General features: G+C 46.3%; 15 protein-coding genes, 1 non-coding gene and 1 pseudogene across 34 annotated transcripts in view; 9 read left to right on the top strand and 8 right to left on the bottom strand.

Moving 5' to 3' along the window:
* LOC112888836 overlaps positions 1-7,905 on the bottom strand; it is a 9,738-nt gene extending 1,833 nt beyond the window's left edge. For 4 of the 10 annotated variants that reach the window (XM_025955181.1, XM_025955182.1, XM_025955184.1 and 1 more), the window contains exons 1-10: positions 6,962-7,905; positions 4,741-5,229; positions 4,458-4,604; positions 2,415-4,373; positions 2,212-2,328; positions 1,856-2,038; positions 1,698-1,760; positions 1,521-1,592; positions 1,185-1,454; positions 221-340 (exon numbers count right to left, since the gene is read on the bottom strand). In XM_025955181.1, coding sequence (XP_025810966.1) covers positions 221-340; positions 1,185-1,454; positions 1,521-1,592; positions 1,698-1,760; positions 1,856-2,038; positions 2,212-2,328; positions 2,415-4,373; positions 4,458-4,604; positions 4,741-5,229; positions 6,962-7,822 — 4,281 coding nt within the window. In that variant the 5' untranslated portion in view covers positions 7,823-7,905. Of the gene's footprint in view, positions 1-220; positions 341-1,184; positions 1,455-1,520; positions 1,593-1,697; positions 1,761-1,855; positions 2,039-2,211; positions 2,329-2,414; positions 4,374-4,457; positions 4,605-4,740; positions 5,243-6,961 lie in introns of all 10 variants that reach the window. The other 6 variants (XM_025955183.1, XM_025955186.1, XM_025955187.1 and 3 more) reach the window with 6 other exon arrangements.
* Positions 7,906-8,628: 723 nt separating this feature from the next.
* Positions 8,629-13,072, bottom strand: LOC112888754 (ATP-dependent zinc metalloprotease FTSH 2, chloroplastic). Its single transcript, XM_025955077.1, has 5 exons — positions 12,809-13,072; positions 10,936-12,078; positions 10,086-10,399; positions 9,382-9,622; positions 8,629-9,145 (listed from the first exon to the last, which is right to left on the bottom strand). The coding sequence occupies exons 2-5, from the start codon at positions 12,067-12,069 to the stop codon at positions 8,801-8,803; spliced, it is 2,034 nt and encodes a 677-aa protein (XP_025810862.1). The 5' UTR covers positions 12,070-12,078; positions 12,809-13,072; the 3' UTR covers positions 8,629-8,800.
* Positions 13,073-13,405: 333 nt separating this feature from the next.
* Positions 13,406-16,636, bottom strand: LOC112889530 (probable CDP-diacylglycerol--inositol 3-phosphatidyltransferase 2). 2 transcript variants are annotated; one of them, XR_003228128.1, is made up of 11 exons: positions 16,480-16,636; positions 16,090-16,174; positions 15,945-15,994; positions 15,660-15,699; positions 15,537-15,581; positions 15,389-15,454; positions 15,033-15,147; positions 14,760-14,816; positions 14,573-14,671; positions 14,141-14,251; positions 13,406-13,624 (listed from the first exon to the last, which is right to left on the bottom strand). XR_003228128.1 is itself a non-coding variant. In XM_025956222.1 (10 exons), exons 1-10 carry the CDS (start codon positions 16,514-16,516, stop codon positions 14,198-14,200), a joined length of 648 nt encoding a protein of 215 aa, XP_025812007.1. In that variant the 5' UTR covers positions 16,517-16,636; the 3' UTR covers positions 13,742-14,197. The 2 variants fall into 2 exon arrangements, 1 of the variants encoding a protein (XP_025812007.1); XM_025956222.1 differs by lacking the exon at positions 13,406-13,624 and having other exon boundaries at positions 13,742-14,251.
* A 713-nt stretch (positions 16,637-17,349) lies between these two features.
* On the bottom strand, positions 17,350-25,028 carry LOC112890168 (conserved oligomeric Golgi complex subunit 7). The gene is made up of 10 exons (XM_025957045.1): positions 24,580-25,028; positions 23,713-23,802; positions 23,484-23,603; positions 23,305-23,406; positions 22,974-23,224; positions 22,662-22,807; positions 22,366-22,564; positions 21,561-22,215; positions 18,044-18,376; positions 17,350-17,809 (listed from the first exon to the last, which is right to left on the bottom strand). Exons 1-10 carry the CDS (start codon positions 24,865-24,867, stop codon positions 17,531-17,533), a joined length of 2,463 nt encoding a protein of 820 aa, XP_025812830.1. The 5' UTR covers positions 24,868-25,028; the 3' UTR covers positions 17,350-17,530.
* A 16,611-nt stretch (positions 25,029-41,639) lies between these two features.
* Positions 41,640-47,038, bottom strand: LOC112890244 (protein REVEILLE 6-like). The gene is made up of 9 exons (XM_025957146.1): positions 46,593-47,038; positions 45,377-45,434; positions 45,061-45,184; positions 44,817-44,975; positions 44,625-44,729; positions 43,680-43,789; positions 43,059-43,118; positions 42,158-42,258; positions 41,640-42,077 (listed from the first exon to the last, which is right to left on the bottom strand). Exons 1-9 carry the CDS (start codon positions 46,877-46,879, stop codon positions 42,062-42,064), a joined length of 1,020 nt encoding a protein of 339 aa, XP_025812931.1. The 5' UTR covers positions 46,880-47,038; the 3' UTR covers positions 41,640-42,061.
* Positions 47,039-49,506: 2,468 nt separating this feature from the next.
* LOC112888998 (OTU domain-containing protein DDB_G0284757-like) lies at positions 49,507-53,421 on the top strand. Of its 4 annotated transcripts, none has more exons than XM_025955448.1 (10): positions 49,507-49,658; positions 50,671-50,842; positions 51,268-51,341; positions 51,509-51,563; positions 51,810-51,884; positions 51,993-52,066; positions 52,169-52,217; positions 52,608-52,692; positions 52,904-52,960; positions 53,107-53,411. In XM_025955448.1, the coding sequence occupies exons 2-10, from the start codon at positions 50,672-50,674 to the stop codon at positions 53,148-53,150; spliced, it is 684 nt and encodes a 227-aa protein (XP_025811233.1). In that variant the 5' UTR covers positions 49,507-49,658; position 50,671; the 3' UTR covers positions 53,151-53,411. The 4 variants fall into 4 exon arrangements, with proteins under 4 accessions (XP_025811233.1, XP_025811238.1, XP_025811234.1 ...); XM_025955449.1 differs by having other exon boundaries at positions 49,508-49,658; positions 50,667-50,842; XM_025955452.1 differs by lacking the exon at positions 49,507-49,658 and adding an exon at positions 49,741-49,825.
* A 267-nt stretch (positions 53,422-53,688) lies between these two features.
* Positions 53,689-61,003, top strand: LOC112888995 (molybdenum cofactor sulfurase). Of its 3 annotated transcripts, XM_025955443.1 has the most exons (23): positions 53,691-53,954; positions 54,069-54,217; positions 54,468-54,566; positions 54,675-54,733; positions 55,133-55,293; positions 55,611-55,786; positions 55,903-56,023; positions 56,145-56,247; positions 56,328-56,373; positions 56,578-56,616; positions 56,703-56,859; positions 56,931-57,033; positions 57,201-57,317; positions 57,792-57,869; positions 57,964-58,065; positions 58,163-58,256; positions 58,360-58,470; positions 58,587-58,651; positions 59,070-59,218; positions 59,444-59,676; positions 59,925-60,055; positions 60,391-60,501; positions 60,575-61,003. In XM_025955443.1, the coding sequence occupies exons 2-23, from the start codon at positions 54,106-54,108 to the stop codon at positions 60,689-60,691; spliced, it is 2,484 nt and encodes an 827-aa protein (XP_025811228.1). In that variant the 5' UTR covers positions 53,691-53,954; positions 54,069-54,105; the 3' UTR covers positions 60,692-61,003. The 3 variants fall into 3 exon arrangements, with proteins under 3 accessions (XP_025811229.1, XP_025811228.1, XP_025811227.1); XM_025955444.1 differs by having other exon boundaries at positions 53,689-54,217; positions 59,925-60,041; positions 60,575-60,716; XM_025955442.1 differs by having other exon boundaries at positions 53,691-54,217.
* A 283-nt stretch (positions 61,004-61,286) lies between these two features.
* LOC112888996 (protein JASON-like) lies at positions 61,287-64,899 on the bottom strand. 3 transcript variants are annotated; one of them, XM_025955447.1, is made up of 10 exons: positions 64,662-64,899; positions 64,520-64,574; positions 64,317-64,396; positions 64,066-64,140; positions 62,796-62,855; positions 62,651-62,721; positions 62,133-62,554; positions 61,789-61,976; positions 61,633-61,715; positions 61,287-61,529 (listed from the first exon to the last, which is right to left on the bottom strand). In XM_025955447.1, the coding sequence occupies exons 1-10, from the start codon at positions 64,776-64,778 to the stop codon at positions 61,481-61,483; spliced, it is 1,200 nt and encodes a 399-aa protein (XP_025811232.1). In that variant the 5' UTR covers positions 64,779-64,899; the 3' UTR covers positions 61,287-61,480. The 3 variants fall into 3 exon arrangements, with proteins under 3 accessions (XP_025811232.1, XP_025811230.1, XP_025811231.1); XM_025955445.1 differs by having other exon boundaries at positions 61,789-62,554; XM_025955446.1 differs by having other exon boundaries at positions 61,789-62,554; positions 64,317-64,390.
* A 7,294-nt stretch (positions 64,900-72,193) lies between these two features.
* LOC112888431 (probable transcription factor KAN3) lies at positions 72,194-75,047 on the top strand. The gene is made up of 5 exons (XM_025954641.1): positions 72,194-72,586; positions 73,569-73,645; positions 73,762-73,967; positions 74,064-74,148; positions 74,421-75,047. The coding sequence occupies exons 1-5, from the start codon at positions 72,463-72,465 to the stop codon at positions 74,664-74,666; spliced, it is 738 nt and encodes a 245-aa protein (XP_025810426.1). The 5' UTR covers positions 72,194-72,462; the 3' UTR covers positions 74,667-75,047.
* Positions 75,048-75,715: 668 nt separating this feature from the next.
* Positions 75,716-81,341, top strand: LOC112889117 (annotated as a pseudogene).
* Positions 81,342-83,256: 1,915 nt separating this feature from the next.
* On the top strand, positions 83,257-83,375 carry LOC112891267. Its single transcript, XR_003228489.1, has one exon. It is a non-coding gene; the product is annotated as a U5 spliceosomal RNA (small nuclear RNA).
* A 6,425-nt stretch (positions 83,376-89,800) lies between these two features.
* LOC112889630 (probable potassium transporter 13) lies at positions 89,801-98,484 on the top strand. The gene is made up of 9 exons (XM_025956360.1): positions 89,801-90,116; positions 90,970-91,201; positions 91,651-91,893; positions 92,130-92,180; positions 92,324-92,584; positions 92,686-92,738; positions 92,864-92,978; positions 96,678-96,932; positions 97,089-98,484. Exons 1-9 carry the CDS (start codon positions 90,048-90,050, stop codon positions 98,132-98,134), a joined length of 2,325 nt encoding a protein of 774 aa, XP_025812145.1. The 5' UTR covers positions 89,801-90,047; the 3' UTR covers positions 98,135-98,484.
* Positions 98,485-101,190: 2,706 nt separating this feature from the next.
* LOC112889864 (auxin-responsive protein SAUR71-like) lies at positions 101,191-102,354 on the bottom strand. Its single transcript, XM_025956646.1, has one exon. It carries the CDS (start codon positions 102,109-102,111, stop codon positions 101,716-101,718), a length of 396 nt encoding a protein of 131 aa, XP_025812431.1. The 5' UTR covers positions 102,112-102,354; the 3' UTR covers positions 101,191-101,715.
* A 14,713-nt stretch (positions 102,355-117,067) lies between these two features.
* Positions 117,068-117,868, top strand: LOC112890269 (auxin-responsive protein SAUR71-like). Its single transcript, XM_025957172.1, has one exon. The coding sequence runs from the start codon at positions 117,212-117,214 to the stop codon at positions 117,509-117,511; it is 300 nt and encodes a 99-aa protein (XP_025812957.1). The 5' UTR covers positions 117,068-117,211; the 3' UTR covers positions 117,512-117,868.
* Positions 117,869-121,780: 3,912 nt separating this feature from the next.
* On the top strand, positions 121,781-127,848 carry LOC112890819 (twinkle homolog protein, chloroplastic/mitochondrial-like). Of its 2 annotated transcripts, none has more exons than XM_025957681.1 (21): positions 121,781-122,135; positions 122,664-122,794; positions 123,095-123,150; positions 123,260-123,317; positions 123,416-123,559; positions 123,715-123,798; positions 123,889-123,969; positions 124,047-124,112; positions 124,225-124,338; positions 124,470-124,517; positions 124,613-124,698; positions 124,800-124,860; positions 124,986-125,168; positions 125,566-125,697; positions 125,776-125,837; positions 125,980-126,036; positions 126,199-126,330; positions 126,503-126,599; positions 126,678-126,812; positions 126,923-126,990; positions 127,138-127,848. In XM_025957681.1, the coding sequence occupies exons 1-21, from the start codon at positions 121,880-121,882 to the stop codon at positions 127,304-127,306; spliced, it is 2,220 nt and encodes a 739-aa protein (XP_025813466.1). In that variant the 5' UTR covers positions 121,781-121,879; the 3' UTR covers positions 127,307-127,848. The 2 variants fall into 2 exon arrangements, with proteins under 2 accessions (XP_025813466.1, XP_025813465.1); XM_025957680.1 differs by having other exon boundaries at positions 125,980-126,063.
* Positions 127,849-128,783: 935 nt separating this feature from the next.
* Positions 128,784-131,002, top strand: LOC112889909 (patellin-4). The gene is made up of 4 exons (XM_025956705.1): positions 128,784-129,950; positions 130,040-130,164; positions 130,276-130,420; positions 130,515-131,002. Exons 1-4 carry the CDS (start codon positions 128,898-128,900, stop codon positions 130,776-130,778), a joined length of 1,587 nt encoding a protein of 528 aa, XP_025812490.1. The 5' UTR covers positions 128,784-128,897; the 3' UTR covers positions 130,779-131,002.
* Positions 131,003-131,400: 398 nt separating this feature from the next.
* LOC112889136 (tubulin beta-1 chain) lies at positions 131,401-133,928 on the bottom strand. The gene is made up of 3 exons (XM_025955626.1): positions 133,429-133,928; positions 132,874-133,143; positions 131,401-132,382 (listed from the first exon to the last, which is right to left on the bottom strand). Exons 1-3 carry the CDS (start codon positions 133,820-133,822, stop codon positions 131,703-131,705), a joined length of 1,344 nt encoding a protein of 447 aa, XP_025811411.1. The 5' UTR covers positions 133,823-133,928; the 3' UTR covers positions 131,401-131,702.
* Positions 133,929-136,982: the final 3,054 nt, after the last annotated feature.

Here is a 136,982-nt window from a genome sequence, read left to right as displayed (position 1 = left end):
TCTCTAGAAAAGGGTTAATCCAGAGTTTCAGACAGATTAACCCAACCATAGATAAACTCATGGTAAAAAATATAGAACCACGATTAATCTACTAAACATAAAGGTCTGCATAAGCATAAAGCATCATTCATGTATACGAAAGAAGCTGTCCAGCGCAATACTGTAATAGCCATAAATTTCCAATGAAGCAAATGCAGAGCTATTTGGAAAAGCTACATACCAAACAGTAAGAGCTTAGACCACCTGAATAGGGGTGGTCCAAACTCCGGTCAGCCAAAAACTTCTTGAGAATCAATGCAAGAGGTACAACTGCAGGAAATTGCTGTGTCAACTCACGTACCTGTAGAATAAATAAATAAATGAATAAGAAGGTGAGCAAATAGGCAGGGGAATCCTGCTTACTGCTTCGTAATTCCAACTTGCAAAATTCACGTACATGTTTTAATATATCATTAGCAACAATGTGTGTGGTGTGTGCTTTATCTAGTCAAAAGTTCCACAACTACTAAGCAGCTGGCTGGCTGCTCATTCATACAGCTAAAAACTTAAAACCTCAAACCTGAAAGTGTTATAAAGCAAATTTAACTCCAAAAGTATCATGATTCTTATAATGTTTCTTATCTCATCCTTATGATCTTTGGAGGCAACATGCATGTACGCATGTTGGCAACAACATGAAAACATTACTCCATTTGTGAGAACACATAGCAACTTTATGTATGATTCGCATGATGGCATTATGAATGAATTGCAAATAGAATTTGAATTATCATCATGTTTTAAGAAAAAATTACTAAACTAAAAGTTCAATATGGCATAGGAACTAAGGTAAAAGATAAAAGAACCATTTTGTTTAGAACACCAAAAATGGCAACATTGCATGTATATCACAATTCACACAGAATGTCAAAATAAGATGATACTTAGATATATCCAGCTGATGTTCCACGTTGTATTATGCATGTGCTTATGTTAGCTCATTCATGTAGTGTTTATTACTAATTGTCCAAAATATTCAAATGTTTGCTACAAGTTAAATTTCTATTAGAATACAAGACAGCTACCAGACTCTAATCAAACAGGTCCAAACAAAATATTTGAATGAAACTTAAACTTGGAACTAACAATAATAGAGAAGAACTCTTATTTTCTTTGAATATTCAGACAATAGAATTCTGATTTACCAACTCAGTAGTCTGCAGTCCTGTGTGGGATGGCGATTTGAAACTTATATCAAGACGAATTGACTGCACAATATCACAATCGTCCTTATTCAATTTTGAGGACACCAGCATGGCGCTGCCTTCTGAACTAGAGGTATCAGACTGAGGAGGACTCCCTTGTTCTCCAAGCACATTAACTGAATATTCTTGTGAGCTATCCAGTACTGAAGAATACTCGTTGAACGTATTTGTGTCACAAGGTACATCTGCTACAAGCATGATCACAGGTATCTGCAAATAATGTAAGCATGAGGAAAGTAAAGTAGATAATGAAACTAGCAAAAGAAAGCCACTTACAGCTGTGTTTTCGACTGTTTTAAGGGAATCACTCCTAACCCAGTCTTGGTTTGTAAGACACCTTGCTGCATGCTGAAAGGAAAAGGATGGTTCATGTGAAAAGAAAAGGAAATTTCTTTTTCCTCTTAGCATGCAAGCATGTCTGTTGTGTGTTCATATGTAAGCCAAATAAAGTACCTGTAGGCATGTTTCCTTGATGCCATTCCGGCCTTCCAAAATTCCAGCTTCTTTAATAGGTTCCTGAACGCAACAATAACTTTATTATCCACAATAATATGGAGAACAGATGCACTTGAACTAACTTGTTATACACTGTTAATAGTCATGCAACTCACCAGGTTTCGGACAGGGGGAAGAGAAACTACAAGATCAACGTCACTAGTTGGAAGAGCCAAACCAGTGGCATTTGAGCCAAATAGATTTGTACGGGAGCGAGGCCACAGAACCTGCAAGCACCGTGTGACTCTTTTGACAGCCCAGTTTATATAGGGCCTCCTCACCAGATTACCAGCAGCAACCTTGCAGGTTTTACAAATGGAATCAATACATGCTTAGAAAAGGGGAGATTTTACTGACACAAATATAGGCATGAGTCATGACATACAATTCATTAGGCGTCAGAGTAAGATAAAGATCCAATACCACACAAAGATGAATAGTGATGCCAGAGGCAGAAGAAAAAGGGATATACCTGCTTACAGAATTGATCTATTTCTTCATGTAGAGCATTGTGCATCAAAGAGAGGGATGCCTTGTGAGACGAGCCATTTAGCATATCTGGTGGCTGTACAGGTAATGCCGCATCTGGCTGCAAAAATTTATTTTAGAAATAAAGGAAAGACAAATAAATGATCATTCTCACTACTGACGGAAGATTGAAAATTACATCCTTACATGTTGATCACGAGATAGCTGTGAAATCTTAACAAGGTGGTCCTGCAGAACAGTATCCTCAATTGATTGCACCAATGTACCAGAAGAAGTTCCCTTGTTTCCCCATGAAGGCCATACAACTTCAGGACCATCCAAGCAAAACTGAGCTCTATGAAATATTTTGTCTTCAGAAAATAAACCTCTCATCCCCCAATGACGAGGACTTGAGCTGCCAGATCTAACAATCGGGAATCCTCTTTTTCTTGACTCTCCTGCAGGTGAAGGAGGTGGTGGCCGAGGCACGCGAGGAACACTAAGTACTACTGGTGATGGAGGTCTTCTTGGAAGAGGTATGTCCCTCCTTGTTGATGGTACACATGGGCTCCTGTGATCATGACCTGCCTTAATGTCAGATCTTGATGACCTTCGTGGTATAGGAACAACTATAGGCCGCAGCATAGAATATGGCAATGTATCTCCCTTAACTACTTCACTGCCACAAGACACACTCTTTGCAACTGAAGTTGATTTATCTTCAGGACTCTCTTGCGTAGAAGATGGAGAGGTCAGAGCTTCATTATTGATGCCATTCCCTGTTATTGAGTGAGCAGCAGGATCAAAAGATTCATTTTGAGAACAGGATGGAGTGGAGGGTGGTGATGATACACCATTTGCGTGTGTAGATGGAATCCCATTAGCTACATCATCAACGACTCGTATAACATCAGCCTCATGCCAAGCCCAGGCGCTATCATCTGAACTAAGAGATGGTGGCCTAGAAAAGCCAGTTCCTGCATGTTCTGCAGGACTCCAATACATCACACCTCCACCAAAGTATTGGTTAATATCTCTTCCAGAATGTGCACGGCTATCTGATTCTTCTTCAGAAAACCAGTAGCTTTCAGAATCATCCCCAATGTCACTGTCACTGCAAATACCCCCTCTTTGCATTAGTTGAGCAGGGAACCCTGACCAAGCAGAAGATTGCATCTGTGGGGTATACAATGGATCATAACTTACAGCCGCATTTTTACCATAACCTCTAAAAACAGGAGGCCAATCAAAACTTAGTGGCACCGCTAGAGAAGGTAACATTTGATTGCATCCAGCATCGATCGGCGGATTCCTCACCTGATGGTTAGCAGAAAGAAAGGGTTGGTTGAATTGAGTTGGCCATTTGTAACCATCAAGATGCAACCTGTCTGCTGCAGCTGGACGCTGTTGCATTTCAGGAGATACAAAATGAGATGGTGTTACACTGGGCCATTCATATGATGTTCCTCCCAGTAGGTTCCTGTTGTATACATAATATTCACCACCACTATTTTTCATTACTGCACCATTGTCACTTATAGCACTTTGAAGCATGTTGGCAGGAATAACAGAAGGTAAAAGTTTGTCCTTTGTTGCTAAAGATTTATGTTCCACATGTTTCTCATCACAGCCAGTTTTTTCCTGTGCAGATCTTACCAAGGAGCCAACAGAGCTTCCGTGCAGATTATTGGAAGAGAAGATGTTGATTCCTGAAGGTAAACATGACGATGTCCGAGCCATCGATTCACTTTGACTGATATACGATGAGGCCTGTTCATCCATATTGAAGGCATCATATTCATTGGCACTTTGAAAATGTTCTGTAGTAACTGATGAGCTAACTCTAGTAGGGTTTTCAAGTTTTGTGGCCTTTCTGCTGGCTATTATATTTGTTCCATTAGATAAAATGGAAGAGTCAGAACAGCTAACTGCTTCAGAGATCTCACTCTTGGAAGGATGGACATAAGATGGGTGATGAGGTGAGACATCGACTTCTTCAACAGGTTTATGTGCGGCATCTGTAGCAATATGGGGAACTCCTGTTTTCAATTTGGTAGATCTTGGGCTCTCAGGTCTCGTAAGATTTGATAGTTTTGTTTTCCCTTTACGCTTGTTCTTCTTTTTGTTACATTGATTCTTGCAGTCATCCAACCCAACAGTTTGCTCCTAAAATACAGAGGATGTCCCTCATAAGTCATGAATTAATGAACAACCAAACAAAAAAGATTGTGTGAAATAAATCTTACAAACCTTCATTGTGGGTATAATTTCCTTGCAAGGAGTTTCTTCAGATGGAGGTCCATCAGCAGTACCTCCAGCAGATGCATGGCACTGGCTGGGTAAAGGCCTACAATTGCGACTTTCTGAACTACTGCAGCCGTTATCCTGGAAAAAAGTCTTTAGGTTAACTAGTAACAACTTCATATACTCAGTGAAGCATATATCCTATGCCTATTGCAATAATATAGCAAGCAGATTCGGTCAAAAACATAACTATAGCAAGCAGACTAGCAGAGCATCAAAACAACAATACCTTGGATGGTTTAGCAGATGCAGTTAGCTTTTTCAAGGTGTTAGACTTCTTCTTTCCTTTCCGAGAACCACCACTGATCTTCTCAACATCTTTCTTTTTTGGATCTCCATCCCCAATAAGTTCAAGATTTATGCTTTCTGTTGACACCACCATAAGGAGCCCTCGTAATTTCATAAGTATATCATCAGCAGCAGTAGGAGCCAAAGATAATGAAGTGAAAAAGATTGCATCACCACCACAGCAAGTAATGTTGTTCTTCAAACACACTATCTCCTCAACTAGTTTCAGTCTTTTCAACTCTTTAGCAAATATAGGCTTCTTGCTACAAGACATAATGTTTGCAATGTCAATGGAACAAGCCCGATTCTTTCTGAAGAAAGACTGCCGTGTACATTCACAAGATTTATCTGCCACAAATGATCCTGATTCACCTAAGCAGAAGGAGAAATTATCCCAAGCAATATCTGATCCTCCAACCATCTCATTAGCCTGCAAACTTGAACTATTACCATATTAGATGTGCTTGAGGCATAGCAACATGCTCAGGACGATTGCACACCAAGTTTAGTGATTCTCCTCCCAATCACAGTATTAAAGCAACCCTGTATGGGGTGATAAAGAGTTGTCCTTTTGTTACTCCACGTCAACATGGTTGGGCTAACATAAAACACATCAAGATTCAACAAAGACATAACTTACTTCAAGAAAAATGAGGGCATTCACACTAAATTGAGGATACCACACAAAAAAATCATACTAGAATTGGACAACTTGTGCTAAACATGTTGCAGTGACTGTTACATAAAATGACTCCCAAAAATACTAGTGAAACATGCAGAGTGCCTCAAAATTGTATTTATTGAACAGTGCCTCAAAATTTTATTTATTGGACCACATGCCAGAGAGAAGAACACTTCACAATCTGATCTTCAGTTTTTTTAACTTCTTAGAAAGGGCATGATAGTGCTGGTTCCACTATATAACAGATGTCATGGATTCATTAATCGTTTAGGACTTTTTTCTCGAATACGCAGGAGAGCTGCGTATCATTGCATTAAGAAAGAAGTAGAATGGCTAAAAATAGCCATACAAACACACACGCACCCCCACACACACCCTGGGTTTAAAATACAAACGCGCCCGTATCAAACATGAGTCGACCACAACTACCACCACACACTGCTAACCACCAGGTCGAGCGCGACCAGACCAGACAATCCTTTGGCGCCTGCTAGCATCCAGAGATCGGCCTCGTTCTGTGCCAGGAGAAGGGCCTGATCAATCCTCGGCGAGGCGCCATTAAACACTATATCATTTCTCAACTTCCAAAGGACCCAATCATTTAGGACTGTGCTGAGACTTCAGTTAGATAAAGCATGCATATTTCGAAAGCAACATAACTTTGCCAAATAGATGGATCACGTTAGTATGGCTATTTCAGCAAAAGAGAGCTTTTTGCTCAGCACAAACATAACAGAATAACCAACTTCTGTCTGTAATTCCATAACAAGAGGAGAATTAATGTTTAATCCAATTACATGTATATATGTGAAATCTATCCATCATCATATTTATGAGCCAGGCACTGTCATACTATTCACATACTTTTTTACAGGACCTACTAAATTGCCTTGCTTGTTTTTTATTTAAAGGTGCACCTACACTTGCATAAGTTAACATCAATACAAGAAAAGGCAATTTTCTGCCACTTCCTTTCCAAGGACCCATTACATGGTTAAGCATGCTGGCTTGTTTTCTCTCAACTGATTTTAGGAAACAAGATGGTTAGAAATTAGTGTATGCCATGTTATTTCTGTCACCATTTCCATTCTTCCATCACCATCAACGGCCTTTCCACATTTTGTTTCTTACAATAACAAGTCAACAATAGATACCCAAAATGCATCAGTATGGAATCTACCACCCATAATAAACACAAATCACATTTATTTACCTCAAGCACATCATAACTAAATCACCTTTTATTAGACAACACAGTTTGACAATAGATTCATGTAATAACCAAGATATCTTATCCCAAACCATGATTTCACTTGAATTAAAATCATACCCAAAAAAATCTAAGGAAATTGCAGAAATGTTTATAAAATCTGGAGTTCACTAATGCAAACAAGGCATACAACTAAGAAATCCAACCCTATGGTATTTGAAATCCATGACGGTAAATTACTTCAAAAATGCAGAGTAGAAAGCACATTACCAGGGCCACTGCACCTTTTCCAAAGAATGCCCCCATGATCCTTGCTCTCATCCGAGGCTCCAGCCTCATCCACCAATCCACATATCCCTTCTCCCTCCAGAACGCGTTTGCAGCGAGCCCAGCCTTCTCCTTCACACCCTTCCCAACTCTCGCCGCCTTCCTGCCTCCAACTCCACCTCCCCCTGCCGCCGCCCAAGACATCCGCAGCGCGATCTCCAACCTGTTGGCCACAAACTCCTCGATCACGTAGTACCCCTTCGCATTCAGCCAGGGCAGCTCCGGGAAATCCTGGCATGCGAGCGCGTTCAGGTCCACCTCCCCTTCCCCGGAGCATAGGAACCTCCCGCCGGAGATCTCGTCCATGGCTGCGACAAAGCCATCGAGGTCGGCGAGGAATGCCTCGGCGACGGTGATCGCGTCGGGGCACCGCGAAGACGCGGAGGAGGAGGGGAAGAGCAGGAGGTTGGCGAAGAGGAGCGCGTGCGCCCGGGAGCCCGCCGCGGCGCGGGCGAGGAGGCCGCGCGAGAGCCGCGAGAGGACGGTGGGCTCCTCGGCCCCGCGCGCGGCGGAGGACGGGGACGAGGAGTGGAGGACAAAGAAGGAGGAGTGGCCCCGGAGGCGGAGGCGGCGGAGCATGGAGAGCAGCGCAGCGGCCGCGGCGGGGCTGAGGTGGGAGGTGGCGGCCGCGGCACGCGCGGCGGGGGAGAGGGAGGCGAGCCACCGGAGGATCGCGGCGCGCGGTGACGAGGAGGAGGAGGCGGGGGGCCTAGGGTTCGCGGCGGCGTGGTACAGGGAGAGGTGCGCGGTGAGGGCGTCCATGAGCTCCCGCATGGTGCGCGGCGAGGCGGAGGCGGACGCCATGGTGGAGCGGCCGCGTCGGTGGTTGGTCGGGAATGGGGAGGAGTGGCAGCTGTGGTGGGCCTGGAGCCTTGTTCCGGTCGGGTCCGGTCTTGGAACGCGGAGGAGGAATTTGTATAACTGAGTACGTGTATTTATTCATATTTACATATAGGTCCTTGTTTTTTTACTTTTGGGCCAGGCGCACCTGTGTTTTTTACATTTTTGTCCTAGTGACATTGACAGGTGTGGCTGGGCTGTCAATCTTTGTGAATTGTGATGCGTTGGTGACCGTTTTAGTTTTACTTGTGTGCTTTATTCCCTTTCTTGATCTAGAATGAGCTATTGGTGAGGTCAGTTTCATAATATGATCTAAGCATGTTGTTGGAAAGCATCATTCTATAGCAACTTGTGAAGAAAGCAGCCTCAATTTTGGGTAAGCCGATGAGGCTTTAGGAGTTAGGACGATCGAAACCAGATGCAAATTTTGCAATGCGATCATACCTAACAAAAGTGTAAGTGCAGCTGCAACTTTGCTAGGTAGAATTGTTGTTGAAAACGTGGCAATTTGCGGATCCAATGCTGAGTCTGTTTCATCAAGAAAATGAAGCTTCTCCCTCCGTTCCAAATTATAATTATTTTAGCGTTTTTATTATACATCTACATATATATTATACAGGTATATAGTAAAATCTATAAATCTAAAAAAGTTAAAACAACTAATAATTTAGAATAGAGGGAGTAGTTTTTAATTCAAGCATAGTTTTATCACAAGGAATTGTCTGTTCAACGAACAAGTCAGCAAGCGATCTCACTCGATCAGAAGCGAGAAATTTAAAATGTTGCCAGGAGCCTTTTAAGCTAATTACAGTTACTATAATTCACCAAGTAAGTTACATGTAGTGTACCAAAAATCCGGCTGGTGAAGTAGAGTTAGTGTACACCAAGAATCCAAAATATGAACATCTTACAACAACAAATTTCCCCTACAAAACTAAGAATTTAGGCAGGGAGAGCTGCGGCCGGTGTGGCTGGGGGAACCCGGTTCTCGACAGGGATCTCCACAAACTCAGAAAGAATTGCCCGGAATTCGTCTCCGTTCAATGTCTCCTTCTCAATGAGCACCTCAACAATCTTGTCAATTGCCTCCCTGTTGTTCCTAATGTGGCTCAAAGCGATCTCATAGGCCTCATCTGACAACCGCTTCACAGCCGAATCAATGTCCTCCGCGAGCTTCTCCGACATGGAGTTCCTTGCCATCATTCTCATTATGACATCTCCACTCTGTGCTCCGCCCTCCATCAGAGACCATGGACCAATCTCTGACATACCAAACGTTACGACCATCTGCATAAATATTATGATCTCAGTACAGTCAGCAACAAAGATTAAGTTAATAGTTGAGACAAGAGGTCTACAGATTTCCAACAATTTTAGCAGGCTCTAGCATGTTGCAGCATGGTTTTTTTAGAATTCATTTCGTAGATATCAGTCAGAAACCACAAATGGTTCAGAAGGAATTGCAAAGTTCTGGCTACTATTTCCAGTTCATATTGATAAAGCCGCATATAAAGGGAGCATACCTGCTTGGCTAAGCCGGTGATTTGCTGCAAGTCACCAGCAGCTCCCGTTGTCACCTCAGGCTCTCCAAATATGACCTCCTCAGCAGCTCTACCACCAAGACCACCAACAATTCTGGCAAAGAGTTGCTGCCTGGAGATCAGCGTTGGGTCATCCATTGGGATAAACCATGTAAGACCACGAGCTTGACCCCTTGGAACTAAGGTAACCTTTTGGACAGGATCATGGCCAGGTGTCAAAGTTCTGCAAAGAGATTTCCATAAATGAATGGGATTGCATAGAAGTTTGACATGGAATGTTTACCAGAAAAAGAACAGAAAAAAGGCACACAAATAACTCAAAACTGAAACCACAAAGATACCATGTGCTTCTCAGAGGACAAAAACAGAAATAGAAAAGGTGCCACTTAGTACATACACCACAGGAACGGGCCATTAGTTAAATAACAAGTAGAAGTTGTACTCTATTCCAACACCAAATAACTGCCCTGTCGTTCTTCTAATTACCAGACCATTTAAGACAAGAAAATTAGCTAGCCAGCTTTACAAACCACATTAACACAAGCACTACCTAGAGTAATTGAAATACTTCAAATGCACAACTAAGAAACCCACCAACCTAAAGTAACACAATTCCAATCCAATGCTTAAGATAAAGGAGAAAATATCTGCAAAGAGGAAGATTCAAAGAAAATGCCATCTCTTACCCGCAAATCGCATGCCCAACTTCATGGTAAGCAACAAGACTTTTGCTCTTCCCATCTGTCATCACAGTTCCTTCCATGCCAGCCACTATTCTGTCAATTGAATCATCAATCTCTTTTGAAGAAATTGCTGTCCTCCCACGTCGGCCTGCCAGTATGGCTGCTTCATTCAGAAGGTTTGCCAAGTCTGCTCCACTGAACCCAGGTGTTCTCATTGCTATGACATCAAGAGAAACATCAGGATCAAACTTCTTGTTGCCACCGTGCACTTTCAGAATCTCTGTCCTTCCACGTACATCAGGAACATCAACAGACACCTGGGAAACAAATTTCAAATTAAGATCTAGATAGCTTTCAGGTAGTGAATGAAAGATGACTCAAGCTCTGAACTAAATGGATCAGGCCATCAGCTTAGTATTAGGGGAAAAAAACTAGACAAACCTAAGAGGAACTAGGTGGAGGCAATCAGCTTAGTAATCTACTCCCTCCATTCCAAATTATAGGTCATTTTGGCTTTTCTAGATCATAGTTTTTGCTACGTATCTAGACTTAGCGTATATCTAGATGCATTAATAAAACTAAAAAGCCAAAACGACCTATAATTTGGAATGAAGAGAGGACAAAGGAAATAATATGGGTGTTGAACTTTCAGCTATAAAATGGCTGGACTTAATTTTTGCAAGCATGCAGTTGACAACTTCACTAAGACAGAAAAATAAATCATGATCAAACAGAATGACTTTAACTGGAACAAACACTCACTTAACTACTTAACTGTGTTAGGAATGGAATGCATTGACAGATAGAATCCATACAAATGTTAACATCCAAAATTCCAAATAAAAAAACTAACCTGTCTGTCAAAGCGTCCAGGCCTAAGTAAAGCGGAATCCAAGATGTCAGCTCGGTTAGTGGCAGCAATAACAATAATTCCAGTGTTTCCCTCAAAACCATCCATTTCAGTCAACAGTTGGTTGAGAGTCTGCTCCCTTTCATCATTTCCACCACCAATACCTGTACCTCTTTGCCTACCAACAGCATCAATTTCATCAACAAACACTATGCAAGGAGCATTCTCCTTGGCCTTCTTGAAAAGATCACGAACTCGGGAAGCACCAACACCAACAAACATCTCCACAAACTCAGAGCCCGAAATTGAGAAAAATGGCACACCAGCCTCTCCAGCAATTGCCTTGGCAAGCAATGTTTTACCAGTTCCAGGTGGACCAACAAGAAGAACACCTTTAGGAATGCGAGCACCAACAGCAGTGAATCTTTCAGGCTTCTTCAAGAACTCGACCACTTCCATGAAGTCTTGCTTTGCTTCATCAACGCCAGCAACATCATCAAATGTAACACCAGTGTTGGGTTCCATCTGAAACTTGGCCCTAGATTGACCAAAACCAAGGGGAAAGCCAGGACCATTGGGTCCACCAAGGCCACCTTGTGCCCTTCTTGACAGCAAAAATAGACCACCAATGAGGATAAGGGGGAATGCCAAATTTCCGATAAGGTTGAACAGAAGGGAACCAGAGTCCTCCTGGTTGCTGTGTGCGGCAAAATCAATGTTCTTTTCCCTCAACTTCTGAAGAAGCTCCTGGCTTAGACCTGGAAGCTGCACACGGACTCTCTGCACACGATTGCCAAGCTCAGGAGAGATGGCCTCCACGATAGCAATTGTCCCATTCTCAAACAAATCAACCTTCTTCACTCTGTCCTTGTCAAGGTACTCAAGGAACCTCGAGTAAGACATCCTTGAGGAAGAGACACCCTGCTCATCAGCGAGAGCTTTCTTAGCACCCAACAGGGTGGGCAGCCCAACTCCAAGGTTCCCAAGAGCAAGTTTAAGGAACTTCCTTCTGGCATCACTGGTCTTGTGCTCCAAGGAAGCAGTCACTGACACTGGCCTTTGTGTAACGCCGCTTGAAGTAAGTACTGAGAAGGGAAGCACCCCCTTTGCAGCAAGGCTCATAGATGGTGGCACCATCTTTGCTCACTGAAAAATGGACGGACACCATGTCAACAAGAGAAAATAACAGTTGCTGCAAAGTAAAACAAAAAAAGGGGGGGAATGGGTGTTCAGGAGCTTAATTTACTGTTCTATATCATTAGTTCCAATTTAATTTGACTGAAACAATCAATTTAATTTGACTGAAACAATCACGGGTACAATTTTTTAGTCCCAATGGAATTGCGAATGGGTATATGGAAGATCTCTGTGGAGAACCGAAGGACGTAGAATGCTTCGGAACAAGTAAACACAGAATATGATTCATAAGAAGATTTTCTATTCAAGAGCTACTAGTAATTACACTAACTACAAGCGACCAAACCATTCTGTCCCTTACTCAACTGCAAGTCTGCAAGCAGGTACAATCATCAGCCTTCTAAGGTATGATCATCCATATACAGTCACCCGTCAGGCCTTCTCCTTGAAAATCGACAAGCTAATTCAACAGAACAAGCTTTTAAAAAAATCGCTATCCTACTGGCGGATCCTAGTTTAGCACGACACACCGACACTCCTACTTCTCCCCTCTCTTCAAGCTAAACATCGAGCCACAAAGATGCTGCAAGGCCCGCTCCCAACCCAAAAATCAAGCAACGCAAAAGCAGCTTGAGAACCCCAATCCCTCACAACACCAGGCTCGATTCAACCAACCTGGTGCTAGAATCAATCACCAAAACGCACACGCGGAATCGCGGAATCGAAGACGCGCACGCACCTGTGTGTGTGGACCGGAGCCGGAGCCGGAGCCGGGAGGTGGGGGAGAGGGGAAGGAAGCAAGGCCGAGTAGCCAAGGGATGGAGGGAGCGAGCGAGCGGAGTGTATAAGTAGGCGAGCACACTGGCGAGGCGAGGCGAGGCGGACGAGCGCAGATTTTTCTCCCCCTCCGCTTGTTCCGGCTCCCGGTGCGCGGTTGCGTGGGGATTGTCTCGCCGAAGAAGAGAGGTCGGGGTGGGGTTGGGGCCTTGGGCGAGGGGCGACGTGGGCGGCTCGGCGGCCACAGCGTCGATAAGGAAGAGATGAGCCCACCTAGACGGAGTTGCAAGCAGACTTGCAGTAGCCAAGAAGCCCAGCCGCCCAGGTCCTGGCTCCTAGCTCCTGGAGGTGAGCGAAGAAATATCAGAAATTCTTCCTGGTCCAAGTGAAAAATCTCCGCTTTTTTGGGGCGTCATTTAGGTGTCGTGGCAGCTGAACTCAACTCACGTTCTCTTTCTATCTGATAAGAAAACTCTTAAGTTGGAAGTACTTGGACTGCTTGGTACCAGAAACGCCAATGGCTGCAAGTAGCATTAGCTGTTCGTAACCCAGCCGTCCATTTCTTCGTACGGTCGCCCAGGGGAATTCACGATTTCACATTGCAACCACCAGTGTTTCAGCACTGCCACCTCAATGTCTAGCACATGTCTATCAGTTGAAATGTTAAGCATCGGTGTAAAATTCTTCATGTCGGCCGCGAGCCGTTTTTACCGCCCACACAGTATGTGAATGTTTGCATGAGCCACGCAGTATCATCACCCTCAGCCTTTGGAATGAACTTAAGGAGATCACAAAAAATAAATTTATCAACAAAAATTGACGAAAGGATATTTGTAAGGAACACAAGGCAAGATAACAAAAAAAATCAGATAATTGTAAGGAACACAAGGTAAGATAACCAAAAAAATTAGATGCCTATTTGCACAGCAAACATGATAGTGCATGCTACAAGGCGAATATTTAACCCTCTGAGGGAAAAATAAGTTTTGCAATTCTAAAATTTCATATATTCCTGGACTCTGAAAAATGCAGCTTGTAAACATCGTTCAGATCAACTCAAAAGGCTACTCCAGCTAACAAAGGTCATGCTCTGCATCCAACTATAGTGAACAAACACTGACAAACAACTTAACAGCCTCTGCTTTCTCCGAAAAACGTTTATCTCCTCTGTTTTCTTTATGTTCTTCCCACAGCAAGTTGCCGTCTCATCCCAACAGATAAGCATAGTCAGAAAGATGTCAAGGCACACAAGAAGTAGCCACCGTATGTATGAATCATGGTGTACAAGACTCACGGGATTTTTCCTTGGATAATATCAATACAAACTGAACAAAACCGGTGCCTTCACGCTTTACTTGCTGCGCTTCAGATCATACACGACACATGCGTCTGCAGCAGTTTTCATCTGTACACAGGAAAATACATGGATGTCAGAATTTTGAGCTTCATATTGAATTTACTAACCAATCGCACTTTATAGCCAGGTAGAATATGCGACCGTTCTAGCACCATATAGACCTAAAATTCGGAATGATGACATGTGACAGTATGGCAAAGATTATCATGGAACACCTGACTACACCGTAGGTACAAATACTGCATCGTTAGTACCCCATTTTTTCACCTTTTATCTATCTACATCTCTTGTGATGCCACAGTTTTTCCAGCTAAATATATGCAAATGTGCAAATAGAAAGGGATCGCAGGAAAGTTCAAGTGTGAATACCTGAATGATATTGGTAACTTGTTTCACTGCCCAGCCAATTAGAGTGGAAACAAACACCAAGACAATGAGGGGGCTTTGATTCAGGATACCTCTGCATACCTGTTAAAATGTTGATACAGAAATGTCATATGCTATATGATTCAGATGTCAACTGGAAAGGGCAAATATGGAAATGATGCGATCTTACACCAAGCACGCTTGTCGACTTGTCATCAGCAAAGAGAAAGAGGATAATATATAAAACCTGTAAAATTAGGTAAAAGAAATAGGTTAGAGGGTGAAACATACTAAGATTATTTTCTTAGCTGAGTAAAAGCTTGATAGATGTGCTGACTGTAGAGATATTGCTCAGTCCACAACACAACATTCAACTGTCATGTTTTCAACATTTGCATGAATTGAAACTGCAGAGCACAATCATAGATTTTGCAGATAGTGCAATGTACGAACGATCACATACCTCACAAGAAACACAACAGAAGGCCATGAATGGCCTGTACCCGTAATATAATTTCAGAAGCCAATTGCCTGTGTGCTTTACATCCTTATGGCTAGTCTTACCTGACAAGAACGAACTAGTACAGAAAATATGTCATCACATAGTTAGCAACTAACAAAGTTGAATATAAGAAACTCTTGAACAAATGAGCAGCACATAACACATGCATCATAAAAGCATTAGACAATTATTGAAGATGCAATTGGTAGTCAAATTTATTATGTTCCCTCGATTAACTTGAGAACAGGTTTAGGTGCTGACTGGAAAGACAAACTGGGAACTTGCAAGAACTGAACAGAATGGTAGAGAAAACTGACCTATACATTTGAAACCAGTGGCTTGTAATATCCAACCCAAGCAGTATCAAGAAGACCAAGCCAGGCCTGTAAAAATATTAGCAATTAGAATCTTTAAGCGGCATTGATGTTCAAAACAAATCGATACAAGCAGTTCTGCTTTATGTACCTGTAAAATTGGGAGAGAAGGGCCAACAAGCAAGCAGTGCTAACCCTGAAGAAGAGCAATGTGAGCTGTGAAATTATTATTCACAATACATATCCAGAGTTCAAAGATTTATTCAAGGAGTACCTATCTGTAACCATGTCCAACACAGCTCCAAATATTGATGCTGATTCATACAATGAGATAATCTGATCAGATAATTTCATAACTTACCAGATAGCTTATACACTAGGAAAATAACAGGACTAAGGAGATTTTAGCTGAGACCACTGTTTCAGCATAATAACCATTTGAAAGTTCTTAAGCATACCGTGCAATGAGATTTCATCGTAGCAAAGAAGTCAGAAATTAACCTTCTTTACACATGGACAAGCTACATGATTTCAAAACAAGGAGAATTTGAACTGTTACCTTGATTAAACTTCCGTGCAAACCAGCCATCCACGCCATCAAGGACAAAACTGACATGTTTGCAAGGATGTCAGAACCATATACTTAAATCATTTGCATAGCATATTGAACACAAGTGGTCTGCAGATAAATCTAAGAGACTCACCTGATGAAGTAAAGGATAGCAAAGAGTGCCTTGTTGGAATAGCAAACAGCAAAAGCTATGAAATTTATGATGATCCTGAAATACCCTGCACAATGACAATTCCTGAATTTTAAGTCACATATGCCTTGTTGGTTGAAGAATATACGCTATTAAATTTCTGGTTTCTTTTGTGTTGCTATTCTAGGGCAACAAAGTGGAACAAGACTACGATACAGATGGTGCTTCTGATATAGATACTAGAACAAGAATGAAGTACGAAATCAATGACAGAAAATAGGCAATGTTTCCAGTTGCACAAGTCACTAATGGTATTATCCAGTTACTTTGGGATATAAAGAAGAGGAAAAGAATACAAATAATTGAAAGATGGGTTTGGGAACAGAAAGATACCAATAATATTAGGGATGTAAAGATAAACTGGTGGCATTTTCTCAGACGATACTTGTGCCACGGAAGATCAGGAGCAATTAAGTTCTCGGAGACATGCAGTTCCTCACTTGATGGAAGCAGTAAACTTATTGGGGTTCCTGTAAGATAAGTATATCATTACAGTATTACACATATTGATCCAAATAATATATATTTCTTACAAGCAATCGATAGTCCGGGGGGGGGGGGGGGGGGGTGTTGAGGAGATGAGGTTAAGCAGCTTTCCGACTCTAATTCATTTGCTCCATGCGAGCCTAGTTGAGAAGCTGCACGCAGATGCATGAAGGGATTCGTGGTGGTACCCTTAGATCTCGTTTATTTAAGCTTTTGGAAATTTTGGATTACTAGCTTTTGAGATGTACTTAAAAGCTAGAAACCGAAAAGCTTATGACATGGTGCTTCTACTAATTTTTGAGGCCATTTGATTTTTAAACGTCCTAAAGCTGATGGTTCAAAAATATTGAGAAGCTCAAACAAACATCACCTTAGAAGCGGCATTGCGACACCGGGGAAAGCTGCCACGCTGCAATGACGCCACACCTCTCAACTCCATACGCAGCGACGACACCCAGCGAAGACGCATGATAGTCGATACCCACCGAGAAGAGTTGTGGACGTGGCCCATCATGCACGCACCAACAACATTGGCAGCATCAAGCTCCATCGGCGACAAAGCCAGCTCCATAGCGAGCAGATAGTCTGTTAACATTGTATCCTGAGTTCCTGACCGTTCATTTCTTATGACAAGCATGCATCGTCTAATCTCATGAGATGTGCATTTGAGTGAAGTGTCCTCTTCCTACGTAAACGCAGCTCCTCTTTCTTTCTGTCTTTCTTTTTCAACTTTGCAATGAATTCTTCTATATATGATTATTTTCACTATATGCAAGCAGTACGGTTACAACGTATACAAGTCAAAACTCATTGTCACAACAAAAGGTCAAAAGCAAAAGGATAGAAGAAGTGAAATAAAACTTGCGGAATGGGGGGAGGCTACGACAATTTCGCTTCACTAATCTAGTGAGATCCGCCGGATCTTGCACACCAAATGGGCAGTAGGGAGGTCGAGCTGGCTTCCGCCCTCTGATTTGATCAGACCACGGACCTGGTCCCTCGGGGTCGAGACGCAGGCGTGGAAGGTGGACAGGAACGGAGGGATCGGCATCGAGAGTGCAGAGAGGACGTTGTTCAGGTACTCAATGTCCGCGGCGAGCTGCTGCGCGCCTCGGTCGGTGATGTAGTGGATTCCACGCAGCTGCTCCATGAACAAGGCAGTGGCACCCTCGGCGACCTGATACGTGGAAGCAGAGATGAGAATCAAAACTTGATCGTTCAAACATCAATAGTAGACTTGTGTTACGAGTTACGATAAAATGTGGGAACATTCAAAGTAAACTTCTATTCAATTGTGGTCAGCATATCAAAGATAATTCACTCTTCCTATATAGTGTCCAAATTAGCACTGAACGATAGTAGATTTTTGCGTTTCACAGGTACATAAGTAGAAAGATTTCCCATATATTACCTTAAAAATCCACTCAGTGGCAAAGAACTGGGCTTCGTCATTGCCAGCCTCGTTGCCTGAGATACCTTCTGCGAGTGGCTCCAACTGCTGTGGTAAAGTGAGGAGATACTCTCCAACACTGGTTACATAAGCTTGCGGGTAGGCGCTGAAGCTTGGAAGAGGAAGACCACCCTGTTCCTCCACCGATGACCAGATTGGGAGGCGAGCAACCTCACTGAGACGTTGCCGAACTTTAGATATGAGCACATCATAGACGAATTTATTTACTGTGTCTGAGAAGGTTGCAACTCTCTGTGATGTGAGAGGAAGAGCATGGAACCTTGGATCTTTTGACTGTAACAAAATAAATAAAACATTAGTCGGAGAACATCAGGGCAGATAAACCTGGGTGGGAAAATCTGCAGGGCATGAGTAGGTTCTAAGCAGAACCTAGTTTAAATAACTAGCAATACAGAGCAGAAAAGGCAAGTTAAAATGATTAGAACACAATTTCCTCCGAAAGCAGATATTCTAGATGAATCCTAGAATGTACTCCTTATGTTTCTACAGCGACTACTCAAACAAGTAAATATAGAAAAGCAACTGAATCTGTCATTTGTCTACAACAACAACAACAACAACAACTTAACCTTTTGTCCCAAGCAAGTTGGGGTAGGCTAGAGATGAAACCCACAGAAAACATGAATAAGAAACATAAAAAGGGCACAAGCCAAAGGAAGAGTTAGGGCTTAAACAAAAAGTAACAAAAGTCACGGTACAGGTACGTTAATTGCTAATCTCCAAGCGCTCCTATCCATAGCTAATTTCTTAGCGATATTCCACTCCTTAAGGTCTCTCTTAACCGTCTCGTCCCAAGTTAGTCTAGGTCTACCTCTACCTCTCCTTACATTATCTCCCCGCTTTAAAACTCCCCTACGCACCGGCGCCTCGGGAGGCCTCCGTTGTACATGTCCAAACCATCTCAACCGATGTTGAATCAACTTCTCCTCGATAGGTGCCACCCCGACCCTATCTCGAATCTCTTCGTTCCGAACTCTATCCCTTCTTTTATGCCCGCAGAACCAACGCAGCATACGCATCTCTGCTACACTCAGTTGCTGGACATGTCGCCTTTTTGTAGGCCAACATTCAGCACCGTATAGCATCGCCGGGCGGATCGCCGTCCTATAGAACTTACCTTTTAGCCTCTGTGGCACCTTCTTGTCACAAAGGACGCCAGAAGCCTGCCGCCACTTCAACCAACCGGCTGAAATTCTATGCCTAACATCTTCATCAATGTCTCCATCTTTCTGAAGCATTAATCTTAGATACCGAAAAGTATTCTTCTTGGCCACCACTTGATCTTCGAGGCTAACGTCCCCATCCTCATGCCTAGTCGGGCTAAAGTCGCACATCATATACTCAGTCTTGGTCCTACTCAGTCTGAACCCCCTCGACTCTAACGTGTGTCTCCACAGCTCCAACTTCATATTAACCCCTGCCCTACTCTCGTCAACTAGCACCACATCATCAGCAAAGAGCATACACCAAGCGATATCACCCTATATGTCCCTTGTGACCTCATCCATCACCAAAGCAAATAGATAAGAGCTCAATGCTGACCCCTGATGTAGTCCTATTTTAATTGGAAAGTCACTGGTATCGCCATCACATGTTCGAACACAAGTCATCGCATCCTTGTACATATCCTTGATGAGGGTAATATACTTAGTTGGGACTTTGTGTTTTTCCAAGGCCCACCACATGACGTCTCTCGGTACTTTGTCATACGCCTTCTCGGGTCAATAAAGACCATGTGTAAGTCCTTCTTCTCCTCTCTATATCTCCCCATCAACTGTCGTACTAAGAAAATCGCCTCCATAATCAACCTCCCAGGCATGAACCCAAAATGGTTTTGGGTCACCCTTGTCAATCTTCTTAGGCGATGCTCGATAACCCTCTCCCAAAGCTTCATCGTATGGCTCATCAGCTTAATCCCCCGGTAGTTAGTACAACTTTGAACATCTCCCTTGTTCTTGAAGATCGGTACTAATATACTTCTCCATTCCTCCGGCATCTTGTTTGCCCGGAAAATTAGGTTAAAAAGCTTAGTTAACCATACTACCGCCCTCTCGCCCAGGCATCTCCACACCTCAACGGGGATGCCATCAGGACCCATCGCTTTACCTCCCTTCATCCTCTTCAAAGCCTCCCTGATCTCTGCCTCCTGAATCCTCCTCACAAAGCGTCTGTTGGTATCATCAGATGAGTCGTCCAACTCGAAGGTAGGACCCTCATTTTCCCCATCAAACAACTTGTCGAAGTATTCTCACCATTTGTCCTTGATCTCCTCATCCTTCACCAGAAGTCGATCTGTCCCATCCTTGATGCATTTGATTTGGTTTATGTCCCTTGTCTTCCTCTCACGGGTCCTAGCGATCCTATAAATGTCCTTCTCTCCTTCCTTCGTAACCTAGCCGTTAATAGAGGTCATCAAAAGCCTGACCTTTCGCTACACTTGCAGCTCGCTTTGCAGACCTCTTCGCTAATCTATAACCCTCGATGTTGGTTGCGCTCTTGTCGAGGTGAAGGCGTTTGAAACACTCCTTCTTCTCCTTAATAGCCCTTTGTACCTCATCATTCCACCACCAAGTCTCTTTCACTTCCTGCTTGCCTCCCCTACTCACACTAAACACTTCTGAGGCCACCTTCCGAACACATGTCGCCATCTTTAGCCACATATCATCTACATCTGCTCCTTCTTCCCAAGGCCCCTCGCCTAGCATCCTCTCCTTAAACGTTTGTGCCTCTTCCCCTCTAAGCTTCCACCACTTCGTTCTCGCAATCTTGGCACGTTTGTCCCGGTGGGCACGTACATGAAAACGAAAATCCGCCACCACAAGCTTCTGTTGGGGGGCAACACACTCCCCAGATATCACCTTACAATCTAAGCATGCACGTCTATCCTCTCTCCTAGCAAGGATAAAGTCGATTTGGCTCGAGTATTGTCCACTATGGAAAGTCACTAGATGGGACTCCCTCTTTCTAAAGAGGGTATTCGCTAACAGCAGGTCGTAGGCCACCGCAAAATTCAAAACATCCTCCCCCCCCCCCCTCGTTCCTACTACCATACCCGAAACCCCCGTGTACTCGCTCATATCCTACATTAGTCGCTCCCACATGGCCATTGAGGTCTCCTCCTATGAAGAAAAGACATTTGTCTAGAATGCGAAATTTTCATCCAACACAACTAATCTGTCTTTTGCAAGAAAAGACACATGGTAACTCATGGAAATAAGAAATGATACAATCTGGACCATAGACGGTACACCAAAGATAAGATAGCTCAGGACTTGGTGCTATGGAAACATGAGTAATTAAAGATTCATCTATCAAGTTCAACCAGGTGATGATTGCAGATCATGCATCACTCTGCAAGTTCAATCAATATTCTGATGTACAGCTACAGTCAAGAGACACAAGTGATGACTCCTGTGTTGTAACAATAAATGCGGAAATTTAGAACAATAACACTTACCTGCTCTAGCACAGTTAAGAGCTTCTTAGACTTGTCTGGCAGATCACTTAGGCGAATAGCTGCAATATCAAGTGCAGCTCGCCCTCCAAGAGGCAAGTCTGCATTCTCATCAGCAATTGCTTCGGGTGATTTATCCAGGCTTGAACCAAAGCCAGAAAGAGAAAAGTTTGTTCCAATCCTGGCAAGCGTGGCTCTTAAAGAAGCTTCAAATACTGAGGTTCTGCTAGTCAGGCAATCAGCAACTGTAAGAATCTGCAAAGCACCTTGAACAATAGACCATTCTTCCTCTTCAGAAACATCTACCGATCGTTGTGCTTCCCTTTTCTCTAAACCTGAATCTTTCTTCAAGCCATCACTCTCCAGCCCACAGACTATCCTCAGGGATTTCAATGCTTCTTGTAGATTAGATATGTATTGAAGCATGATGTCATCAAGAGCAATTACCAGTTCATCTGCCTCTGTACCACCAGTAAGACCAATGCATCTCTCCACAGCTGCTTCAAGAAGCACTATCATTTGCGGGATGGATTCCTCCATTCTGCGGACAGTTTCGCTCAGCTCTATACCCTGTGCGCCAACACCACGAGGGACGGCCCCACGGATGTCAATACCTGCCATCTCAGCAGAAAGTATAGCACGCTCCATCTGCCCATACCTACATGACACCCAAAAAATAGCATGCAGCACTAAACGCTTAGTATTATAGCATCAGTTGTGTCAAAGAAATGTCATAAACGCAGCTGGTAACAAGATGCAACATGATGCTGTTGTTGTTTGCATTAGCCAAAACTGTTCAAGTGTTTACCTGGCTTTAAAGGTTTCATATGGGGAATAAATAGCTTTCAAAGTATTCAGCACAACTGCAAGATCTGATTCTGAAAATAAGTGTTGAATGTTCCTAGCAAAAGTGCCAGTCATATTGTGCAGTTCAATTAGTGCTTGCAGATGCTTATTCTGTAACTTGGTGCTTTTTGGTAAGTCGCCTGATAGAACGTCCAGTATACCTGGGTACAGAGAAGAAAATTGCAGTTCATTCTGAAGAAAAAAACAAGCATGATCATGGTTTATAACTATGAAATTAGTGAGCAGTTTACGAATTACCTTTGGAAACAGATCTGGTTTCAGGAACAACATCCCCAGTTGCTATGTTGACACGAGAAACAAAGCTTGAATTCAACTCACTCATGGTCTCCACAAGTACTTTTGGTACCAGTGATTTGTATTCTTCAGGGAAAGCAGTCAAGCACCTGTGAGCATTAGTGTAGCATCCACATGTTAATTTGCAGTTCTGATGGGGCTTATGCCAAATATATTACTTAAAGGCTGCTTCGAAAAACTGACTTCTGTTTAACCATTTTAGAACTAGAATATTTTAAGTTAGAGCAAAGGGGGAGAAGATCACAATAAGCATACCACTTCCATTCTTGTTCAAGGTAAAGCAGTGTCTCATCATAGAAATTAGGCAGCCAGCTTGAGAATGAGAGACCATTAATGCTATCACCACCAAGCTTCTCCATGTCTACTCTGCTGGCTCTTTGCTTTAGGTCAAAATCTTCCCAAAGTTTCTTTAGAGGTTTAACATGGATTTTAGTGTACTGCGCCTCCAGTGACTTGAACCTCTCGATACGTATCAGTATACCACGCAGATCTTGCACAGCATCAACCTTTCAAAAAAAAAGGTTTTGAGTAAAACAGAGATGCTTCATGTAACTAATACAAATTACTGTTTCGTGGCGGGAGATACCTTGCGATTAGAAAGTGCATCCACTAAACGAGGCTGCACCATTTCATCTAACCTTTCTTCCAATACTTCAAGCTGTTTTCTCACATTTGCAAACTCTGCAACCTGAAAGAAACTTTTTTATAAGCAAAAGGAACAGGTTTGTGTATGCAGTTTGTAATTTTTTACAGAGAGTAAAACACCTCTCCGACTGCTGACAAGCAATGTCTCATCGTTGCCAGGGTTTCTGCAGCCTTTGGAAGATTGCCACTAGAAAACACATCCTCAACACTCTGACTCAACTGAGCTAACCCAGCTGCATCCTGCCATTCCATCAAACAGACTGTTATAAATAATAAACAAGAATTGAACATGTTAGTAAAACAATACTCCAGTAAGGTGTCATGATCTATAACTATACATAGACATTACCTGCAATGTTGTATATGCTGCTTCCATGCGTTGTTTCACAGTATCAATTTGCGCTAGTGCAGCTATTGACTCAGCAGATGAGCCCTCCGCCTGGTTGGAAAAATAAACATGAATACTTCGTCAGCTGCCACCTTGGCAAAGTGTAGCTGGAACTGAATACAGTGCAACAAGATGGAGCGAGCTGAGGCAAAGGGAGAGGCTAGGACCGCCCGAGAGATTAGTTTAGTACTGTGCTTGCGCAACTGAAGGATGAGAGATATTTTTAGGATTTTGCGTCTCGTTCTACAGGACTTTATTATCTGAAGTATGTCACTATTACTGGAATTCCAGGGCTCGTCGTCTTCTTTTTTTAAAGAAAAATATGGAAAGTTTTATGGACATCAGTTCTAAATGTCTGAATTGATCTGAATGTTAACTTTTCCATAACCTTAATGTCACAAGTACATAAAATGGCCTACACCCCATACTAATCTTATCACACATATCTGCTAATGGAACTATGTCAGAATATAGCTTGGTTTCAAAAACCCTGGCACATTTTGAGACCAATTTTTAACTAGTAACAAAATGAGACAATAAACCCTGAAACCGGAATGATCAAACTAATGCCTCAGTTGTTAACTTGGCACTACTTGTACACTATAATTGTATGCAGGTCATATACGTGACATGACTAGATTAAAAAAAGTGACATGACTGGACAGGGAACGTGAGATCCAGATCCACTTTAACTATTGCAAAGCAACTAAGCGCGGTACTATTTCAAAGCTCCAGGTAATCCGTCTCCGTTTCGCGTAATACTCGCATGGGAATGCCCGTGAGATCCAAGTCCAATAAGGAGAGAGCCTGAGGGACGGAGGCGCGTACCAGGTTGAGGGATTGGAGTACGGAGGCGAGGTGCCCGCGCAGGGCGACGGCGTCGTCGCGGAGGCGGAGCGCGTCGCGGCACGCGAGCGGGACGCGGCGGAGGGCGTCGCCGCTGTCCCGCTCGAGCGCGGCCGCGGCGTCGTCGGCCGCGGCCCTCAGGCGCTCCTCGGCGTCGGCGAGGAAGCGGTCGAGCGGCTCCGACGGGTGCCGCGCGTCCAGCGCCGCGTTGATCCACTGCTTCGGGTCGAACCCCTCCGCCCCGAACTCCGACGCGTCCACCACCACCATTTCCTACGCACGCCTGGACCGCGCAGCCGTGGCGGACACAGCAGTAGGGCGACGCCCTACCTCCCCCCGGCAGCGAGGACCCCCACCTCACTCTTCGAGCTCAACAACTAGATCCAGCCACTGGCGTTCAGGACTCAGCAGGAGGATGAAGAAGCCAAGTCGGGAGAAGGAAGAAGAAGCAATGAAGGGGTATGGGCCAGCGAATGGGCCACTGAATGAAGGAGAGTCAACTTTTCGTGGGCTGAGAACTTGACTTAACTGCCTGAAAGGGCTGCTGAAGGAAGGCCCAGCAGTCCAACACAACTACAGAGGCCCCCGTTGAATTCAGCCCGTTCCACCAGATTCGCCGCGGCAAGGCAAGCATGGATTACAGGAGAACTCAGGACTTTTTTTAAAAAAGGGTTAAAAAGAAATTTAAATTCAAAAAAAGGGTGCCGGTTTGGGAAATTTTGAAAAATGGGTACCTCCCGCCCAATGAAAGAGCGGGATGACGCATCCCGCCCATCCAACGGGCGGGGGGTCGGCGGGGGGAGGAAAACCTCTTCGCAGGGGCCTCTTTGCGAAAAGTCAGGCGACATCCCGCCCTTCCAACGGGCGGGGTGTCCTCCGAGGGGCCTCCCGCCCGTTGGGAGGGCGGGACGTGGGCCTCCCGCCCGTTGGTTGGGCGGGACGTTCTGGTGAGGGGCATCCCGCCCCCCCAACGGGCGGGAGGCCCAACCCGCCCATCCAACGGGCGGGATGTCCCCCCCCCCACTATTTAAGCCCCCACCCACCCCCTAATTCTCATAAAATTCATCAAAAATCAGAAAAAAGAAAAGGAGGAGAGGAGAAGAGGAGAGGAAGCGGCGAAGCCCTGTCCACACGTCGGTTTGGAGGTATTATAATCGTATAATTATTAATTATTTTTACGAATATTTGTTAGGGTAGTTATACGTAGAATTCAGTATTTTGAATAGTTTTTAGAAATATTTGTTAGGATAGGTCTATTTTAAATAGTTTTGAATATTTTAACAGTTGGTAGATATATTTCTTAGTCTAGTTATATTTTAAATAGTTTTTATAATTGCAGTAGTTTTTAGATATATTTTTTAGGGTAGTTATATTTCGAATAGGTTTCGGTATTTTGAATAGCTTTTAGAAATATTTCTTAGGATAGTTATATTTTGAATAGTTTTTATAATTGCAATGGTTTTTAGATATATTTTTTAGGGTAGTTATATTTCGAATAGGTTTCGGTATTTTGAATAGCTTTTAGAAATATTTCTTAGGGTAGTTATATTTTGAATAGTTTTTATAATTGCAATAGTTTTTAGATATATTTCTTAGGGTAGTTATATTTTGAATAGTTTTTATAATTGCAGTAGTTTTTAGATATATTTTTTAGGGTAGTTATATTTCGAATAGGTTTCAGTATTTTGAATAGCTTTTACAAATATTTGTTAGTTTAGTTCTATTATAAATAGTTTATAGTATTTTCAATTGTTTGTAGGAATGTGTCTTACGGTACTTATATTTTTCATGGAGATATGGCGCAGACACCAGAGCTCCTTGACGCGCACATCGATGAACGGCACAGGTCGTACCTGGCTGCGGTGGAGGGGCAGGAGCTTCACGAGTTGCGCCCTCGTGTAGCAAAGGAGTTGTTGCACCTGGACGACCGCTGGCTTGACAGGTGATACTTTATATTTTTTTACGAAACTAATATATAGCGTGTAAGATAATTGTAACCACAATGCAAAATATACAGGTTACGTGAGGCTGGTTTGCTGCCACTCGCACGTATGCTTCAGGCCGGCGACGGCCAAGACGGTGGCGCGAAGAAGCGGATGCAGCTGGACCGCTCTCTACTTGCAGCGTTGGCGGACAGGTGGCGTCCGGAGACGCACACGTTCCACTTGCCGTGCGGGGAGATGGCCCCCACGTTGCAGGACGTGTCGTACCTGCTCGGGCTTCCCATTGCGGGTGAAGCTGTTGGCCCGGTTGCCGTGCCACCTTTCTGGAGGGTGGAGCTGCAGGAGCGGTTTGGTCCAGCGAACCCGCCACTTGTTGTGAACGTACCTGATTTGCCCGGCCCCGCCAAGAGTTGGGTAATACAATTTAGGGTAAGTCCAGTTATTTTTTATTTAATTTAATTGAATCATATGTGAGTACCTCTAACTTTTGAACAAATATATTACAGGCTCAGGATCTGCACCCTCTGGCTGGGCAGTACGAGGTGTCACGATACCTGGAGGCGTATCTGTTATGGTTGTTCGGCTGGACTCTTTTCTACAACTCTACCGGCAATTACGTGGACAAGGTGCTCATGCAATACGCGCGCGCGATTGCGGATGCAGAGCCGGGCCAGGTACCTGGGTGGAGCTGGGGATCGGCAGTGCTTGCTGCGACGTACCGAGGTCTTTGCCAGGCCTGTTTGAAGACGGAGAGGACTGCCGTCATCACAGGCTGCCCACTTCTGCTGCAGCTATGGTCGTACGAGCGATTCGCCATAGCACGTCCCCTAATCAGCGAAGAGCCTTATCCACCCGAGATGTACGGGATGTGGGACGAGGATAGCCCCACGATGGGTTCGCTTTGGACCGATCGACGGGTAAGTTCTTTTAAGCTATTTAATTTACTGTTGTACGTTTCTGTATACGAGGAGTACCGATGCAGTTGTGTAATTTTTTCAGATGAGCTGGGCACATCGGCAGGTCCGAAAAGCATACCCTCAGTTCGTGTCCGAATTTGATCGGATGCGGCCACAGGATGTCATCTGGACACCGTACACCGCTGCAGCTATCCAGACACGTGCGCCGCATGGGTTGTCTTCCCTCTGCACGCGTGACGAGGAGTACTGGCTGACAAAGGCGAACCTAGTGTTCGATATTCTCGTCGAGCCGTACTGCGTCGAGCGTGTGATGAGACAGTTCGGGCGACGACAGCAGTTTCCTCTCGTACCTCGAGCGTTCCAGGCCGTGCCGCGCAACGTACACGAGTAAGTTTGTGATAACACGTTTTGTATGACTTATATATTCGTTATCATAAAGCAATGTTGAATTTCAAATGTTCGCAACAGATATTCGCGCAGGGGATATCATGCCAACGAGGTGAACTGGGTCGTCAAGATGCAGGAGTACGTGCAAGGGTGGCTTCACGCACGTGACGATGTGTGGGACGAATGGCACCCACACACGGACGCGTCATACGACGCATACCTCCGCTGGTACCTCCTTCGCACGCGTCCGTACGTCACTCGTTCACGTATTCATGACGCGGAGGATCAGCACCAGCCGACCATTTCTGACACGTATCCCTCGTACCGTGATGAGGACCACCGTGGCGCGGTACGTGTTTCGTAACTTGAATTATTAAATCTTTTTTCTAAAAGATCGATACCAATAGTAATCTGCATCCCATTACGTATGCAGATCGATCTGATCAACTTCGCGGAGGTCGAAGCTACATCTCAGATCACGTTGATTGAACGTGGAGTGCGTGTACCGGAGGCACAGTACAAGGACAGCTTCCGTAAGATTCAAGACAGCTTGACGCGAGCGTTACGTGCACTGACGTGTCGCGGCAGAGACGACGTGGGGACCTCCAGTTCATCTCATGCGTCCGCCCACGTGTACACAGCTGGCCCGTCGACCTCTACAGCACCGCACGCAGCGTCCAGCGGTACTGCCGCTAGTTCAAGCTGTAAGTTCTTCATAATTGCCATTTCAATCACCTATGATTTACACGACTAACTTCATTTCTTTTTGTAGTCATGCACTCGACGGCAATGGGACCTCCTCCTGCAAGAATGGAGCCTCAGACGTTTGGCGCCTATGCTCCAGGAACGTCTCTCCCGTCAGGCTCGAGGCCAGCTGCACCGTACTCTTATGGCTATGCTCAGCATGCATGGTCGACGGGAGCTCCTGCATACGGTGGTCCATTCGGTGTGCCGGACTGGGACGACTGGGAGGGCGGCTCCGCCACTTGGTCAGAGCTGGTGGGCGGCGGCGCCGAGCCTGACATCATTGGTCCATCCCAGACATATGACGCTCCAGGTGCACAGTCCCAGGATGACCCCTTCACACCTGCACCTCCTCCGCCTCGTCCTCACCGTGCTCCAGATGCATTTACGTACTTGGAGGACCACATACGCCGACGGCCTAGGACTAGGGGCGGGAGGCCCAAGAGAGCGCGAGGTCCGGAACATGCGGAGTAGATTCTCCTGATTTGGTGAACTTTTTATATTTGAACTGTTTTTGTATGATACTATTTTCTTTTTAATCGGTTGATCTATCGTACTGTCGTCATATTCGGATTCTACGTTGCAAAACGTTATCGTTTAACCATCTTCATACGAATTTTAGATACAGCAATCTTCTTCGTAAAATTGAATTAAAATTTTATATGTACACAAAAGAATATGGCGAATCAATATTGCATTTGAAAACAGTCTGAATTTCAAATAGATTGTAAATCATAAATTCCAAAGGAAAATAACAAAAAAAAATGGCTCTAAACATCCCGCCCACTGACCGGGCGGGATGCCTCCCGCCCTCTGGCCGGGCGGGATGCTCCCTCAGGGACCCCTTCGCGAATAAGAAAAATTTTTTATTCGCGAAGGGGCCCTCGAGGGGCCTGGAAAAAGCTTTTTGAGCATCCCGCCCGCTGGTTGGGCGGGATGTCCCCGGCCCCACGCCTCCCGCCCGATGATCGGGCGGTGTCAGACCCGGGGCCACGGGGCTGTGTACATTAAGGAGTCCGTATTGGACTAGGGGATAGGACATGTCCTGTACCTCATTTATGTTGTATTCTACTCGCATGCGGAGTAGAACTAGTCGATACAGAAGGAAACTACTCGAGTTGTACTTGAGTACGACTCCTGAGCTAGTATCAGGCTAGGATTCATGTAACCCTGTCCCCCCGGATATATAAGGGCGGGCAGGGACCCCTCTCAAAACATAAGATCACCAGATCAACATCAAGGCAATACAAACCATCATACAGGACGTAGGGCATTACGCATATTGCGGCCCGAACCTGTCTAAATCTTGTGTTGTCTGCACCTTCGAGTTCCTGATCTCGGCGCATCCCAACCTAAAACCTACCACCTCGGGTATACCCCTTGGTGGGCAGCCGGATAAAACCCGACAGCTGGCGCGCCAGGTAGGGGTGCGCATCAGAGATCCGCTGGAGAACTCGATGGCGATTTTTAAGTTCCCCAGTCCTGTGTTCCTTGAGGGCACAACCTTCGTTTTTGGCTCGTGGGTCTGCGTCGCTAACGGCGCAGGCGGTTTCCGTCGGCACACCGTCGACGACACCTTCAAGCTAAAAACACTTGCCGCAAGGCTCGACGACTTTGTCGATAGTCTCGACGAGTTGCCGTTTTCTGACTCTGCCAGGGAAACCGAGGCAGCGTCTGTCTCTACTGTTCCTTTTTCCACGTTGGAAAAGGACTTGGACTCTTTGCTCCAGGCTGGAGGCTCCGAAGCCACCGCAAGTCGGGAGGCTGAGGATCACCTGGCCGCTTGCGGGCTGATGATCACCACCACCTCCGAAGGACGAATTGTTCATTGGAGGGGGATGAACTTGTCCGACCCACTCGGACATGAAGACCGATTGGTAGCCCATCTGGAGCCTTTGCCTTTTCAAGAGGGCAGGGCGTTGGCCGCCATATCCGAGGGCTCGACTGAGCTAGTCGAAGCCCCTTCCGAAGAACTCGCAACTCGTCAAGTCCTGATGGCTGAAGAAGGGGACGACGACGCCCTCATCCCCATTGGTGCACTTGACGGCATATCGGAAGATGAAGACACCGCAGAAGCCGAGAACGAGAACGACGCCGAGCGCGACGCGCGACGTGCAAGGAACAGAGCTCGTGCGGTTCGCAGAAGGCGCGCCAACGAGCGCATACGTTCTGCACAGCGCGAACTCGACGCCGAATTCGCCGCGGCAGATGAACGTGGTTTCAGGACTCCTGTGGCCAACATTGCTCGGGTAACAGCACTACTCGAGCGAAGCAACGATCCCAACGTCCGACAAGCACTCATCTACGCCCAACGGGCGTGGGTCCAATTGGACCAACAGGCTCCGGCATCGCTCGTCAGGGGCGAACACGTCGGAGACAGCCGAAGCCAGGCCCCAAGTCGAACAACGGGTCATCGCCCGCAACCCCAACGCAGCAACAACAATGATGGCGTGGGTGAAAGCCAGGTCACCGGTGGGAGGCGACTGCCACCTTCGGCAAACAACCCGAGGCAGCCCAATCCCCCACGTCACCAACCTGATCTTCGTCAGAAGATCAATGAGGGGCGCGATGCCCGATCAGTCCTCGATCAGTCCTGCGTTCACTGCGAGATTCAACAACTATAAGTACCCGGAGGGTTTCAAGCCAATTGGCATTACCAAGTATGACGGCAAGCAGGCCCCCCAGCAATGGCTCCGCTGTTATTCTATTGCCATTGAGGTGGCTGGCGGCTCCAACACTACCAAGGTCGTCTACTTTCCGATGGCTTTGGAACCTGCACCGTTGACTTGGCTGGAAAGTCTCCCCAGCGATTCCATCGACTCCTGGGAAGGTCTCAAGAAGGTCTTCATCGATAACTTCCAGGGGGCCATATCTCGAGCAGGAACACGGCATGACCTTGCTCAGTGCAAGCAGGAGCGTAATGAACTCCTCCGATCCTACACCCGCCGTTTCTTCGACGTGCGGGCTACCATCGCCAACATCTCAGAAGAGGACATCATCGACTGCTTCTACAACGGCCTCACTGACCCAGGTATATATCGTGACTTTGGGCGTAACAGGCCAAAGACAGTTGCAGGACTACGCGACATGATGCACGACTGGTCCGAACAAGAAGAAAAGATGCGCGAGAGGTTCCCAAGACGCACCGACCTCAACCAGAAGCGCAACAACGACAACCGGACTGACAAAGGCCGGCAGGACTTTTCGGGTCCGTCCCGTAAACGCAAGCCAGACGATCTCGTCGCGGCTGTGGAACGCCCTTCGCGTGGCAAGAAGTCGACCACGCAGGAGCAGTTTGAAAAGCTTCTGCAGAAGAAGTGCCCGTGGTGTGTCAACTCTAAACACGCAGCGATCGACTGCTTTCAGCTCAAGCGTACTTTCGGCTCTCCTGGAAACGGCAAGAAAAACAAGTCGACGGGCAAAGAGCCCGAAGACGAGGAACAGGAGGACAAATCTGAGACGCCTAAGTTCCAGGATGCCTCCAAGGCCGTCAATGTTATCTTTGGCGGTGACGAAGATTTTTGCTCCAAGCGGGAACAGAAGTTGCTGCTGCGTGAGATCCTGTCAGTTGAACCAGCGGTACCACGACCACTCCGATGGTCGGAGGTCCCCATATCATTTTCCCGTGACGATCAATGGACTAGCTTCTCCGAGCCTGGGAAGTTCCCACTGGTGCTGGATCCCGTGGTCGCAGAAGTCAAGCTTACTCGGGTTCTTATCGATGGTGGGAGTGGACTCAATCTTATCTTCGCTAGCACGCTGAAGAAGATGGGTCTGGACTTTACCAACAAGCTCACTCCGAGCAAAGCTCCTTTTTACGGTATTGTCCCCGGCAATGCCGCGCACCCGCTTGGAACAGTCGTTCTCCCAGTCACTTTTGGGACGAGGGAGAACTATCGTACCGAGTTCATCAAGTTCGAGGTGGCCAGCTTTGAATCTTCTTACCATGCTATACTGGGACGGCCGTCGCTCGCCAAATTCATGGCGGTGCCACATTATGTCTACTTACTTCTCAAGATGCCAGGACGCAGCGGCGTGCTCACGCTCCGGGGTGACTTGAAGAAGTCTTATGATTGCAACCAAGAAGCCATCCAGTTTGCATCGACTTCCCGCGTGCCAGATGCTTCCGACGAAGTACTCGCGGCCGCACAGCAACTTTCTCAAGCCGAGCTGGAAATTCCGACAAAGAAGGCGAGCCAATCGAGCGTCAAGTCGACAGGCGATGTGGCTCTCAAGACGATCCAGCTCCAGCAAGGGGACTCATCCAAGACAGCCATTATTGGCGCAGGCTTGGACGACAAATAGGAACTCGCGCTCATCAGTTTCCTGCGGGCCAACCGAGACATATTCGCATGGAAACCATCGGATATGCCAGGGGTGCCCAAGGAGCTGATCGAGCATAGTCTTAATGTATACCCACAGGCTGTACCAAAGAAGCAACGACTTCGTCGTTTTGCCCCCGATAAACGGGAGGCTATCAAACGGGAAATAGCTAAACTCCTCGCGGCTGGATTCATTAAAGAAGTAATCCACCCAGAGTGGGTAGCTAACCTCGTCCTTGTATTAAAAAAGAACAAAGAATGGAGAATGTGTGTCGACTATACCGATCTCAACAAGCATTGCCCAAAGGATCACTTTGGGCTCCCTCGCATCGATCAGGTAGTCGACTCAACCGCAGGTTGCGTATTGTTATGTTTCCTTGATTGTTACTCAGGTTACCACCAGATCGCTCTCAAGGAAGAAGACCAGATCAAGACCGCGTTCATCACCCCGTTTGGTACTTATGCCTACAAGACGATGTCTTTCGGGTTGAAGAACGCTGGCGCCACTTATCAGCGGGCAATTCAGATGTGCTTTGCCGATCAGCTACACCGGAACGTGGAGGCCTACGTGGACGACGTGGTTGTGAAAACTCGAAGCCCCGAGGGCCTCATTGCGGATCTGGAGGAAACTTTCACCAGCCTAAGGAAGTACCGATGGAAGCTTAATCCGACTAAATGTGTTTTTGGTGTTCCGTCAGGAAAACTGCTCGGGTTCATAGTTAGTAACCGGGGCATTGAGGCCAACCCTGAAAAGATTACCGCCATCACTGATATGGAGGCACCTGCCACAATCAAAGATGTACAGAAACTTACAGGGTGCATGGCAGCTCTCAACAGATTCATCTCCCGGCTCGGGGAGAGAGGATTACCTTTTTTCAAACTCTTAAAGCGTCAGGACAAGTTTCACTGGACAGAGGAAGCCGAGCAGGCTTTGCAGAATCTCAAGCAACACCTACAGTCACCCCCCATCCTCACGGCTCCACTACCGGGTGAGACCCTTTTACTCTACATTGCGGCAACTACCCATGTTATCAGTAGTGCCATTATTGTCGAACGTTCCGAGGAAGGCCATGCTTTTGGCGTGCAGAGGCCTGTGTACTTCGTCAGTGAGGTACTCTCGGAGTCTAAGGTGCGGTACCCGGCGGTCCAGAAGCTTCTCTATGGCATATTGATCACCTCAAGGAAATTACGTCACTACTTCGATGAGTACCAGATCACCGTTATCACGGACTACCCGCTGGCGGATATCCTACATAACCAGGACGCCACGGGGCGTATTTCAAAGTGGGCAGTAGAACTGGGGGCTTTGTCGATCGACTTCAAGCCACGCACTGCAATCAAGTCCCAAGCTCTAGTCGACTTCATGGCAGAGTGGAGGGAGAATCAAGTTCCAAGACCGGTCGACAAGACAGAACATTGGACCATGTATTTCGATGGTTCCCTCAGGCTCGATGGCGGCGGCGCCGGAGTCTTATTCATTTCTCCACGAGGCGAACAACTCAAGTACGTCCTCCAAATTCTCTGGGAGGTATCCAATAATGAAGCCGAGTATGAAGCCTTGCTTCACGGGCTTCGTTTGGCGATATCACTAGGGATCAAGCGGCTACTCGTATACGGCGATTCACTTTTGGTCGTTCAGCAAGTCAACAAAGAGTGGGACTGCAACAAGGAGACCATGGAAGCCTATGTACAAGAGGTCCGCAAGCTAGAAAACAAATTTTCTGGCATAGAGGTTCATCATGTGTTGCGGGAACACAATGTTGCTGCCGATGCCCTATCCAAGCTGGGATCAACCCGAGCTCAAGTCCCAGCAGGGGTATTCGTTCAGGAGTTGACGCATCCGTCCATCAGCCTTTCACCACCGGTTTCCACCACTGGCTCCGTACAACCAGCACGGGAGGTGCTGCTGGTTGGTGAGGACTGGAGAGGACCTTTCATCGACTTCATCCGAGATCTCGTCTTACCGACCGGGATGGACCCCAAAAGCGCTGCTGCCGCCCGCCTCACGCGACGGAGCAAGGGGTTTGTCCTAGTCGAGGACAAACTTTATCGGCGGGGCGCACGGTCCGGAGTGCTCATGAAATGCGTCACAACAGAAGATGGTCTGGATATATTGCGAGAAGTACACGAGGGCGTATGTGGTAACCATGCCGCCTCAAGGTCACTGGTTGGCAAAGCTTACAGAGCCGGTTTTTGGTGGCCTACCGCCGTGTCCGACGCCGAAGATCTGGTACGTCGATGTCAGAACTGCCAGTTCTTCGGTAAGCAAACTCATGTCCCGGCCCACACCCTCATCACCATACCACCTTCCTGGCCGTTCGCTTGCTGGAGCCTCGACATGATTGGGCCCTTCACTACGGCGCCAGGAGGTTTTACTCATGTTCTGGTGGCTATCGATAAGTTCACTAAGTGGATCGAGTTCAAGCCGATCGCCAAGCTTACTCCAGACAGGGTGGTCGACTTCATCTCCGACATCTTACATCGTTTCGGTTTCCCCAACACTATCATCACCGATTTGGGTTCAAACTTCACGGCCAGCCAGTTCTGGGAATTCTGTGAAAACTCGTCCATCGAGGTCAAGTACGTATCGGTGGCCCACCCAAGGGCAAACGGGCAAGTCGAGCGAGCAAATGGCTTGATCATTGATGGTCTCAAGAAGAGACTCTACGATGCCAACAGCAAGAAGGGCGGGAAGTGGATTCACGAGTTGCCACATGTCATCTGGGGGCTCAGGACTCAACCTTCCAAGGCCACAGGGCAGACCCCGTTCTTCCTTGTCTACGGCTCCGAGGCGATTCTTCCAGCAGATATCATGTGGAAATCCCCAAGGGTTGAGATGTATAACGAAGGCGAGGCGGACGAAGCACGACAGCTGGAGTTGGACTCTGTTGAAGAGGCTCGCTGCTCTGCTCTCGTTCAGTCAGCCCGTTACCTACAGGGAATCCGGCGATATCACGACCGCAACATTAAGGAAAGGTCATTTAGTATTGGCGACCTCGTCCTTCGTCGCGTTCAGGATGAATCGGGTTTGCACAAGCTTAACTCAAGATGGGAAGGACCGTTCATCGTCAAGAGGGTTACAAGACCAGGATCTTATCAACTCCGGCACCCCGATGGTCAGGATGTACCCAACTCGTGGAACATCCAGCACCTGCGACGGTTCTACCCCTAGGCAGACTCGTGTCCAATTTATGTATGCATTCATGTCAAGTTTTACTTTTCTGGGTCGATTCGGCGGCTTTGTGCCACACAACCCGAAATGTAAACTCTTGAATACAGCGATGGCGGCTGTTGGCCACGCTTCAATTTTATAAAAACGACTACTTGCCAGTGGCACATGGGTCGTCGCGATGCTAATCGTGTTTCTTTCAAACTGGTTAGGCCCGTCTGGTTCGGGTTCTATCTAACTCGTTTGGCTACTCCGCGGTGGTTACGCCTAAGGGTAGTTTTCGACTGTTTGCCATGAGCATCCTAGTCATCGCGCCATAGACTGCGCGTTCCGGGTCCGAGTGGATCCTTTTTTTTGGCAGGATCGCATCCAGCTAACCCGATGAGCTCTCGCGAAGGGCTACATCGACTACTCTCTGAGTCGCTGCACTCAGAGGTAGCACGCCTATGCTTCAAAGCAGATGGGGCTATCAGTCTGCACATAAGACTACCAAGGAACAAAAGAGGTTTCTTATATTACAAAAGTCTTAAATAATAACGGTTCAATCCTGGACCATGTTCCCTACAATTTTTTCAGCTACAGGCCGGACCTCTAGCAAATACTCGCGGAAGTTTTCATCAGAACAATCTGCAGCTGCTCCATCCGCGAGCACTTCTAGCCGAGCCTTTGGCCAGAAGGACTTTACAAGGCCTAGGGCATGGCCCACGTAAGATGTGGCAGCCTCGGTAACGAAATTAAGGATCTTTTGTGGTGCCCCACGAAGACGGTCAAGTAGTGGTTGCTCATCTTCCGCACCGTCTTCCTGGGGATCCACCATCTCTACGAGTTCTTGGGCGGCCACCTTCAAGTCATCAAGTTCCTTCTGGCGCTGCTCTTTTTCTTCGCCCATCGTCTTGATCTGCTGGAGGCAGTCGACTAGTTGCTTCTCCGTGTCGGCCATCACCTTTCGCAGACCTTCGACTTCATCTGCGCGGCGATATAGCATGTTCTTCAAATCAGTAAGCAATTCCTCCTTATAATTTAATAGCTGTTTAAGTTCTGCGATGATAAGCAGGTTTCAGATCATGAAGTTATCGACTACCGGTATGAATCCGAGAATTGAGCTCAACATACCTTGATGGGCTTTCCGCTGTTCCTTGAGTCGGCCCTGGAGCTCGATAATATTCTGCTCAAAGCCGGCTCGCTCCTGCAGCAGCTCATCGATCCGCCTGGTGGACTCTTCCAGCTTCGATGAAGTTTTCTGGTTCATGTCCTACATGTTTTTGGGCGTCAGCGAATATCGATTACAGCCACCAGTGGTCCAGTCATTACTCACCAGAGCAAATGAGTCGATCGCCTTGATCATTTGGCGTAGGCGGCTCAGATCATCCCCTGGGAGGTGCACCTCTGGGAGCATATTGGTGTTTTCTCCTACAGGGGTCCGCAACTCGGGTACCTCGCCAGAAGCACCCGCACCCTCCAAAGTTAACGGCTGCGAGGTCCCTGCAAAGGACAAGCGTTAAAGTAGCAGTGATTGTGGCACAAGGCAGTGGGATCATTTACCTGCATCGTCGGCGGGAATGGCAGTCGTAGCTTCGACTTGCTCATTGCCGGGGGCTTCGGCTTCTGTACGCTGGAGCTCGGGCAGTGGCGAATCAAGCATGATTATATCTGCCCCCCCTGCTAGCTCCCGTGCGTCGGGTCGCCCAGGTGATAGTTCGGGGACCGGTGGCGCCAACTCGAGTTCTGGCGTCACCGCAGCTGTTGATCTGCTTACGACAAAAGCACAACATTTTTACTGTGATCTTTACACATGACTAAGGGCAAGGTCCAGGCGTTACTTACATCTGGGATCGTGTCATTATCGGCTTCCTCCATACCAGCTTCAACGGCTTCCTTATCACGGTACTCGCGGCTGGAGGAGTCGGTGTACAGGATGAGGGGGCTGGCAGCTCGGACATGCCGATGTCTGTGACACGTATTGCCGGCGGCGGCGCTGCTTCGGTCGAGGGCGTGAGCCGCCCCGATATTGTGCCTGCCACGGCAATTGTCACATCGCCTGCGGCAGAAGGCGATGGATCGGTCCTCTCGCCCTCCATGGGCTCGGCTTCTGGTGCACCTTTGCTGCTGGGGGGCACTCCCGCTACCTTTTGGCGCTGGGAGTCAGGCAAAGAAGACGAGGGGCTGCAAGACAGGGTTGTCATCAGTATTCAGCAAAACAACTCGACAGTTTTCATGTTTCGACAAACACTTACCCGGTAAGGTCAGTGGCGCTCTTTGCGTTTCCTCATATCCCGACGTCGCCGGGGAATGAGAGGTGCGTCGTTCGACCAGTCCACGGATGATCCGGAGGAGTCGTCGGCATGCACCCTCTCCCCAGCTGCCCGGCTGCCCGTAGCTGATTCGCTGCCAACTTGTTCTTTCTGCGCTTTGGCGGCACTGGGGCAGAGTATGGTAAGGCCGGGGCAGATCGGGGTGTGGCGGGTAACTCCGATATAGTGCTGATGTTTCCTGTATTAAGACAAATCGACAATTAGTTAGTATCAACTCTCAGATCAAGGGAAGAAGTCGAGAAAGTCGATACTTACTGCTGGTGGTCGATTCTGGGCTGTGAACCCTGCTGGAACATACGGGACAGCATCCACATCCAGTAGAATTCGCTTGACGCGAACAAGCGCAGCATCATCTCCAAGCTCTTCTGCGCACATACGGGATGGGTCTTCAGTACCCATGTACTCGAACCCTAAGGTATGCGCTGTTGGATGGTTGAATCGACTTTAAAGAAGGATAGCATCACAGACGCCCCGGTTACCCCCATTTCTTTGTGAGCGGCAATCAACTCAAGCAGCTCTTTTACTTGGTCCATTTCGGCTTCACTGGGCTCCAATGTCCACTCGCTGCGTTGAACAGGAGGTCGGCCGGATCGCACAGGGAGTTGGGGGGCATGGTTCGTAATGTAGAACCAGTGATGTTTCCACCCAGGGATATTGGAAGGAAATTTGTAAGAATGTATTGTCACTAGCGTGTTGCCTAAGCTGGATCCCACACCCCCAATTGCAGACGGATTTTTTGAGGTGGGTTGGGCTTCATGCGGAAAAGATAGCGGAAAAGCGCCCAATGGGGCTCAATTCCGAGGAAGGCTCACAAAAGTGGATGAAGATGGAGATATGGCAGATCGAGTTGGGATTGAGGTGTTGCAGCTCAATCCCATAGAAGTAGAGAAGACCGCGGAAGAATGAGCAAGTGGGGAGGGCGAATCCCCGTTCAGAAAAAGAGCAAAAGGAAACAATCTCATCGACGTTTTCCATTGGGAAGGGATCACGAAGAGGAAAGGCGCCAATTAATGAGATCCCTCCTTGAAGCAGACCTCCCAGTACTAAACTCGCAAGATTTTGGCGAGAGCACTTACTAATTGACCATTCGCTGGTCGCCGCCTGCGCTTCCTTCAAGTCTTTCCTGGTTGATCTTTTCGGTGCCATTTTCACCCTTTTTTCGCCACGAGTTGTTCGAACAAGCTCGGGGCTACGGTGGTGGGCTCGAAAGTTTTTTCGACTACGTTGGGCGGCGGAAGGGCTCAGGCTCAGGCTCTAGGGTTTTGTTTTTTCTTTGCTGGCGGCGTCAGATCTGAAGGCACAAAAAAACCTAACTAACTGCGGGGTTAAATAACCAGCGTTCAGGCAGTGGTTTACTGTGTGAAAGATGAAGCGTCGCGCAATGGATTAATTGGATACAGGTTTTTAGCAGATTTTTGGGCCGTTACTCGATTTACCATTTTTTCTGGGTTAGTTTTCCCGAAAAAAGAGGTTTTTCGGGTTTCGAGTCTAATTTTTTGCTAAATTGCCTCTTCTTTTTAGACCTTATTTTTCAAAAGGAACTCTTTTTTGCCACGACCTTTGGGATCCTTTTTTCCAAAAAAAATTTTTTGGATTCAAGGCTCGGGGGCTGTGGGACACGTGGCGTCAACTACTTATTTTTCGAAAGTACTCGAAGGATAAAGAAGAGAAGAAGACTCAAGACTAATTTGACCCTCAGCTTGATTCTTTGATTCAACCTAAGGCTCGGGGGCTACTCCATATGGAGTGCGATTATTCATCGCACCCCAAGTAAAAGAAGGAATTCGGGGCATGAGCACCTCATAGCTTCGATGCAGCCAAAGGAGTACTCGAAGAAAGATATCAACACAGAGTTGCGAAAGAAGTCGAAGACTACTTCAGAAGTACTCGAAGAGCCTGCAGCACTCAGCTACGAAGAGCTCGGGGGCTTGTCAGACCCGGGGCCACGGGGCTGTGTACATTAAGGAGTCCGTATTGGACTAGGGGATAGGACATGTCCTGTACCTCATTTATGTTGTATTCTACTCGCATGCGGAGTAGAACTAGTCGATACAGAAGGAAACTACTCGAGTTGTACTTGAGTACGACTCCTGAGCTAGTATCAGGTTAGGATTCATGTAACTCTGTCCCCCCGGATATATAAGGGCGGGCAGGGACCCCTCTCAAAACATAAGATCACCAGATCAACATCAAGGCAATACAAACCATCATACAGGACGTAGGGCATTACGCATATTGCGGCCCGAACCTGTCTAAATCTTATGTTGTCTGCACCTTCGAGTTCCTGATCTCGGCGCATCCCAACCTAAAACCTACCACCTCGGGTATACCCCTTGGTGGGCAGCCGGATAAAACCCGACAGGCGGGAGGCACCTATTTTTCAATTTTTTCTCAACTGCCACCCCTTTTTCGAATTTTAATTTTTTTTAAACCCTTTTTTAAAAAAAATTCGGAGAACTCACCTCAACTGGGCGCCGGGTAAAACGCAGCTCCGCCCCCGGGGACCTGAATCCCGATCACAACTTCTTTGGAGGTCTGCTGCGTCCTTCCTCTGCCAAGAAGTAACACTAAAGTCTAGAGATGATTTTTGTCTCTACAAGACACGCAGAAAAATTCTGAACTTTTTATGATAAAGTAAGTTGAGTACGTGTCGACTTCTGTTGTTAACAACTTAACACCAAAGATGATTTTTCGGTGAAAATTGAGGCTTTCTGTGGGTGCTTTCTCCTCCATCTCCATGCAGGAGCCGCAATCCATGCTGTGTTCTTGCATATTTATGGCACCAAAGACTCTCAAGAAGCATGTCTCTCATCTGAATCCCTCGTTTGGAATTTAAGAGCTCGTATTTCGTCGCGTGCCCTTTCTCGTAGTATAGCCTAATTAATATCAGAAATCTGTATTCCTCTTTGATATTTGGCTCGAAGCGTAAGCCAAATGCGCGCAGACTCCCAGTCCGCCTCGAACTGTGAAAACTGAATGCCAGCAACAACGTGCGACTGTTTATATCTTCACAGCCAAGAAGCAAAACTTGCAAAGACGGCCAAGCATACGGAGTCAAACCAATTAGTACCATTCCTCAACAAATATAAAGATATCAATGCTGCATTGCACGCGCTTTCTCAAGACTTACGAGAGCAGTTTCTCAACAAATATAACGTAACCAAATAGTACCATTTCTCGACAAACATACAGATATCAATGTTGCAATTTATGCACTTTCTCAAGACTTAAAAGGGCAGTTTTACACAGGTCCACGATTGAAAAACTTTCATTATATAGTCGACGAGGGTGAACAGCGACCATGATTATTCGGTATATGTTATGTCTTGTCTTGATCAAAGACTCCCAGTACCTCAAACATTACATGATCAAACATATTTACATACACGCACACAGAGGTGTGTATAACAAAAAAACATATCGATCTAGCCCCCACCCAGGAAAAAAAAATTGCATGAGCACACAAAACTGGCTATCTACATGAACATGAAGAGCAAAACTAGCCTAGGGTTAGACCATATTATTGGAAGCTATACAGATGCCACTGCCATAATACATCTCTAGCATTCGTAAACTGCCAGACCAGCCGTCCACAACTCCAGCACAGAGAGCACACAAGAACGCTTCGTGGAAACAACTGATGCTTCGACCGCAATTGGGCAGTGTTCTCTCATTCACTTGTTACCCTGGCAATTGTAAATTGGCCTAGTCAAGATGGCAGTACATCAGGTATAACCACACATGAACAGGGAGAGTGACGGTTTACATGAATGGGAGATGGCAACTCTGAGGAGATCCAAGATTTTCCATGCCTTCAGATTTAATGTGGCCATCACTGCCATAACTATATGATGATAGCAACTTCCGCTGCAATAGGAGAGAGAATCAATCAAGATTTCAGAAAAGAGCAGGAGAACAAATTAAATACTAATGTAGAAAGTCATAAAACAGAGGGCATGCCCCTTATCCACATAGTCATGCATTCAAAGCTATAAACAGGAACCACAATAAAAATGTTTTGAATTTACTACAGAGAGAAAAAAAAGTTCCATAGATGGTAGTATGATCACAACCCCACCGAATGATGAACTCATCACTGGAAAGCTTTCAGCTCATCCCAGGTAAGAGATGATATTTTAAGCTGAAGCCTCACCTCAAGGAAATAAACTTTCAATTACAATTCATATCCCACTGATAGTAATGAAACTATCCAATAAAGTATTTGTACTTGAAAAAATGCAGGTTATCATATTTTGTTAAAAATATTGAAGTCTAGATACGCACTACCTGAAAAGCCCATGTAGTGTCAGATATAAATGTCATAAAGCGAATGCTGGAATTTCAAGGAGTTCCAGGGTATAATAGTGATAAAAATTACTGGAACACAGTTTATATTATCACCAGCAAAGTTTTAACAAGTCCTACACGCTGGGCAGACAGCATGATGGTGTATTCACTGTCAGGGCAGGCTATGAAACTGATTCTTGAAACACTGCATTCATCAGTGTATTTGACTATTTGTATTGGCAAAAAATTATGGTGAACCTAATACTATTAATAACACAAGATTGGGATGTGGTTCATAATATGCTTACATGACCAGAAGCTGCAAAAGTTTTGAAAGAAATGTGGGTGGATCAGAGGAAAGGACAAACAAAATAACTTACATGTTCTTCAAAGTCAGGACTAGTAAGGTTTGTTGATAGATTTCTCATAAGCAGCAGTACCTGCATGTATCAATTGAAAACCAAGACTTCATGAATTCTCAAATATGAATAGAAAGAAGAGTGCATGTAGAGCAATTCAAAATTAAAAAGCATATTCCCTCGAGTCACAATACTTCACGTTTTGGACAAGATATGGTCAAACTTTAGATTTTTTTTTTTACTATCAGTGACTTCTAAAATATCAAGTTTAAAAACATGAAACATCACATGTGTAGATTTGTCCTGAAAATACTTTCCTAATATCATACTTTATATTATAAATATATTCTAATACAAAAAATGTAGTCAAAGGTGCATATTGGAGACTGCACGTGTCCAAAATCCAAGTATATTTTACGAGAGGGGGTAATATCTGAATTTCTTGTAAAAACAATTGGAGATGAAAAATGTTTGCAACAAATGATGTTTCTAACCTCTGGAATTTAAATGGCTTGGAGTTTGTTATAGTTTTCAGGATAGCAAATCTGAACTGGAATTTCATTGAAACATAAAACTATGTGACGTTATTTCTGAGGGTAGTGAAGAAACGGAACCAGTAAGTAGAGTTTATAGAGGATGTACCGTTTCAACATCAATTGGATCCATCGCTTTTAACCTCTGCAAATGCCCACTGGTATCAGGATCAAAGATGCTTCCCAGGAAGCTGTATACTCGGGCAAAATCTGGCATGGCTGCATGTGTTACAAGGGAGAAGCATAAGTAAGGATATATTCGCAGTGAAAAAATATATTTCATTCACACTAACATTTCTACTTTAAAGACAAAATATATAATTAAGTCATAAGAAAATCAGATTTCATAGTACTGCTTGGAACCAAATACAGGTCCCTACTAGAAGATATCAAGAGATCAACGACCCTCCTGATTCAGAACATATGATATTTACGACATGTACATGGATATAAGGAGGCACTTTTTGACTAGCAATTTTAAAATATTACATTTTACATTTCAAATAAAGATACTTAAATATTACGTCATGATGAATCTAGCAACATCTATCTTGCATTCTTGCATAGTCAATCAACTTTTTTTTGCATACATTGATGGTCAAAAGCTAAAAAGGTTGAACCAGTAGAAATTCTAAAACAACAAATATTTTAGATCGGACGAAGTGATTTTTTATGTTTGGCATGTATGACAACCAAAAGGTCAAACTGCCTAGCCCTCTGAGAAGCATGAGGTTATTAGAGTGGAAATGTTTCTTGAGTTGCTCATGAGATGACACAAGACAACCATATGCTTGTGAGGGCTATGCTCTCAGCTGCTTTAGTATACATACAGACAATGGAAACTCAGAACCCCAGGAATTTATCCTTTAAAAAAACATGTTTTTTTCTTTAACATCATAGCCTCACCCAAAAGAATAAACTTGATGACATAAAAGGACCAGAATATAAACCCAAATGATCCAGCATGCTATCTAGCACGGCATGCACTACGTCATTAACAAAACCATAGCCAAGGTAGATTTGCAGAGTGTATACTGCAGAAGGGAGTGCTCACCACGGAGTGGTGGGACCACATTTTCTTGCTCAACTGCTTCAGAAGTTGGCCACGTTCCAGATGGGCTCTCTATGCTACTAGAGCAGTTATTTGTTGCAACGGCACCTGGACCACCAATATGTGAGAAGTTATAATTTGCTCCACAAGTTATTAATCTTTTCATGCTGCTTGCAACAATGATAAACAACTGACCATGCACATGACTTGCACTGAAAGGTTGAACAGGAGCATTGTCCCAGGAAGGCATTGCTGAATTTCCATTTGAATTTCTAACAGCAGTAGATGTATCCACAGACATGACTGAGCCTTGCTCCCTCTGAGGGAGTTGTTGAGACAAAACAGCTTGAGAAACTGCAGGAGATAAATAAATTATGCTCATCACTTCTCAACTAGAAAAAGATCATGCCAATGAGCTGGGTCCTTGAACACCACAAACCATTTTTAGATGCCTTCTGTGGATATGGATGAGCTGCCTTTCGTTTTGGCCGGGGTGGAGGCAGATGCTCGCCTGTACCATTCTTCTGAACCTTCAAGAAGTACTTCTGTGCATGGCTCCTAATCTGTGAAAAGAACATTTTTTTATGTAAAATGAGCACTTCCTTATCTGTGAAAAGAGCACTTTTTTTTTAATAGACTGAGCACATTATAATGCACACGTTGCTTACTAGCTAATTATTGAATGACTAAAGTAAACATGCATTGCTAGAACTCTGTAACTGTAAAGGACTTATTAAGGTGGATATGGACGGTACCTGTATAACAGTCTTTGAGCCAACATATGCTTCAATCTTTTTCCAATCACGATCGAAACTATATAGAAAAGAAAAGAACGAATTAGAATTAAATTTGATAAACGTAGGCCAGATCATCCTAGTTCTCACACAAAGCATTCCCAAACATTCTTAATTCAAGTAGCATTTCTTACAATCCACAAGTTATAAACAATCACAGGGAAAAGATATAGCATCCAAATAAATTCGTCGTGGTTGATTTCTTTGACTAATCTTGCCTGGCATTGCTAGAGGACAAAGAAAATGGAAACCTAACTCAAAATATTACAATCATGGAAATAAAAATGCACTCTCCCTCCTAACCTTGACTAAGGATCTAAAAATTCTCCCCCCTACCTTTTAGTTCAGCAGCAACATTACTTGAACTAAAAGGTCATAACATACTGAACATTCTCACAAATATAACTAGCAGAAACATTCGCCCAGGCATAAAATGTTCGTCTTTATTTACCACAAGATGACAACTAAGTATGACAGAAAAAAGTTTAAAAATTTCATACTAAGTACAGTGGTATTATCAGCAGCCTTATTAGATAGCTGTCAAACAAACCAACGAACTTTAACTCCAGTGCCACACAGATCAACAATAACAAGTAAACTTCTCACGATATTAGCTGACCAGACTAAACAACTATCCATGCTAAAGTCACAAATTCGCGATAAACAGGAATCAGACCACATCCCACCATCCCATTGTTATACCTGAACATAGTCTTGGAACAATGTCATCTCAATCAGTTTGAATCACGTTTAACCAACTAAACACAACACCACCACCACCCTTAAGAGAACCCCAAAAGGTACCCAAAAAATAGCATAACAAAAGCAGCCAAAACCCAAAGATTCAGACTTCAGAGAAATGGAAATGCAGGCTCAAATGTGCCCGGACCACAACGATATCCAATAGATTCAACGAAACCCTCGTCCTTGAATTCGAACCCACAGGCAAAACCTATGTGAAAAAATCAATCGCGTCTACTTAAAAACGCATACTAAACTACTCACAATTAACATTTCGCAGGACTCGCCGGACACGACGAATCCAAACACCACAACGGCCGCCACGCCGAGGTGGAGAAGGATAAGAAGCCAGGAATCGCTGCTAATCTATAGACCGGCACCAATTTGCCCCCCGACCACAGACACGGGACGGAAGAGGGCGGAATCGGGCACTCACAGCTGCAGGGCCTCGAGGAACTTGTCGTGCTCCGGCTCCGTCCAGCTCTCCCGCGACTTGGTGATGGTGTAGGGCTTCCTGACCTTCCGCACCTCCTCCCCCGCCGCGGGCGCCGGGGCCGGGGTCGGCACCGCCATCGGCGGCGGCGCCATCACCACCGCCCCCCGCATCCGCCGCTGCTGCTGCTTCCCGCCCCCACCCCCATCATCCCCGCCTCCGCCCGCGACGGCGGCGGCGGCGTTGGCGGCGGAGTCGAGCGGCTTCGGCGTCGTGCTCATCGAAACCATCAGCCGGCGGTGGCGCGTCGGGGAGCGGGCTAGGGTTTTGCTGCCTGGTCTCGTTTTTTTCCTCCTCTCTCTCTCTCTCTCTCTCTCTCTCTCTCTCTCCTCTCGGGTGCGAGTTGAGTTGGATGTGTGAGGCTCGCGAGTTGAGTTGGGAGACGAGGTGGGTGGGTGCCGGTGCGCCGGGGAGGAAATGGGCCGCGGCGCAGCCGGCCAGGCGCTTGCGTTGCGTGCGCGATGTGGATGTTTCGTCACGCTTCGGGGCGGTTCGCCGGCGCTCGCCGCTGGCCACAAGAGGGCCCTGACGCCGACGGGTGGGGCCCGCCAGGGGAGCGTCGGCTAGCGCCGGGTCGCTGCCGGGTGGGCCCGGTGGTCGGCGCCTCGGGAACGGGGGTGAGTCTCGTGCCAGCCAGATCGACGCCGCGACAGTGCCTCGCCGCACGCGGCACGCCCCGCGCCGGTGCGCCGGGCGCTGCCGTGGACGGACGGGGTCGCCGTGAGGGCGTGTGGCGCCGGTTGACCTATCTAGGTAGGCGGTCTTCCTCGAAGTAGCATGTGTCAGTATGTCACATTGCGAGTGGCCGGGCCACGGAGCTCAGGGCACACTGCTGCGGTATTCTTTAATTATAATACAACACAGATACTTACGAGGCACGCTCACCTTGTAAACACGCGTACGCAAACTGTACCGCTACGAGTATCTTTAAAAACTGAATCAGCGTATCCTTAAAATTGATGAAATCACCATATACGTCTCACTGCTGCAGTATTCTTGATGAGCTTTCAAATTTTTCTTCTCCAATTACACGGCACAGATCTTTTTTGGATTAAGGACAAATACGGGCTAAACCTGAGAGGACGAAAACTCATTGATCTCGTGGATCGGAAACTCATTAAAATGAACTAACCTGGGGGTTTCGAAATAGGACATACTTTGATCTAGTTGCGTCCATCCTTGGTTATTAACCTACCTGAGGCAACAAAAGAAGTATCATCTTTTGTGGCCCTGCAATTCTGCTCCATTTTAACCTGCTACGGCCTATTTACAGTAACACACGGCCATGCACGCTGCCACTATCCCACGAAGGCAGAGGCCTTCACCTGCCGGCTTAAAAGTCGCTTGCCTCCACCGCCTAGTTGGGCACCGGCTGTTACCATCAGAGACTCTGTTCTCTCCCACCCATCGATCTCGTTCGTTCTCACCAACACCTGCGCTGCAAAAATCACGAAACCTTTTCGGTCGGTGCCGGCTTTCCGGCGAGCAGAAAGGTTCGCATCTCATGCTCGCCGTTGCTGGAGTCTGGACAGGCCCAGAAGGTAGGGACAACACTCGGCCAATGAAGAGCCGATGAAGTTGATCGCTCCAGCCTTCAGGTCTGATGCTAAAGTTGCAGTTTTTTCTTTGACAAAAAAAAAAGTTACAGTTTTTTCCCCTTCAGGATCTGGAATCAGGCGCTGCAACTTCTTTTTTTTTTGAATAATTACTTCTTATTTTTTTGAAACTAAGGCGCTGCAACTTCCAAAAGAGGAAACAGGCGACCATTCCGCTCGAATCCTGAGCCCAAAGGATAAACTAACGGCGTGCTGCTGCTGAGCAGTGAGCAGGACAAAAGCTTTCCACGCAGGCTGCAGGCAGGTGAGATGGTCCATCGCGCGGTGAAATCCGGGGGGATAAGCACCGGTAAAATGCAGATGCTTCGAGTGTTTTTTGCATGCCCCGTGCTGGTTCCCGGAAGCAGGCACGGAGGCTCACCGGCCGGTCATTTCGGCCACTGTCTTATTGCTGCCCTGGTTTGGTGGTCGACCCGCAGGAAAATCGGATTGGGCCGCGCAAAAGCTTCTTTTTCGGCTGTTGCCCACTCTGCTCTAGCCCTCGACAATGTTTGCCTTTGCAGATCGGTCCACTATCCATACCAGCAAGGCAGCAAACTTGAGACATGTTTGGAAGCTAGGAAACATAGACTAGTACGGATTTTATCTCACACCAGGAAATGAATTGACGTATTATATATAGAAAAAGAGGAAAGAAACATCCAGATCAAAAACATAATTGTAGTCAATGTTGTTGTCCCATGATACATCATTATCGAATATCTTGAACATAAAACAATTTCATTAGTCATATCTCTTGCTTTTCCATCCAAAGAAGGTCAATATCTAGTTTTTATTTTAGGTTAGCCTGGTAGGGAAAGTCAATATAATTATCTTGGTAGGCTAGCTAAGTGGGAAGAGGGGAACAATGACAGCTTTTATTTCTGTTTGATTTCTACAAAACTCAATATATACTTCGCAATATCAAAGAAACTACAAAAATCACTAATCAAGACATACTTCTTTTGGATCTAAAATTAACTGCACTTGGTGAACTTGTGAATGCCAAATGGGTTGAAGCGAATTACCTATTGTGACGAAACAATCAATTTTCATGACGAAAAGATTTGCATAATTTCTCTAGTAAATCGAGAACAGGGCAAACATACACTAAATACTACTAAATCATTTCTTTCCAATTTTTGTTTTTTGCGTAAATTACGGGCAAGTTTGGAATTATACTGGACTGGTATATCGAAATTGTCATGGGTGTTTCTGAAAAGTGGCTGACTTATGGGTGTGCTTTACCATTCTCGCAGAATTGCGAGACCCGACAGCAAAAGGAAAGAGAAAGGCGACGTTCCTTTCTCCTCGTTCCGGCGCCCTACCAGTACCGGGAGAGTGAGCTGCTGCCTGCTCTGCTCAACTCGAGCGCCGCTTGTCGCGCGCACCGCGGCCTCGATCCGACGAGCTAGTAAGCTCCCCTCCTCAGTTCCATAAGTTCATCGGATTTGAAAGCTGGTTTTCTCCTGATCGCGATTCGGCTCCATGAGTAGCGTGGCTCCGGCTAGTGAAGTCTTGCCGCTTCCCTGTTTCTTGGATAACTTCTTCACTTGATTACTGTTCGTGGTAGATTTCTTGGTAATTAATAGCTCCTCTAATTTGATTTCCTTTCGCCGGATTTCTATACTGAAGAGTTAAGATCGCCTGGTAGAGCGATGGTTCTGAGCTCTAACTGATATCTAGATAGAGGGAAAACACTTGTGGATCGATTAATCCAAGATCTGATTAGTTAACTGGTTAATCAAATTGGTTTAATTCCTATACTAGCTATTGAAACGAGTGAGGTTGTTGGGTAAAATAGGTGGCCTCTTGGATACTGGATTGCTGGGACGTGAAATATACGGTAGCTTCTTTGTAGCTATCCCCATTTTGTTTCTTGTTTGTTTATTGGTTGCTTTGTAGGTCAGCTCGATTACCGTGATCGACATCCATCGAATGTTTCTTTGATCCTGTAAAAGAAAAGTTTTTCTTGGATCTTGTGTAAAAAGAGGCATCGGGAAGACGGGAACTGAGAAGTGTCTGAAACTATCTATCCGACCCAGAAGTTACGGTTAAAAGACACGCTAACGAATGTTTTTTCCTGGGGTGGGGGTGGGGGCCTATTTTGCTATACTGCTCTATTGTTTGCTTCTTGTTGGAATGGGAACAAAATCTCCGGAGAAATCCCATCAGAACAGTAAGGTCTCATGAAGTACTATAATAAGTAGGAATGCCATCAGGCATTATACTTCCTAGTTCCAATCAGGCAAACAGTGAAATGTTACTGCGTGTAATGCTGGGAAAAGGGCTTTTCTTTTAGCTGTTTTGAGCCTTTTTTCCAGCATTTCTTGCCATCTTTTGGATGCTTGTTGCTTGAGGTACAGCAATGTACCACTACTTGTTTTCTCTGAAGCTTAACACTGTCGGTGTTCATTGGGAGGTAGCATGTCTGGGGAGCAGGATCATGTTAGTAAAAGCTCTAGCTCAAGCATCAGCACCAGTACTCAGGAGAGCGAGGAGGAAGTAAGTGTAACCATTGGTAGCCTCCTTGCCCAAGCAAAGAGCAGCAGTGGACATAGTCTTGGGAAGCGCCTATCCCATTTGGGGTCAATACCGGTAATCCAGAGCCAATCATTGTTTGTTTCTTTATGCAGTTTTACTCTTATTTGCATTATTGAACTTTACATAACTTCATCAGTATAGTACTCAGTACTCCCTCCATCGTTTTGCTAAGGTGCCTGATCAAACTAGTGGCCTGCAATTTGTCAAACAATATACAGGTTTCTGTGATACAAAAGTGATAGTGTTAAATTTATAGTTGAAAGTGTTTTACTGTTAGTGATTTTTTTTTTTGAAAGAAGGCAACAACGGTCTCTTTTACCAATTGTGCTAAATCAAAACAACTATTCTAATGTTATATTATGCATCTTTTACATCAATAATCCTGTAAGTCTGTAATGTCCTTTGCTTTGCACTAGCAGGTTTTCTGCTATTTCTGCTAAGTTTTATGATCAAGTTTGTGACTCTCTCCTTTATTACAGTACACTCCCCGAGTTAATGGGAAAATCCCCAATTTTGATAATGCAACACTGGATCACGAAAGATTGCTGGAAAGGTAAAACATCATCTGTCAGTCTCACTCCATAAGTACACCACAAGAAGCTACACTGTTGGAATTAGTCTTGTGGAATTATACATGTTTTTTCTTAAAAAGAGTTATAAGTGCTGGTGTGCTTTCTTTTATAGTTTTATGTTCATTCACAATTACGGTTCTTTTGACAGGTTGGGCACTTACGGTTTGGCTGAATTTCAAATAGAGGGGGATGGAAACTGTCAGGTTTATTTTTCAAGCACTAGTGTACATTTCATTATCCCATATATTAAATATATTATGCTGCACCATCAGCATGGGAGTCTGCTAGCTGCTTGTAATTTAGCGCTCTCATAGAGTGCTGCTGTTACCTCATTCTGAAAAATTAATCAGTCTCTCCTACAAGAAAATTTAATTGGTCTGTGCTGTTTGAGCTCAAAATATTAAGCCATCCAACAACACTTCTCTTTCCTAAATGATGTACTGTTTCAGTTCCGAGCATTGGCAGACCAGATATTTCGTAATCCTGACTATCACAAACATGTGAGGAAGGCTGTCATGAAACAGGTTTGATTTCCTTTTGGCCTTCACTTCCAGGCTTCCTTTGACCAATAGATACATTACCACACTACAATTTAATCATATGGAATTGTGCTGGAACACCCTTTATTTCAGCTAAAGGAATTCAGAAAACAGTATGAAAGCTATGTACCAATGGAATATAAGGTGTATCTGAAGAGAATGAAAAGGTTCCTACTGAGCACTGATTTGAGTTGCTCATCAATTCACTATCCAGGGAGATACTCCTTTTGCAGTTACTTATTCGTCTATTCATATGCGTTTTTCTGCAGATCTGGGGAATGGGGAGATCACCTGACTTTACAAGCGGCCGCAGATCGGGTAATATAGCACTTAAGAGTTTGAAGCTAGTTGATTTGTTTCTAAATAGAACTTTTAACTGCATGTTTTTCCACATAATTTTTCTTATGTATGTAGTTCGATGATCCTTTTTCCTATGAGCCCAAGGGCAAGTTGTGAAACTAATAAAAGTGGTCGATACTATTGGCTCACTTTTGATGTGAATTTATTTGGTAATCCTTGTCAAAGATGCCTCAAATTCCTTTTTTTAATCATTTTTTAAATTATACAATTTAAATTTTAACATCACCCATTATGTCCCCCTTCGGAAATATCTTGTTTTTAGTATTATGCATTGTTACAGCATCAGTGTGTCTAATGTCTGTAGACTGTAAATTCTCTAACCCCACTTGTTTTTATAATTGCTTGCAGTTTGGTGCCAAAATTTGTTTGCTGACGTCATTTAGAGACACTTGCTTGATTGAAATAGCCCCCAGGGATCTGACTCCCACGAAAGGTTAGAGCTTTGATTAATCTGGTGCTCCAGTTCTCAGATATTTGGTTCCAAGTCAAATTCTATGTCGTCAGAATCTATTCTGCTCTTGAGATACTTGAATTGTATTTTTGCAAGTCCAACAGTATGGTTCCTTTTGAAGCAATAGTATGTTTAGGTTTGAGGTTCCGCAGGAAATTTGACATCTACCCCTTTGTTGGCACATATTTTGCAGTGCTTTGGCTAAGCTTCTGGTGTGAAGTCCACTATAATTCCTTATATGGAATTGACGGTGTGTGTTTTTCTTAGATGTGGTGCACTACCAATTTGCATTTTAGAAATTTGCATCATCGAATTTCAACGGAACCTACTTTGATGTCTCTGTATTTTCCCGGTTGCTGGTTAGTTATAAATGAGTTCCTTTTCTGCACTCTGCAGATCTCCTGACTCGCAAGACCAAGAAGAAGCACTGGCTGTTCTAGGCTGATTCTGAAGCTTCCTTGAGTAGCCATGTTCTTTCCAGCCAGTAGACTCTTTTGTAGTTAGTAGTTTGCCAATATTGTAGCATATCCTGAGCCTACGTAGGCTTTGCCTCATATGTACAGTTAACCTAAAATCTTGTAAACTTTCCTCAAGGAACAAACCTGGAACTGCACAACGTTCAGATCCATGAGTCTCATGTTCCTGATTGTGCTTAATTATTAAGACTCTGATTGTGCTTGCATGAGCTAAGCAGCTGACATGTAAAACGTACTACCATTGGAATTTTGATATAGCAGTTTGGGTTGCGTTCTCTTTGATTTTGATTCGAATTTAAATAAAAAACCAGAAAGTGTATAGGGTAATTAGAACTTTGGAGGCCAGCACGTCAAATATTTCATCATGCCTACTTTGCCATGGCCCATCTGCCGAAACACGGCCATTCCATGGATGGGCCGGGCCTAAATGGCCCCTTGCCACGAGTTCAGCCCAGCTCATCCTGAACGGGCCTAAATGGCCCCTTGCCACGAGTTCAGCCCAGCCCGGCCTGTGCAGAGGAGAGGAGCGTGCGACGGGGCAGCACCGCAGCAGTGAGCCGGTCTCCGACGCCATTGCTGACGCTTGCCGAAGCTCCCCGTGGAACGAGAAATTTCCCTGCGTCAAATTTCCCCGGACCGTGGAGGTGTTGAATCGTGCGTGAGCCATTACGTAGCGTCGACAACCCGCTCGGCTGCCCGCTGCCGCATCCCCGTCGAAGAGATCCCCGCCTCTGACTTTCTTGTCCCACTCCGCATCGTCCCGCACCGGTGGAGAAACTGAAACACGATCCCAATTTCACCAGTACCTAATCCCAGGGGCAATAAGAATCGCTCCTTTTAAATTCTCTCCGAGCTTAATCTGATCGTGTTGGTCGGGCTCAGAACTTGAGATTGCGATTTGAGGAGTTGCGGGAGAGAGATGGCGCAGAGCAAGGAGGAGTTCTTGGAGCAGTTCGGCGGGGACTACGGCTACCCGGACGCTCCCAGGGGCATCGACGAGCTGCGCGCCGCCGATTTCAAGCGGCTGGAAGGTGTGAATTCGCGACCTTCCCAATTCATATGCGAAAACTTTAAACTGAACTTGTTTGTTTCTTGTAAAAAAAGGAGAGATCAAAGCTTTCTGATGTTTGTTGCCGTGCTCATGCAATTTTTTATTGGGAAAGTTGAGCTTTGTTGTTGTGACTAAGGGAAGAAGTGATGCCAATTTTGCATGTTAAACTTAACATATATGGAAGTTTGCAGCTTGCTAGTTTTTAATGATGTGCTGGTTTTGATGAGCAGGGATGGTTTTCCTGGACCATGCTGGTGCGACACTCTACTCAGAGGCACAGATGGCGGATGTTGCCAAAGACCTTATGTCGAATGTCTACGGAAATCCTCGTATCTTTAAATTTGGAACTTGTGTTCACAAGAGACATTGCTATTTTTTCCTTAATAGCTATTTAATTTGAAAGTTATTGTAGCTGTGTTCCTTGACATGCTTTTTAGATAGCCAGAGCGATTCAAGCATGGCTACAAGCGACCTTATTACTTCTATGCGACATCAGGTACTGCATATTATAAAAATTCAGACTTGTCAGTTCTTGTATTTGTATTTTCAATTATCTATCGAGTTATTTACATTCTATGCAAAGAACCCATTTTAAAAATCAACCGGTGCTGCAACAGTTTTCTGGGCAAAAGAAAGCCAGTGCTGGTGATTGGCATCCATTATTCATATTATGCTCAAAATCTAACTATGTTCATGTCTATTTCAGCCTATGGTCTAAAGTAGAAATACTCTATTACATGTAATTAAAGTTAGAGAGGAGTATGGGTATAGTTTGCATGCTTCATTCTGATCTGAGGAAATGCAAATTGATGCTAACATCTTACGCCGTTGTATGCACTTGAGAGAAGTCGCAACCAGCTCTTTCTTGCTTTTGATACAAACTTTATCCTCACAGGTCCTAAAATTCTTCAACGCATCTCCAAGGGACTATAAATGTATATTCACCTCCGGGGCAACAGCAGCTCTGAAACTTGTCGGTGAATGCTTTCCATGGAGTAGAGATAGCTGCTACATGTACACAATGGAAAACCATAATAGTGTGCTTGGGATAAGAGAGTATCCTACCATGATTTTAACTCCACTTACTGACTAGCTAAAGCACTTTGCAAGTACATGCTCTAATGGAACAATGTGACATAGCTTGATACTCTGATTAGTCTGATGCCCTTGAATATATGACAGAACAGTTGCTTTCCTTTTCTGTTCCCTTTATCAGTAGGTTCTGTAAAGTTCTCAAATTGAAATTTGTGGAAATGAGTTCCTTCTTGGTAGCCTGTATTAATGGTTGAGAAACTCAAATTGACACACTGTGTTAAAATGCACATTGGTTCAGGGCGTATTTTAGATTTTGTGTGTCCTTAATATATTCATAGGTATGCTCTGAGCAAAGGAGCTACTGTATCGGCAGTCGATGTTGAAGAGGTTGTTGATCCATCAAAGAACCATGGAAGTGATAGTTTGTTTAAGATTTCAAAACACTCAACCCAAAGAAGAGGTGATGATGTGCTTTTGCATAATTACCAGAATGGAAGCCTGACAGCTATTTCAGGTAAGCACCTTATAGGTATAAATGTGTTTCTTCAGCTGTGACGGTCTGTTCTCCGATCTGACTGAATCTATGCCATGCTGGTGTCATTCTTATCTCTCTCTTTCTCTATGATTCAGGAAACAATGTAAATCTATTTGCATTCCCTTCAGAGTGCAATTTCTCAGGACACAAGTTCAATCTCAGCTTGGTCAAGCTCATCAAGGAAGGAAAAATTATTAGTACTACATCACAGCAACAGTAAGATATTCAATGAATATAAGGCCGTACTGAACTAGACAAGTAACCGAATCTCTCTAGCAGCACTCCCATTTTCCTTGGACTCTGGGTATCCTTGACATGCTTAGTACTTGAATTTCAGGGGCAGCTGGATGGTTTTGATAGATGCTGCAAAAGGATGTACAACTGAACCACTAAACTTAACCGTGTATTCTGCTGATTTTGTTGTCTGTTCATTCTACAAGGTAATCTCGGTGCAGCTATTTTGTTTGGAAGGCCTTGTTTAAAAGATGTAACCAATTGTTATCCTCTGGTGAACTTGCAGATATTTGGCTATCCAACTGGTCTTGGTGCCTTAATTGTAAAGAATGGTAATGCAACAAGCAGTATCATTTTCTATTATTATTGTGACATTTCCTTTCCTTCTATTCCGCATACAAGGCTTTAAGCTACATTCTAAAGGTTAAGATAAATTAAGTTGCTACAATAATTTTTCCATAGATGCTGGCGATCCTCTTCCCAAGAAAGCAGAAAGTGCCCTAATGATTTCTTCCTTATTTTTCGTTCTATGACAGAGGCTGCTGGTTTGCTGAACAAGACATACTTCGGTGGAGGTTAGCACTTTAATATGCTGCTTAGTTTTGATTTATTTGTTTCTTGTCCTGCTTTTTAGTTACCTTTCGGAATTTTTTAAACATAGGAACGGTGGCTGCTTCAATCGCTGACATTGACTTTGTTCAGAAAAGAAAGAGCATTGAACAAGTTCTTGAGGATGGAACAATCTCATTCTTGAGCATATCCTCTCTTCGATATGGGTTTAAGATAATCGATACGCTAACTATTTCAGCTATTGCAAGGTACCTATCAGAGGTTGTTTTTGGTCCTAATATTCTGTCTATGATGTACTAACACAGTTCTTCTCTTGTAGGCATACTGCATCTCTTGCTACTTATGTGAGAAAGAAAATGATGGACTTGAAGCACAGCAATGAGAAAAATGTTTGCATAATCTACGGACAAGAAGCTTCTAAGGTACCATTACCCAGTCACTTGATGCCTTTTTGTTTGCTTTTGCTTTCTTCTACCTCTAGGGAGTTATCACATTTAGCAGACGAGATACACATCATGAAGATAATCTGGACTTCTTCTCAGAAATTTTTGTTAACTCTGCATATTATTAATGCTAACTTTTGATTCAGGTGAAAGATCTGAAGATGGGTCCTACAATCACATTCAATTTGAAAAGAGAAGATGGCACCTGGTTTGGATACCGCGAGGTGGAGAAGCTTGCCTCCTTGTCAGGAATTCATCTGCGTGTAAGGGAAAAATTGAGTTCTCATATTCCTCTGATCCTCTCTCTCTCTCTCTCTCTCTCTCTCTCTCTCTCTGGCTTATGGACTTTGTTATTATTACACCTTACCTATGTTTCACATGATAATTAGTAAATCACGGTTCTGGGAATCTGACCTATTTTCATATTGATACTATTTTTCCCTGGGCTCAGTTGAGAATGAGAACAAACATTTTAGTCGGTACCAATTTATGAACAAGTACCATGGTGTAACACACGTGTGTGTGCGTGTTTTTTTGGGTGGTGGTGGTTGGGTGGGGGTGGGGGTGCGGGGTATGATGTATCATAATTTTGGGTTATGCAAATATATGCATATGTCAGGCTCACCTTATTTGGCAATTGTATGGTTGAGAGATCAGTGAATTTTTGTCAGTTAACTCAAGCTTATTTCAACTGCTTCTGGGATCTTGGCTGAATTCGTTCCTCATCTGTTTTGCAGACAGGCTGCTTCTGTAACCCGGGTGCATGTGCTAAGTACCTTGGCTTGTCACACTCAGATCTAGTTTCTAATTTTGAGGTACACAATACCACCTTATTTGCTCAACACAACAACAATGTTATACCTTACAACTTTTGGATCTAAATAAAGTAATGTGCTGCCAACATGTTAGGCTGGGCATGTTTGCTGGGATGATAATGACATAATAAATGGAAGACCAACTGGTGCTGTGAGGATATCATTTGGCTACATGTCTACATATGAAGATGCTGAGGTGCGATATTTTTTTTCCATTTTTATTTACTTGGAGGTTGAGTCCATCTCTAAGCTGTCATCGCTTATCTTATAACTCTTTCTTTAATTTTTGCTAGGAATTTCTTAAGTTCCTGCAGTCATCTTTTGTGTCCAAAGCTGTAGGATTGAACAATGGCTACATGGTGAATATGGATACTCTTAATTTAGGAGGTAATGACATAATTGCCTTAAAATATGAAACTGGTCATATATTGTGTTTTTATATTTTTGCATTCATTTAAATTTTTTATTGATATGGTTTTTGTTATTGCAGATGATTGGAGCGAACAAGCTATTTCAGATATCCGCTTAAAATCCATAACTATATATCCTGTGAAATCTTGCCAAGGATTTAGTGTGCAGGGTTGGCCACTGACAACTGGTGGTATGCATAGATTTCAAACCTAACAGCTGTCTTTCTTTTGTAGCTTTGGCTACAATTTTTTTGATGGCCTTGTATATGCACTTCATAAATATGTTGTCCTTTTTTTTTAACTTAAGGTTTAAAATATGATAGAGAATGGCTTCTCCAAGGATCAGGTGGTGAAATTTTGACACAGAAAAAGGTAACTGAATTATTATTTTTGTCCTTTATGTGTTAAACTTATAAAATATGGGTGGTGATTTATGTTCTCCCAAAACCTGAAAGCACAATTTCTAAAGAAAAGTGAGGGCATCATTTGCAACCAGCCATTACGTGCAAAAAATAGTTTTATGATTGCCAGAAAAGCGTTATTTAGGATGCTATTTGCGAAGTAATTTTTATTTATTTATTTCTGAACTGCTGTATTTATTGTATGAATTAGAAGTATTATTCTTTCCAGCACAGTTAGTATAAGACAAAGACATGAACATGGCAACATAATTTGTTTCTTACCAAACATATATAGAACTGCACATTTTCTTTTTTTATAGCCTGCTCAAAATCATTTATCAAATCTGTATTGAGGGGTTGTGTCTAATCTTCGGCAACATTCATTTCAGGTGCCAGAGTTGAGCTCTATCCGCACATGGATTGACCTGGAACTTGGGAAACTCTTCTTGGAGTCGCCAAGACGCAAGGATAAATTGCAAATATCTGTTATAGAGAATTTGACGCATCTAAGTGCAGAAGCAGATGTTTATGGTCAAAGGTATGGTTGTGCAATTGTGTACATGTTCACCTTGTACAAGTATGACAATATCTGTTTTCAAATTCATCTCTTCTGCCATCTTCTTTTGTACCCTATTCCCCATATAGTACTCTTGATCCTAATGTTCCTTTGGGTTTATTTAGGCTAAATTTATTTGGTGATATTATATTACAGATAGCTTAAGATTTATTGATAATAATGACAAGTTTCAGCAAATTGCTTCAGGTACGAGGTGCAAACTTACGGTGACACGATAAACTCCTGGTTCAGTGATGCTATTGGACGTCCTTGTACCTTTATGAGATGCTCAAGCTCCAAGTACCGTTCCTGCACAATTAATGGAAGGAGAGATCGCCTATGTAGAGATACTCGAAGCAAACTTAATTTTGTCAATGAAGGACAGCTGCTACTTGTTTCCGAAGAGAGCATATCTGAACTCAACAGCCGGTTAAGTTCAGGTATGCAATTTTTCTTTCCCCTTTCTCATCAAAAAAGAAAAAAAAATGTTCCTCTGTTCTGTGCCCTGTTTTACTGCAAAAGGACCAAAATGCCTGTGACTACCCAGTAGGCTCGTACTCTAAGAACCAACCAATATAGCTCCAGCGATCCAGATTGTTTGACTTCGGTACATAGTGTGTAGTTTGCATCCATTCTTTTTGGATAACCTTTGTTATTATAACTCACTTTGTAGTTACACATTTTCCAGGTAATGGAAATGGTAAGCAACGGGTGCTTGTTGATGCAATGAGGTTTCGTCCAAATATTGTTGTCTCTGGGTCCACACCATACGACGAGGATAACTGGAAAAGGCTTAAAATTGGGGGTGCGTATTTTACTGTAAGTGCTTCTTCTCCCTTCAGATTCCATTGTCAGAGCAGACTTGATCATTTGTGTGCCCACAAGTTAAGCACCTTTGCCATACTAAAGTAACCATCAAGCAGTAAAGAAAAATTAGTTTCTGGACACATTTGGAGAGACACACTAGAAATTGATGATTCGCTGATGTATTCTGTACAATGCACACTAATTCTAATTTTGCCAATAGTGAAAATGTAAAAGGGTTTGTCAATTATCTACTTCGTTAGTACTGTTGTACTAGCTTTTCAGGCATTTTTGGCTCATTTGCTGATTGCTGTATACTTGTTTCTTTTTTGGTTTGGTCCATGGTGCAGTCTATGGGAGGATGCAACCGTTGTCAAATGATCAACCTATATCAGAGCTCAGGGCAGGTGATCAAATCAAAAGAACCACTGGCAACTTTAGCATCATATAGACGACAAAAGGTGGGTTCATGTGCTATGACTTGCTTGTCTTTGTTTTTCTGTTCTGTAACTCAACAATTTCACACGTGAGCAGGGTAAAATTTTGTTTGGCATCCTGCTGAACTATGAAGACAGTATGGATGAAGAAGATGATACCGTTGTAGAGAGATGGATTAAAGTAGGGCAAGAGGTGTACCCTTCTACAGAATGACGTGTACAGAGATCAGCACAAAGGTTTCACTTGCATAAGAAGCGGAATGTAGAGACTTTCAGATATACCATGTATGTAATAATTTTCTTTTTTTCATGCCTGTATGTAACACATAAGGGCTTGAAGCCTGTGTTCCGACAAAAAAAATATAGAGAGTAAATGAATATAATACGAAGGGGGGAAAAATGTATATCCAGAAATGGTTCATATTTGGTAGTTCCTCGGTGAAGTGCGATCAATGTACCAGTGGTATTTGCACATCGAGGAACTGAATATATGAAACAAATTATGAGATTGCTCTCTTAATCTGCATTCCTTAAAGGGAAAAAGGAACCAGACTCATATAGTTTGAGATTTGAACGTGATAAGTACTAACTAGGAAGAGCAAGAAAAAAACATGTCCAAGCGTCTAAACCTGTGTACCTAATTTGGCAATGGCACTGTACCGGTTGTTGCGCCAAGGCGATAGGTGCACTGAGGACTTTGGTGACTGGGAGCAGTCAACAGGATTTTGCGGAGCCTCAGGCCTCAGCTGTGCTGTATCACCAGGGGGGCAAGGGCTAAAGAAAGGGGAAGATCACCAGGGGCAAAGATCTCAAGAAAGGGGCAGCCAACAAACGTTATCTCAGATATCATCCAGCAACAGTTGATGTTAATCATAGCAGCCATACACTGTATCCTATACCATTTATATACAGGAAGACACCCCACAGAAACGGACAACAAATAAAGGTCAGGACACCAGCTTTAAAGGTTAGCGTCAGATGTTGCCGACAGGTTCATGGCTTGCTATTCTGCCTTCTTCTCTAGATGGAACAACTTTCCACGGACAACTTTCCTGCGTCCAACACATGATATTGCCATTAGACTAACATGTCAAGTAGCATGATTATGGTGCCATGGTGCATGAGAAAAAAAAGGTGGGATAAGCGGAAGATGACCTTGGAGGGCGATGCTCCTCGTCAGATAACACCTTCAGTAGCCTTTCCTCGAATGGTGTGGTGTGCCAACTAACCCTTTGACCCTGCAACAGTTGAGTCAGAACCAAAGCACATATAACCTCATACTTTAGACAAACATTAGTGATAAATGCATACCTCTTTGTATCTGGTGATTGTGTTGGGAATACCATTGGCATCCCATGTCTTGGGTAACCTAGGAGTAGGATTCTCAATATCCCACCCAAGATCAGAAGCATTGAAGCCAGGTCTCTCGGTTGGAAAGCTGCACTCATCATATGATTGATCGCCTGCTGCACCCTTAACATCACCTTGGTTCTCAACATCTGTAGTGGAGGAAGATTTCACCCAGTGGGACAGGCTAAATGCAGCATTCTTTTCATCTGAGTTGGTATTTGATAGTTCTCCGCTATCCAAAAACTCCTCAGGAGAGAGTGCTTCTTTTACCTGGCGTGAAAATGATGATGAAGTTTCGGACAAACCTGATTTAACCACTGAAGTTGAATATGTTTGCTTTGGCTTCTTGACAGAATCTACTTCCAAGTTTTTCCTTTTGGGGGGATTGGATGGCGGCAATGGTGAAGAATGTTCTGTCAATTCCATCTGCTGAAGTCTGTTCTCGATCGGTCTCAGGACAGGGTAAATGAATTGTTTCCGGGTCTGCACACGCTTTCCAGATATAGAAGCCCCTCTATGTGAAGTATAGATTGTTCCAGGGGTCTGCATATCATCCCTGAGAACTAAAGGAGTTGCAAAGGGTGAACCACTACGATCGGCCTGCTTGTGTTGGATGTTCTGAAACGGGCTCTTTTCTAAGAAAGCTGCATGAGGAACTAATTCAACTCCTAGAAGATGCTGGGTATCTTCAATGCTCAGTTCAGACGGTGCATGATGCTCCTCACATCTGCACATGCATGGCATAAAAGAAGGCACTGATTTTGTGTTTTCATGATAATGCAGCAGAATTTCAGACTTTCGTGTAAATGAGAGTGGTTCGTACCCTTCAGATGAAGTAGCTTCAAATAGTGATGCACAGTTGGTTGCTGGTGCATTGGTTGGCATGTTACCACACTGCAAGTTCAGAATGAAAGTATCAGATAAATAATAGTGGAGGTGATCTCAGAAGTGAACTCCCACGGTCCCACCTCATTTTGAAGCTCAGCTGGGGTTTCAGATATAGTGCCACATAACTTGAGGTAATTTGCCTGTGTAGAGTTAAGAATGCCATGAAAATTCAAATTCGAAGAGGATAAACATACTATTCCCTAGAATATGTACTGGAAGTTATTATCATTCACAAAGTCTTAGAGATTAAACAAAAATGAAAAATATCAGGGAAATAACGCAGAGGATAGATATTTGTAAATACAGCTTATGCAGAAAATATAAAAGCATCAGCAAGATTTTTGATTAATTAGCGTGGAAAACTTGGCCAATCATATGAGCAAAGGTTAGACCGTAAAAAAAGAATGATCAGAAAATGCAATTCTGACAACAGCTGTTCCTGTAAAAATAGTTATAAGCTAAAGGCTTACAACACTTAAATCCTTTATTATAGGACACACCTTATGTCAACATATCAACAGATTACTCTAACCCTGTCAAGATTGCTACCACACCCAGTCCACAAAAATTTCAGAACCACTCTGGTGACTTGACATAACACATAACGTAAAAGTTCAGCTAATCAGCAAATAGGTATTCACAGGTAACATTTGTGGGAACACTTCGCTAGGCAACTTCAACTGAACAACCAATAGTTCTATACACTGAGTAAACCTAAATATTCCATTCTAAACTTTCCAAATACGCAATCCACATATTGAATACAGCATAATCATTAGGTCCAATCGTTTGAGCAGAGGTTGCAACATAAAGAAGTATTATCAAAAGGTACAATGCTAAGAACCAGAGCTCCTTAAGAAAAAAAGGATAGAAGCTATGGGCTACACTGCAGTTGATCCTTTCCATTGAACACATCATACTTAAACATTTCGAAAGATTGATTAACCCCACCAAGCTTAATGTAACCATATGGAACACACACTTCAAGAAAGTTCAGAACCACTCTCTGGTGACTGGTCATAACATAAAGGTACAGATAATCAGCAGCTAGGTATTCACCGGTAACACTTGCAAAAGGCACTTTGCTATGCAACTTCGACTCAAAATGCATTAGTTCTCAAGATCAAAACTGCATAAACCTAGTATCTCATTCTAAGTTGACCATATGCACAATCCGCTTGTGCAACACTGCAAAATATAATCAATAATCCCATAGTTTGCTGAAAGCTTAATATCACACAAACAACCGGAAGATTAACCTAGAGCTAGACTGTGACAGTAGACGCCACAATCTCATCCCACTTTAGCAAGACCAAAATACATCATGTAGCTGCAATCTGACACGCATACCTCTCGCCTAAGCTCCTCGTCATCAATGCCGCCATCGGTCAAGTCCCCATGGTATTTCCCATTCCTTCCAGAACCCTGCAAAATATAGTCAGCAATCTCATAGTTCGTCAAAAGCTTATATAGCCTTATACCAGACAAATAAGCAGAAGATCAACCTGGACCTAGAATGTGACAGTAGACAACACAATCTCATCCCACTTCAACAAGACCGAAAAAAAAAAGATCATATAGCTGAAACCTGACACGCATACCTCGAGCCTAAGCTCCTCATCATCATCAATGCTACCACCGTCAGTCAAATCCTCATGGCATTTCCCATTCCTTCCTAAACCTTCCACAATACAACAATAACAAGCACATAAAACACCCAGATAACCATAACATCGCCGCACATCCGGCACCCCCCACCCCCACCCGCCACCAAAAATAAAAAATTCAAATTCAAACGCAATACCTCGGTCATCATCCCAGAGCACCTCCGCGGTCCGATCCCCGTGCACGAGTGCATCCTGCACGAGAACACCGAAACGATCATCAGCACGGGACAACCAGATGAGCGCGAAGGAAGCGGGAGGAGGATCAGGGGCTCGACTTACGCTGGAGCCGGAGCCGCGGCGGGGGCGCGGGCGGAAGCACGAGAGGAGGCAGCCCACGAGGACCGCGTTGAGGAACGCCACCACCGCCCTCGCGATTGCCGCCGCGCACCGGCGCATCGCGGAACCGCCCGCGGCGAGCCGCGCTGCCGGTGGAGGCTTAGGGTTTAGCTGCAGCGCCGCGTGCGTGGGGGATCTGGTGGCAGAGCCGTAGGCGGCGCGGCGAGGTGAGGGGAAGCGTTTGAAATGGAACGGGAAGCCGTGGAGGGAGGGAGACGGTGACGGGGGGCCACGGGGAGACGAACGAATTGTGTCGTTGATGGGCTGGGCTGATTTTCTGGCTGTCTCGCCCTCCTCTCTCTGGTGTGTCGATGGGCTGGGCTGATTTTCGGCTGTCTCACCCTCCGATCTGGTGTGTTGATGGGCTGACGTTTTGTCATAGCGATTTTATTGTTTGGGCCTGCATCATACAAGGGCTGGGCTTCTTAATTTAGTTTGGGCTGCTGAATCGCCGGTGCCACCGTTGTATTCCCGGCGGAGTTCGGCGCCGCGCCACAAAAATCTCCAGGAGCCGCCACGAGTTTCCGGCGAATGAATCTCTCTCGGCACCAAGCACCAGGCGCAAGCTACTCTGTCTAGGCTAGGCACCGCCTGTTTGACACGCGGAGCCACGAGAGGAGGAAAAACCACACCGAATCATCATCAGGGCAGACGCCGTCGTCTCTGCTCGCCGATCGCATTTTCATGTGGATCACGCGGCGCCACCGCGCACCACCGCCGCGCGCGCTGTTCCTCGTCAATCAATCAATCCTTCTACACGGCAACCAAGCTGTTCAGTCTCCCATGAACAGGCCGGAGACTCCTGAACTTTTCGTACTACGCCTTAACTGCTGGCTGACCTCGCTCCAGCTCTCGCGCTAGCTCTGTCGCGCGCCCGAGTCTCTGACCGGGACAGCCTCTCCCACCGTCTCACGGCCGGATTTAGCGTATGCGTGAGAATGCGATGCGAGTGACGGAACTCCCAGCATTTCTCTGTACCTAAATGGAGCTAGCTAGAAAATCGATGTGTATTCGAGTCTTTCTCTTTTTTCCCCCTTTCCCAGGCGTTGCGTGGCCGCGCGCGCGGGAGCAATGGGCACGGGCGGCGGCGGTGCCCCGCGGCTCCCTCGAGAGGGCGGGCCAGGCGTGTCCGGCATCTTGCAACCTCACCGCGGCCGGACAAACCCACGCGCCCGTCGCCGTCGCCGCCCGTCGCAGTCCTTGATTTTCGAGGAAGAATTGGCAGTGTGTGTTCTCTTCTCCTCCTACACCCTCTTCCGGGTCCGACAGCGACCGCGCGCATCTGGAGCTCCGGACACGCGCTCGCAGAGCCCTTCCGGACCAACCCACGGTGATGGAGAAGAATTATTCCAATTCCGATCCGGTGTCAAGCGATCGGACCCGGCCCGGTGGTCCGTGCGCGCGGATCCCTTTCACATGCACTGCAAGTAACACCGGGAGGGAAGGAGAAACCCGCCATGAATGCCGATCGAGATGCATGTGGCAGGCGGGGAGAGGCGGAGGGAACCGATCCTCTGGAAGAAGAATTCAACAGTAGGTAGCTTCCTTCGGCCGTACGCCGGGTTGACTTCGCCTGTTCTGTTCTTTCCGGGATCGAATGTTCAGCAAGTTGGGCTTGAAGTTTTGGTGCCGACTGGGGATCGATCAGCTGCATGCTGCAGCCACGGGATTGGATCTGCACCCGCTTTGACAAATTCCGGTCAACTGTAATTTCTGGGAAGAAAGCTTGGTGGAGGCGATCATGTCGCTAGTTGCTGTTAGTTACAGACACTGGCCGTTGAAAAATACCCCAGGTGATCTGCGTACTTCCGTACGTATGTCCCACTATTTCAGCAGTACTTACTGCTGTTATTGAATGCTCATGTATACGGTTGGATCGAAATGGTAAACTGTTAACGCAGTTGATGTCAGGATACACAATCAATTGGAGCGAAGGACACGGTACCCTCTTGTATATCTGTTCTGACTCCCAGCATTTCTAGAACATGCATGTATGATGCATCTCCTGGCAATTCACGGGCACTGCTAATTATTCACTGTTGCTACAGTAAGCAACTGTAAATTGTAAACGCAGTTGGTGTCAGGATGGAAAGGGCACATGGTAGCTTTTCTTCTTGCCGTTTTGACTACGTGCTCCGATCCAGCGTTTCTAGAAGAAGATAAAAAAGATGTGTGCACGCAACTTTGAAACTCTGATCAAGAACGTTGCTCTCGCCAGCTCAAGCACAAACACTGTAGCAGATTTAAAGTTACCTTCTTCTATTTTTGCACGATAATGCATGTAACGTAGCCCCATATGAAACACGCGATGGAATGCAAGTGCTTAAGTGGCAACCACTAGCTAGCTCAGTGCGGCGCCGCACAATGCAAAATGAAACTTTATTTTGGAGTCGATCCTGCGATGCCGGCCGGTACACATAATCGACTACGCACTGCGTGCGCACGCGACCTCAGCTGCTTGCTTAACTGGGAGCTAACCCTTTTTGCATTGGCTTTTTTTATTGGGGCCATGGGCAACCTTTTCCATTCGATTCGGCAGGGATAAAGTCACGAGTAGGTGAGATCGGGAGGAATTCGGATGCAACACACAACCACAGCACGTGCACATAAAAGAAATATAAATATTATTCCCTTTTGCTTTTGAAAAAAAAAGTTGGGATCGAGTTACGTGTGTGCACCAGCTGCTGGCAATCAACCAGCTTGCACAGGACGAACGAATTTAGTATCAGAACACGTTTCAGATTCCCAAGCACAACAAGTTTCTACAGGAAACTGGACAACCGCAAAGGACATATTGCATGCACGCTACTCCCTCCGTTCTAAATTGCAGATCATTTTGATAAATCTACATATATATATAAATTTTACTACGCACCTAGATAAACCTTATGTCTATATATGTATAAAAATTACGTATCTAGATTTGCCAAAAGAACCCATAATTTGGAACGGGGAAGTATATTTGTATATATAATATATATTCATTTCTGATTTCTGGTAGCTGCGCCGCCGTCTGATCGATCGTCGAGAGGGTTTATTTGCGGTACACGTTAACAGCAAGACTTTGGGATCGAAAAAGGCCGGCGCGTGACGGCCGGAAAGCATGTACGAGCGGCCGCTGTCATGCTGAAACCATGTGAGATTAACAACTGATTGAATAATCGGCGTAGGGTGTGCGTCTAGCTGATGGAATTAATTAGGGTTTGGTATGGTGAAAGGAGTGAGGTGGCTGCACGGACTACCCAGCAGCTACTACTAGCAGCTGGAGTAGCTAGCTGATTGGATAGGGCTAGCTTATCTGTACTTGATCCAGCTCTAATCCTCTTGCCAGTACTGTCGCTTTCGTCGTCGGATAAAATTATCTTATCTGATGCCCCCAAATTCCGTTCACTTACGTAGCGCATGCATGTGATCTGACATGGGCACTCCTGTTCAGGAATAATGTGCCTTCAGCACTTGACACGTCGGCTTCTGTGGTGTACTAGTACTAATATCTATACACACCAATACACGTATTTGGACCGGGTGTACTGATTTATGACTTCAAGGCTTCAACACATGGTCTTGCACTCTTTGCTTGCAGGCTATGCATGTGATAAGTCTTCTCTTACCTAAATCGTGTTAAAAAAAAAATACTTACTCTTACTTTAACATGTATATACCGTTCCCCGTTTATAACTTGACAAGACCTTGGCAATAATAATATTACTGCTTTGACCATCAATTTCTAATGTACATTTATATGATATCAAATAGATTACAATTTTATTAAAATAATCTCTTAGGTAAATATGTTTGTACTATTACTTTTGAGAAATATGTTAATCACTTATTAATAGTTTAAGCTAAAATGGTTCGATTGCAAAAATTCTAAACAACAACACGCTTTTCTTTATACTAGAGGAAGTTGGAAGTACATGATTACTGCATGATTGATTGACTAATTCCTTTCGACTTGAGTTGAAATGACACTTCACCAAACGAATTGGGTCAATAAAGTGTTTTCTTGATGAAACATCCAGGAAACTGCATTTTCTTGGAATCTCCAGGGGAATTGCACTTTTAGGAACATCTAGGGAAACTATAATATATAAAATCTAGCTGCAAATTGAATTTCCCACAAGCAGTTTAATTTGTTCTATGTGTGTTCTGATCTCGACAAATCCACGGCAAAAATGGATATATAAATGATTACCACATATATACAATGAAACTAAAAACCATATTGATCTTCACTGCAAAAAGTATATTGCATACAATTTAGGCCGAGTTCCTCGTTATGATATAAGCTCCCACGCACTACTGCTGAATCTATCTATACAACAATCTGCAGCAGTGGAAAACACGGCAGAAGCGGCAAAGGAGTGCCTTTAAGTCTCTGAGAATTAAAGAGGTTGGCACCGTCTTTAGTTGCATGACGATGACGGCTCTAGCTATAGGCAGCTTGCTTCAAATCTCAAGCCTTGACTAAACGATCCCCTTCTTCTTCAGTTCTTCCATTCCGTGTGCTCCTAAACCTTTGAATTACTATTACATACCAGCTGACTACAGCAGCACTTAACTAGAGCTCAGGCTGACACAGATTAAAGCAGATCGATGTGATAATTAAGAAGACAGTGACTACAACAGTTGCTTAATTTCTCAATGAGCTTATGGCCCTGTTTGTATATATATCCTAGTGCTAATGCATTAAAGGTGCTAAAGTTTAGCATTAACATCTTCAAACGGAAGTGCCAATGAGGATGCTAAAATTTAGCCAAATTCAAAAATAAGGGCAAAATATTATATGGAGAAAGGGAGCTAATAGGTGCCAAACTTTAGCACGTAGCATTAGCACCTCCAAAATATATATATAGAGAGAGAGACTGTACAAACAAAATGTGCCCCGTTCATGATGCGGGGATATATAGGTCAGCATAGACAGACAAACAAATACATGACGCAGATTTTTTTTTCCTCTCGAGAACACGCAAAAGGCTTTGTTATTCTTCTACGGATTTTTCTCTGTAGCTAGCTCCTGATAACACGCAAGAGAGGACTTGCATCTGTACGGTGCCTTCTTGGCCCGTGTCACAACGTCGTCCTCACGTCGTTCTGAGTGGTTGAGCTTGGCCTGTACATGTGTGTGTTCTTGGAACGACGACGGAGAAGAATGGTCTGACTGCGAGAATAGTTACATCTCCTGTGTACGCACGTAAGTACGTGCATGCATGTGGCGCTACCATGCGCAACGATCATCATCCCTGAGGCGACAAGTGTACACGCATGTCGACCGTTTCGGCAACAATTTCTCGTGGCGAATTGAAGCTCCCCACGACAAGGCTACCGTCGCATCTCGAGTGTAAGCCTACGCATCTAGGCGGCGGGCTATACAGATGGTAGCCGTGCGTGAAGTCTTCTATGTGGACGATACGCTCCTAGCTGCTACAGTTAGGACAACAACGCGCGGACGTATGCTTTGACGGATGTGTATGTGAATGATAATAAAAAAATGGTTGAACACTCCAAGCCTCACCTTCGGATCTTTGTGTGAACTTTGTATGGGGGAGAAGGATTTTATTTTCAGAACGCTGATGAACATCCGTAATAAGCAAACTCTCGATCAATCTTAAAATAAATGAATTTGGTAGGTTGGAGCTCAATTAGGATTGGTGAATGCAAGGGAATAATCAGCAATGTTTGCCCAATATTTAACATTTAAATTTTACGGGGATTTATTTAACATTGTTTTGCATATTTATACACCTTTGTAACCGTACGTCACGGGTTATTGAAACATTACACAGTTGTAGAATAGTCTCTGCCATCCTAGATCTGGTGATGTGCTTTTTACTAATTACAGGAATTTAAACTTCTACGGAAAGCTCAACATGTTCACATTTAAATGGGGCCAGATAAAGGTGATGTTAAGAAGAAACATCCAAGAATGATGTTTGCTTTTCCACCCCAGAAAACTCTTCATTCACAAAGAATCTTCAAGATTTGAATTGCCATTTTTTTCATGGCATATTTACCTATCAAACTTTTCTCTAGAGATCAGTGTAGGGAAACGATTTTGTTCTTGCGTGTAAAAGTGCCCCGGCTACTAGGAAATGTCTCAGAGGGGAAAGAATTTCAAAAGACCGTGTCATTGTCCCTATCAATGAGTTGAAGTGAACCGAGGACGCATCCATGAATTTGGATTGGATGCGATATGGGTGCAACTTTTCTCTACCCCCCCCTCTATTTTTGCCCAAGATGACAATCAAGGATGTGGTCCGAAGTCCACAATTCATTTCCCGTACGTAGAGAATGCCTGGCCCTACCCGTGTCCTATCATTTTCCCGTGATGTCACCAGTGCAATGCTGATTGGTAATTGCAAACTGCTGCCTTGACTTCACAAGCATTCTATCTTGCAAGGTTCCAATACCAACCACAAGAACTCTTCGTTGGTTTAACGCCCCAATCGACCGAACGCGCATTATCAATTTATCATCAAGAATAACCAGACATTTCCGATAGGAAAGTTTTTGGGCATCTCTCTTGAACTATTTAAATTAATGACGCAACATGATTTTGCCAAGTCATATATGCGCGTTAATTCCCCGCGTACAAATCAACATATATCTAGATATATAGGTAGGCAGGCGCGCACAAATTCTCTGGTTAGAGCTACCTTGTAGCTTGTGTTTTTTCTGTGAAAACTCGTTGCCTATAACCTATTTACCAACACCTTTCACGCTCTTTTTCCATTATAAGATAGATATGTTAGCCATTTGAACTCCATCACTGACAAGCAGTGGCAATGCAATCGAATTTCTCCAAGGGATCCCATTATTCCAACATGCTTTCACACATGCTTTTGACATTGAAACGTACGGTGGCAGCCACAAGTGTAGGAGTTAGCCAACGCCTATCACATTCGTTTCCCACTCCTTGGGGAAATCAAGGGCCCCAGGAGTTGAATTGACCTTTAAGCCTTTAATATATCTTGACATCTACTCCTGAACTAAAATCCATATAATCTAGTACATATATAATTAAATACGAGAAAATTATACGCGCGTAGACAATATATACTCCGCACTGCTATTTCCTCGAATAAATTTGTCAAACCTGCTGGCCACATAGACAGGGACTGTTATTTAATGCACGCGTTGAACAACTGAATTAACCACCGAAAAATATCAGGGCAGTTCCTTTTGTCAAACAGGAGAACTGTTCACCAGTCATTTTAGGCAGACCTAGACAACGCAATGGATAGAGTGGCTCCATGTATGAAAAATGCAAGCACTGTTTGAATTATACTTTGTTGTCTCATGGACATGGACAGCGCCCAGCTTTTCAGAAACTGGGGTAACCTTATTGTACTAATTTTCTTCTCAGTACTGTCCTTTTAGAGAGCTAAGTGAGCATGTTTGACTGGACTAAGTCAGAAAACTCAAGCCTAGCTTCTCTGCTCTCTCTCTCTCCCTCTCTCTCCCTCTCCCTCTCTCTCTCTGCCTTCAATTCTTCCTTCTTCTCCTTCACATTCTATCTGCCATATATAGTACACAGATTGTGCACGGTAGGCAGCAAGCAGGTACTTAAATATATGCGCTACGAGGTGTTCGTCTTCGTCATCGTTCAGCCAAAGTCTCAACATATATATCTATATATATAATTGGTCCTAGCTACCATATATATATATATATATCTTGCTGGCCGGGAATAATAGAGGTGAAGAAGGCGCTGTAGGCCGGAGAGACGAGCTAGGCAGGGAGAATGAGAGGGTTCGAGAGGAAAGGAGTCCGGCAGTACAACCGGTCGGAGGTGCCGCGGATGCGGTGGACGGAGGAGCTTCACCGGCAGTTCGTCGAGGCCGTCGAGTGCCTCGGTGGCCAGGACGGTGAGTCTCGATATTATTCCTTCTATATATCTCCTCAAGACGCTTGTGCATGTAACCATGCATGGAACATGATGCTTGAGCTAGCTGATTACTTGCTGCATGCATGGGCGATCTAAGATTTGATTTGGATCCGTAGTTTCTTTCATCTTCTGGTCTTGACTCGATCTTGAGACGCATAGTTTTTTTCTAAATTTAATTGAATTCGTGGTTTTGAGGCTATTTAATTCCGAGAGCTCCTTAGTTATTCTGTAGGTTGTTAGGCGGGGGTTTGTCGCTGGGTGGAGTCCACCGGGCAAAGGAAAAGGAAAACACGTGATACGCATGCATGTTTGCATGATGAGCATCCATGAGATTTTTCTCCCTCTATCATGCACATAAACTTTTTTTATCTTGTAGTATATGTGATAATAGCTTTCTGTGAGCAACAATAGCCAGTGCTGATCCTAGAATAATCGCAGAGATATAATTATATTCGCACGTTATTGAGATGATTGTGTATGACAAGTTTAATTTCATTATTTTTTGATAATAAGTTAAATTTTTAACTTGATTGAATCTCTTTTATGCATTTTTATCGTGAAACTTACATATCTGCCTTCTTTAGAATTTTCCTCTCATTTTCCTGATTTTTTCATACTGATTGATTGTGTGTCCATTGAGTTTGCATATGGTTCAGACACATTTCCCCTCTCTCTCTCTCTCTCTATGTCTGTGTATCATATTTGAAGTTACTCATCACGTTCATCATATTCCTAGTGAACATGTCTGTATAGGCAAAAAGGCATATTGATGGTACTCAATTCATACTTTCAGATTCTATGATTATGTGAATCTATGGAATCACAGCATATAATGGTACATTCTTCGAATTAATTGATACTGTCTTGTCATGATTTATTAATTTGGAGAGATGGTCATGCTTCAAAATCAGCCGTGTTGTGTACTTGTGTGTTGATCTCGTTTTCTTTAATTTGTCATGCAGAAGCAACTCCGAAGCGAATTCTTCAGTTGATGGGCGTGAAAGGAGTCAGCATATCTCATATCAAGAGCCATCTTCAGGTATCTTGACACGATTTTGCTTGTATGTACCAGAATATGAACTAGCTTCTTATATTATGCTAGTTCTAGCTATTTGAAGCTAACACAACGTCGTCTTCCAAAAATGAAACGATCAGATGTACAGAAGCTCTAGCACCAGCAGCAGTGACCATCAGTCCAGCCTCCAGAAGCCGACATCAACCAGCAACAGCAAGCGCGTGTTCTTGAACCGTGAAGATCACTGTGTCTACGCGTCACCGGATGGAAACACGGCAGCTTCAGACAAGAACATTTACGCCGCCTTGCTCCGCGGTTGCAGTCATCAGTCGTCACCATACCAAACGTAAGCGTGAAGCACATATCAATCATTAAGTAATCCTCTAATGAAAACAGAATCGTAATTCAGTTTTGAAAAACAAAATTTGATCTGTACTTGCAGACCGTCGCTACAGGAAGTATTCAGAAGCTGGGAACAAAGTAGAGGGCGTGTTCCTTGGAACTCCAACGTGCTGACAATAGAGAAGGTAACATGAGATGCAGACAAAATTTTACTTAAACAATGCATGTGTCTTCCATGCATGTTATGTACCATTCCCTAGAAGCTTCATCTTGGTTGTATGCATTAGGTGGCAGGCTGCCGAACTGCCAAACTCTCCATACTGCCGTGTATTGACTGTTAATGTGCCCTACCACCTTGTCCAAAGCCCTTGATACAGATAGGAATCTTTAAAAATGTTTCTGAACGAATGCATCCAATTGATACTAAATTGTTACACCTCACCTGCTTGTGCATCAGGCGGCCGTTAAGCCAAGTCACACTACTTCCAGCAAGAGGCCTGATGAGAAGCAACCGGGCTGCGATCTTACGCTGTCGATCGGCCTGTGGGAGGACGCGAGCAGCGACGCCGACGGCTCGAGCACCATCAGCGAGGAGCTCCCGGCTCCGGCAGCCGGTGCTCGCCGTGTCGCCACCGTGAAGGAGGAGGAGAGCAAGCCGGCTCTGAACCTAGACTTGACCATCTCGTCGTCTTGGCTGGCGTGACGCCGGCCGGCCGGCACACTCACGTCACGCTCGTGTACAGTTGTACGCACACATGCAGAGCTAGCAGCATGATAGGTCTCTCGGATTTTCGTGTCATCCCCTTCGCCACTCCGATCCGTTATTGTCCTTTTTTTTTCTTTTTAGATTTGCAAATTTTCGGGTTTGTTCGATTAGGAATCGGGGCTTCAGACGACGATGGGTGAGGAATTTCTGCTCTCTTCTTTCTCCTGATCAGGAGAAGGCGTTGTATACCTGAATCCCTCACATGTCATCGTCTGAAATGTTCCATTGTTTAGACTCTTAGAAAGGAGTATGCATGTTGTTACTACTAGTTATTTGGCACAGGACAGATCGATATATATCTTGAATTTACTATTTTCAGTTGCGAAAAATATCTCCATCCCCAATCTCGCTGAAAAAAAGAGAATAAACATAAAAGAAATAAAGAAAAGCACATATATATCAAATTCAATTTTAGTTTTGCTTGCTTGCCGGTCTTCTAAGACTTGGGAGGTGCTTCTTATCTGCTAACTGTCAAACACTTGCCCTACAAAATACACATGGTCATGTCGATATGGACCCTTTCTGTCTCTACCACGTCTACTCATCATCTAAAGTTAAAATGTACCTTGGTGGATAGGTTCTTTCTCATGATATTTCGGCAAAACTTGATTTGTATTAAAGGTAACAAAAGTTAGGTCTTCTTTTGCTATAGATTTTCCCAGGGATGTTACTCAGCTGCACAACATGAAGGACAGGGCATCAAATTCCCAGCTTACAAGAAAATTAAGGGTAATCACTTCAAAGTATATTTTGAACTTCCTCGTAAGAAAAATCGATCATGGACATGTGAAAAGGAGGCATAACTGCATACTGGAGACATACCTATGAGTGTATTAGTGTGGTGAACGTGCTTGTCATCTTTGTCACCCTTGGGGTAGTTTTAGTAGTAGAGAAAAATATCGCATAATTAATATTTAGGTGACTATTTTTTAGCATACATGTGGAATATATTTAAAAATGCTCACACCACATGAAAGAAAAACACCATGGCTGCAAAAGCAACATTGGGTAGTGGTGAAAATGTGGATGCATGACTCCATCCATTAGGGATCAAATCCTGGTGTGCACATACTTGGATGTCAGTTGTAAGCATTATTCCTAGTTAAATCTTGACAAGCTTCCTTGAGCGAGAGATGGTGATACTGGGGAGAACAGCGGTGCAGTTAGGAATGATGACTCACCGCTCACGTCCGCCGCCTCCCCTCTGGCTAGCCCCCACCACGACGAGGGGCGGGCTCCATTAAATTCAAATTCAAGGGTATTCCACTGAATACCCATTATTTTTAAAAAATTATATGTATAGTATATCCTATGTATATGATAAAAAGATAAAAATAACACAACAAAACAGGCTCCTAAGGATCCAATCTCTCTTTTGGGCCAAACATCCTCAGCTGTCCACCTCCCATCCCCCACCGCCGGCCCACACAGGCCTACACGGCCCAAAATCTGTCATCCAGACCGGCTTCCCCCTCCCGGTCTCCCTCCCTGCCGATTCCCCCCGCGCCGCGCCGTCTGCCCTAGCCCGCCCGTCCTGCCGGCTGCCGTCTCCCCCGCCGGCCGCCCGGCGCTCGTCGCCCCCGGGCCCCGGGGCGCACGCGCGCAGGCCGCGCCGCGCTCGCGGCTCGCGCAGGGCGGCAGGGGCCAGGCTCCGGCCGCCTGTCGTGCGCGGCGCGCCCACGCCGCGCCGGCTGCAGGGGCGCCGCCGCCGCGCTGCGCAGGGCCGTCCAGGGCGCACGCGCACTCGCGCAGAGCAACTGAGCAAGAAGGCAAGAAGCCAGCCAGTGAACCAAGATGCTCCGCGTCTCCGCGGTGGCTGGCGGCAGCGGCGAGCGCACCAGCGTGTGCGGACGCACGACAGGGGCATCATCCAGTGATTTGCTCTTCTTCCTCCTTTTCAAGTTTGTCGTCGCTCCAAATTTTAGTTATACTTGTTAGACTTATTGTATATCGGTCTAAAAATGTCAGCTGCGAAGAAAAAAACTTGCTAGATAAAATTGGCTGTACTGCTACATATTGTACAATTAGTCAATTAGTGTTAAATTGATGCTATAATCAATTACACATGCCAAAACTAGGATTTAGGCTGTCAAAAAAAATTGCTCTTCAAGATTTTGAATACCCATGTTTGAAATCCTGGGCCCGCCCGCGACCGCCTGGGGTTGCCTCCTCCAGACCGGGTAACGACGCGCCTCCTCCATCTGCAGCTTACTCTGAAGAAACCCCAGAAGCATAGGACACCATGCTATCCCGTTCTCCGCCTCGTCTCCCCTCCGTTCGACAGCCAAGGGCAGAGGCGGATAAGTTCCAGAGATTCGGTGCTCATCGTGACCAGCGTGGGTGACATAGAGGTGGATCTCCACACCGACAAGTGCCCCCTTACCACCAAGAATTTGCTCAAGCTCTGCAAGTAAGCAACCCCGCGCATAGGGCTTGTTCGATCTCTGGGTCCATCTTTAGTTTTAGGAAACACGATTTTGGATTGATATTTTGTTCTGGGGTCCACAGTCAGTTTGATTATAGGGTTGGAATGGGTGTGTGTTGGATGTAAGTTAGTGAAACTAAATGCTAGTGTGATCCATGGTCCATTACCAATTTACCTCTAGTTCCGTAGGATTCGTAATTTCAAGCAACTTTAGCTTCTTACTGCTTGCTAGTATTGTTATTTTTTTTGGTGGGATGCTACTGGAAATTTTGAAATTGTTATGCTGCAGGCCTACATAGTTACACGATTACATCTTATATAAGGAGGATTTGCATTTAGGTCAGTTAGACTAATGCGCCTGTATAGAGCTGATTGAGCGACGTTGATGATTTAGGGGATTGATTTCTGTTTCTTAGGGTCCTTGTCATCAATTTATATAACATTCTGGGGACTGAATTTAGCATATACTGTGGTTCCTAACCGTTTTCTTCCACAGAATCTTCAATACTAGACTACTAGTCCATGAATGTGAGACAATCATTTCAGATTATTAGGGTACTTATTCTTTGGTTTGCTTCTTTGACTGACCAGAATGAAGTACTACAATGGGTGTCTGTTCCACAAGGTGGAGAAGGATTTCTTGGCACAAACTGGTGATCCAACTGGAACTGGCACTGGTGGTGATTCTGTGTACAAGTAAGCAATTGTTTCGACTGAACTTTTGAAATGCCTCTTACTTCAGGCCACCGAAGTTTCATATCTGAACGATGTAATTTGGTATCCATAATCATAGATATAAGTTATATAACTAGTATCTTCGAAGGTTTTCATGTATAGTTTTGATAGAGCCTTTATTTCATTTTTGCTGTTCACATGCGTACAGTTATTGCTGTTAAAGTATCTTACTATCACATGTTGTCGAATGTATGCCTGCAAAACTATATCTTTTTTTGCCAGATTTCTCTATGGTGATCAAGCTCGATTGTTTGTCCTGGTGTCTGTTGGCAGACTGCAGAGTGTGTTTTTTCTGCTTATTTCTTTTTATCCATCTGTGTATACCTGCCTAGGGATTTGATTTGAAATTTTGGGCGTGTTAGTTATTGAGTGAGTTCATTTTATTTGGGGTTGAAATTGGTCATGTTTCAATCCTATAAAAGAGGAATCTTGAAATCCGGTAGTAGTCCTGCAACATGAGTATGTCCTGAATCCTGATAGTTCTTTTTCGTGGTGAATACACAGATTGCAGAGGAGCGCTTAGAGGATAGTTGGGTCCCTTTGGACGAAACAGTGGCTCCTGAAGAACTTGAGGAGATGATCCGCTCTAAAGAGGTGTACACAAATGCAGTAATCCTTGAAAGTGTAAGTCCTGGTTTCAAATCAAAGTCAGCGGCTTATACATTATCAGTTCAGTACTGATGTCATGTTTATAACTGGTTAATACCTTTTGTCTGTGCAGTTGGCAGATATTCCAGATGCTGAGATTAAACCACCAGAAAATGTCTTGTTTGTTTGCAAACTTAATCCAGTAACACAAGTTAGTATTAGTTCCTAATTCCTTGCCTTTAAGTTTTTGACTTCATTGGACTTTTAAAATGTGTTTGCACTGATTTAGTGGAATTATTTACATTTCTTCAGCTCTTGTTCATAAGAGGTGTTTAGCTTTCTACTGCTGTGTCCACATTGCTGATTATCTTGTGCGTTAAATGTCAACAATTTTTGCTGAGTAACACTTTTATTTTGCAGGATGAAGATTTATACACAATTTTTTCTTGTTTTGGAACTGTGACATCGTGAGTACATTTCTTAGCACTACTTGTGTGCATCTACTTGTTTATTCTCATCTTTTAATTTATTTAACTCTTGCTTGCAGAGCTGAAATAATTCGTGACTACAAGACTGGATTTATTGGTGTGTTTGGTCCGTTGAAAACTCTTGCTGTGCTGACAAGTACTGTATTGCTATTTGGCTAGATCCCTAGGTCCAATTTGTTCATTGCATGGTTGCATGGGCTTAGTTAGCTGCCCCAGGCTCCTGTCATCCATGTTGTTAGCTGTGTTGAACATGTTGCGTTAGGTCTCTGGTTGGTTATCCTATCAATAGGCAACAGGGATTGCTGATTGTATGATGGCTATTTAGAGGCTGAGAGAACATCCAATTACTAAACAGGGGGGAAATAGTTACTTGCTCATCTTGTTTTCTATTCTCTATTTTTTTAAAGAAAATAATTTGAGCATTGCACTCTCCTGAAAAGTAGAAAATCTCCCGCTTTCTTTGCAAAGTTCCATTGTAGAACCGTATACGTGGTGAAAATAATAAATAACAAAAAACTCGACCAGTCGAGGAGAAACTTGCATTGTCAATATGAAGAAATAAGCATCCAAATTTGAGTCGAAGAGGACATGACTCGAGCATGGGTGGTGGGGGATGTACACCCACACCTCTCAGGCTCTCACCAGCTGTTTCAGCCGCAGATTGTGAAAAGTTGATTGTAAATTTTTAATTTTGGCGAAATCCATATTGCTAGATTGTTATAATCTGGTATAATCTAGGTGCTAGACTGCTATAATCTGGTATTACAATCTGGGTGTGCAATTGCAAGCTGAAACAAATTGGCCCTATACTAGGTTCAGTTCCTAATATGCAATGACAATATCTGTGAGTCCTTCTAGATTCATTATGCTTAGCTGAGTGACAATATCTTGATGGTCTTCTGTCAGAATTCGAGACAAAGGAGGCTTGTGAACGTGCATATTTCAAGGTCGGTAATCTTAGATTCCCAACTGTATGTGCGTGTGTGCACTGTGTTACAGTGCTATTCTAGCATTTTGCAGGCATAATTTATTGATTACTCCTCACTAGTGAATGTAACATGATTATTGGTGCCATGACAAAGTTCTGTATACCTTTTTAAGCATAACATAGAGTCTACCTTTTAGGTTCACCGATTTTAGTTAGCCCGGTACAAGCAGTGGGTAAAACCAAGAGAAGAACAGACTTAACAAAGCAGAAGCAACTTGACAAAAGAAAAGAAAAAAAGAAAAACAGAGGGGGGGGGGGGGGGCAATGAAACAAACAGCTTCAAAGAGTACCAAGTGAACTTTTGTGCCCAGAGGACAGTCTGAGATTTGCATGCAGCAATGGCCATATTGATTCTTATTTGGTATTTTATTTACGAATAATCCCAAGAGATCATTGCTTACACAGTATTATGCTTGTACATGGACAATTGTCTTATTGATGACCAGAGAATCCATGTTGATTTTAGTCAGAGTGTTTCAAAGCTGTGGGGTCAATTCAGACAAAGCAAAAGAAATGCGAAGAAAGGCAAAAGATCCTAAACAATAATTTCCTTCTTCATAATGTTGTTATACCATTTTCATATGTATTGAAAGTTATGTTATCTTTAGTATAGTACCAAACCATTCTCTTGAAAAAAATAATTGATACCATTCTTCCTCATTTCAGATGGGTGTTTCAAGTGTGGTGCCCCTGATCGCCTAGCCAGAGACTGTTACCAAGATGACGACCAGAAAAACAAAGGGCCGAATTATGTTCTGAAATATGAAAACGCACAACGTGGTGGAAATCATCGCCGAATTATGGCGACCAGAAAATCTTGGAATATTATCTCATACTTTGATACTCCTTTGTCATTTTACAGCTATGATCTAGTCTTTGATGAAGACGATGCTGGTTATTCTGATAAGAAAGATGACGAAAATGGTCACAGAAGGAAGATTCAAAGAAATGATGATAGGAGATCAGAGCTACCACCTCGTGGTGATCGTGATAGGAATAACCGTGAGAGAACTTACAGTGATGAGAAAGGAAGCAGGCGTAGTAAAGACGATGATAGGATCTGAGGGGGTCGAAAACATGATGACTACCACAGTTGCAGTAGACCTGGTGATAAAAGCTCTGGTAGATACGATGATCGTGATTATAGCAAGCGCCATAGCAGGAGCAGGAGCGGAGAGGATGAGGACAAACGGAGGGATAAATCGGATGGTGAGCGGCGCCATAGAGATGATGGATATGAAAAGAGTGATCGTCACTGGAGAGATGAAGTCGACCACAGGAAAAGGAGCCCAGAAAGTAGACGTAGGGAAGACGGTGGGCACCGTGAGAGAAACCAGCACTCTGATGATGGATCCTATAAGGAGAGGAGGCACAGAAATGGTAGATAGATTTCCGTACAACTGTCGGTTTTGCGTTGCCTGCTTTCCACTGATGTCAACATGTATTACTAGATCAAATTTTTCTGTTAATCAGTGTAACGACTTGAGCTATGTTGAATTTTTGTAGCGTCCGGATCTCATTCGACTTTCCTATGTTTTAGGATATCTTGTTGCCGGCAGACTCAAATTTGCTGCATATACTGTATTAGTATGATATTGTTGTTAGTATTATACTGTGTTGTAGTTGTAAGCTTATTCTATCCTATAATTGGCTCCATACCAATGTTGTTAGTCTCATAGTCTTGTCATATTTCTCATTTGTTAATATATCGGTAATTCAACAATCCAGCTTGTCATCTAAAAAGTTCAGTTTTTGTCCAGCTTTTACAGTAAGTTATTAGTTTGTTATAAAGAGGTAGTGCCCGGAGAAGAAGCTATAATAGTTTGTTAGGCACTCTGTGAACTGCTGTTCTTTAACCTCCACTGTGACTTGTCACTTGCTCAGGTCCTTGTAGTTTAGAATTTAGATGGCCAAATGGCAGCCAGTCATTGTTCTTTTGCAATAGAAGTTATCTTTTGGATGGTAAAATAGAATCTGGTGGCTACATGCTTGATTATTTTATGTACCTAGTGTCTTCAGTGCAATTCCATGTTGTAGTAGCATTTACACAAGACAAGCTATAGGCTGATGAAATATATTCCTGATCAAGTTTTGAAATTGTAACGTTGCTGTTGCATAATTTGTAGGCCCTATACAGGTAGTCGACGTGCCGTTGTTAGTGCAAACATTTGCTTCCTCCGAAATAAACACTTGGTTTTTGGGGCGGGCAAAACAAATGACGGTCTTTAGCAAGTGCGCTACTAGAAAGTTTGGAACACTGCCAGAACAAGAAAAGGAAACAACATGAGCCCAACCCTTCTTTGCACAGCAACGAGCAGCACAGTTTGCAGCTCGGCTATCATGATAAGAAGAAACTGGAAAACACACCATGCTAATAGCACCGAGCACGGGCCCTTAGGTTGCGTTTGATTCAGCTTTCTGAATCTGCTTCTGTTTTTAAAAAGCAGAAACTGAACCAAATAGTTTCAACTTTTCTGCAGCTACTTTGAAAAGGCTGCTTTTCTATAGTACAAATTTGAAAGCAGGCTGTACCGTGCTTTTGCAGCTTTTTCAAATTTGTGAAAACTACACACCTACTATTAGTCACATATATACCCTTTCAATTCTTTTTTATAAATAAGAAAATAAAGATTTTCATATATAGAAAAATAAAAATAAAAAAGAATACAAAAAGTTAACTCCAAATATTTTCATATATATAGAAATAAAGATTTAAAGGAAAAAAGTTTGGTCATCACAAAGAAATATTGTATACTGTCAATTTGCATAAAGACAATATATAATTTTTTCACAGTCAACAACTTACAACAGTTTGAACCAAACGACTTTCAGCTTTTTTCACAGCAGGCATCTCACAGCAGCTTTTTCACAGCAGACATCTGATAGCAGTTTTTTCGCAGCTCGCAGCTGAATCAAACGCACCCTTAATCTCCAGGCAGCGTTCGTGACTTTCACATGAGCGGTGCTACACTTGCATAAAGATCTTACGTAAAATTCTGCTGATGTGGCAGCGACACGACGTTGGTTCAGGAGCACGGTGTTGGCTTTATGCCCTGACACGTCAGTGTTTTTTAAGAGTCTGTAAATATTCTAAGCAGGCGTTACACAGAAATAAATCTTATTACCCTCTCAAAAAAATGAAATAAATCTTGTCAGGCCCCAAGGCCGGCCCAGTAAGGCCACTGGGAGCACAGCGGAGCACAACCCAGGGAATGATGTTTAGTCCCACACCGCGAGTCTCGAGGGGATTAGCCAGCTATCGCACGTCTTATAGAGCTGCAGCTGCAGGCATCCAACTCAAGCAGCTGCGTGGCGAGCACAAAGCGAACTATTCTTTCGCCTTTTACTAAAGAATACCGTGTGCGCGCCACAATAAGCAGCATACTCCAATTTTTGGCGGGTGCATTCTCCTTGAGGGAGCGCCCAACATAACAAATTTCAAGATTGGATTTGGGGTGATGTTTGTCTTTTTAATCTTTTGAGGCTTAGTTCTCTTCCTAATGTTTCAACTTTACTAGATTAGATTGTAATTGTTGGAGGTGTATTAGCTCCGAGGTCACAAACAACAGAAACTGTAAACATCGGAGAGGAGCGCGGAGCGAGCTGAACGGCCCTGTCGATACGCCATCTTCTCCCAAGATTTTGCTTGCCTTCCGAAAAGATTGTGCCCAGGCCGTTGGTTATAAGCGGTCGCTTCTTGTTCTTGTTCGTGTCTGACTCGAACTCGACAGTGCCCGGTCGGGCTCCACCATCCGTGGCCCCACATGTCACTAGCTTGATCGTTGACTGGCCCCCACGCATCCGAGTGGCCCCGCAATGACCCCACCTACCAGTGGGCCCAGCCGAGTAGAACTCGGACGGCTCCATCCTAATTTTCCCACAGGTGGTTTGGTTGCATTGCATCTCGACTTCGTGTTGAACTGGGTAAATGGCCGAAAAGCGCCAAGGCCCGCCCAACAGCGCTGTGTCCTGCGGCCCACGCGGGAGTGTGGGTGTGAGAAGCAACTGCATCACCCGGGGGGTGAACCGGATGATGTTTAGTCCCACACTGCTTAATCCGGAGGAGATTAGCCAGCAGAAAAAGCCTTATAGGGCGGCGGTTGCAGGCTTCAAACCCAAGAATACCGTGTGCGCTCCTTCAAGCACATTCTTTTTGTAGCTTGTTATCGTCCAAAAAATATGAACCCTTCCTTTTTTTTATCCTTTTTCCTGACTAGCAAAGAATGTTGAAAAAAGTCTCCAACGGAATTCTAGATGTTTATTAGGCCCTGCACGTAACTTTTTTGAAAAAGGGTGCTGTTGCGATAATAGGGTTTCGACCAATCAGCTTACTAAAGAATACCGTGAGCGCTCCTTCAAGCACATTCTTTTTTAGCTTGTTATCGTCCAAAAAAATATGAACCCTTCCTTTTTTTATCTTTTTCCTGACCAGCAAGGAATGTTGAAAAAAGTCTCCAACGGAATTCTAGATGTTTATTAGGCCCTGCAGGTCACTTTTTTGAAAAAGGGTGCTGCTGCGGTAATGGAGTTTCGACCAATCAGCTAAATTCACTCTTTTATCAAGATAATCGCAAAGGAACTTGCTTTCTGTCTTACCCCGTACAAGAACAGGATTGTCTCAACGAATCGGAACGTATTTATCAAGAAGAGAAATATCCATGATAATATTTTTATCAGTTAGGAACACAGAAAGACGCTTCCATAGAAATCGAACCCCAACCCTTTTCTTCAAGCTGGATATCGCTAAGGCTTTTGATTCTGTGAGATGGAACTACCTACTAACTTTAATACAGAAGTTGGGTTTTTCTGACCAATGGAGGGAGATGATCGCCCGCCTCCTCTCAACTTCTTGCTCATAAGTACTGTTAAACGGAGTTCCAACACGGCCAATCCATCATGGCAGCGGTCTGCATCAAGGCGATCCTCTCTCATCACTCTTATTTGTCATTGCCATTGACCCGCTTGGCAACAGAAAGGGGAATTTTCAGTAAAATCAGAGGCCGAACAACGGGTATCCGAATTTCTCTGCATGCTAATGATGTCGCACTTTTCCTAGCACCAATTAAAGAAGAAGGTCCGCCCTTGCAGAGCTGCTGACGCTGTTTGGAGAGGTAACAGGGCTGAAGACAAACTTTCAGAAATCAACAGTGGCACCTATCCGTTGCAATGGCTTCAACATCACGTCAGTTCTTACGGATTTACCGGCAAAAAGGATACAATTCCCAATCAAGTACTTGGTCCTCCCTTGACCACTGTTCACCTACGAAGGGTGGATTTTCAACTGCTCGTCGATAAAACGGTGGCAAAGTTCAATAGTTGGAATGGCCGGAACCTAAACTAAGCTGGACGGCTTACATTGGTCAAAGCAGTCCTCACATCATAGGTTGTTTACTTCCTAACAGCACTGCGAGCACCAAAGATAACCTTGCAAGACATCAATGCAAAGCGTAAAAAATTTCTTTGAGCCGGCACCGAAAGAATTACAGGGGCTAAATGCAAGGTGAATTGAACACGGGCTATGAGATAAAAAAAATGGAGATCTGGATATTTTACATCTAGGTAAATTCATAAGAGCACTTCGCCTCAGGTGGCTGTGGCGAGCTTGGAATTCGGTGGACAAGCCTTGGGTCGGCGACGAGCTTCCTTGCAATGAAACAGACCACCATCTTTTTGCGGCAGCAACAACCATCACAATTGAAAATGAAGCGAAAATATCTTTTTAGAACAGCGCATGGATTGAGGGCCTCAGTCCAAAGGACTTAGCACCATCCGTTTACACAATCTTAAAAAAAAAGAATAGAACGCTATAAGAGGCATTAGCTGGCAACACATGGATCAAGGATTTGGACATCCTGCACCTTCTTTCTCCGCACGGCTATTTGCGGAATTTGTGCAACTGTGGAAGAATGTTCAACAGGTGAATTTAAGGCCTCACGTCTAGGATGAAATCTCATGGAATTTTAACAAGTCCAGTCAATTCTCAACAAGCTCAGCTTACCATGTGCAATTCATAGGGGTTAAATTCATCTGGTCCGCTTGGGCATCTCCAAAATGCAAATTCTTCAGCTGGCTAGCGGTTCAAGATAGAATCTGCGGATAGCCTACGGGCAAGAGGCTGGACGCATAACCCGGCTTGTGTTCTTTGCCGCAGGGTTTCTGAGACTGGAATGCGCCTCTTCTCCAAGTGTGGGTTTACCGGACGTATTTGGGCTGATATTTCTGGTTGGGCGGTAGAACCGTCGCTGCACCCAACAAACTGGAAACAAACAGCCTCAGTCCATAAGTGGTGGTCAGCATTGGCCGAGACACAAGGAAGTCCGTGCAAAGGTTCGAAATCTCTGGTTATCCTTGTATGCTGGGAAGTTTGGCTGAGCGCAATGCTCGCATTTTTCAATGGTATAGAAGCACCCTTTTTCTTGGTATTCACAAAAATCAGAGACGAGACATCGTTGTGGACTGTCGCCGGCGCAATGCATCTGGCACGATTTATTGGTAGAGTATGAGTTCACATGCGTATTTTAAATGCACTGCACTTTTCTTGTTTTGTACTCATATTTGTTGGCTTTCCCTCTTTTTATTAATATAATGGGCAGCTCTTCTGCCGGTTACAATTTAAAAAGAAAAAGAAAATACAAGCACCTGCGTCGAGACGGAGACTTGCTAGAAATGGAGATGCTTGCATGTATGAGCACATCCAGTCCAGTGTTACAATAGATAATAAATTGATAAGATTATGAGGGTGATTTTCAAGAAAAAAATTACCTATATAATTTGTTATACTTCTCAAACATGACAATTTGAGAACTATTGACGCTCAAAGTCCTAAAGTTTTGACCAAATATTGGTCAGAGCCCCAAGCTTTTGTCACCGTTAGAGCCCGTTTCTTGCTTTAAAGGATTTGCTGGCATTCCCTTTCCAAGCTATCATGAGTGTAAACGGAAGAAAATTTTCCATTAAACCGCAGCACACTTTTATTCAGGGCAAACATCTCAAAATTTATGCGCAACAGCACCAGCCTATCCCCACCAACCTTCAACCACATCCAGGTGACAAAAGCAGGCTCCAGAAAGGCCCGCAATGCTCTCCTTAAACCCATGGAACATCTCGTCTCGCTCTCCAAGCTTTCGTTTTCGTTTCATGATGCCCCTTGACACGACACGGACCGATCGTTGCAGGTACAGCTTTGTGGCCAACAGCTGAGCGCGACCGGCCGATCCAACGACGACGGCGAAGTGGGAAAAGGTGTGGACGGCGATCCCGTCGAGCTTTCATGGCTGAATCGGTTGGAGCGATGGATATGCCCACACCAACGGCCCTCTAATTTCAATGCGGAGCAGTTGCAGAGGACGGCGTATCATCGCTGGTTTCTTCAGTCTCAGGGGGGCCATACGGAATGGCATTCCTTTTTCTGTACTTTTCTTTGTTTGAGAATGGAATTAAAACATGTCTGTAGATAGCTGCTGATGTGGAATGAGTGGGTAAAGTGTAGGTGTTCTTGAAAAAGGCATGGCTCATGCACTGTTCCGTTGAAGTAGAGAACAAGGTAAAATGACACGGGAAAAGAGAGCCCGGAATATGTACTTCTGATGGTGAGCTGCTTATCCTTCTTCTAGGAACCTGTTTCTTTCAGAGTTGCGTCATTAAGCTAGCATCAGTGAAGAAATGGGCAAAGTTTGCTTGCATTGTTGATGCAAGAGTAGTAACAGATGTTTTTCCTGCTACAAGATCCCGTTATTCCTGGAACACCATTACTGTAACAGTATCAGTAATTCAGTATCTTGATGCAAATGCTGAAATCACTCTGTAACTGACTCCCCATTATTGCAGTTACCCGAGCAATGGAATATCGCCAACCGTAACAAAAGGCATGGGCAAACGCAAACCTCCATGACTAGCCAAAGCTGGCATCTTTTTGGATGTTTTTTAATCACAGCGTGCCACATGCCACAACCCATCTGAACTTAGTTGAGTAGTTGACACTCCGTGAGCACACTTCCAGTTTCAGATAAGGAACAGTAATTCGATATTGTATCAAGTCCATTATACCATACCCTATTTTCGCCCACTGCTCGGCCATTTTCCGCAGAAAACTGGACCAAAATTATTATGTTTCGCATAGATAACGTCCTGAATAAGCAAAAAATGGCGAAAACACACAGCTATGACCCAATGCTCGTAAAAAAAAATCACATGTTTATCCTAAACGCTATATATTTAAAACAATACACGGAAATTACCGTTGCGGAGCTAGCTAGCTCTGAGATCTGCTGACCGATCATTCGAGGAACGAAATGTGGATACGCAGGGTGGTTGAAGTTGCAGTACTGCGGACACATCACTTGGTACCCACAACAAACGGCATGAATACCGGTCAAGGACAATAATTAGTTGCTCATCTAGATTTGACAAGATTTCACCTTTACTGATCAATGTAGTGCTACTTCCCTAAGTCCTTACACATGTCATTCCATCTCAAACAGTAATTGAACGGCTACATATACTAGAAAATATAAATCTGTCTTGAACAATATAGCTAGTGACATGGATTAGCTCAAAATAAATGAGAAGGCTAGAATGAGTTATAAATATATGGAAAATGACTCAGGAATATAGATATATCACGAACAATAGAATGACATGCATCAATTACGTACTAACAAAATAAATGAAAAAATTCTTGAAATAAAGGTAAAGGAAAATACAAAAAAGTCATACTTCCTCTTATCGTAGATATGTGTCCAAATGGATTTTTTCTGTTCAAACTTTTGAAACATTGAAGAATTTAGTAATGGGAGACATGAAGGCGTAAGACGCACTCCAAAAAGCAAAATACTACTTGCAAAATATTTCGTGGGCCTAATATGCGCAATTGTTCCATGATCCACAACAATGTATCAACAATAAACGACCAAATAATATGAAAGGGGCCATAAATCAATACAGATTTGTCCAGTTATAAATGTGTCTGCATATATAAGCCCAAACTTCCACATCACAATTTCAGCTGCATCAGGTGTATTATAGCCTGATGAGAAGATTCTAGAATGATAATGTTTTCAGATACGGAGAAAACATAAACGTTTTGACACGTGTACACATTACTCTGTGAGATCTGTTGGTGCAAACTGCAAAGGATGTGCCGTCTCGGCATGGCGAAATTTTACTGACCTCATCACCTCCTGAGCCTCTAATTAAGCAAGTCCTACTATATTAATTGTGCAATGGCACATCAAAACTCATATGAGATTCCGTCCAAAAACAATCATCTGAGATGCTTGGACTTGAAGAAATCTTGGACGGCAAAATCTACCTACCTCAACCGTAGTAATGGGCCGGATGAAGCAGTTACGTTGCATGTATAGCAGCTCTGCTTTACAAGTGTCAGTGATAATATCGCCGGCAGTGTAACGGTAAGTCATCATCGACTAAAAGTCTTAAACAAGTAGGAATGGAAATAAAATGACAATAATATCAAATGGGCTGAGGAAATAAAATACTAGCATAGGACTGAGATTTGAGAGAATAAATCAGCGAAGTCAGCTCGCTAGCCACGATGGCAGCAGCATTCTTGCTCGATGATCTGAACTGGATACGAAATCCAAAGAGATGGAGTATCCAAATCTTTTCCAATTCATTAAGGAAGACAAGGAAAGCAGGTGTTAGCTAGCTACGGTGACAGCAAAAGAAGAGCGGTTAGTTCCCCAATTTTCACCAAAACAATAACCACGGTTGGTTAGCCACGGTGGGTCCCACTGGGCATACACACAAACCTGTGCTGGGCATGTGTGTCTGAACAGATATACAGAGATAGCAAGAGAGGCCGGAACGAGCGAGGGGCCTAACCATTTGAAGGCCTCTCTCTCTTTTCGTGAAGCCACCACGTTTTCCCTCCGCCTTAACTGCTTCGCTCCTTCCTCACAGCCCCTCTCCCTCCCCGCACTGGCCTCTCCTCTCCCACTCTTCCTCCATCGCCGCAGTGGTTGCGTGGGCGCGGCAAAACTCCCGGCAGCAGTCCACGCCGGAATTGAGCGAGGGACGATCGATCGAGCCATTCCGCCGTCCTGTTCCAGCGGAGTACCGCCGGGCTCGGGGAGATGGATGTGGAGGGCGGCCTGCCGGCGGTGCAGCCCATGGGGAGGAGGACGACGAGCTCATCATCATGGGTAAGTTTCAGTTGCATGCGATTTCTCCTTTTCGGTTATTCGAGCCTCTCTGCGTGTGGCTTGTGTCCGAAGTCTTGGAGAGAAAGGAGTGGGCTTTGGTCTGCGTAACTATTTTAGGGGCTGATTCTGCAATGCAACTGACGGTTCTTGGTGCGTTCAGTTTGGTTTTTTTTTATGCGGTTTTCTTTTTAGAAAGGAGTGAACTTAGTCTCTGCTGAACGTCTGCTCCCACTGTGGAATTCTGAGCCACGACTTACCGGGTAATTGTCGAGTTTAAGTTGCAGATGCTGTGTTTTCCTGGTCCAAGAATTAATACGAGATGATGAACAAAGGTTGCTAGCTAAGTTTTCAGAATGGCGCGCGCTTATTCTCGTTCCGAATCTAGGGGGCGATTAGGCTCCTTGTAGTAATTTCCTTAGCCTTGGATTCTGCGTTGGCTTTGCAGCAAACTGTAATGCATGTTTATCTCTAAAATCATCCGCAGTCCATGAGCAGGAGCACATAGATTAGGCATTTAGGCGGCAAATGTCAACAGCCCCTTGTTTAATATTTTCGATCAACCCATTTTTGCAGTCGTATATTCCTTGGAAGTATATGTATGTAATCGCTTACGGTGCACATAGATTTGTCATTTCCTCCTTTTGGTCTATCTGATCCTCTTCTTTTTCTTTTTCAACTTAGTTTGTATTGCTATGCTGCTTTGAATGCTATCTGCTTACTACCTATATCTGTAAGTAGTTTGTCAAAAAAAATATAAAACTGCATTTACTGTTTTATGTTACTAGATTAACATTTGTTCAATGTTACGGATGGTAAAAAAAACTACAAACTTACACTGCTCGTGTTCCTGCAGGGACTTCAGAAAGCGACGCTTTTACTGGCATACCAGAGCTTCGGGGTCGTGTATGGCGACCTCTGCATTTCACCTGTCTATGTGTACAAGAACACCTTTTCTGGCAAGCTGCGTCTGCATGAGGAGGACGAGGAGATCCTTGGTGTGCTGTCTCTCGTCTTCTGGAGCCTCACTCTCATACCTCTCCTCAAATACATCATCCTTGTTCTTGGAGCAGATGACAATGGAGAAGGTGCTCTTGTTTTCAGCACATTTTTGTCTGTCAGATCATCGTTTCGATTAAACATTGCTAACTTTGGGCCTGTTTAGTTCCCAGCGAAAAACGGGTAAACGCAAAATTTTTAAAGAAATCTTATTGAAGTACTAAATGAAGTCTATTTACAAAACTTTTTGCATGGATGGGCTGTAAATCGCGAGACGAATCTAATGAGCCTACTTAATCCATGTTTTGCAACAGTGATGCTACAGTAACCATCCGCTAATTATTGCTTAATCATGGATTAATTAGCATCATTAGATTCGTCTCGCGATTTACAACCCATCTGTGCAAAAAGTTTTGTAAATAGACTTCATTTAGTACTTCAAATTGACAAGATTCTTTTGCAAAAAACTTTTTTGCGTTTATGCGTCCTGATCTAAACAGGCCCTTTCTGAATTTGTGGAAATGTGCTATATCTGCAGGTGGGACATTTGCATTGTACTCGTTAATGTGCAGACGCTCCAGGATGGGGCTCCTGAACAGCATACACGAGGGATCTTTGTCGGCATACAACCAGAAGGAACCTCGTGAGGAGCTAAAGAGCAGTTTGGGCATAAAATGTTTTTTCGAGAAGCATTACTCGCTTCGCGTTGTGCTGCTGCTATTCGTTCTGATGGGTACTAGTATGGTTATTGGTGACGGTGTCTTCACCCCAACAATGTCAGGTAAGGTACCTTAATTTCTTGAGTTCATTGAAGTGGTTTGCCACGTATTTTCAGGTAAAGTACCTTAATTTCTTGAGTTCAAGTCATGAGAATCCCTTCAATGTACTATATACTCCACGTATTTTCAGTGTGTAGTTTACCTAATGGTCAGCCTGCGCCTCTTTTCTAGGGAAAAGTTTAGTAACCTAAGCCAACAAATATTCCTGCAACTGACAGACGGTATCCTTTTTCTGCAGTTCTATCAGCAGTTTCTGGCCTCAGAATTAAGTTTCCAGAACTACATGAAAGTAAGAGGCTGCTTGTTCATTGCTCATATGGATTACTTTTGTTAGAAACACAAACTAGTTGACATTTTTCAGGTTACTCGTTAATCTTTGGCAATTTCCACGACTAAACACAAATGATGGACTCCTTTTTGTGTTGTGTACAGATTACACTGTGCTTTTTGCCTGTTTCGTTTTAGTTGGCCTTTTCGCACTGCAACACTGCGGAACACATCGTGTTGGGTTCCTATTTGCTCCAATTTTGCTTGCTTGGCTCGGTTGCATTGGTGGTATCGGCACATACAACATTTTCAAGTGGAACCCCAGTGTCATCCGTGCTCTGTCCCCGTACTACATATACAACTTCTTCAGGAAGGCCGGCAAGGACGGCTGGAGCTCACTTGGAGGAATTGTTCTTTGCATCACAGGTTTACATCTTCTATCTAATTCTGTATCACTAAGCACTTTCTTTAATTAGCTGTAACTTATAGCTGTGCTTGGGCATTTTCTAAGGCTGCTAGAATTTCAGGTGCTGAGGCAATGTTTGCTGATCTTGGGCATTTCTCAAAGCTTTCACTAAGGGTAAATATAATATATCATATCTTCTCTTTTTATGATGATAGAATAGCTTTACATGCTGGATGCATAAGTTTCCAAACGATGGCAAACATCTTTACCAAATCCTTTTTGTTGCTTTGTAATTGCAGCTTGGATTCACAATAGTTGTGTATCCATGCTTAGTCCTGGCTTACATGGGTGAGGCTGCTTATCTATCTAAACATAGGGAGGATCTCCAAAGTAGCTTTTACAAAGCTCTCCCAGGTGAGGTGGCAATGTTTTGCTAGATAGATTGAAATTCCGCTGATTCTTATACCACTTCTTTCCAAAAAAAATATAGCATTATATTATTTTGACATTTTCAGTTAACAGTTGAGATATGACATATTTACATATTTTGTTTTTTACACATAGATAGTGTTTGATAATAGTATGATAATAATCATAATATCTGTAAATTGAAAAATGTAGGGAAAAAGTGTGAAAATGGGATATGCTTTGTTCAGATATTTATTGATAAGATTTTATTGATAAATAACGGTAAGAAAATTTAATGCTGCATATTAAACAACCAACCAGAATGGATTATGATTACACAAATCAGAAAGCCTGAAAAATGGAGAAACAAAATTTCACCCAAAACCAAAAAATTGAGAAAAATACCTTTAGGAAAACACTAACACAGCAGGTTACAAAGGGGGGGGGTGGGCTGATGGCAGCTACCGAGGAGCCCGAGGTTGTCGTCACAGCAGCTTGGAGAATGATAGTGGAGATGGCAATGGTGGCTGTGGACCCTCGCTCGTGGGTATCTATAGGATCCAGAAAGATCTATAGGCCATAGGGTGGCTATGCGTGATAGGTTAAATTTGTGGAGGCAAGCTAAGAAAGTCGATCACACTCCCTGCCCTTATTTTATACACTGACGGTAATAAAGTGTAATGGGCTTTTTATGGTCTCATATCCAGTGTTGCAGGGCCCAATTATAGTCCATTTGAATTTGTTAGCCATCTAATCATATGATGGCAAAAAGTCCCAACCATCACTTCCTCCTGCCCAAAAAACAAAATTATCACTTCCTTTAAAAAGCTCAAACATATTTAACATTTAAAAGAAAAATAAAAACTAGCGTGTAGAATGTATAAAAAAACAACATCAATTGCCTTATGTTTTACCAAAATGACCCTCATAAAAAGAGCAAAAATGCATCCATGCCCTTAAAAGCATTTAGTTGCATATGTCGAATTGATTATGTTGGATTTGTGGCACCTTCGTCGTAGAAGGCGGATGTCAATTCTTTGTCGTTGAGTTGCTAGCGGAACATATCTGTGGTTGGAGACGGGCTCATTTGGTGCCAACAAACATAAAAAATGGTGGCTGGGATTGGAGATGCACAATAATTGTGGTCAACAAGAAATTGCGTATTTGGAGTGCAATGGTAGCACTTGAGAGGTATTGGAGTAGAGTTAAAGGATTACCATGATGACAGGATCTATTCATGCATCGACAGGTGGTGTCATATGCAAATGACATCTCTAATGCTTAAATCTACAAACCATTCATGATGGATTTCATGGAGGCAAATAGAAGATGAGTATGCACAAGAAACACCGTTATCCCATCACCAAAGTCTCTAAGGAAAATCTTCCTTTTCTAGATTGACTAGGATGGTGCTACCTCTTTGTGGCGGGATGATCCTCATATCTCACGCCACTCGGTTTAATGTCTCCATTGCAATTTTTGATCCCTTGATCTCCCTCTTGATCCTTGGATCACCAATGTAGCTTTCCTCTGGGTGTCACTCCCTCTGACTTGTCTAATGACTAGGGCTCATATAAGAGGTTTAGTACTACAAATACCTACCTATCTACCTATGTTGGTATTTTAGATACTTTGATGGAGAACCAATTGTCTCCTAAATTTTATCTACACATGCGCTGCCAGAGATCAAGTCCTTTACCGAGCTCCTCTGAAATAATTGCTTGAACACTTGGGATAACCTTTTGTGCAAGACCATCATGAAGCTAGATGAGTCGACCTATCTGAGATGTTCATAGTTTCCAAAAACCTCGAATCCTCTTTTGCCCTGCCTTTGACACATTCAAGGCATGCCTTGTGTCACTCCTCTTCCTACCTTTGGAGGCTTCCTTCACCTATAGTGTTTGACTTGACATCGTCATGATTTTGGCTTCAAGAGTGTGGATTGTTCACAATGCAAGAAACTTAGTCTTTGACAACTAGACCAGTGATGTTCTCGGACGATGTGCGTCTATCAACAAAATAGTAGAAACTCTATGTATCTGGAAAGTTTTATTCTCTTATATATCCAATACCATGTAATTTCTCCTCGGTATGCCGGGATGCACATTTGTAACTTTCTCTATACTCGGTGTCGGTTCCACCTGGATTAATGATATTGGTTTAGGTGAGAATTCTCCGTCATCCTCTCGAAGTCTAAACAAGAAAGAGGATGATAGAAAATCTAATTTAGTTGATTGGTGGCATATTGTGTGAGGAGTAAGACCTTTTAAAAAAATTAGATCAATGGTGCATTACGTTCTATACCCCACCCCCACCCGCCCCCTAACACACACATGCGGGCGTCCGCGTGCTCGCACACACATATTGTTTGCCTTAGAGGTGCACACTTCCCCTTCCCTATCTATGAATAGCTTTATTTCAACATCAATGATGATCTATCGCGTTACTACTATCTTTGGTGTTTAGAGTTGCAAGCCAACCTTCTCTTGGTTACCAACCCCACCAAGCAAGACGCCATGGTTTGTCAAGGTATTCGTACCGAGTATTTACGTGGTGCTTGTTACTATCTCATGTTACTCAAGAGGATCGACTTCATCCAAGCACCACCTTAGCTATCTTACTCAACTGTATTTAGGTGATGCCAATGACTACTCACCCAGAATTCATGGTAATCTCTCGTATATTGCCATATATGATTACTTGATTGTGGAGATGCCTACAACTCCACCTTGAACGATATATAGTACTCGGTTGGACTTGTCAAATATCGTGCTTTTGGCCAGGCATCTAATGCAAGATCGGACGCAAACATAACTACGAGACCTCTTCTTCCGCTATTTGTGATATTGTTGTGATTTGGTCAAAGTCTACTACATGAAAAGAAGCTCTCCCTTCAAATACCATAATATATACTTTCCACCTTACATTTGACTGAATACCGGTAAAGGCTACAACATGAAGAGAACCTCTCCCGTTCAAAAATCATGAATCCACTAATTGGTAGCTTCTTGCATGAATATATATGGGCTTTATTGTGTAAATGGTTTTTATTTGACAACATTTTCCTTAAATAGCCTCCAATTCTTCTTTTGTGGGACTTTGAATGAAAATTCAAGTGGGGAATCTTCTCACTTGTTTTATTAAAAAAACTTATCTTTGTATCTCTACAGTTAGAGCAAGACATCTGATGATAAATTCTAAGGTATATCAAAGTGCTAGCATCAAGTAGTGAGATAAGTGTATGCTTATGCTGCCTAATCACTTTTCCCTCCAAGATCCATAGCATGACATTTCTTGGAACCTACTTACCATACATGCCATCAAAGGTTGTGCCTATTCCTTTATTAGATACGAACATTTCTTGGAAGATGTCAAGAAAATGTGTTCATATACTTACAGCAAAAATAGAGCATTTAGAAGGGAAAACAACGCATAACAAGGTTAGCTATTCAGAGGGTTGGGGGATGTAAACTGTTAAGTTCAGGTAGGAAGGTCCATTGTTTCAATGTATTAGGACATGCCTTTCTTTCTCATAATTTGAATGTGAGTTTCAAGTCCCTCATTTTGCTACTCCTAGCCATTTACTTTGATTTACAGTGTGCCTGGTTCTACTATGCACAGGATGATCACCGATTAATTTCTTCATGTAGCTAAAAGTACCTTAATTTTCCTGCATCTCATTGTGTCCCTTCCCCTTTTTTTCAGACACAGTGTTTTGGCCTGTTCTCGTCATCGCAACACTAGCCACAGTTGTTGGGAGCCAAGCCATCATCTCTGCTACGTTTTCTATCATAAGCCAGTGCAGGGCTTTGGGGTGCTTCCCGCGGATTAAGGTCGTGCACACATCAAGCCAAGTCCACGGCCAGATCTACATACCGGAGGTGAACTGGGTTCTCATGTTCTTGTGCCTGGCCATCACGGTCGGGTTCCGCGACACCGAAATGATTGGAAATGCCTATGGTATGAATTTTCTTGAATAATTTGAAATACAGTAGCTTACAATCTTTAGCAATATGATTTCACGTTGCTTCTAGGAAGATTATGGTTCGTTGCTGCTTAGTTGAGGCAATTTTCTGCGTAGCTTGAACTGATGGATCCATGTCTCATTTCTTGCAGGGCTTGCTGTGATCCTGGTGATGTTTGCAACGACATGCCTGATGTTCCTCGTCATCACCACAGTGTGGAATCGGAATGTTCTATTGGCAGCGCTCTTCACCGTCGGCTTCGGATCCATCGAGCTCATGTACCTGTCGGCGTGCCTCGCCAAGGTCCCCCATGGCGGCTGGCTCCCTCTGCTGCTGTCGCTGATCACGCTGCTGGCCATGTCGACGTGGCACTACGGCACGAAGAAGAAGAAAGAGTACGAGCTGCAGAACAAGGTCTGCCTCGACCGGTTCCTCAGTCTGAGCTCCGGCATCGGCCTCGTGCGCGTCCCGGGCGTCGGCTTCGTGTACTCCAGCGCCGTCAACGGCGTGCCCCCGATGTTCGCGCACTTCGTCACCAACTTCCCGGCGTTCCACCGGGTGCTCATCTTCGTCTCGATCCAGACGCTGACGGTCCCCAAGGTCTCCCCGGACCAGCGGTTCCTGGTGGGGCGGGTCGGCCCGCCGGCGAACCAGCTGTTCCGCTGCGTGGTCCGGTACGGCTACAAGGAAGGGCGGTGGGACCACTTCAACTTCGAGAACCAGCTGCTGATGAAGGTGGTGGAGTTCCTCGAGATGCAGGAGGAGGCGTCTGAGCCGGCCGACTCCGGCGAGCTGTCGGTGATCCCCGCGTCGCCGCGCGCCCAGCAGCAGCTGGTGGACGTGGACGCCGCGGCGCCGACGGCGTCGTGCAGCAGCTCGTCCGCCTGCGAGATCGACCCCGGCATCGTCAGCAGGAGGGTCCGGTTCGAGGAGCCGTGGGCCGGGGCCGGCGTGGGGGAGGAGGGGGAGGAGATGAAGAGCAGCGAGGTGAAGACGCTGCTGGAGGAGCGGGAGTCCGGCGTGTCGTACATGATCGGCCACACCTGCGTGCAGGCCCACGAGTCGTCCCCCGCGGTGAAGAAGTTCGCCGTCAACGTCGTGTACGGCTTCCTCCGGCGCAACTCGCGGAGGCCCGCCGCGGAGCTCGGCGTCCCGCACACCTCCCTCATCGAGGTGGGCATGACGTACAGGGTGTAACTGACTGACGCCTCGGCGACCTCGCCGCTGAGCGCTAGATAGCTGCGCCTGAAACCGTAGCTGCAGACTAGCTGCTGTAACCTGCCATAGCTGCAGAGTAGTAGCGTATATGGAAGAAGAAGGAGAAGATGAAGAACCGAACTGGCAGCCGGACAACAGGAGCCACCGATCGAAATGGAATGAAATAACAAGCAACTTCGTGTTTTTTAGTAGGATGGATGTAGTGTAACTCCAGAAATTTAAGGCTCTTTTTGGAAGGCGTCAGAGGTTTTCGAATTCACCCGCGAATTGAGACGTTTCATGTGAAAATTCATATGATGTGTCTTTTGTTTGATGATGGATTCAAGAAAATTGGCACATTCAGAAACAGAGCATGGTGGTTTCGAGTTTTTTTTTTTTTTTAGTGGAAGGTGGTTTCGAGTTTGATTGCTCATTTGCTTTTGGGCTGGAAAGAAGAACGCCCTACCCGCCATTTGGGCCGCATTAATGTTCTGCTACGTGCTCGAATGGGCTGTCCATTTTTGCCTGGTCTCAGTCCTTATTAGGGGCCCAAAAAGCCCAGGACAGCCCGAAACTCCGAACTCCTCTCATGGCGTGCCCTCCTCTTTGTCAGGTGTTCGTCATCTTTCTGCCTCCAAAACTCACTGCATCCAGTACTACCAAAAAAGATCGAGCTGCATTTGCCTCCAAACGGCGCTGCTGCTGCATCAGATAACGCCACTGTTCACTACTACTTTCCTCCCCATTTCTGCTCCCACCCTATCCTACCCCCAAAAATCTCACCGCATCAGGCGAAGGCTATCACCAACAGTGCCCGCCGCGTCACCCTGTCGCGCACCACGCGACGCCGTCGTCCTCGACGTACCCTCGCGCGCCAGTTCCCGGTAGCAGCCGGGCACGGTAGCGCAGCACTACCCGCCCCCCTCCAGGCCGACGACACGGACGCGACGCGACGCCGCGCGTCGACATGTACATCGCCATGTGGTGCCACCGGCTGCAACGTGCCGCGCGGCCGGGGCAGGATCCGCAGCGCATCGGACGCCGGCGTCGCCGCGGGGCAGCACGCGGCATGGCGTCCCCCCCCCCCCCCCCCGGCCGCCCGCGCCGGGGCCTGTCGCTCGCCGGCCCGGGGCTCGCCCCGTCGCTTGGGCAGCCCGACACGCGTGCCGCGATGTGGCCTCCGTTCCCTGCACATGCGCGGCGCCAGAATTCCAGAGCGCGCGACGCCGCGGGCGCAGGCACGGGCAGGTCCTTATCGGCCATCGCCTTCGCCTCGGCCACGGCCAGCAACAGCAAGCAGCTCCCACTCCGTACCAAAACCAAATGAGACTTAAATTCCGCTGCGCTTTTCAGCTCTTCGTGTGGTGTTCGCGACATCTGCATCATCACGGCGCGCACATTTTGCTTGTGCTGGATTTCCGGGATGATCGAGCTCTCGAAGTGGGTTGGAGATGCCTGTCAGCATGTGACGACGCATTGAAGCCGGTTGACTCCCCGCGGGCTGAAGTGTTATCAGCCAGGGCATGTGCAGCTTAGCAGATCGCAAAGAATTTCTGCCCCCCCCCCCCCCCCAACACGCATGTTTTGGGTCCAGTATAGCAGAACAAACTATTAAAAAAGTTCTGCAACCATTTCGGTTTTCCGGTGCGATACCCTGGCGGCGCGCGCTGCTTTCACACGCGTTCAAACCCTGAACGCGAGATCTAGTACCCAGATCACCGTCGCGGGGATTTCAGTTGTGCAGATTAGACCCCAGCACATGCATGTACGACGAGTACGCGCTTGGTCTCTCTGAACGTCGTATCTACCCGGCGTTCAGAGTTCAGACAGAACGACTCCACGTACAGCATGTGGTGATGCCAGAATTAGTTGCTCTGATCACTTAACTTGTGCTCCTCTGAATCTTGCCCGAACAAGGCCCGGCGCCTCCGTGAGCTCGGCCACAGTGCGGCGCCGCACTGGGCGAGATTTCAGCACATGGCGCTGCTCCCGTCGTTTGACCAAGTGTCCCGGCCACAAACCCCTCCTCCGTGCTGGCGGCGTTGTATCCTCAAATGGAGATTTCAGGGGGGTCAATTCCTGGCTTTATTAAATCATTTTCCTTCCCTTTGCGTAGCTAATGGAGCAAAGGATAAAGATTTGATAGCGAAATTCGGCAGGGAGCAAAAAAACGAGTGCTATTTTCAGAATAGGCCACCTATCACTGCTGAGATTCATCCATCAATCTCTCCTTCAGAAGAACATTCACCAATCTCTGAAAGTTCCACCAAACAACTTGGGTACGGACATCACCAATTACTGTGGAATTCATCCTAGCTCGTTTTCAGTTTCCAGGTTTTCGTTGTCAGTACCTACCGCTCAGCCGGAGCGTAGGTGAAATTGTCAACTCGTCGCTCTCGCCATGTTCCGGTAGAACATCCACGTTTACGATCGAAAGCGTTCGTCGATTTACCAAGCGACACGCATGCCTGGAAATTCTGGACATTCTCGCACGAGCGAAGCTATTTTCCCGAACGCGACTCTGAATTCTGGGAGGGGTGATCAGATGAGTTGGCTCGGCTAGTCGACTACTTCAAGTTTCTTCACAAAAAAAAAAAAGTCGACTACTTCCATCCGGTCAGGCTGGTGCTCGCTCGTGACATGCGAGAGCGTCACAACTCACAAACCTGACGCTGACGGCCGATTGCTCGCGGCCACCGGCGCCATTGCTCCGCATGGCCGCGTGCACGGCCGGCCGGTGCTCGCTGCTGGCAGATGCCATTCCAGTGCCGGCACGGCCTCTGCTTCCCCCAGGCCCCAGCTCAGCGCCACCGTTCGCCAGCATCCGGTTCTTCGCGAGATAGATCGAACACCAACAGTACTCGAGATCCTACGCCTCCCAGACGGACAAAGCACACTAACTGAGGACTGGTTATTTCAGCAATCACCATGGCTGCGATCTTGGGCGACATGGAGAATGCAGCACCAGAGGATTTCCAAAGAGAATTTGGGGAAAGCGCAGCACGTACAATAACAATGCAACTTCTCCAGATCTTGGAACATGGCAAGAAAATTTCTGGCAATTTGCACTTGAACTTCCTCGGTCTCAGTCACGAGATCAGCAGCCTTGCGGCATACATTGTATTGTTAAGATCTCAAAACCCCTAGGAAAAACAACAAGGCAGGTGCTTCCACTAGGCCACTACCACTCCATTACAACCACCACTAGAGCTAGAAGCCACGCTGCCACAGCTAGATCTAGACGAGCACCCAAGAACACGGGAGGAAGAAGCTGGAGAAAAAAAAGAAGGAAAATTTCCCCTAATTCCTACCAGACAGCAGGTACTAAAACTGTCCAGCTGCAGGAGAAAAGGCGGGCGAAATCCCCGTTGTACCCCCATCCTCCGTATGTACAGGCCTCCCACGCAGGGGCAAATCGGTAAGAACACGGGCAGCGCTTGGCGCTGCGGTCCCCGGCGGCGCCACCGTTTTACCGTGGGGGCAAATCTCAATTACACCCTCCGCGATTTTTGTCCCCCGGACGGCAAGGGCGGGACGGGGAGGGCGCCGGCGGTGTAGGGATGCCGCCGATGCGGCGGCGCCTAGTAGTAGCAGACCGCCGCCTCGTCGTCGGCGTGGTCGGCGGAGGGGTAGGCGAGCTGGAGGAGGAGGTCGTGGAAGTCGGCGACGGCGCAGGGGATGCGGAGCGCGCCGGGGTGGCCGTACCCGTACTCCTGCGCGGCGCGGCGGAGGAGCGCGGCGAAGGCGGGCCGGCCCAGGAGCTCGGCGCGCACGGCGTAGCGCTCGACGGGCCCGCCCTCCTCGCCGACGCAGACCGGCACGTGGCCCTCCGGCACGCGCGCGCCGCCGCCCAGGAGCCGCGCGCCGGACGCCGGAGCGGCGGCGGCCTTGGGCGCCGCGCGGAGCGGCTGGTACGCGGCGGCGGCGCAGGCGTCGGCCGCGGCCACGCGGGAGAGCCTCCGGAGCAGGCGCTTCATGCTGCGGAACGGAACGGAGGGTGCTGAAGAGGCCCGGCGGCGGCGGCGGCGGCGGGTGTTGCCTGGTGCGGAGCGCTTGGGGGGGTGGGAGCAGAGATGAGAGGACACAGCACAGCAGAGCACAGCGAGCAATGCGTTTGTACTGGGGTGGCCATGTGGCTGCTCCGCTCCATTTATAAACGGCGGGGGAGGGGACGGCCAGACCGGAGTTATGGAGGAGCCTGCAAAGGTCTTTCTCTGATTTTTTCCCCCCTCATTTCGCCTTTGGAAATTCTTCCTCAGGGTAGGCTAGTTTTGGGACCACTTGATACTCCACTAAAAAATTTCCAAGCTCTGGGGACACCTGATTCTCCCCCAAAACATATCTTTCCTTCTGGGAAAGTTTTTATTCAGACCAAATATTGCCAAATTCTTGCTCAAAACTCACTTAGAAAACAATTTTGTTCCAAACATAAACTGAAAAGAGTTCAAATAAAAAATTGTTCAACATTTGGTCAAACAGTTTTGTCGACAGGCACAGTGAAACTGCGTGCAACCGTAGCAAGCCGAGCAGGAAGAATTCACTGCGGGAGGGAGCTGGGAGGTACGGGTGCGGGTACTGCTGGAGTACCCGGCAGGTACACGGACGGGCATCGTAGCGGAAAGCTGGCGTGGTGGGCCCGGCCCGACCTTAATGGGCGCCCGGTTTGGCTCCCGGCCGGACCCCGACCGATCGGAGACCCGGCGGGGTGGGGTGGTGCGCGCGCTGGGGCCCGCCTGCCCGCGTGCGCGACCGCGCCCGTCTCGGCCGGCCGCGTCCGTAGCCGCTCTCGTACGGTTCCGTCCGTCCGCGGCGAGCGGGTTGGGTTGCAGTGCGGGGCGTCGCTGTCGCGGACTCGCGCACTGACCTGGCACAAGGAGGGGAGAGAGGATGCCAGTGGGACCGGATCGCTGAGCTCCTTGTCTGTCTTTTTTTTTCTCAGGAAGGCAGTGCATGTCCGTACGCACAGTACGTCCCGCGGTGGTTTTTTTTATGGCAGCGTTTGACATGATCATTGGTTTGATTATGGCACAGTACGCCCGGCCTTTTTTTCGACGGAGGATACAGATTTTTTTTGGCGAAATAAACATAAAGAATTTATAGGCATGTTCTAGCATACACCTTTTTTTGTTCACCGCCCAAAATTCGGAACTTTATTATATAGATAGAAATAGCAAAAAAAAAGTGAGATTATTGCCACATGCTAACAGCATGCGAATTGTTCCCGTGTGGATAATCCAACAGCCAACACGCCACGCACGGAGCTAGGCACAGTACAGAATCGATGCCCATAGCCGACGTGATGCGGCGAGGGCGTGGCCACCAGAAACGCACCAAGGCAACGCATGCACTGTCTGGCAGGGGTGGAGCACGGAGACGGTACGGTGTCACGCGACACCGAGCCATGGGATCGCAGCGGGCAGGGGCGGCTGCCTAACCGTTGGGGCGTAGGGCGGGTGCGCGCGAGGGCGTAGCCGCGTAGGGGAGTTGGCCAGCCGGTACGTAGGTCGTGGCATGCCCTTGACGCCGCCTTTCGGGGAGCTCATGTCGCGTCAACTGTTCAGCACGCACGCCGTACAAGATTCAAGGACAGTTTTGCGATTTATGGTAACCGAATACTCTTCGTCAAAATTAGTGCCAGTAATAGGAGTTGGACAGCCGGACGTGACGACGACTAGCGCGACTGAACTGAAGCCCACCCACGTCGTCGGGTGGTAAATGGACGGCACCTACTGCATGTGTACATGCTGAGAAAAGTTGCACGTTGGACCGTGCGTACGGTTCATCAACTAATTCTCGACGAAGCTAGGCTGTGCGTGCAGTGGGGGACTGGACGGGCGGAGCCGACACGCCATGGCTAGCCGAGCCATGGCCATGGCCCCCCTCGTTTCCCAGCATGTGTCCACAGGCCGGGCGAGGATCAAATGGAGCGAGCGCGATCCATGCATGCAGCACATGGCATGCCGCGCGCGAAGCACAGGTCGATCATCGAGCGGTGGAGAGGGTGTACAGGAGTCACGGTGCAAACTCTGGCGCTAGCTGCTCCTGCACCTGCACGACAGCACGAGCGCATAACCTGTGTAGGAGTAGCTAGCAAGCATCTGATTCCTCTGCAACAGTGTGGGTAGCCATGGCCATGGCCATGACGATGAGAGCGTACGTGCCTCAACAGTGTGAGCTCTACCACAAGCTGTAGGTTGTTGACCGCGCCTAACGTAACTCAGAGTTTCTAGTGATGTAGGAGTGCCCTTCAACTCGATCAACAACCTCTTTCAAAAAAAAACTAACAACCAACCCCCGGGATATTTTATCTTGGTCTTCCGTCGCTTACTCTACGGATTAGCAACAACAGGATAGACAAAACTGTATTGTGACAAGCCACCACCTTTTTGGCTGCGTGCGCGCCGTGCCCCGTGTCCGTACAGCTGCCGGACGGCAACAAGCCTAGGGTGAGGGTGGCCCTGGCCTGCCCTGGCCATCAGGCCATGCAAGCACGACGAGGCAGCTCCAGTGCTCCACCGATGCGCGTGCAAAATAATTGCACCCACTCCTACGTCCCACCCGACTCTTTTGTCCCCAGGTCGCCAGGTCAGGTCGCGGCAACTATTTTTTAGCTCTAGACTAGACGGGGCGAGGACGGTGGCTGCCTGGCAGGTGCCCCCACCCGGCCACCCGCGCCTTTCCCGCCCGTCGCTCCACGCCCACCGGAAGGCGGACACCACCACATGCATCTAGCGTGCATCTTCACCTTCTTCAACCGCGCCGTCCGTTTCTCGGCCGGACTCGCCGCGGACTCCGGTCACCGCTCGCCGTGAAGTCACGCCGGTCGCGGCGAGCGCCGAGTGTCGGCCGGCGAGCAGGACCGAGCAAATGCGGGGAGAGAAAAGACATGAGGTAGCTACTGCGATGGGTGAATGCTAGCGGTAGTAGCTTGACTTGACCCGAAAGAAGGGGAGGGGGTTCACGGGCCCGAGAAGGATCGCGGGATCCAGGCCGCCGCATGATGGCACCACTGCACGTGGTGTGCCGTCGCCTCTGGGTCCGGTCCGGTCCGGACAAGTGCGGTGTGCAGCAGCGAGCACGAGCCAGCGCCCAGGCCCAGGCGCGGGCAGGGCAAGTGTCCATGTGAATCCTCGGCCGCGACTGGCAATTTGGCAACGGCGCGAGCCCCGAGGCGCGCCATGGGGCTTGGTTTTTGATGCGTCCAAGATTTTCCGTCGGGGCACTCGGATACGGCGCAGGCCGTCTTGGTCCTGCTGTGCAAAGTCGTACACGGTCGCCACACACTAGGCTAGTAGGCTAGGCTAGGCGGCCCCTATTACCAGCGTCCGGTTCCCTCTCGACACCGTGCAGCACAGGCCAATTGCTCCTAGTCCTACGAGTACTCGTCGACGACTCGACCAACGGGACATACTCCTACGAGTGCATACTAGTACGTACGGAGTACCCCTACTGCTCCGCTACTACTAGTACGAGTACGTACTCGTACGGAGTATTCGCACCGCTACGAATACGATACGGCTTTGCGAGCAGCCGGATCCGGCTGTGTCAGCTCTCTGCACGTTGGAAAGGCAACCGGTGTCGCCGCCGACCGTGCACTGACGCGACCCGGATCCCCTCCTCTCGCGCAGGCCTTTCCACATCGCCGGCTTCACCCGGAAAAGGCCCCGCCCATGCACTGATGCACGCGCCACCTTGTCAGAGTGCGCGTCGTGCGCTGCTGCTGCTCCTCCTCCTGCTACCGGCTACAGCAAAGGCAAAGCCGGGGGGAAAGGGCGCACCCGGCACGAGTGCATGTGGGGATGGATTAACCGCGTCCGTCCAGCTGTCCGAGGCTCCGAGCGCGGCCATGTGGGGTGCGCCCCACCACCGAGCTCCGGCTCCCCGGCCCCACCACCGCGCCTCGAGTGTTCAAACCACGCTCCGAGCTGGCACGGAGGACTTTTTGTACCGTCACGGCGGCCCGTTCACGCGAAAGCAGTTCTGGCCCGAGGCGGGCGGCCGGGCCACGGTGGGACGAAAACTCGAGTAGAGGCTTGCATGCACCGATGGCCGGCGCACGTCCGTACATGGGCGCGGTGCGTGCGTACTCGATTGAGGCATTGAGCTGCCGGCCTGCCGCTCGATAGGCCTCGGGGCTCGCGGGGTGTTGCATGATCACCGCTCGTGGCGACACATTATCACCGTTCCGCTTTGGAGGGAGGCGGCAGCGGCCGGCGACGGGGCGGAGCAGGCAGCGCGCGAGCGCGCGCGCGCCGGCGGGGACCGGCACCGGCACCGGCACGGCACGCAAGCGTTTCGTTCGCCGCCCTCGTCTGGCTTGAACAAATCTCTCCTGCATGCTCGGTTTCCTGCGTGCAGCTTGGATGGGCACGGGCTGATCGATGCGTGCGTGTGCATCCGCGCTGTGCTGTGCTGTGCGTCCGCCGTGGATCGAGATTTTTGGGGTTTGACGGCGGCACACCGGAGGGCCGATGGCACGCAATGCAACGCAGCAAGGTTCCGACGCCGGCGAGCGGTGGTTTTAGCAGCATTTTAGATTTCGATCGTTGGACTTCAAATTCTCATGCGCGGATAAGAGGACGGAAGGGAAAATGAAGAGAGATAATTGCGCTGTCTTTATTACTATATTATGCATTCATTTATCTGCGACGGAAACAGGGGCATGCATGCTACGACTTGGTCATCACGTTTGCTGGGCAAAACAGTTGAGAATTGCGTGTTGTTCCCACATGCTATGCTGCCCCTTCCTCTTTGTTTTTAGGTTGATGTGTGCCTATTTTTCTATGCACCGTTCCAGCTACTTTCTTGCTTAAATTAGCATATTCTTCTGCACGCATGTGTGTGTCTATATATATATATTATACGCGTAAAATACGCTAGACGCGTCTCATCCTTAAATTTCGCAACTCGTTTTGCGCGGAGTATGTTAATCCGAAAACAATCAAATCAGCCCCTAGTATACACGCCGTCTTGACCAAACAAACAATGCAGGTACGGGCGAATTATTAATTTTTCCATTCGAATATGAATGAACACGAAAGCCATTCCATTCCAGTTCCAGTTCCAGAGAATATATACAGGCAAGTTGCCGACCCGCCCGCGCGTAGCCAGCTCGCTCGCCCGCCCTGGCGGTTACGCGCCGCGTACGCCCCGGCGGCCACCGGGGAATATACTCCTGGGAGAGCGTACGGAGCAGGTGCGCGTGCCCGCCACGCCGCTCTCTCACATCACATGGGGGCCATCCATTGATCCATGGCTGGGCCTGACCTGTCACATGGCTCTTAAACAATTGCGTCCGTCAGATGGAGGGGATCGCAACGCAAAAGTACCACCACCCCCGGCGCTGTACGGGCGACCGGTGCCGGGCCAAAAAAAAAACTGTCGCACCGGTGCGGTGGTGGGGCCCCGTCGCCGTACGGTCCGGAATCACGGGCCGTCGCTGCCCGATTCCGTTCCCGTTCCGTTTGCCTCCGTGATTGAGCGGTCGTGGTGGCCGTCGTGTGGCGTCATGGTGGCCGGTTTGGTTGGTCCGCCGGTTTTGGGGTTTCCGGCTGGGACTCCCCACCGTCATCTGGAAGCTGCGTGCTCTTTCTGCTCCTTTCTTTGTTTTTTTTCTTCTTTCCTTTGCTTAACCAAGAACGTGATGCCTCTCATGATTCGTGAACAATCGTCAAGCCGTTATGTAGCATCATATATCATGTACACAGGCACACGATCTGGTTTCTGAATTGTACACGACCGACGGCGTGTGTCCTGCATACTGCGGTCGCGCTACCGCCATTTTGACTTTCAGATCCAGCAAGAGTACTGCCATTTGCACGATTTCCAAAGGTGACAAGTCAAGTCATGAACAGCGAGTTCCGCGATGTTTCGAGCATGTTGACGTCCTGACCGAGTACCGAGAGAGGTCATTTCAGGCGAGTCATCCCAGCGAGCAAACGGGAGGTCATCACGCACCAGCAGTCGATTCTGAGGATCTGCTCTGGACGGTGGCGACTGGCGAGTCCGTGCACGCGGGTACGTACTAGTCTACGGTGTTAGAAATCTAGGCAATTTTCGGTATATTTTAATTCCAAATATTACTAGCAATTTCATGACATAAATGAGTGATAATGTGTTTAAGAGATATGTGCATGTGTTCATGTTATTCTCACTAATAAGCATGAACAAATAATTAAACCAGAATAGGTTTAGTATGTACCCCAAGACGGGACCAGTGCCGGGGGCACCGGTTGCGCCGTTACCAGCTGGAATAGACATGCTATTCGACTGGCCTTGCTTGAAGTAGCCGAACTAAGTCGATGCAGGAAGGTGTTCGCAGTGCAGTCCCACGAACGGTTACGCCGGGAAGTAGACGAAGTAGTCGTTCGCACGAGCGGTTACGCCGGGAAGTAGACGAAGTAGTTTTTCGCACGAGCGGTTGCGCCGGGAAGTAGACGAAGGAGTCGTTCAGGGAGCGAGCAGTCGCGTCAAGACGCTCCCCAAAAACCTAATTGCCCGCGTCCCGTGCAGGACCTTCAGCGAGCAGAGGTTCCGGAGGCCCTGCTCTCGCTAGACCTGTGCGCGCAGTGCTAGCGGTGGGGAAGGCAGAAATCAGCTGAGGGAGAAGGGAGAGGTCTCCTGAAGAGGAGTACCTTGAGAATGCTTGAGATGAGTGAGGATGGGAGGAGAGGGTGCTGGCTTATATAGGCTCGAGATGCCTCAGGTTCAACGAACCTGGACGTCACGAATGGCTTTGATGAGCGGCAGTTAATGTGCCTTAATGTGCCTCAGATTCAACGAACCTGGACGTCACGAATGGCAGTTAATGTGCCTCAGGTTCAACGAACCTGGACGTCGTAAAGAGCCTTCAATGTCTGGTCATTAGTATCGACATTAACACTCTGTTTTAATGCTCTTTACTGCAAAAACGTTCGCGCACCGCACCGGCCGGCCGCGCCTCGCCTCGCCACGGCCACGGCGAGGCGAGCGAGCGCGCGCGCGCGTGTGGTTCACCGTCCTCCTCTTACCGGCTTCTCAAGCGGTGTACACGAAGTCCACCTTTTAAGTCGGTTGAGATCCTCCTCAATTCCCGGTACGGAATTAAGCATTGATTCCCTAGCATTAATAGTAGGCTTTAAATTCTTTTAATTGCAATAGAATGAATGGGCCAAGCCCATTATTCCAACATACGGTAGGCTAGATTGTCCCTAGCAGTTTACCGGTGCGTTCTCCCGTGACACGCAGCGCGCAGATTTTCCGAGGTCCGGATCACCTGACGCCATGCGCGCGGCGCCTCGCGTCGTCGACGAAAACTGCCAACTCGAGCAGGTGGGTGATGACTGAGGAGGCGCCATGGGTTTGGTCTCGAAAATTCGGGTGGAAGGAATGGACGTACAAATCCCCGGGCACTCCACGCAACTTACGCAGGACGCGCGCAATGATTCGCGATCACGCCAACCCGCACACCACGCGAGCTCCGGCCGGTGTTCCCGTCCAGCAGCACGGGACGACGAGTGATCTAAGCAGCATCACGCGCAGGTGTCAAGCGAAGACATGCTTAGAGGATGCTTGGTCAAAGATGCTAAATTTAGCTCACTTATTTACGGACTAAATATAGAATAATTGCTGTTATAATTACACAGATGATGGCTAATTAGTTGTTAGAGCTCATTGGCTCTTGATTAGCTCCCATTAGTTCATATTTAGCATTAGTACATCTAGACCTAAACTTGAGCACCCCCTATTTTAGCACATCCAAATACCCCTTTAATACCAGCCGTTCGTAATGATCACACGATCCAGACAACCACACGCGGCCAAAAGAAAAAAAGTTACTTTCCATTTCGTGAAGGAGCATCCCCCCTAGGGAATTAAAACCAGGTCTTGCGCGAATCGATCGATCAACACGGCCAAATTATTAAGATCTGTTCGATCATATATGAATGTGAAATGTTCTTCGCAAAAAAAAAATCTACCTAAGTCAAATCAGTAGCCCATCGATCGTCGCAGTCGCTAGATCATTCGTCACGGGGTTTCAGCTGCTTCTCCTCCTCCTTCCACGGAGACCGAAATGGTCTGGCCGTTGCTGTCACGAGGCGACTGCACGGGCGGGCGTCAACTTGCACATACCTACGAGCTGCGGGCAACCGGTCAGATTTAGGCCCCATTCGGTTCCAGAGGTTAAACTTTAATTCTATCACATCAAAAATAATATTATGGTTTAGAGTATTAAACAAAATTTGCCTAAATTTTTTTGGCATAGATGAGTGCTAATTCACGAGAGAAATTTAATAAGTCTAATTAATCTATATTTGCAATAGTAATGGTACAGTAATCATCAGCAAATCGTGGATTAATATACCTTATTAGATTCATCTCGCGAATTAGTCCAGAAATTCTGTAATTAGTTTTATAATTAAATTTTATTTAATACTTCTAAATAACAAGATTTCATGCAGAATATTGGATGGAGCAGATTCCATACAGCTGGTGCATGTGCACGCGGGAGGAAAAATTGGACCGGAAGCGATCGTATTTTTAATTTTTTGGCACACTTGCGCCGGAGAATCTACCTAGTCTGCTACTCAGTAGTCACTCCAAAGTCCAAACTACTCACTAGTCTACTACCACTACGTCCAATTAAATCACCAAGTGTCCAAGTGTGAGGTCGATCGTCCAGATTTGAACCGCACGTCATGATTTAGAAAATTAAAACTAGTAGGCACGAACGGTCGTGGTACGGCGAGGGACGTACGGCGCAGCTACGGCGTCCGTGTGTACGGAGAATTCCTGCCATGTCAGCGTCAGTCAGTCGGACAGTAACAGCAATGTAAAAGCCGAGTGGCTTAACTGAACGTCTGAACGGACAACGGAGTACGTTGCCGTGTATGGAAACGGGACTAAAGGGGGCTAGGAACCGGGATAACAAGCCAATTCTGTACTAGTGTAGTAATTTTTTCGCTAGTAATGGATTGAGTTTAACTGATGGTACGGTCCTCGCCTTGGACTGACAAGAAAGTTTTATAAGCGCTGAACACTTCCATGAACTGCTTGCGTCCGTAGTCGCCACGGATACCATCGTCACCGTCGCCGGCGCCGGCGAGCTGGCGCTGAGAGGGATCGGTCGGACCGGCAGGCCGGTGGGCGCTGACAGCAGGGACCGGGGAGGAGCTCCACGGGAGCAAGCCAGTGCGCTGCACATCCGCGGAACGGAAGCTTAATCGGTACTAGTCTAGCAGTACATACCGTCCTTCGTTGCGGCGGCGAGGATCATGGCAGCTGACGCGGCAGGACGTGAACGCACCTACTGCCAGTCACGCCTGCGGATCCAACAGCCACGCGGTGCCGGCCGCCCGATGCCGTTGCGGTTGCATGTTTGGACCGGTAGTAATTCAAAACCTGGACAGTCTCGTTGTCGCTGGCCCCGCCGTGCTCCATGGGGACACACACCAACACGGGCACCAGTTGAGTAGGGCCTCTCTCCTCCAGCGGCCACCGCAAGCGCCCCAATCATGCACGCATTCCGTTCCGTTCCGTCGGCTCCACCCCAGCCAACCCAATCATCATGTAGCTGCAGATAGCTAATCTCCCCAGGTTTCTCCTGACGGGATGCTGGGAGTGGCCGAGGACGAACGCGGCTGGACAGTTGTGGCTGCGCTGCACATGGCCCGGCCAACCTGGAGAGTCTTTTACTTGCCCCAGAAGCTGATCCCTCTAGTCTTTTTTGGCTTGCACACAAATGGCTCACTCGGCGAGCAGGACGATGACGGGTGATTGGGTGGATTGGATTCTCCAGCTCTGCAGTGTGTGGATGGACTACGGAGCGCGTCTGGGGGTTTGAGCTTCTCTTCGGTCCAGCAAGCAGTGGCGTGTTTGGGTCCCATCAAACTTCGCAATGCAGCAGAGATTCAGTTTGACCTTCGCCTTCCCTTCCCTTCTTGCATGAGCTAGGCTCGCTCAATGCACATGGGCCGACACGGCCGCAGATCCAATAAGACATGGGCTGAGCCCATTCAACTCTGGGCCTCGGCGAGCTTGTCCCCCCTGGTGCAACTGTTGTAGTAGTGCTGGAAGTCTCAAGAGTGGGAACTGTGAAGCACTCTGAATTCTTTTGTTTAAAAACAAAAGAGGTTATTCCGAATCTGGAAAGGCAACTTTTCTAGGTTATCTCGTTTCATCCGGGGGAAATTTGCACGAGCGCGGCGTGGCGTGCAAACACAGAGTGCGAGCTCCATAACAAGCCACACTCGTCAGCACCGCTGCGAAACCTCCCGTTGTAAAAGTCGAGCTACTTTTTCAAACACGCCGAGAAACCCACGCTCATGACAAGCGGTAAGCGGCTCCAACACCACATGTAATGTAACCGCTGCCCTGGATCCAACGACTTCGAAAGACCTGGCCACTGACCAGAGCACGCAGGAACCCGAGCGTGCAGATCTAATCCAAGCAAGTGCCTGCCTGATCTTATCATCTGTCACGAGCCACTACTCCAGGCAGCAGCAGAAAGTCGCGTCACCGTCCAAAAGGCGCTCGCGATCGATGCGTGCAAAATCATTTGCACTGCGATCTGCAGTGATGATGCAAGAAAAATCCTCCCTTTCAACCTTTCGAGCCCGAGCAAATCAGCGGGAGGACAAAAGGGTCGGCGGTTAAAAAGTTTGACCGCGCAAGTCCAGGAATTAGGATTTAAAAGTTTTATTTTTTTGCACGTCCGGTTCTCGAGACCGCTGCACCTGGACCGGCCGGCTTTTAGATTGCGGCCGTCAGGATCGTCAGAGTGCCACCAGTTTCTTTCTTCCACGAACAGGTCTTGGTTGGGTTCGACGAAGAGGTCGATGGATGGAGGGCTCGATGGGGAATGCTGTCAGTCTGTCACGGCAGTCAATATTGGCAAGCTAGCCAGGGATGAACGCGTGCATCCATGGTGTTGATGTTGCAGCATCTGTCCGGTCTCTGTGTGGAAACCGATTCAAGGGCGAGGGTGGTTTGTGTATTGCAGCATCCGTGGTTTCTGGAACGGTGAAAAAATTGATGGGCAGAGCGGATTCACTTTCTTTCTTTTTTTGAAACTTACCACAACGGATTCGCTTTCACTGGCCTCTTTGGAAAGCTTGGAAAGCGCCTTTTTTTTCCTCTTGAAAAGTGGAAACTGAAGGTGTAAAAAAAGGGGCTTTTCGTTGTATAAGGGAAAACGATAGTGGTAATAGTTTAATTAGCCAATGGTTTAGCCGTGTTTCATGCATAAATTCTTTTGCTTGAGTTGCGTCAGCTACTCCTTTTCATTTGCAGCCAATGGTGGTGCGTGGTTACGTCTGCAAGTCAGTACAAGTGATTGCACACCTGGCTTGGAAGAAAAAAGGAAAGGTTTTTAATCATCAGTAAATGTCATTTTATAACTGTAACTGTACGGAGCAAGATGTGTACAAATCCGAGCTAACTGGTGCGGCAAAGAAGAGATCAAGAGATAGAGTAGCGTTTTCACGAACTACCTGCCCGCACCTCCTGACGAACGAGCGACTAAGAAGAGGCTGAAGATGCTGGATAGGTTTGTGGTCAGCTCGTGGAATTACTTTGAACGCTTCAACGACTAGAATCTCTCATCAACCTCTCCAGCCCAAGCCTGGACCAAGCCAATGCAACTATGCAAGAAGTCTCGATATGATCCTTGTCTCACGTGCACGTGCGTATTATGCACTCCATAATCGATCACGACACGTGCTAAATAAAGACCAGTGATCGAGATCAGGAACAGTAGCTCCCCCGGGAAGCTCGGGTGAAGATTCGCCGCCGGAGACCTGACCAGCTACTCGACCTTTCCTTCCAGGGAGGTGGCCGCCGTGAGGAAGCCGATGGCTGGCTGTGCGCACATCGGAATCGGAGACGACTGACAAGATGGGCTCGGGCTCGGACTTGTACACAGGCGACCGAGCCGCATGGACGCTCGGCCGGCCGGTCAATTCGATTCTACTGGTCCGGGTTAACCGGCGAATAGCCGAGCAGAAAGAAATACTCGCACGGATCGCGATCGTGACGAGCACGCTCACAGCTCGTACGTACGCGACAAGGACGTACGAGCGAGGCGGAGTCAGGCAAATCCGCGTCGTCAAAGTTAGGCTGGCCGACTGGCCGAGAGTGGTGGCGGCGACGGTACGTGCTCGATCGCGGCCGCGTTTCGACGGCGGACGGCCGCGCGCGGCGGTGGCGCTGGTCGTCGTCGTCGTTGCGATCAACCAGCAGCAACAAGTGGCGGGCGGCGTGGTCCCCGCGGGGAGGAGGTCTAGCTAGCCAGCTGCGGTCTGCAACTCCGGCGCCGCACGGCGCGGCGCGGCGGGCCCAAGGTCAAGTCATCGTCGTCTTCGTCGCAGGAGATCGATCGGGTCGCGCGCACTGGCCGGGGGCTGGGGGAAGTGCCCGTTGCCGTGGAGAGTGGGGGCGGGGGCGATCGGCCGGTAGGGGTTGGCCGGCATGTTGGGGCGGTGCGTGCCGCCGGACGGTAACCACTCGCAGTGGGAGGTGAGGGATGATTCGCCACATGAACGGCGGACGGTCCACGAGCGATCGCATCCCCGGTCCCGTGATCTCGCCTCAGGGCTGCGTTTACACGAGGGATAGCTACCTGCACGAATGGTGTACTATGCAATTGGGTTTTGTTGTCGTCGATGCGAGTGACTATTCTCTTCTCCACGCACTAAGGCAGCACAACAACGGTTTGTTACCCCGGTCGATAGCACCAGCCGGATCCACCACCTCACCTTGCGATCACCCCTAAGAGTTAACGGCGAACCCCGAAAAATGAGTAAATGCACCGCCGGATCTCGAACTTGGCTCGGGGTGTCATCCCCATTCCCAAACTTTTAAAATGCACATTCAGATATTTAAACTTACTAATTGTATCACATGAGGTCCAAATCACAGTTGTTTAAGGTTAATTAAAAGTTATACAATTTATTCAAATAAAAAATTATATACGCACAAAAATAATTCATACCAATTTACTTGTACAGATGTATTCAAATACAAAAGCTCTATATAGAAAAATTGTAAAATAAGAAACTTATATGATCAAATTTGTAAAAGATAGAAAATAAAAAAGATAAATTTTGGAGAAAATATTGGCAAAGAAAATATTCGGCATAAATTTTTGAAACAAAATTTTGAATTTTTTTTGAAAATATAAGAGTTGAGCTGAAAATTTTAAAAATAAAATTTGAACCCACATGTAAGCTCCATATAAATTGAACACTTTCACTTTATAACTTAAAAATAATGATTTGGACTTCACGTGATACGATTAGCAAGTATAAAGATCTAAATATGCATTTTAAAATTTTGGGAATCGGAATGACATCCCGAGTCAAGTTCGGGAACCATCACTACTGGAAAACCCTAAACTCTACCCCTGCCGCTAGACCAATCTCACCATGGTCAACGTCAACTCTGGCGTTGAACGACTCCTAGATTCCAATCGTATGATCTAGGCGCGTATTTAAAAAAGTGGGCAATTTAGTTTTGCTATGCATGTTTGCCCTTCCCAACTTGTTTGTTGAACTTGCCCTAAAAAAAAACTTGTTTGTTGAACTTGCATAACAAACCACTACGATCCATGGAGTACTAGCTACAGCGATGTTTTTTCATTGACTTTTTTTTTTGGATTCAATGAATATCTAGGTGTACTTCATTTTCTGCTGCATGCTTGCGGCCGGCTCGTTTGGTCCTTCCAAAAAGTAAACGTCGTTAGCTCGCGGGTTGCGGTCGTCGGTTGCTTTGCGCCGGCAACGATTTCAAGCCCACCTTAACATACCATCAGCCCGCACGTTCAGAAACCCAGAAAGTCCACGCCGGACCAAAAGGAAGAATTTCATGTGCAGCTAGCCGATCGACTGTCCTTTAGCTGCTTTGGGTGCTAGCTAGGTCGCTTTCAAATCCACTAATGATCCACCCCATGCAAGATTTGGTTCTGCTAATCTGGTAATTTAATTAATCCACTGAAGGCACATTTTTGCGTCCCTAGCACCAATGTTTTAATTAAGCTTGAAGGCCATCTAAATGATGAATTTAGGCATATTTCTGTTTCCGAGAATACCGTGGACGTGGATGACACAATAAAAGATTCAAACCAAAATCAAATCTTTTCTCTAAAGGAAAAAAAAAAACATCTCTCTTCGGTCACAAAAACTTGCTGTCCTGGATACACTATCCCGTCAAACTTTTGAAGTGTTGATTAATTATCAGGGCCTCTAAATATTTGGATGGGAAATATGCTTATTATTTTTGTACATTTGCCAAGTTTCATATTATCTTGTGTCCTGTCAGTATACTTTCAGTAGAAGTTAGTACATAGAAATTGACTTTATCGACGGTGTCACTATCTAGCATAGACTAACACATCTTACATCTTTGATAGGAGGCTAAGGAGGGAGTAGCAGCATAATCGAGGTGCTCACAAAGTAGGTTCGCATTTGAATGTATTCATTTTGTTAGATGTATATCTACGTCTTAATTCACCTCTATTTTCATGGATATTTGGATTTCTTCCTCGTGAACAAACAAAGCAGAATACCTAGTTCTTCACAAGTATTTTCATGTATCGGATGGACCATCACCAACCCGTTCATCAAACCAAACATCGAAACAGTCCATCAAATTCCTTGATAAGATGCATCCTTGTAGCTTGCCTCCGCTAACATACAACAATCCATATCTTATCTTCAATTCCCGTGCATGGTCGAAGAAAATTCAGGGCTCTCTTAACTTTCAAAGATGCTCATGATAGCCAACATTTTTGAACCCACTGCGTCGTGGTCCGTCGCTGACCCCAGGGCAACGCCCCCATTCTCTCTCAGGACACGCTCAAATCACTGGTCATCGTCTACTTTCTCATCATCTCCTAGGCATGCCCTGCCCTATAAAAGGAGCTCTCCAGAGGCCAGAGGCCGGCCAAGCACAGGCAGCCAACACAATTCACTAGCATGCAGATCAAAACCTGAAAACATCACGCACCAGCCTAGCTAGCTAGCTGCGTATCTGCACCAGCGACCGTACGTCGTCTGCTGCAGCTGGCCGATCATAGGATCGATCGACACGCCGGCGCCGACGATGAGGGAGCTGATGCGGCGCCTGAGCTTCTCGGACCGCGTGAGCGACGGCAGCGGCGGCGTGCCCCGCGGGTGCGTGCCGGTGCTGGTGTGCGACGGCGGCGGCGGCGAGGGCGAGCGGTTCGTGGTGCGCGTGGAGGCGCTGCGGCACCCGTCGTTCGCGGCGCTGCTGGAGATGGCGGCGCAGGAGTTCGGGTACAAGCAGGAGGGCGTCCTCCGGGTCCCCTGCGACGTCCGCCATTTCAAGGACGTCCTCGCCGCCGTCTCCGTCTCCGTCTCCTCGCCGCGCTCCAGGAACTGATCCCTAAAATTATTACTCTGGCGTTGATCGGATCTCCTCCTTTAATTAAGGGAGGCATCGGATCTGGATTGAGAGCCTGATAACCTGTTAATTACGCATTAGCGTAGTGCTAATGATGGTTGGGATACCAAGGATCACTTGACTTACTTTATTTCTTCTTCTTCTTCTTCTTCGTCGTCGTCGTCGTGGTGTTAATTATTTGGTTTCTTGGTTCGGGCAAGATCGACGACGGAGAGGATTTGCTAGCTAGCATCATAGCATGCATCAGCGCATTGCAGTGCGCGTGTAATTAAGGTAGGCCTCCTGTCGATGTTCAGTGGAAATAATGGATCGGTCTGCACATATGCTTCTCTTACAGTATTGGCTTCACTCCTGCAACTTGGAATAAAAATAAAAAGGAATCAAGTTTTCAAGTCAGGTTTTCAGAGTTTGGATGATAAACTAAAGAGCTACCTAGAGATCGAGCATAGGTTTTCAAGCTAGTTATCAACACACGGTTACTTGGGTCAACTTTTCAGTAATATCGTAGTCGTAGAGCAGCGTATCGTCTACTAGTCGTGTTTGGTGTCCAGCTGATTCTCCTCGACAGTGCTAGTACGTTAGAGTGAGTGTTGTACCTCCTGTTTCATAATTAGTGAAGACTAGTCACCAGTAAGAGTTGAATCCAACAATTATATCTCGCAAAATAAAGAATCCAACAATTATAGAACAATTTTTCTGAAGACTAGTATATCGCACATGTACAGAGTAGTTGGCCGGTTTTGAAGCGCCAGAATAGAAATTTGCGAGAACATGGGATATCGTCTAACTACTCCCCCATGCTCTCTCAAATTTGTGAAATTTTAATATAATTTTCCCCAAACGATTGTTTCATTGATCACCCTTATCTTAACCTCGTTCCTTGGCGAAGAGGACGAGGAATTAACATACATGTAATGATTGCTACTACCATACCCTTGTCTGATTTTACTTGTCATTTACATGTGAGTTGGGACATGATAATAATAATCCTCGAGTAAAATTCGCCGTCAGTCCTCGAACTTGGCTTGGGGTGTCATCCTGATCCCTAAACTTTCAAAATGCACATTCAAATCCATAACATATGCTAATCATATCATGTGAGGTTTAAATCAGGTTGTTTAAGCTAAATCGAAAGTTATATAATTTGTTCAAATAAAAAGTTATATATGCACCAAAATAATTCATAACCAATTGTATAGATATATTCAAATGCAAAAGATCCGTATAAAAAAATTGTAAACCAAGAAACTCAAATGATCAAATTTGTAAAAGAACAAAATAAAAAGGGCAAATTTTGGAGGAAATATTGGAAAAAATATTCATCATAAAGTTTTGAATTTTTTTGGAAAAAATAGAAATATATAAGAGTTGAGCAAAAAAATTTAAAAATAAAATTTAAACCCACATGTAAGCTCCATATAAGTTGAATACTTTCACTTTATAACTTAAAAATGGTAATTTGGACTTCACGTGATACGATTAGTAAGTTTGAGGGTCTAAATATGCATTTTGAAAGTTTGAGAACTGGATAACACCCCGAGTCAATTTCAAGAACCGGCAATGCATTTTACTCATAATCCTCTCGTGTGCGGATGTTTGTCCACATGATTTTTTTTGGACATACTGAAGAGTTAATAAGCGATTCTTTTATAGAGTAACTTCGGATGTGCTGCCGCGCCTGCAACGACATATATTTTTGGATGTGAGACTGGGGCTTGGCCCTAAAACTCTAAAAAAAATTAGTTCGGATGTGATTTCAACGTTTGTGCAGTAGTATTCCACTAGCAGCAGCCCAGCACATCCCATCCTTTTTTCCCCGGAACACTACTGTTGAAAAGAAAACCCTAATTACGTACGTGGATCATCTTAGTCGTTTCCGAATGACTAGGGTGTTGCTCGTAGTAGCGTAGAGAAGTTTCAAGATCGCATCTAAACTCTTGGACCTCTCGTGATGTTCCTAGTTTCCAACACTACACGGTTGTACGACGTTCCTCCTCTAATACCGATGGTGTTCAACGCGATGCAATGTTTGACCGCCACATGTCAACGCCGACCAAGACGAACAGACAACGCACCTAGCAGCGCCGATACATTATTGTTGCAGTACGTTGAAAAAGAAGTATAATGAACATAAGAAAATGGTACACAGTACGTGCCATGTTTAATTTCTTCATGAGATTTATTAAAGGGGTTTTTTTTGGTAGAAGGATTCGCTCCCGGCGTTTTTCCAACAAAAGGGAATGGAGTTTTTTCACGTGAGCGACTGGCCACGCATCCCTGCGGTCTCGAGCGTAGGGCGAACGGCCGATTGACAGTCTGACGAATGGACGCGTGTAGTAGGGCCACGACGTCATCGAAACGTCAAGCCGAAGCTGGTATGAAGGAGCACGTTTCCAGTTGACGGAGCCGTACGTCCGGAAGGTTGGAGGCGAATTGAGCTTCAGCTGCTACTGCTACGGTCGTGGATGATGGTTACGATCAGGAAGCTTGCCGGCGGGCGATTCTTCGCTCGGCTCATGTTAGTTTCGTACCCTCTAAATTTTAAATTTTATAGATCCATCACATCAAAGAGAATCTTATCATTTAGAAGTATTATTTTGCACAGATGGTTACTAATTCGCGAGACAAATTTAATGAGCCTAATTAATCCATAATTTACCACAGTGATGCTACAGTAATCATCCGCTAATCATGGACTAATATACATTCGTCTCTCGAATTAGCCCTGGGGTTCTGCAATTAGTTTTATAATTAGACTTTATTTAATACTTCTAAATGATAAGATTTTTTTATGTGATTTCTCTAAACTTTAGACCTCAGGAAACGAACGCACCCTCTATCTTCTATCTAGCTAGGAGTGGCTAGTTTCTACAGCCTGCGGGTCGCATCAGAAACCTGGACTGGAGACGAAGAGCAGTGGTGAAAACGTACGTGGAGAGGGAGAGGGAGAGAGACCAAGTTGGAAGCAGCAGCTTCGGGCTTCGAGCACGCCACAGATCAGATCAGTCTCGTCGTGGCACAGTCTTGGGCACGCCTGCTGTTTCTGTGCGCGCGGGATTGGGATGGCGTTGGAATTCGAGCGCGCGACGACGCGGTCGTCTGCTCGTGTTGGATGTGGCACGGGATCGGGATGGAGCCAGCCGTGGTCCGTCTACGGACAACGGCGCCGGCGAGATGCGCGTCGTGACTGGAGGAGCTTTCGGAAGAAGAAGAAAGAATCAAACATTCATGGGCGCGCGTCTGGGTCGTGCCTGGCGTGGCATAGTGGCAAGAAACAGCAGGCTATACCGTGCGGGCCGTGGCTCCCAGGGGAAAAGTTAGTTTGGGCCGTTTGTGACCACAGTCCACAGGGCCAGGTTCCCGATGTTGGGCTCTCTGTTTTGGGGCCTGCCACTTGCTTAGGCTAATCATATTGGGGTTTTCATATCCATGTTTCCACATCAATTTTGGTAAAGGATGAAACACCCTCTCTCAATAGAGAGTTTCATCTCACTATTTCATATGCCAACGTACTACTTAAATGCTGCAAATAAATAACCAATAGGATTTACTCAATTGTGTGAAGATGAAACAAAACACTCTCAATGGAGGTTTCACACGGTTTCCAAGTTCTTGGAAATGGGTTAACATAGTTTCATCCTCATGAAACTCCATGAAACTCTTACTTCTTAAATGATGTGCCATGTCATCCAAATTGCTGATGTGGCACGCTAATTAATGCCATGAAACACCCCATAAAACTCCCATTGGGATTAGCCTTAAAACTTGCTGAATATGGTTAGTGCATAGTTTTCAGAAACCCATTTTTTCATTAAATTCAAACATCCTACCTTGTACGGAAAAACAGCATTCTCCATTGCATTTCCCTCTACAAAACCATAAACAAGTGTTTCCCGAAAGCATACCATATTGAAAGTTGCAACATTAGACACTGACCACGAAAGATTTGAGATTTTTAGACAAACTCAATGGATGTTCACACCAACTTGTAAAGTGGCTACAACAAACTTTTTTCCAATCGAAATAGGAATGGCATCTTCATCAGGGTCCGTCATTTCAAATTTTCTCCACTAGCTTCAGTTCATCTCTGGGGAGCTGCTGGCCCACCTGTAAGTCACCCCGGGGACGGGAACATCGCACGCGCGGCGGCCGGCCGATGTCCAAAACCCTAAACCCCTCCCCACCCAATCCGAAAATCCTCGGCTCTGCTCCTCTCTTTTTGCTTCTTCCCCAAGACCACCCCCCAAAACCCCCCTTCCGCCTTGCCCCCTCCTCCGCTCCCTCTCCGCCCCATGCGCCCCCGCCCCCGCGCCTGACCAGCAAGCAAGGCTGCCGAGACCCCCCGTGATGCCCCCGCGGCCGTCCCTCCACTCGCTGCTCCTCATGGCCGCCTCCGCCTCCTCCTCCTCCGCCGCGGCCGGCGGGGACTCGGGCCTCCTCCTCGCCGCGCGCCGCCGCCTCCCCGCCGCGGCGGGCCACCGCATCCGGCTGCTCCACTCCTTCTCGGGGCCCCGCGTCCCCAGGCGGGCCGAGGTGGCCTGCTGCGTGCGGAGCGACCCGGACGCGCGGCCCGCGGGACCCGTCACCGTGCGCTCCAGGAACGGTAAACGCGCTCCGCCGCTCTGGAAAGCTCACTGCCCTGCGTTGGTGCTATTTTCCTAAGTATGGAATGAGCTTTGGACTGGGATCTGAGCACCTGGGGAACGATGCTAATTTGCACGTCTGATATATTCAACTAAATTAGTTGCCTATTGTTATATCTTCGAACTCTAGATAGCTCCGAAGTGTTGTGTCCTTAATCCTTATGGCCCCTATAGAGCTCACACTCGAAAAGTACTGCTGATAACGTGACTAGTCGGTATAAGAATTGTGGCAGAACAACTCAGCGCACCTTGTTTTCTTTTCAAATGTTAGTAGAAATGTAAGTTAAATGGCGTCGGATATTAAGCTAATTGGTGGTACGCACTGGCTATGCCACCAAATTTCAATGTTCCAGCAGTTTTGGTGCTAACATCGTCTACTTAGGCTGCTCGTACCTTTTGACAGTTTAATTATTTTCATGCTGGCTATAGCAACTGGCTGCAGATGCATATTCGGTTATAATTGACGCGATGTCTTTTTGACATAACAGTTCATTCAGCGAACAACTACAAGGCTACTTCTGAGGGGAGACTTGGGCAGCTCGTTCAGAAGTTGAAAAACGAAGGTATTAATCCCAAGCAGTGGAAGCTTGGAAATTTTCAGCGTATGATGTGCCCGAAGGTATTATGCATTTTTTTTAACAACCTTAGTGTGCTGCTTCCATTTTACTTTCCTTGCATGAACTATATGTAGCTTTAGAACCTAGCAATCTTATGATTTAAGGTATGATGAAGTATCATAAGAAATTGTTCCCCAGAAGCGACCATCGCTAAATTGTACATTGAAATTGTTTTGATTCAAGATAACATTTTAACCCACACATAACATGGCTGTATAATTTATTTTTAGTGATCCATTGTATTTGGATCTTGAGCTATTTAGTGACAAATGATGATGTATGACTTTCCTTCTGTTCGCTAGTGCAATGGTGGATCTAATGAGGAGTTGAGCCTTAGTGTATACATCCGAATGGATGGGTGAGTTGTCACATCTGAATATCTGATTTTGTTGGTCATAGTTGTTTCTTCAGTTATACACTTCAGGGGCTGCCTTTTTCCTGATGTCCATTGTATGTTATGTCTTCAGTATGAACGCATCATGGAATTGTTTTAGATCGACGTGTGGTTGGAGAGGTTTTATCCAGGTGCGTACACCAAACAAATGAAAAAAAATGGAGTAAGAAATCACAATAATGTCATTCTCTCTCTCTCTCTCTCTCTCTCTCTCTCATTCTCTCTGCAGCCTGATGGAGTTCCAAAGCTATCACAAGCAAAAACTGGCATAAAAAGTGAAACGGATCAAGAGGTCGAACCTAACAAGGCAGCAAATAAGGTTTACAGAAAAATCAGTGAAGAGGACCTCAACCTTGAGCCACTTTGTGATGAGGTAATTGGGAATTGCTACTTTTGTATGACAGGATAGGTGTTTCATAAACCATTGAAATAAAACTAAAACCCAGATGTTATTTTTCTTTTACTTTTGAGTTGATGTATACTAACGAAAACATTTGTACATTGGCATTCTACAAAATGCTTTGGCAGCTTGTAACATACTTCTCTGAGAGAAGGATATCCGCTGAAACACTTCGAAGGAATAAAGTAATGCAACGTAAATGGAAGAATAAGGTATAGCTCTACTGTTGTGGCAGTTCTACTTTGGACGCATCATCTGTTGTAATAGAATTATGATTTATAAGCATGTTGTCTCATTTGCAGATATCCATTGCTTTCACCTATAGACGTGATGGTGTCGTTGTTGGCTGCAAATACAGGGAAGTTGATAAGAAATTTTCACAGGTTTGTGGTCCTCTTCCTCTTTGCAATGTATGAGTTTTACTATATTATTATCAATATGCATTTTTCTTATGTGTCAGGAGGCAAACACGGAGAAAATTTTTTATGGTCTGGATGATATAAAGCGCACACAAGATATTATCATTGTATGTTCATGACCTCCAATTGGATTTACAGTGACATTTTGCCCAGAAAATTGATTCAACCCATTTGATTCTGTGTTTGCAATTTTGATTGCTTTTTTGTTTGGCATTTAAGGTTGAGGGTGAAATTGATAAGCTGTCGATGGATGAAGCTGGCTATCGTAATTGTGTCAGCGTACCAGATGGTGCACCACCAAAAGTATCCAGTAAAATCCCAGACAGAGACCAGGTTAGGAACTATTTTCTGGTATTGCTCAAAGTAAATCTCTATCGACAATCTATATTTGCTTATCTAGCAGTGTCAGACAGTAGTTTGATAATCTGTGATCTAACGTCTGCATACGTTCTCTGTAAAGCTAGGATAAGAAGTATCAATATCTGTGGAACTGCAAAGACTATCTTGACTCGGTGGGAGTTTTCTTCAGAGTTCAATCATTTATACACTTATTTTCTGAAACACGCAGGTATCACTTTACTGACTTTTTTCTGGCACATGGGAATAGGCATCTAGGATAATACTGGCCACCGATGCTGATCCTCCAGGCCAGGCTCTGGCTGAAGAACTTGCTCGTCGACTTGGTAAAGAAAGGTTTGTGCATCAGCAAGCATTAACCTTTGTGACAAATATGTACCAATGATTATGCAACATTTTTTTCATTTTCTTTTTCCTACCTTATTTGATGCAATCAGATGCTGGAGAGTCAAGTGGCCAAAGAAGAATGAGACAGATACTTGCAAAGATGCAAATGAGGTTTGTTAATTGTCATAGAACACATGGGCTCATTTGACGTATTCATGAATCAGTACCTGAAAATTGGTTCTGATGCCTTTTGTTATTATGTAATCGTCCCTTGTAACACATCTTTTGATCTACAGGTACTGATGTTTTTAGGTCCACAAGCATTGAGAAAGGTTATAAAAGATGCAGAACTGTATCCCATAAGAGGCCTTTTTGCATTCAAAGATTTCTTCCCTGAGATTGATAATTACTATCTTGGAATCCATGGGGATGAGCTCGGTATTCGTACTGGATGGAAATCTATGGATGACCTTTACAAGGTAACTTTTTGTGGCATTCCATTATTCCTTATTCTTGAAGTTGGAGGTTGGTTCTCAAGCAGAAGTTTGCTTTCTTCTTTATTTTAAGAGCGCAATATTTTGTATATTTCATCACAGAGGTCCTTTGCTGACTGAGATTGAATTTGTCAATCTGTTTGCTTTATTGACCCTATATAAGTTGAAATGTTTAGCTGGCTAAAATTCAACGTAAAGAAGTCCCTCATCCTTTTCTTTGTGAGCCATAAGTATCACCTGAACAATATGACTTGCATTGCATGGTTAGTGAGCACAGAATAGATGGCCAATAGTACCATGGAGCATGTGGGGGTTGTAATTGCAGTTTGTCATTCATCACCAGCAATTTGTCAAGTTGTCCTATTTGTTCCCCCTTTTTCAGGTTGTGCCTGGGGAGTTGACTGTAGTAACAGGAGTACCAAATTCTGGTAAGAGTGAGTGGATAGATGCGTTGTTGTGCAATATAAACAAAGAATGTGGGTGGAAATTTGTTCTGTGCTCAATGGAAAACAAGGCAAGCCATTGTTAATATTCGATGACAGGTAACTTTTCTCATTGGAAACTCTCAAATAACGGAGTTTTTTGTGTTTAGGTCAGGGAGCATGCTAGGAAACTCTTAGAGAAGCGCATTAAGAAACCATTCTTTGATGCTAGGTAAGTTGTCTGCAGTTGTGTCCCATATTTGAGTTTATCTCATTAATTATCTCTTTTAGAGGATCATTGGTAGTTTCATTGTGTTTATTTGGTTAAGGTCTATGTTGAGTTGGTTAAGCAATATTTGTTTTTGTTGGTGCAGGTATGGTGCGTCTGCAGAGCGAATGACTCCTGACGAATTTGAAGCAGGAAAACAATGGTTGAATGAAACTTTCCATCTTATCCGGTATTTATCAAATTTGATAGCAGATGTGCCACATTCTCGAGTTTCTCCTAATTTACTGGATATGTACCTTCTCTCCAATCATGTCTTTCTTGAAAGATGATATGCATCTTTGTATTTATATGTTTCTTATTACAGGTGTGAAGATGATAGCCTTCCGTCTATTAATTGGGTTCTTGACCTTGCGAAAGCTGCAGTGCTAAGACATGGAGTGCGCGGTCTTGTGATTGATCCTTACAACGAACTTGACCATCAGCGCCCCTCAAACCAGTAAGCATTTCATTGTTATTCATTGTTGCCTCTCTTAAGCATGATGGCCATTTACAAATTTGCTGATAATTGTTATTCATGTGCGATATACGCATCTTTCCCCCAAGAAGCTTATTATTGCTTTGTTAGTATTTATATATGCTGGCAAGTCACTTTCTTATGTCATTAACAGAACGGAGACAGAGTATGTCAGCCAGATTCTTACCAAGATTAAGCGCTTTGCTCAGCACCATTCGTGTCATGTATGGTTTGTTGCCCATCCTAGACAGGTAATCAAATTGTACATAATCAGTTCAGGCTTGGTGACAGACAATGAGGTCTTATTTGGAGTTCATGTTCTCTGCTAGCTCCATAACTGGAATGGAGGCCCACCGAATATGTATGACATCAGTGGAAGTGCACATTTCATAAACAAATGTGACAATGGAATTGTCATCCACAGAAACAGGGATAAGAATGCAGGCCCTCTTGATGTCGTGCAGGTTACATTTGCTTATCCTTACTTCAATCTGATTCTGTATATTGTTTTATTTCTGTTGAAATTTAATGATATTTCTAACTCTCTGTTCGATTATCTGGACTGTTACTATAGGTTTGTGTGAGGAAGGTGCGGAACAAAGTGATTGGGCAAATAGGAGATGCTTTCTTGACATATGACCGGTGTGTCCTTTTTTAAAAAAAAATATTTAAGTTTCCTGAACATGGATTTCCTTTACCTTCTGGTTTCTATATTCTTCCTTTATTTCTTTACTGAATCTTCAAACTAGGCTCAGTGAATGGCCAAATTTAACATTTGTTTTCCTACAGGGTTACTGGTCAATTCAAGGATGCTGGTAAAGCCACCATAGCAGCCACTACGGCAGCAACGGTACAAAAGCAAAAGAACAGCTATGTAAAGAGTACGAAGGACAATGTGGCATATGAGATGCCATTACCGCATGTTGAACCAGCCGACTCGGTTGATGGTAAAGGGTAACTGCCTGGCACAGTAGCACACCATAATCCTTCGTCCTGAGTTCAGTTTGCTCTGGTTTCGGCGGCGCAGAAGAAATAGACATGTTTTTGGTGTTTTTCTCTACTCACTGGTATCATTTGACGCAAGTGAGATTGCACCATTGTTTCTGGGGATGGGCCTGTTGCAGCTAGGTTCACTGTTCACCTCACACATAGGGTACTGATCTCTAGTTCTTCCGTGATGTGGCACTCCTGAATTGGGTTGGAAATCAAGTGTCTACTGCTTCCTGCTGCGAATGGGGTTGGAGGCTAACCTCCCTTGGATGGATACAAGACATTGGCGGGGTGGTGTATAGTAAGCTTATGTAATTAATTGCCACACCAGGCGCTAGCTCTATGAGCAGTTGCTGGGTGGATTTTTAGCGGCTAGGGTCATCATCCTTTCCAAAAATTGTAGCAGTTGGAAGGGCATCTGTTGATCTCTGTTCACACTTATACACCTGACCTGGGAAACTATATTTAATGTGCCAGAATTGTGAAATCAGGTGTTGCGCTTGTTTCTTCGACCAGGCACATGGAAGGCAATCTATCAGCCATGTGCTGTGCATATTAAAACGGCCACCTCCCCTGTCAATCTGTTTCTGGAACTGGGCTGGCCCTGCTGTGCTGTGCAGCTGAAACCATGAACGAATGAATGCTTCCAAAATCTCAGATCATTGGTTCCCTTTTGCCCTTTGCGTTGTTCAGAATTGTGGATTCTGCTCTTTCCTTGTCATTTTGGCTGTCAGTGCTTGGCAACCAGCTGGACATGAGGGCAAAAGCTAGGAGGCTGTGACCGGCAGTGCCATGCCACATAGGCACCACCTGGTCAATTGATTTGCTCTGTTCATTTGTACCTGCAACCTACATCCGTTGCAACTGTGTGGTGTGGCCAATCTGCATTTGTTCTTTGCCAAGCCAGACCACCTCCTTGCCTTGGCCAGCTTGTAAATCCTGCATAATTGCACACTAAATCCTAATAATACAGCACCATGAAGTTGTGAACATATGACTGTGTCCTGGGCTGCATACCTGTCCAGTCAAAGACCAAGCTGTCAGATTAACATTCAGGCCCCCCAAAAAAGGGGAGAACAGCCTTGCATATGCCATCACAGCTGCTGCACAGCACAGGCCATCTCTGCTCTCTTTAGCCTTTGTAGCCACTAGTAAACAAAGCAAGCTAACAAGCCAGGCAGGCGCAGCTAGCCGTTGGCAGGTGGCTGGTTGGGTGGGTTGGGGCTGGCCGTGCGCCGCAGAAGCAAAGCCACCCTCTGCCTGGCGCAGCCCATGGGCCCCACGAGCCCAACGGACCGACCCAACGGCTCCCTTCCTCCCCACCCGCCTACCTGTCGCCACCCCATTGGCCGCCGCGCCGTAGCCGTTGCGCCGTTGCACCCCTCACTATATATTAGCCGTTTCTTCCCTCTCCTCCGCTCCCCACTCTCTCGCCCCCCCCTCTCTCTCCCCCCTCACCGCCGCCGCCGCGCCTCCATTGATTACTTGGGGATCTGCACGCCTGCCTCCTGCCGAGTTCTTGTGTTCGGTGTTGCGAGTTGTGACTCTGAGCGCCATCCATGGCCGTGGAGGTTGTGTCCGGGAACGGCGGCGAGGCGGTGGCGCCGGCGCCGGCGAAGGAGGTAAGCGCCAAGGTGGAGGCCAAGGAGGCGGCTGCGGTGACCAAGAACGCTTCGTTCAGGGAGGAGAGCAACTTCCTGGACGACCTCAAGGAGAGCGAGCGGAAGGCGCTCGCCGAGCTCCGCGACAAGGTGGAGGCCGCCATCCTGGAGGGCAAGCTGTTCGACGACGGCAAGCCCGAGGTGAAGGAGAAGGAGGAGGCCAAGAAGAAGGCTGAGAAAGCGACCGAGGAGAAGAAAGAAGAGGAGGAAGGGAAGAAGGAACCCGAAGACGTGGAGAAGAAAGAGGAGGGCGACGGCAAGAAGGAGGCCGAGGCTGAGGGCAAGCAAGAGGAGGAAGAAAGCAAGAAAGAGGCTGAGAAGGAGACGGAAGAGGAGGAAGGCAAGAAGGAGGAAGCCGGCGAGGCCGAGAAGGTTGCTGCGGCGGCGGAGGAGAAACCGGCGGAGACGCCGGGCGTCGTCGTCGACAAGGACATCGCCCTGTGGGGCGTGCCGCTGCTCCCGAGCAAGGGCGACGAGGCCACCGACGTCGTGCTCCTCAAGTTCCTCCGAGCGCGCGACTTCAAGGCCGGCGCCGCGTTCGAGATGCTCCGCCGCACCCTCCGCTGGCGCAGGGACTGGACCGGATTCGACGCCGACGCCGACGCCGAAGCCGATCTCCCCGAGGAGCTCGCGGGCGCGTGCTACCTCGACGGCGCGGACCGCGAGGGCCACCCGGTGTGCTACAACGCGCTCGGGGTGTTCGCCGACGACGCCGTGTACAAGAAGGCGCTCGGCACCGAGGAAGGCAAGGCGCGGTTCCTCCGGTGGCGGGTGCGCGCCATGGAGCGCCACGTCGCCGAGCTGGACTTCAAGCCCGGCGGCGCCGCGTCGCTGCTGCAGGTGACCGACCTCAAGAACTCGCCGGGGCCGGCCAAGAAGGACTTCCGCGTCGCCGTCAAGCAGGTGCTCGACCTGTTCCAGGACAACTACCCCGAGCTCGTCGCAAGAAACGTGAGTACCGATCATCAAAAGGGATTTCTTCTCAGAATTCTTGGCCGATGCGTGTGATTTAACTTTTTTTTGTATGATTTAACCTGCAGATCTTGATCAACGTGCCGTTCTGGTACTACGCGTTCAGCACCCTGTTCTACCCGTTCCTGACGCAGCGGACCAAGAGCAAATTCGTCATTGCTCGCCCGTCCAAGGTCACCGAGACCCTCCTCAAGTAGGTACCAGTAGAACTTGTAGAAATATCTTCTTGCCAATCTTGCAAGAAGCAACGTTGCTGTGTGTAATTTCGGACAAATTTTGACAAAGATTGTTCGCATTTCTGAAGGTACATTCCGATTGAGGCCATCCCGGTGAAGTACGGCGGCCTGAAGCGCGACGGCGACACTGAATTCTCCGCCGATGACGGCGAAGTCACAGAGCTCACTGTCAAGGGAAGCTCCACCGAGACCATTGAGATCGAAGCCACTGAGGTAACGCGCTGACATACCATGAAGAAATTTCTTCAAACGATTCAGGCCGGGATGCAGAGTTGTTTTGACATGAGTGTGTTTGGTTGTGATCCAGGCTGATGCCACCCTGACATGGGACCTGACGGTGCTGGGCTGGGAGGTGAACTACAAGGAGGAGTTCGTGCCGGCCGACGAGGGCTCCTACACCATCATCGTCAGGAAGGGCAAGAAGATGGGGGCCGGCGAGGAGGCGGTCCGCAACTCGTTCCGCGCCGGCGAGCCGGGCAAGGTGGTGCTCACCGTCGAGAACACCTCGCACAAGAAGAAGAAGGTGCTGTTCAGGCACAAGACCAGGAGCCCCTGCGCCAAGAAGTGCTGAGGCTTCATCGAGACCTGCAACCGAATTCTTTGGGATGCTGTGAGATGTGCTGAGCTCCTATGCCAAGGAGTGAACTTATTGGTCGTGTGGATTCAATTATTCATTACATTCTTTGTGTGTAAGAGAGAAGAGAGAGTATGTTGTTTGTGTTCATGGTGATTATTTGAGGTGGTTATTGCGGCATGGCAGTTAAAAGTTGAATATAAAGAAGAGCTGGTTATTCATGGAGTGGGAACCCTAGTCGAATGATACTGCAGATCATGTTGTATTTGAGAATATATAGAAGAGTTAAAAGTTCATGTGATTACTGCAGTATCATTCGACTAGGGTTCCCACTCCAATTGTCGCCAGTTGTTAACACTTGTAATTGTAATGGCGACGGGACTTTCTTGCAAAAGTTATTCCGTTCTTTGATTTCATCAGAATGATGGTAATTGCCATTAGACCCTGTTGAGCAGACTTTGCAAGCTGGTGTCCCCAGCAGGAATGATTCTCAATCAAAAAAAATATTGCCATCAGTTTATTTAGCAGAGAAATGCATCGGCATTCACTGTCCCAAATGAGTAACGTATGCAAGTAAATGGAAGATGGTTCCAAACTTCACACCTAAACAGTCAAAAGCTTGAACAAACTGCCGATGCACCACGGGATATATAACTGATGAATTCTACTACTGCGTATAACACACAGCATAAGGGTATAACAACAATCAGTTAAGCTACCTCATAGTAATAACTAATAACAGCTTGAGCAACCAGAACACAAAGAAATGCAGTTTTGTCACAGCAACATCGCATACATAAGCAATACCACCCACCTATCACCTAACATCACCACAAGCACCTCAATCGACATAATTGCTAACAGAAACGATCAGCGATACAAGGGATATCACATCTGGAGCAAGCACTCGGGGAAGGTGGCTTAGGCAGCAACCTCATCCTCCTCCTCCTCCTCCTCATACTCCTCTTCATCCTCAGCCGTGGCATCCTGGTACTGCTGGTACTCGGCCACCAGGTCATTCATGTTGCTCTCTGCCTCGGTGAACTCCATCTCGTCCATGCCCTCGCCCGTGTACCAGTGCAAGAAGGCCTTCCTCCTGAACATGGCCGTGAACTGCTCGCTCACGCGGCGGAACATCTCCTGGATGGAGGTCGAGTTGCCGATGAACGTGGATGCCATCTTCAGGCCATTGGGCGGGATGTCACACACACTGGACTTGACGTTGTTGGGGATCCACTCCACAAAGTACGATGAGTTCTTGTTCTGCACGTTCAGCATCTGCTCATCCACTTCCTTGGTGCTCATCTTCCCACGGAACATGGCGGATGCAGTGAGGTAGCGGCCATGGCGAGGGTCAGCAGCACACATCATGTTCTTGGAGTCCCACATCTGCTGGGTCAGCTCTGGGACAGTGAGGGCACGGTACTGCTGCGAGCCCCTTGAGGTCAGTGGAGCGAATCCGACCATGAAGAAGTGGAGACGTGGGAAGGGGATCAGGTTGACTGCAAGCTTCCGGAGGTCAGAATTCAGCTGACCAGGGAAGCGCAGGCAGCAAGTGACACCACTCATGGTGGCAGAGATAAGGTGGTTGAGATCACCAACTGCACAGCAAAGCCAAGGTTAAAGGAAATGCCGACTAGATAACCAAAATACATGCATGTATAAAAGTAACAAGCACCTTACTTCGGGCTGATAAGATAACAATATCAACTCGAAGACTATCAAACATGAAGTAAACATCAACCCCCTCCAAATATTAAATGCAGTGATACCGTTCAAGGTAAACAGTTTACTAGTTGAGTGTTTACATGTATATAATAAGCAGATTAGGGAAAAAATGTGTACTGGAAATAAACAAGATAAGCAAGTTTGCAAGCACAGTTAACAAGTATTCTACATGTGCTGCATTCCAGGCAAGAAGAAATGAGTAAAATGTAAAATTGTAACACTCCTGGAACTGGAAGTCACAGCCCATACAATAATTATTAACAGGACATCAGCACCAAGCATTAACAGACATATCATGGCATCAGAAATTTGCAGAACATAAGCAAACAAATTATTCTACTTGAACTAGAACATCAGCACTTACAGGTTGGTGTTGCAAGCTTCAGGGTGCGGAAGCAGATGTCATAGAGAGCCTCGTTGTCGAGCACCATGCACTCATCCGCGTTCTCAACAAGCTGGTGCACAGAGAGAGTGGCGTTGTAGGGCTCCACCACAGTATCAGACACTTTGGGCGACGGGAAGACAGAGAATGTGAGCATCATCCTGTCCGGGTACTCCTCCCTGATCTTGGAGATGAGCAGGGTGCCCATTCCTGAGCCAGTACCTCCTCCCAGCGAGTGGCAGACCTGGAACCCTGCAGTAAGGAGGAAATGCTAGTTAATTACTATGCCTGGTAGCAATAACTGCCAATAACTGAACAACCACTCAAGGACTACAAGTATCCTACAAAATGTCCAGGAATTAACCGCTCAGTTCCTCAAAAATTCGATGAACCGCTTAGATCTAGGCCCTAACGCTCAGATCTACTAGCTCGGAACAAGCGCAATGCCTCATAAACCCTAGATCCAGAAGGCATGTGGCTCCATAAACCGAAAGGAAAAGGGGGAAATACATCAGATCCGGTGGGATATACACATACCTTGGAGGCAGTCGCAGTTCTCGGCCTCCTTGCGGACGACGTCGAGCACGGAGTCGATGAGCTCGGCGCCCTCGGTGTAGTGCCCCTTGGCCCAGTTGTTCCCGGCGCCGGACTGGCCGAAGACGAAGTTGTCGGGGCGGAAGATCTGGCCGTACGGCCCCGAGCGCACCGAGTCCATGGTCCCGGGCTCGAGGTCCATGAGCACGGCGCGCGGGACGAACCGCCCGCCGCTGGCCTCGTTGTAGTAGACGTTGATGCGCTCGAGCTGGAGTTCGGAGTCGCCCGCGTACTTGCCGGTGTGGTCGATGCCGTGCTCGTCGCAGATCACCTCCCAGAACTTGGCCCCGATTTGGTTGCCGCACTGGCCGCCCTGGATGTGGAGGATCTCCCTCATGGCGGCGAAAGGGGGGGGCGGGACGGCGGGAGGGGTCTAGGGTTCCGGCGAGGCGGTGGGGTTTGGGAGGCTTGGGGAGGCGGCGGCGGCGGAGTGAGCGTGAAGGGGGAGGAGAGGGGTGGGAAGAGACTTTATTGGAGGGGGCACTGTGCGGTGGGCCAATTTGAAATCGCTCCTCCTCGGGTGGTGCTTTTACCGTTACGTCCCTGAAGAATGCAGTAATTCCCCATCAAAACTGAAATGCGGTGTCGGCCATTTTCAGTAGATATTTTCCCCATCCAAATAGATCCAAAAAAAAATCTATTGAAATACGATTACTTCGGATTTCAAACGGGATCGGAATAAATAATGTCTCCAACGATGCGATCCTCATTTTGGATGGTGACCGTTGCATATTTTGTTTACTATTTTGCCCCCATGGCCCGCAAAACGGACGAACGCTCCGCTGGTGTGTCGCCGACGCCCGGACGTGATGCGCCAGCGACCGTACGGTTGGAAAGGCGCAAAGCGCCAGCGCTCGCATCGCGATCCACATGAGCGTCGCTGGGCCTGGGCCAAAAGCTCAGGGGGCGCGTCACGTGGCCCGCGAAAGCGGGCGTGGGTGGGGGCGCGCTGGAGCTGGCGGGACGCACGCACGCGTATCGCCGTCGCCGGCCGGCCGGCGTCCGGTGAGCTGTCGCCGTCGCCGAGATCTTTGCGCCTGCAAGTTAGGTATATACCTGGACTGGATTCCAAGCTACGCTACCGACCATCAGTGATCAAGATCAACCGTACTTGATCGAGCAGTTAAGCGGTGGCACTGTAGCCGCGTCTCGCTGCTCTGGGTTTGTGGTGACAGGTTGACCGACTGACTGGTGACGACGCTTCACCGGCATTGAAGTGGCTCTTCAACGTCGATGGAACGGTAAAAACCGGGAAATTAACGCGCTGATCCAGTAACTCGGCGGTTTTCGATCGGCCGGCACTTGATGGCAGGCAATTGACTGGCCAATTTGACAGTTTCAGTTTCGTTTCTGCAGGAGCATCCCGTGCGTAATCGTGCATATATAGCACCGCTCGATCAGTGGAAGGTAGCTCAGCTGCAGCAGCGAATTCATCTCGATCGACCAGCTGCTCGTCGACGTCGAGCTCGGCCGTACCGGAGTAAACTAATGGCCCGCGTGATTCTTGTCGCCGCGCTGGTGCTCTACGCGGCCGTCGCGGTGGCTCACGCCGCCCGCGTCCTCGAGCACCACCAGCCAGCCGACGCCGGGTTCGGCGAGGGCCCTGCCCCCCAGCTGGCGCTGGAAGCCGAGCCGCCGTCGGGGCAGGTTCCGCCGCCCGCGGTTCCCGGCGGCGCCCGGGTGCGGGAGGGAGGCAGCGCGGTCGCCGACATCCTGTGGTTCGTGCTCAGGTGGGCGAACGAGGCCCCCGCCGCCGGCGACAGGCGGAAGGACTACTGAACTTGATCTTCGAGTAGACGTACAAGCGACTGATGGGTGGTGACGGAACCTAATAAACGCTCGCGTTTCGTCGTCTTGACAGTTTTGATTTACTTCTGAGCTCCGATGGTTAATAAAGCTTGTTAGTTTTCAGTAGCAATGCGAGAGAGCTGCTCATCCTGCCAAGCTCCATTTGATTTCCTTTGTGCTTATAAAGTTACAGAATTGAGAACTCCCTTTTCAACACCAGCGAGAAATGGAGAGATCTCGCTGGTTGCTCAGACCACGTTTTGAGTTTGCTTTACAGCTTTATTTTTACGGTGATGCTGGTGTGCCCGTCAACACTCAACAGTGAATTGGGTAAATGCACGAACGATCTGGGTGGCAATGCAGTCTCCAGGTTTAATTCCTTTCGCATAGACGGCAGAAGTAGAGTTGTTTGGCCAGCCGCGCAGAAGCAAACGGTCCGCTGTCAACAGCCAGTTCTGCAATAGCAACCGTATGAAGAAATTAACAGCGAGATGGTGCTCCCTTCAAAACTGCATTTCATACGCTGATTTGGAGCTGTCTTCCCCATTGACTGTCCTGGTCCAGATAATTGTGTCACAGAGGTCCGGAGAGGGATCGAAGGTGGCCTCGCTCTTCAATCAGGTTGGCAAGTTTGAACGTGTGCACCAGCAGACCAGTGGCGAGGTCCTGTGGCGTGTCTCTCAGCCAACACTCGAGCAATTGTTCCTGATGGCTGATGCTCGAGAAAGTTCATGTGAGTTGAACTTGATGATGTGCAGGATGCAGATCAAATTTAGATTTTTGTTCCATGGGTTACTATTTGGTAACTTGATTCGTGAGAACCATGGGAAACGACTCGATCACGTGAACGGTGAAACCATGCCAATGCCAGACCAACTCTCTTCATGACAGCACAAATTCGTCATCAGAACATAGAGGCACATCAGAGTCTAGGAGGAGGAGAACAGAAACTGGAGTACTTTATTACTGCGTTAATATAAATCCAGCGCTATAAATCCGTCCTGACGTTAGGCACAGCGCTGCCACTCTCAACCCAGCGCTAGGTTCTGCCAACGCCCGGCGTCTTCAGGGCAGTATCGCGGGCCCAGCGCGCCGCGCGCCGGTGAGGAACCCGCTCGCGGAGGCAGCCGCATCGGGGAACGCGTCGGCGGCGTCGACGATGGCCCCGGCGTGCGGGCTTGACGGGGCGGGGCTCTCGGACTCGGGCACCAGGAGCGCCGGCCACCCGATCCTACTACCAGAAAGCTCCTCCGTGGAATGGGATGCGTGGGCCGGCGGTGGGAACGCCGCCGCCATCAGGATGGAGACGAGGACGGCGGCCGTCGCTGCGGCGCTCCTCCCGGCACGGGCCATCGGACGTTCGATCGTCGGAGAGGTCGCTGCACGGTACGAAGTGGTCCGGGAATGCGGGTCTCCGCGGATGCAGCTACGGACGAACCTGGAGGAACTTGCGGTGAATAATTCCTTTGAGAAGAGTTTGATATTTATAGGAGGAGGGAAGATTAATGAACGCTTGTTTGTGTTCGCGCCGTCATTATGTTGTTCACGTTTGAGTGGATTAACTGACAGAAGGGGTTACTGACTTTGCTCAAGGATTCAAAAGGAGGATCATTTCTTTCTGTTTTTTTTTCGTAACTGCCATATGTCATGTTGGTGGGCTGAAATGGCTGGTGGCCCAATAGATAAAACAAACCCCGAAGTGATAACAT

Source organism: Panicum hallii, chromosome 4 (assembly GCF_002211085.1).
Source record: "Panicum hallii strain FIL2 chromosome 4, PHallii_v3.1, whole genome shotgun sequence".
Lineage (NCBI taxonomy): Eukaryota > Viridiplantae > Streptophyta > Magnoliopsida > Poales > Poaceae > Panicum > Panicum hallii.
Note: the sequence above shows the minus strand (reverse complement) of the source record. Positions and strands in the feature narration are given on the sequence as shown.

Coding starts and splice junctions, on each gene's coding strand:
- LOC112889864 (XM_025956646.1), bottom strand. CDS start 102,111: ATGAAGCGCCTGCTCCGGAGGCTCTCCCGCGTGGCCGCGGCCGACGCC.
- LOC112889136 (XM_025955626.1), bottom strand. CDS start 133,822: ATGAGGGAGATCCTCCACATCCAGGGCGGCCAGTGCGGCAACCAAATC. Junction 133,144..133,428: donor GAACTGCGACTGCCTCCAAG/GTATGTGTATAT, acceptor TCCTTACTGCAG/GGTTCCAGGTCTGCCACTCG. Junction 132,383..132,873: donor GAAGCTTGCAACACCAACCT/GTAAGTGCTGAT, acceptor TTTGCTGTGCAG/TTGGTGATCTCAACCACCTT.
- LOC112888998 (XM_025955448.1), top strand. CDS start 50,672: ATGTCTGGGGAGCAGGATCATGTTAGTAAAAGCTCTAGCTCAAGCATC. Junction 50,843..51,267: donor CCCATTTGGGGTCAATACCG/GTAATCCAGAGC, acceptor CCTTTATTACAG/TACACTCCCCGAGTTAATGG. Junction 51,342..51,508: donor CACGAAAGATTGCTGGAAAG/GTAAAACATCAT, acceptor TTCTTTTGACAG/GTTGGGCACTTACGGTTTGG.
- LOC112888996 (XM_025955445.1), bottom strand. CDS start 64,778: ATGCGCCGGTGCGCGGCGGCAATCGCGAGGGCGGTGGTGGCGTTCCTC. Junction 64,141..64,316: donor ATGAGGAGCTTAGGCTCGAG/GTATGCGTGTCA, acceptor TATATTTTGCAG/GGTTCTGGAAGGAATGGGAA. Junction 61,530..61,632: donor GAGGAGCATCGCCCTCCAAG/GTCATCTTCCGC, acceptor TGTTGGACGCAG/GAAAGTTGTCCGTGGAAAGT.
- LOC112889530 (XM_025956222.1), bottom strand. CDS start 16,516: ATGCCACCAGTTTATCTTTACATCCCTAATATTATTG. Junction 14,817..15,032: donor TCTGTTGTGTTTCTTGTGAG/GTATGTGATCGT, acceptor CTAATTTTACAG/GTTTTATATATTATCCTCTT. Junction 14,252..14,572: donor AAGTTACCAATATCATTCAG/GTATTCACACTT, acceptor TCCTGTGTACAG/ATGAAAACTGCTGCAGACGC.
- LOC112890168 (XM_025957045.1), bottom strand. CDS start 24,867: ATGGTGGTGGTGGACGCGTCGGAGTTCGGGGCGGAGGGGTTCGACCCG. Junction 18,377..21,560: donor TCTTAACTGTGCTAGAGCAG/GTAAGTGTTATT, acceptor ATTTTGTTACAG/TCAAAAGATCCAAGGTTCCA. Junction 17,810..18,043: donor CCACTGAGTGGATTTTTAAG/GTAATATATGGG, acceptor TCCACGTATCAG/GTCGCCGAGGGTGCCACTGC.
- LOC112889909 (XM_025956705.1), top strand. CDS start 128,898: ATGGCCGTGGAGGTTGTGTCCGGGAACGGCGGCGAGGCGGTGGCGCCG. Junction 129,951..130,039: donor CCGAGCTCGTCGCAAGAAAC/GTGAGTACCGAT, acceptor TTTAACCTGCAG/ATCTTGATCAACGTGCCGTT. Junction 130,421..130,514: donor TTGAGATCGAAGCCACTGAG/GTAACGCGCTGA, acceptor GTTGTGATCCAG/GCTGATGCCACCCTGACATG.
- LOC112888431 (XM_025954641.1), top strand. CDS start 72,463: ATGAGAGGGTTCGAGAGGAAAGGAGTCCGGCAGTACAACCGGTCGGAG. Junction 73,646..73,761: donor ATATCAAGAGCCATCTTCAG/GTATCTTGACAC, acceptor TGAAACGATCAG/ATGTACAGAAGCTCTAGCAC. Junction 73,968..74,063: donor CAGTCGTCACCATACCAAAC/GTAAGCGTGAAG, acceptor CTGTACTTGCAG/ACCGTCGCTACAGGAAGTAT.
- LOC112889630 (XM_025956360.1), top strand. CDS start 90,048: ATGGATGTGGAGGGCGGCCTGCCGGCGGTGCAGCCCATGGGGAGGAGG. Junction 92,181..92,323: donor GTTTCCAGAACTACATGAAA/GTAAGAGGCTGC, acceptor TGTTGTGTACAG/ATTACACTGTGCTTTTTGCC. Junction 92,739..92,863: donor TCTCAAAGCTTTCACTAAGG/GTAAATATAATA, acceptor TTGTAATTGCAG/CTTGGATTCACAATAGTTGT.
- LOC112888754 (XM_025955077.1), bottom strand. CDS start 12,069: ATGGTGCCACCATCTATGAGCCTTGCTGCAAAGGGGGTGCTTCCCTTC. Junction 9,623..10,085: donor GTTGGGCATGCGATTTGCGG/GTAAGAGATGGC, acceptor ATCTCTTTGCAG/AACTTTGACACCTGGCCATG. Junction 9,146..9,381: donor TCACCGGCTTAGCCAAGCAG/GTATGCTCCCTT, acceptor ATATTTATGCAG/ATGGTCGTAACGTTTGGTAT.
- LOC112890269 (XM_025957172.1), top strand. CDS start 117,212: ATGAGGGAGCTGATGCGGCGCCTGAGCTTCTCGGACCGCGTGAGCGAC.
- LOC112890819 (XM_025957680.1), top strand. CDS start 121,880: ATGCCCCCGCGGCCGTCCCTCCACTCGCTGCTCCTCATGGCCGCCTCC. Junction 123,151..123,259: donor GTATACATCCGAATGGATGG/GTGAGTTGTCAC, acceptor TTATGTCTTCAG/TATGAACGCATCATGGAATT. Junction 125,698..125,775: donor TGTGCTCAATGGAAAACAAG/GCAAGCCATTGT, acceptor TTTTGTGTTTAG/GTCAGGGAGCATGCTAGGAA.
- LOC112890244 (XM_025957146.1), bottom strand. CDS start 46,879: ATGGTTTCGATGAGCACGACGCCGAAGCCGCTCGACTCCGCCGCCAAC. Junction 44,730..44,816: donor CAGTGCAAGTCATGTGCATG/GTCAGTTGTTTA, acceptor TTGGTGGTCCAG/GTGCCGTTGCAACAAATAAC. Junction 42,259..43,058: donor GTCCTGACTTTGAAGAACAT/GTAAGTTATTTT, acceptor CTCCTATTGCAG/CGGAAGTTGCTATCATCATA.
- LOC112888995 (XM_025955443.1), top strand. CDS start 54,106: ATGGCGCAGAGCAAGGAGGAGTTCTTGGAGCAGTTCGGCGGGGACTAC. Junction 57,034..57,200: donor ACGGACAAGAAGCTTCTAAG/GTACCATTACCC, acceptor CTTTTGATTCAG/GTGAAAGATCTGAAGATGGG. Junction 57,870..57,963: donor ATCTAGTTTCTAATTTTGAG/GTACACAATACC, acceptor CCAACATGTTAG/GCTGGGCATGTTTGCTGGGA.